General features: G+C 38.0%; 6 protein-coding genes across 7 annotated transcripts; 2 read left to right on the forward strand and 4 right to left on the reverse strand.

Moving 5' to 3' along the window:
• Window positions 1-3,447: 3,447 nt before the first annotated feature.
• On the reverse strand, window positions 3,448-16,475 carry LOC117334551 (very long-chain acyl-CoA synthetase-like). The gene is made up of 12 exons (XM_033894234.1): window positions 16,400-16,475; window positions 12,365-12,526; window positions 11,188-11,452; window positions 10,855-10,965; window positions 10,260-10,475; window positions 9,734-9,892; window positions 9,045-9,169; window positions 8,433-8,624; window positions 6,910-7,018; window positions 6,002-6,197; window positions 4,366-4,463; window positions 3,448-4,035 (listed from the first exon to the last, which is right to left on the reverse strand). The coding sequence occupies exons 2-12, from the start codon at window positions 12,467-12,469 to the stop codon at window positions 3,725-3,727; spliced, it is 1,887 nt and encodes a 628-aa protein (XP_033750125.1). The 5' UTR covers window positions 12,470-12,526; window positions 16,400-16,475; the 3' UTR covers window positions 3,448-3,724.
• A 2,532-nt stretch (window positions 16,476-19,007) lies between these two features.
• On the forward strand, window positions 19,008-32,558 carry LOC117335040 (oligoribonuclease, mitochondrial-like). Its single transcript, XM_033894958.1, has 6 exons — window positions 19,008-19,191; window positions 20,626-20,709; window positions 23,547-23,624; window positions 24,458-24,678; window positions 31,843-31,896; window positions 32,285-32,558. The coding sequence occupies exons 1-6, from the start codon at window positions 19,150-19,152 to the stop codon at window positions 32,349-32,351; spliced, it is 546 nt and encodes a 181-aa protein (XP_033750849.1). The 5' UTR covers window positions 19,008-19,149; the 3' UTR covers window positions 32,352-32,558.
• Window positions 32,559-43,432: 10,874 nt separating this feature from the next.
• LOC117334986 (cyclin-O-like) lies at window positions 43,433-52,793 on the forward strand. Of its 2 annotated transcripts, none has more exons than XM_033894868.1 (5): window positions 43,433-44,336; window positions 46,252-46,533; window positions 48,322-48,507; window positions 49,383-49,585; window positions 52,276-52,793. In XM_033894868.1, the coding sequence occupies exons 1-5, from the start codon at window positions 43,971-43,973 to the stop codon at window positions 52,556-52,558; spliced, it is 1,320 nt and encodes a 439-aa protein (XP_033750759.1). In that variant the 5' UTR covers window positions 43,433-43,970; the 3' UTR covers window positions 52,559-52,793. The 2 variants fall into 2 exon arrangements, with proteins under 2 accessions (XP_033750759.1, XP_033750760.1); XM_033894869.1 differs by having other exon boundaries at window positions 43,435-44,246.
• A 4,291-nt stretch (window positions 52,794-57,084) lies between these two features.
• Window positions 57,085-76,258, reverse strand: LOC117334130. Its single transcript, XM_033893589.1, has 5 exons — window positions 75,737-76,258; window positions 61,665-61,755; window positions 59,813-59,989; window positions 57,946-58,119; window positions 57,085-57,614 (listed from the first exon to the last, which is right to left on the reverse strand). Exons 1-5 carry the CDS (start codon window positions 76,052-76,054, stop codon window positions 57,406-57,408), a joined length of 969 nt encoding a protein of 322 aa, XP_033749480.1. The 5' UTR covers window positions 76,055-76,258; the 3' UTR covers window positions 57,085-57,405.
• A 3,544-nt stretch (window positions 76,259-79,802) lies between these two features.
• Window positions 79,803-105,721, reverse strand: LOC117333821. Its single transcript, XM_033893233.1, has 5 exons — window positions 105,258-105,721; window positions 84,969-85,059; window positions 83,997-84,179; window positions 81,689-81,853; window positions 79,803-80,944 (listed from the first exon to the last, which is right to left on the reverse strand). The coding sequence occupies exons 1-5, from the start codon at window positions 105,576-105,578 to the stop codon at window positions 80,736-80,738; spliced, it is 969 nt and encodes a 322-aa protein (XP_033749124.1). The 5' UTR covers window positions 105,579-105,721; the 3' UTR covers window positions 79,803-80,735.
• Window positions 105,722-124,756: 19,035 nt separating this feature from the next.
• Window positions 124,757-126,434, reverse strand: LOC117335172 (the record flags this gene model as incomplete). The annotated part of the gene is given in 2 exon segments (XM_033895132.1): window positions 124,757-124,871; window positions 125,471-126,434. A coding segment is annotated over 1 exon segment (813 nt). The 3' UTR covers window positions 124,757-124,871; window positions 125,471-125,526.
• Between the last annotated feature and the right edge of the window lie 3,667 nt (window positions 126,435-130,101).

Genomic DNA, 130,101 nt, shown 5'->3' on the forward strand with positions numbered 1-130,101 from the left:
TATTTTCCATTGAAACAGTATTTGTTTTGTTGTCAGTATTTTATTTAATAATTTCCATCTGAATTCTTTTAATTTGTTGTCTTCTAATTTATAGAATATAAAGTTACATGCACTTTTAAGATGATTTTCTGTTATTGTTAAGTGATTTAACCAATATAGATAGGCAATCGGTTTTTCTGATGTCATTGTTACTAACTGTTTGTATACATTTTGATTCTTGCATTTTTTTTATGTCTAGGTTTGATTGTTTTAACAAGGTTAATGTTACTTTCTTTTGTTTTTTAACAGTGATATTTTCAATATTAGTGTTTGTATCTTTTATTTTCCTTAACCATGCACCCGGTATTGATTTTTTAACTTTGTTAACTTCACTTATCCAGTTAGTTTTAATTTTTAGTTTCTGAAGTATTTTCACCATTAATTCATAACGAAATCACTTGTATATAATGCCGGTGATTGATTTCTAATGAGTGTTAATGTATTCACCTAAATTAGTAAATTAGTAAAATGTGCCATATCAGATTTTCTACAGACCCTGGTTGGAAAGTGTTAATAAAATATATGTCAGGTCATCAAGTAGACCATTGACAGTATGTTATTGACCCTCCAAAAGGATATTTGACTCTCAGGTTTGAACAGACGTGTCAGTTTGACCATGTTTTGACACTTCATATTTCTGCGAAATAGTGATTTGACTTCTGAAAATGCTAAAAATAAAGAGTCGGATGGATGGCCGGTATCTATATATAAATTACTCTTTATTATAAATTTTGCAGCGAAGAAATAAAAGCACGACCTTTTGGCATGACTGCAACCCATCTATTTTATTACGGTTTATATTTTGTTTTAATCAACCAGCTGTGATACAAACTATAAAAAATAAAGAATTTCAAATGAAGTGCTAACATAAACTACTACGTGTATATACAGAAATAAAAATACTCAGATTTGGAAACACTGACGGTTAGTGTAACTGTGGCAAAACGGAAAATGAAGATACATTTATTTTTTAGATGTGAATACACTAAAATTCTCCTTTCTTTCCCTTATGTAAGATCAGTGAACTATCTGTGTATGTTATTAATATTAGTTGTAATGCTTGTCACAGATACGTTATCCATGTATAGTATTAAATCAGTTTGGTCCATTTAGAAGTGGGGTATTTCATGTTATGGCTGTACAACTGAACAGAAACTTTTGACTCTGAGTGAAAACAAAGGTAACTAAATAAATAAAATAAAATAATAAGTGCATTAATCAATGATAATAATTTAAATATATGTAAGTGTATATCATTATCTGGTTTTATATTTGACCACAAATAAACCTGGATACTTTTAATTGATTTATACATAGCGTTTACGTCGTGTATATATGTGCATGAAAAATATTATTATATCCGATAAAAGGATATTAGATAGGTACTTTCTAAATTTCCAAATGGGGGTTCTTTTTAGCCATCAAAAATCGATATGAGAGGCACATTTCAGGTATGTTTCAGGTACATTTTAGGCATTCCCTTATGTATCTCTTTTTAACCTTGGTATGTCTTTTCTTCATCTTTTTTATTATTCTAAACCTCTCACAGACAGCAATCAACGAAATAATCCAATGGCCAAGAGCATTTTTTGAAGCCTCTCTTTTGTTTATAAACATAAACTATATCAAGTTCAAATTTATGATCCCCTATGGGTTGATCTTCGTTTGATTTCCATCAAATCTGCTCAGTGACGTCAATAATTCTGAAATAGAACGTGCCGAGTTACAACTCCGGAACATAAAGAGAAAAAGTATGGTTTTGGCCATGAGTTTGGCCAATCACCAGCCCGCCATTCTAAAAAAAAAAAACAGTTTGCGTATGCGTGCATAAAATATTATCCGTGCCTCCTATAGAGAGTTGGGCACCGCATTAGATTTCCTCGTAATCTGTGAGTAGTTTAAACGTTTCAATTGGAGCTGGAGAAAACTACGGTATTGATTCTCAAATTATATTATTATCAGGGTATATATTCTATTATTCAACATATTTTTGTAAATGTCAAAGTGTATGTTACGAAAGCATAGAGAGGCTTTAATATTATTGCATAATACACCATTAATTCATAACGAAATCACTTGTATATAATGCCGGTGATTGATTTCTAATGAGTGTTAATGTATTCACCTAAATAAGTAAATTAGTAAAATGTGCCATATCAGATTTTCTACAGACCCTGGTTGGAAAGTGTTAATAAAATATATGTCAGGTCATCAAGTAGACCATTGACAGTATGTTATTGACCCTCCAAAAGGATATTTGACTCTCAGGTTTGAACAGACGTGTCAGTTTGACCATGTTTTGACACTTCATATTTCTGCGAAATAGTGATTTGACTTCTGAAAATGCTAAAAATAAAGAGTCGGATGGATGGCCGGTATCTATATATAAAGTACTCTTTATTATAAATTTTGCAGCGAAGAAATAAAAGCACGACCTTTTGGCATGACTGCAACCCATCTATTTTATTACGGTTTATATTTTGTTTTAATCAACCAGCTGTGATACAAATGTAATTCGTATGGTCGTCGGCCTTCAAATAACAAACTAAATATAACCGTTATACATGTATTTAAAAATCTTACGATTAATATTAAACCATTTGCCCCACATTATCGATATACATCTGGCATCTGTGTTAGAATATAACGATAGTATCCAATCAAAGTATTACTGGTAAGCTTCCGAAACTGGCTTGACATCATGAAAGAATCAAGGGTTTTTATGCTACAAATTGATATTTTGTAACTGAATGGCAATCCAATATTAATAAAATATAGATATACCAGAGCTTTCTCCTATTTGCCTTTGTTGTCAGGACATTGGATCCAGTGGTATATATGTCATAATGAAATTGTTTTGAAATGAAAAATATGAATTATTAAATAATTTAAGGAAGAAAGCTTACACACATTGAATTGACTTTATATAAACGTATCTGCATTACTATACAAGAAGATTTTGAATCGGTTCCCGTTGAATATAACATATACACGTATAACAGGATATAGATTCTACATACATTTTTCTCTCGTGTTCTTTTGTGATAAAAGTGAAAGATTTGTATGCGTCAGTGTTCAATGGGATTGGTAGTCTTTGACATAGTATCCTCATGACGTTACGCTCGACAACTAGACGGCGCCAAGATGGCGCCATTTTGAATGGGTCGTTAAACGTAATCTCAGTGTTTTTCTGCTACACCCTGCTAAATTTTCCTTATTGCATAACGGTTGTCAAGTGAGTATGTTATAAAAACGTCAATGTATTTTGCGGAAGTTCTGCAAAATTATCACTTATTCTAACTTCTCCTCATTCGGATCTGATCTAAAAAAAATCGGCAAGTTCTACTGCAACAAATTGAAAGCGCCATTCTGATCGGACAAAAACAGACATTTTATAATAATAAATCATTTTAAGCAGTAATGATATAACTTTTTATTAAGTTGATAATTTTCTCATAATTCACTGGTAAATATAATAAAATTACCGTTTATAATGTTTCTCTTGAAAATACAAGATCAGAAACATACTTCTGACCAAAGTACAACTGAAGGTCCACTCCGTCAACACTAGTTCATTCTTCATATCGGATCTATATATTTTCTTTGGTATATATGTAAAAAAAAGTTTTGATTACTAAGCGATTTAAATCAAATAAAATCTGAGATACAAATAAACAGTAAAATATTATAGTCTGGAATGAAGTATTCTTTCCTTTGAAGATTGAGTTAGACGGGAATACGTCTTCTTATCATTGTCTATGTAATACATTGGATCCTTGATCATGTCAACATCAAACCCTTCTTCTACCAGCTCGAGTTTCCGGTGTTTCATCGTCTGCGTCACGATAAAGGTCTTCTGGAATCGTATGAATATTGGCCGGGCGTAACTAGGTAAGTCTTTCTGGCATACCCTGTACAATGACTGCAGCATAGCGGGAGTAACGTCTTTATTGTCTTTCACAGATATAGCAGCCATCCCAGCTCTTCCTTCCGTACCTTAATTGGTAATATTAAAGTAGAGATCAGTTAGATTAAAAGATATACACATGCAATTGATATTTTGGTATCAACTGTTATTTGAAATGAAGTATGACTTAAAGACATTATTTATCCTGGTCACAGCACCAAATTTTCATATCAAAGGATAATACCATAAGCATGACATGAACATGAACTTCCAAATCTTTTATTAAAGCTATCAACTGTTTCAACTAAAATTTTATCCTTCATATGATTTGGCGTTTGGTATTTCTATTTTGTCGGAAATGCGCAATAAGATATGATTTTCGTGACACAACGACTATGTTTGTATATACATCTGTTTACCTGGTATTTGTACCCCGTACACGTTGACGTCTTGAACGAAGTCGAGAGTGCTAATGACGTCGCAAACCTCTCGGGTCGATACATTTTCGCCTTTCCACCTGATGGTATACAAACAACAAATATAATCTTCTATCTACTGTAGTTTCCTGCATAGTATCTCCCCTTGGATAGAGGGAAATTAGCAATATACAGCAATTAAGTATATCTTATAATATTCAGTATTGTACAAAATATATTTTCAATAAATGTCAAAATTAAGATGGAGAGGTTCCCTATAACTCAATAAACGTCACAATTTGGATGGAGAGGTGGCCCAAAACTCAATAAAAGTTACAATCTGGAAAGATAGGTGGCCCAAAACTCAATAAATGTCAAAATCTGGATGGAGATGTGGCCCTTAACTCAATATATGTTAAAATTTAAGATGGAGAGGTGCCCATAACTCAATAAACGTCACAATTTGGATGGAGAGGTGGCCCAAAACTCAATAAAAGTTACAATCTGGAAAGATAGGCGGCCCAAAACTCAATAAATGTCAAAATCTGGATGGAGATGTGGCCCTTAACTCAATATATGTTAAAATTTAAGATGGAGAGGTGCCCATAACTCAATAAACGTCACAATTTGGATGGAGAGGTGGCCCAAAACTCAATAAAAGTTACAATCTGGAAAGATAGGTGGCCCAAAACTCAATAAATGTCCAAATCTGGATGGAGATGTGGCCCTTAACTCAATATATGTTAAAATTTAAGATGGAGAGGTGCCCATAACTCAATAAACGTCACAATTTGGATGGAGAGGTGGCCCATAACTTAATAAACGTCGAAATCTGGATCAAGAGGTTGCCCATAACTCAATAAATGGTAAATATTGAATCGAGAGGTGGCTCATTTCATTCATTTCAACATATTTTATTGTATAACATTTATACAAATGGGTAAGACAGCAAGCTAGGCTTATATAAATCTTCCCCAATATAAACAGAACAATAGTAAAATTATACTATAACAATTGAAAGTGAAGAAGTATAAGAAATATATTTATAAATTAAGTCAATGGAGATGAAGTATCTATGGGGATGAAACATCTTTTGTAAATGATTTTGTTTCAGAGTGACAACAAGTTTTTGTTCTCAGTTAACAGCTATTACTTAGATACAGCATTGGCACCCAGTCTTAGAGCCAGCAACCCTAGAGTTTCAGGCATAAAATGTCCGTTACTCCTCTTCCTGTAGCCATCCATCTAAGTGTGCTAAATTCAGACTGAATGCAACTGCATCCAAACAAAGCTTTCATATGTCAGATATAACAAACTGTGTATTGATACTTTGGAATAAAAAGATTGTAGTTGAATATGCCTGTTCTAGATTAAATCAATCAGTAAGATATTCACGCAGGTGGCCTATAACTCAATAAACGTCGAAATCTGGACGGAGTGGTGGTCCATAACTCGATAAATGGCTTCGTCACAAAACCAGTCGGCTCATTCGATTTTTTAGTTAACGAGATCAATCATACATTCTGTTCTCAAACTCCGCGCATTTCGGCAGTAATATCCTATGATTATTCGCAGCACCTTAAATCATCATATCATACACAATTCATTAATATTCAGTACCAGTATACAGAGGTCTTACCTGAAAGTGTCCCCGACACGGTCCCTGAAGTAGATATAGTAGTCCTTGTCCATGTAAAGAAGATCTCCAAAGTTGAAGTATTTGTCACCGTCTTCGAACACATTTCTTAGAATTTTCTTCTCGCTAAGTTTTTCGTCACCCTTATAGAACCCAGTGTATGTTTCTGGTATTGGGGTTACGAGCAGGCCCTGCTCACCTGTTTATCACATATATAGATATCAATATCGCAGTAGAATTAAGAACATTTGCTTCAAAGATATTAGAATCAAATGTTTTTGTGACAATTTTGATAAAAATAGTATGCGCCTGAACGTCCCATTAACCACTAAGGATATATTCAATAGTTAGGATTTTTTAACGTTTTTAAAGTTTTTAAAGATTAATTTTGTGCAGTTTCAATCTTTTTGTCGAATTAATTTATTTTGTATATGTTTTTTTCTTCTTCCTTTTTCTTTCTCTCTTTTTTGATAAGGGAGCAAAAATGGTATTTTTTGCGGAGTCAGCATGTCTTTTGATATTCGAACTGACAAACATCACACCACTTGAGTAAATTGTTAGACTAAATGCCAGTTGGAGGGAAGCAAAATGTTTACATGATACTAATGAAAAATTACTTAGATGAAGAAAAAATATGTTGCTTTATTCTTTCATCCTTACAAACCAAAATAATGATGCGTAATACAAGAAACAATTTAATTTTCCCCATCATTTCTAAATCTTGAAATAAGACTTTTGAATAATGTTTTCAAAAAGATTATTCCGAGAGGTAGGTAATAATGGTACCAATTTGGAAATAATACAAGTTTCCTTTTAGTTAGTGCATATAATAAATATAGTAAACTAAATTACATTTGTAATTTATTTGTCTTTCCCGAGATCCTCTATTAGCCCCTCTGTTTATACATTACCTGGTTGGATTTCGATGCAGTGGCCTGCTTTGTCCCGGATCGGGTTGTCCTCAATTGGGTCATACCGTATGATATGGGTGCCTTTGAACTGGTCTTTATTTGCCCATCGCTATTTAATGCAAATGTTTCAAAACTTCCATCAAAATCCAATTACAATTGAAAAAATACGTTTTCGTTTTAACTTCCGTGTTCTAAAACGTAGAAATTGATATTCTATTCAAATTTATGGCATATTCTAATATCTTTATTAGTATCTTCGTATCGTAATTTTGCAGTTAAAACAAAAACGAAATATATAATATAATCACGTCTTAATAATGAAGTTTTCTGTAAAAACACTGAGAACATAAATTATCATAACATACTTTTCACAGAGGTTAAAAAACAAAACCTCTCCGAGATCATTCGCAATATGTCATAATAGGTGCAGGTTTAATATCTCGCATGGTATATAATCTTTCCTCTGGTATATAATTCAAAAGTCATACTTGTTTAATAGGCTGTGTCCCACTTTTGATGTTCATTCTGATGGTCATATACCTCCATCGTTACTGTAGGTTTTTTTTTTTATGTTTAATGACATTTCGACATATTCTAATACTTCGGACCAAATCTGCAGCTATATTCTAGTTCTGTAACTCACAGTTTTGACTTGAATAATGATAAAAAAAATACCTACAACTTAGTATAAATCCTTAGAGTAAATTCTATATAGATCTATTCTACGAATTAGATGATGGCATTTATTATCGTCAATTAATTTAAAACTACAAACGCCTGTGATTTAGTTGAGATGCGTGTGCAGCTACTTCAACACATAGCCTCAACTTCTTAACAATTTTCGACGAAAAACGGATCACCAGAGGAAAATCAACGTTAAGCGAGGGTGTGTGAAATGGCACTGTTCAGATACTGTAGACTTCAGGCATGAATCTGTAAATATACGTGTAGTTAACGATACGAATGCATTTTTTAGCTTTAAAAATGAAATGGAAGGCATCCTTGGAATTGGTTTTGACATAACTTCAGTCTGACTCATTGATGACCAGGCTAAGCATTCTCGTTGCTTTGCAGCTGAATCCGGTAAACAAAACTTTCTCCGAGCTAGGCTGTGGGGAGTGTATATTACCGTCGTATCTGAAGCAACTTAGTCAATTGTTTGTGATAAAGTGAGTCAAACACCATGAAAAGCGTATCAAAGATCACTCTACAGCCTTTCGCTGGTAAGCTGTCCAACGTAAGCGACAATCAAACAAGGCAGTCGCCATGTTTGTTTTGATGGAAATGTTGCAAAGCCGAAAGACGATAACGTACATTTTGATAGGTCAGTGTTTCCTCCTGAAAACGGCTATACCAATAATATTACTTGCGGGAGCCATCGATTTTGACATGACATATTCCAGGTGTGAATATAGAGTATGTGATCGTAAATCATGCAGCTGTTATAATGAGGAATCTTTTGTGAAAGGGGAAAAGTGAAATTTCAAAATGAAGTTAACGCTAACGTAAAACTGGATTCTCACCATGAAGGGTGACAGTCGTCCACAGGCCCCGACCTTGTTGGTAATATTCAGTAAAGCCCCAGTTCCTTCCGTAGCACCAAAAAATTCCATGATCCAAGGAATGTTGAAGCGTTTCTGAAACTCTGTCCAGATGTCCTGTCTGAGACCATTTCCGAAGGCAACTCGGATCTTATGGACGGAGTCGAGAGGAGCCTTTATCACAACAGGTATTAAGATAATATTAAAATAAAGGTTAGATAATATTTAGACAACACAATCCTATGTGCATCCGGTTATTTCAATTTGGTTCTGCATTTTGCATAGAGAAACATTTCACCACAATGAAAATCATTTCAAGGTCACCGACTTAAACGATTATGGTGTTCCTGAAATCCGGATATGTTGATAAGGAACCTCCTTCTCTTCAATATTAAATAAAAATATGAGCGAATGCGATCTATTTTGAAAGTTGAACAGGGGAAAAACCAATAAAATGTATCTGCCCAATCTAGCAACTACACAAAACCGGATTTTGTCTGAATTACCATATAATCGTCTAATCATTTCTCCAATAACAGATAAAAGTTGCATACTGTAGTGAAAGTTTTTTTCTGTATACATATGTAAACATACCTCCGGAAGCGCCAGAAGATACCGGCAGAGCTCTCCAATGTATTGTATGATGGTCACGTCGTACCGGCGACAGTCCTCAAAGAAGTTGCTGGCAGAAAACTTTTTACGCAACACCATTGTAGCTCCTGTAAGTTCAGGGAACAAATTAAATCAGAACAAAATTCGAAATATCAATGCATCGATTTCTAATCTCTCGCATAACCCAACTAAAATGAAATAGTCCGATTATGGAAAAAACATTGCTAGATTATATTTTTATTATATATATTTATTATTTTTTAAAGAAAAAGAGTGACAAAGACGTTTTTAATGTTTCTCGTCTAAAAAGCGACGATTGATGAAAGAATTTTCAACTACCTCGTCCATATGGTGTACATTTATACATAACGTTACAATGAGTGTCTGCAGAAAACAATGTACTACTTTTGCTTTTTTACGCTACGGACGAATAACACCCCCCGTTTCGTGTTTCTGTTACCGCTCTATAAAGTTTATCCAAGCAAATCTTCATGATTTATCATTTTCGACATCACTCAATATTTCTGACTTAATTTAAAGCAAAATTAAAGCGTAGCCAATCAAAAAAAGACGTAGCAAACAAGAATGCCATTTTTACCTCATGGGATGATAGCCTACACTGTTTTAAAAGCACGTATAACTACATGTACAGGTCGGTCCTACAAATGTACCTGTGTTAAACACGTTGAAGAGGCAGAGTAACGTGGCGGCGCTGTGGTACAGAGGTGTGACGACATACATTACGTCACTGGGGCTGAAATCAAACAGAGCGTAGGTCACTGACGTCCCAATGGATTTGGCATGATTGATGATCGCTGGTTTTGGAAGTCCTATAAAGAAACACATTAAAACAAACGTTTTTAATTTATGCTCAGTTACAGAATGTAGCGTCATTAATTTATAATTGAGAGGTTCTACATAAATATATATGTTCGTTTTTGAAATGCACATCACTCATCACTGATTTAGCTGCTTCAAGAATAAACATGTGACATTTCATACTTTAAAATTAAAACAATTTTCTGGTTCTGATAGAAAGCTCGAATAGAAATACGCCTTACACAAAGCCCTAGCATTGACATACACGTTTTAAAGTTTATATATGTAAACATGCATTCATTAAAGCGTTGATTGGTGTGAAAACAATCTAGTAAAACCCAAACTGTGAATGCATAAGGTTAGATGTGTCACCAGTACCTGTTGTTCCAGATGTATATATAAAGCACATCGGTGATGTCAAATTCACGTGTGATCTGGCGGATTTACAGACGTTAACTGGCAGTGTGCGTAAGATGGCGTCGTCAAATGAAAGTATGTCTGGGGGTAGACTTCCCTGGGCCTTTCCCTGAACGTATACAGGTACGGCTGGCAGCCCCTCTCTGATCTCCATAAACGACTCCAACAACTCATCACCTGTCAAATTCAGGTAAAATAATTGTGACAAGAAAAATAATGATTAAAAATTATAAAATAAGAAAAACAACAATAAATAAACAAACAAAAATAACACCACCAAAGAGACCATAAAACTATACGAACTTTTTAACGAAAGTGCAATTATAGTTCGAAGATAAAAAAAATAATAAAGGATAAATTGATACGGATACCTTGAAAAACATGCAAAAAGAAATCGACAACGTGTTTCGGATAGGACAGCATCTTCTTTATAATGACACCCGACTTAAGAGACTAGGTCAACTGCACAGATAGGCATGTTTTCAATGTATGCATAACCATGGAGGTGAGGCCGGAATCTCTAGTTGTATTAATGAACGCTCAGTGCAGTACATACCGGCCCCGATGATGATGACTTTGGCGTCACTAACATTAAGAGAGTGCAACAGTGGTTTCGCTGTCAGATGATAGTTGATGAATGCGTCGGACAGCCCGACTTTCAGCAAGCCTGCAAGAACATAACGTGTTCTCGTGATGATATTGGATAATTTAGACATTTAGAAATTTCATATGAGAGTGTACATGTATATATGTTTGAACCGACGGATGCAATAATAGTTATAACGAATTCAAATAAAAAACAATTCGTGACGGGTTCAGCAATACCATTTTATACCGAGGATGACACATCACATGTACTTATGACTGAAGCTACAGTTGTTCTGCTTGCCTAATAAGGTCCATACGAAAGCTGCTTCATTATAGATCATAGTGGCTACAGTGGCATTGGGAGCGAGGTTCCAGGTCAAGGCCAGGTTTGCCACCCTGTTAGCCATGTCGTTCACGAACTCGTAGCTGTACATTTTGTCCTCGTGGATAATGAAGGTTTTCTTTGGGTCCCTGGCCACGTGGTCTTCAAATATATCCACTAGAAATTTTCCTGACAATACTCTCTCCACTACAAGTTTGGGTATTCGTCTTACTCTTCTGATTGTCTGGAACGAACAAAGATAACATATCAATTCTTTGTTCAAAGACGTCGGTGGAAATATAGAAACGAAATTTGTCAATTATCTATCGCTTGTGTAGGATTGTACGGAAGAAAGATAGTCATTGATACTGTACATATATATCATGTGTTGTCAGAAGTACTGTACACATATATTTAGTCATAAATACAGTACATAATTATATACTATGGCCTTTTTCGTTTATCGCGGTCCAAACGGTTGGACCGGTTAAACCAGAGTTGTTTAGGAAATAAGAACGGACCTAGTAATGTTTTTTTTGTTTTTTGTTTTTTTCCCGAGGACATTTTACAAAGACTTTCAGTGCTTGTATTAACATCTGCAGGTCCGTCAGGATATATGCCTGAAATATTACATTTTAAAACAGACGAACCGGTTTGTCCGCATAAATGAACAGGACCTATGTTTTCAATCTTCACTCCTTAATGCAAACTCTCAGACCAGGTATCTTTTGATATGTTATGCAAAACCAAAATTTGAAAATAGATGTCCTAACTCCTATTCAAGGACTAGAGGGTAGATGGTTGTGGTTTACGGATTTTGAATTTAGAATTTCATGTAGAAATAACATGAATAACGCGCTAAACAATTGAGATAATGAATTTATTTACATGAACATTTGTATAGTGAAAACATCTTGTTTCAGATATTGATACAATGTAGATGTAAATTTGATGTGTGGAGTATTTAATATTTTAGTATGTAGTGCTTTGGTTTTTGTTGTTTTATTTTTGTTATAGGGGTTTTATTCTCAAGTTTATATCAAAACTGTATTCATTACTCAGCACACACCAAACATATCGTTAAAATAACTGAAAATCATAAGAAATTAAAACAGATCCTTCTTTCCATACAAAATATTATTTCGGTTTATCTTACCGCAATGTCGTCGGCCAAGTAAGGAAACAACGTCCTCCATGCCAACAGTCCTGTTGTTGCTGTCCCGGCCAACGCCCCGAAAGCAATTTCCTTGGGTGTAGGCATCCTGATTTCAAAAGACTAGATTCTGTAGTTCAGAGATGAACCTATCCCGGAATGTACCTGTCGTTAAAGGTAAAATCTGGTTACAAAAGCTCGCGATTAGTATTCCATTTTTTTTGTTATCAGATCGGCTGTATTTTACTCATAACAAATACTCTTGACATTTGTGCTATTGAAAGATGATTTCTTCAAGAAAAACGAAATAAACACAATATCATCGCCTCCTGATAAATTCCGCCCGAAGATTGAATAGCTATATATACCGGGTATATTAATATAAAAATACGAAAATACAACCCATTCGTGTCATAAAGCTGTTATTCAACACGAAACAACTCTTAACATCACCTACTTATTACATAATTACCCTACTGTATTTATGTGTTTATTAACACACTTTGGACAGCGTCTACTGTACATCTGATAGGCTATCAATTCCAATTGTTTCAATTGTAATTTCATAATACCAATACATCATATGCATTGTTACGTACGCGTCGATACCATGGAGATATCGCAATGCAGAAGTCTGAGGGAAAACGAAAAAAATAAAGAGACTTACATTCTCATGTATATATCACATAGACAAGAAACAGTCTATATCGCTCACCAAAATACGCGTACCCCCGGAAGCAGATTGCATCTTCGAGAGTGCCTAGATCTGAAACCAAGGTGACGCCAGATTTGCCACCAAATAAGCTGCACCGCCTTGTCGCATTTCGAAATACACTGGGATTTATAGCCTATTTTGTGGCGAAATAGACCGAAAATAAAGGCAAGTTAAATCTTTATTTCTGGTTTGTTACAATTCAACTTTAAAAAATATATTGATGTTATAACAGTTAAAAAGGAAGTTTAAATGGTTGAATGATACAATTTGCATGCATCGCTGTCCTTATTTTGAAATTGATCAGAAGTTTAGAAACTACATTATTTGATATAAGATTATTTGCAGTTTCAGCTGATGAAGGCAAAACTTTACACAGTCTCTTTCAATATACACTATGTTCTGAAGATCTGACGGTCGCCAGTATGGGTAATGTTCAGATGACCATTCCAACAACAAATTGAAATACAGAATTTTACCTGTAGATGAATCTTTTTTCCTTTGGCACCCATCATCATTGGCCCCTTAGACTTCAGTGTTAATGTTTTAGAGTATATCATTAAAATTCTTGAATTCAATTTGGCCATCATATAACACCAAATCAAAAAATAAAAGCCGTGTCATTAAGCTCATTTTTTGTCAATGGTAGCTATTTTGAAATTAGGTATATTCCGCAGCAAAAGTTCTAAGAAATCCGAAATGTTCACCTACATATCTATACAGGCCAATCAGTGGTTGCCAGACACTTCGACACCGGCTCAACCTTGTATACACAGGGGCAAGTTTCAAAAGTCTATTTTGATTGGAGGGTTGTTCCCTTTTGAATCCGATAATTTCTTACTATCCTGAATGTCAACCAAACTACAAGAACACTGGCTATTTGACTCGGGAATAATGTGATGGTCCAAATCGCAGAGGAAAACTACTGTAACGTATTCCCATTCCTTCTAAGATGAAGCTCGAGGATCGGATGGCGTTGTAAACGTGTGGAAACTCTGGAGAACGGCAGCAATCGAGTATACGCCCTGAGAATACCCCAACCTGACCATAGTATTATGCTACATATATCAGTCGTTAAAGGGAAACAACCCTTATATACAATAATTCTTGCAACCTTATATACCGTATGTAAATTGACTTTTCTGACATGTTCTTGAATAGAGATGTGTCATGATATTTTGTTCACAAGTATTTATCGGCAAGTCGTTGTTTACAAGATGTGTGTTAGAGAATTCTAGAAAAGAAGATGGTTGGAGAATGCGCTTGAAAGATTTTGCAATGACCAATTAAGCTGATTTACAAGAAAATTAGCCACTAAACTTGCCCACACACAATGTGGTAACCACCCTGTTAGACATCTCAATGGCAGAGGACGGGGTCCTACCGCTGAAGATGATAATCAATATGACACCGAAAACAAAGAATAGGTACATTGGGATAACGTAGACTGGCAATTATATCAAGAACTAGTTCAGAATCGGATCCAGAGATCGAATATTTCAGAACTCCCGACTGATGCAGCACTGGAAAACAGCATCAAGATCTTACAGAGCTGCGCAAGTAAAGCTGATCAATATAAGATAAACGGGATAAAATATACCCATAGGAGATGGTCCGACCAGATGAAAAACATGTACAACATCCTTAAAATCAACTGCAATATCGTCAAGCGATAACTCAGAGCACAACAAAGAAGAGAAAATGTACATAAATGAAAGCAACTATATGAAAATATTAGTATTGCCCATCTTAACGACTGTCACCCAATGATGAAAAATATATATCATGGTTAGGGAGTGTTCTTCCAAAATCCGAGTACCGGTACCTCATCGGAGAATTACAGTATCCAGTATCACCGGGGGGGGGGGGGGGGGGGGGGGCAAATTACGGGGGTCTTGGGGTACTCACCCGAGGAAAATTTTAGCAGGTAAATGCAAAATCCTGCATTCTAGTGCATTTCACAATTGATTCATACAATTTTAGGGAGGGGGAGGGGGCTTAAATCCGCCAGTGGAGGCCCATCTTAACAGACCCAAGAAAGATTTTACAAGAGGAACCTAATCAAACATCGCTGCCCTATTATATAGTGTGTAGACAACAGCAAATCCTTATCTGCGGTCTTCCACTGTGCATTGAAGGCATTTGACGTTAAATTGTCTGGTACAACCCTATATGCTTCATCAATTACACAACCATGGAAGTCATCAGCCTGGGTTCTTATGCAGAACTTATATAGGGATGCCGTGACACTCTTCAACCATAATGGAATGATCTTCTCTCTTAACCAGTATATGAGTGTTAATAAATAAGTACATAGGTCAATAGGGATTGTTTCATACATTGTATATGCTCTCCATGACAGTATATATGTTGTCAACAGCTTTCCTGGTACGGCCGCGCATATCGCAAACTCTTTATGTTATTGATTGGACAAAGAATGCGTAGTGTGTGGATTTTCTTTTGTAGTAACGTAAAAAAATATCTCGGATGGGGGGGCGGACAGATAGAGAACTGTTATGATTGCCCGTTTAATTTGCAGACACTGTCGAACAGTGTGGCCGAACTGGACCGGTTTGATCATCGGCGACTAGGTGGCTCAGTTGGTAGAGTGTTCGGAGGTCCCGGGCTCGAACCCTGGTATGGCCGTGCATTTTCCCACTCCTCTTACAACAGACGAGTTTTGATTGGATGAAAAAATCTCGTATGATAACTATTGAGTTCGAAGTGAACCTAAACCCTTATACTGTAAACAGCGCCATATACTTCATTTACAGATATATGAAATAGTTAATTTAAACAGAATATCTAATATGTAAAATATAAATCATTAGATGACCTAATTCACAGAGTCCAGAGAACAGTACATGTACATGTATTTCAGGTTGTGATAACGCATTTGTTTGCCTTCATTGACCGATCTACCTATTCAGTGTGGTATCATTCTCGTGTTAATACAACATTGTATAGATAACGAGGGTATAGGATATATGGATGTACCTGTGAACCCAAACACGTGTATAACGAAAGTAAAGGTGAAACATGTAAAATGGCATATCCGTGTATACTTTTTGGGCCATTTTTCATTTCTCGTATCCCTGGAAAAGGGATCAACATAATGTATACAGGCCGTAACTCTAGTGCAGCTGATTATGCCAGTATTGTCAGTTCTACTTACAACGACCGGGGGACTAACTGATTTGTGTAAATTTAATTATAATTGTATCCTCGTATTAAACGGCAACATCTGTCCAGGGAAGTCCAGTACCTGGTCGGGCCAGACTGTGATCGAGGTATAATATATATAAATATAATGAGGGTTTACTTACAGACACACCAGCTACAGCCTCCAGTGTCCACAAATCTCACCACAACTGAACTTCGGATGTGTGAGCTACTTTGTTTACCTTACACCTGTGTTCTACATTTTAACCTTATCCGTGCAAATCAGCGAACATGGTACTGCCCGTCCGTTTAAGAGTACACGGTGTGTGAGGGTATGGTAACGGGAATGTGTGTGAGGGTGTATGAGAATGAGTGTGTATGAGATATTAGAATGGGAATTGAGTGAGGGCATTCGAATCAATGGAAGTGTGCGTGAGGGTAGGACAATGGGAATGTGCGTGAGGGTAGGACAATGGGAGTGTGCGTGAGGGTAGGACAATGGGAGTGTGCGTGAGGGTAGAATAATGGGAGTGTGTGTTTGAGGATATGAGAATTAAACGGGAGTGCCGTTACCATACCCTCGCACACTCCCTTGATCAACCTCGCCTTACCTCATGATCCTCCTCCCTTATATCCTCTTACAAATATTTAATGGGTCCCCTGTATTTACGCTCAATGTTTAAATTTGCTCCCGTTATGAGCTTTGTGTTTAAATGTAAGTAAAACAACCAATGAACATCAACTTTTATTCTGTCCAAAATTGCGACGGCCCATATACGCCTGGACAATATACACATAAGCAATCGAGGTTTGTCCGAAGTTTCCAGAAAAACGGGGTCGAAAAACTGCATATGCAGTTGTTTTTTGCCAAGTGACGGACCGATTTCATCGTTAGATTTTGCTTTGCTTTTTGCTTTTTATTTGCCAACACAGTGTTAGCCCATAACCGCCTTGGCACTTTTCGAGCTTTGTTCAGTTAATTAACATACCATTTGATAAATCCCGACTGCCTGATGAAGCACAGGTGGCCTATTGAGAGAGCCCACTTGACCGTGTAAGCTTAGGTGTAATGTGTTGGTAAAACCACAAGGTACAAATGTTAAGGAGAGGAGACATGCAAATAGCTGGATTCAAAGAATGAAAGGTTAGACAACCTTGATTGTCGACCTCGGGAAAACAATACGTTCAGTCAAAATGGACGAAGAATTGAATGGTGCATCCATTATCTCAATGGGCCACCTGTGCTTCATCAGGCTGTCGGGATTTATCAAATGGTATGTAGCAAAGCTCGAAAAGTGTCAAGGCGGTTACGGGCCAACACTGTGTTGTCAAAATAAACAAAAAGCAAAGGAAAATCTGACGATGAAATGTGTCCCACACTGGGCAAAAAACAACTGCATATGTAGGTTTTCGACGACGCATTTTAGGAAACTGCGGACAAACATTTAGTGCTTATGAGTATTTTGTTGAGGCGTATATGGGCCGTCGTACAAAATACATGATGTATACCAGGTACATTGTATCATTCACTCAAACCAACCCTTTTACATACCTGTATGTTTTTTTTTTATTTCATACATTCAGGAAAACACAAAAAAAAAAAAAAAAAAAAAAAAAAACACACAAAAAAACAAAAAAACAAAAAAACAAACAAAACCCAAAACAAAACAAACAAAAAAACAAACATAAAAACAAAAAAAGTGTTTGCTTTTATAACGTCTACAATTTTTTGTAATGTAACTTGATAATAGGACATTGTAGTACAAGAGGTCCAATATAAAACAAAACAAGAAATATCTTTAAAAAAGATTATCGGCATAGTTTTAATGCTGGTGGTTATAATGTAAAACTGCTGGTGAAATAAATTAACCAACTAATTAATAAATGCGAAGTTTCAGCACGGATAACAAAATTATATCAGTTTGAATCATTTTTTGTGATAATAAGACTGCATTTTAATCAGGAATATAATTTTATTAATGTGTCATTTGAATAGATACATCCACTTATTCAGCTTGCATTCAATCTTAATTTTGTTTCGTCATTAACTGCATTTCTGCATTTTACATTTACCGCTACATTGACCAATCACATACATTTGTACTTCATCTTGACCAGTAACGCCACTTGTCACGTCATATCCGGAGCCAAAAGAAAATTATACGGCTATGCCGAAAAAGAAATATGTTGGTATATGTATCGCAAAGTATGCCAGCATCCTCAGTTTATATCTATGTTATTGACTTGTGTAAATACTAATGCATTGGACACTCTCATCTTTGTAATGTAAACTAACACGGTCCGAAATGACTCAAACTTTACACTTCTTTTACAATATATACCTACAGAATGTATGTTACATGTACAATACTGTCCCCATTCAAGACCATACACTGTAAGTCACCAGCACTAGTAGAATGTATTTTCAATTGTATTCTATTATTGATTAATTATCATTGACTATTTTGAGGGATATATATAACAATTAAAAAATTACTAACATTTATGGTTTCTATTTTAAAATTACATTTTGTATTACCATCTTGAAGACTGCATGTACATGTAGATATCTACAGTATCCCTTAAACAATATTACATTCTACTACGGTATTTCTTGGTCTAGCCAGCGATGTCCATGAGCTGCACGTCGGTTCGGGAAATGGATTGTATAGCGTATAGTATCAAGTCTATTTCACAGTCCTCATTGGCCCCAATGAGGTTGCAGGACACTCAACTTTTGTGGTGTGCAATCAGCAAGTAAATTAGAGTTACTTCCCTTGAATATTTTACTTTCGATTTGACTTCAGCTCCCGCCAAAGCAGACCGGAGTTCCATGTATATTATAGGAAGTGGCGTCTGTCTCGTCACAAGGCACATCGAATGGTACTGAAACCGATATAATACAGAGGTCAAGATGGACAACAAAAACGAACGTTTAGTATGGGTTGACTTAGAGGTGAGTACATTGTCATACAAGAAATTAGAATATAAAATACAGTCCGTGACAGTGTGGCACAAACATGTATTTTAACATCAGTGGTGTCATCAGTAGATTCTACATAGCGGTGTACATTTTAGCTGTGTAGTGTGGACATAAATAAAAGGGGCCCGACACAAATCATAAATTCAATGCATCCAGGGTACCAGTCTAGTGGACAAATGTACACCACGTTTGTTTTTTTGATTCCATGTAAAATTCTTGACTGACTTGAGAACACGTTGGGGAAAAAATATGAAGAATGTTTCTTTACATTGATACACTGATAGATATATCCTATATTAGGCCTACATATATATGAATTTGATGAAATGGGATTTCTCGACACGTAAAATATATAGATATATACATATACATTGTGTAAAAGTTCAAGGAGTAGTGTTGTGCAGCCAGCCGGGATCGAACCCACGACCCTCAGCTTACTGGTCCACCGCTCTGTCGACTGAGCTAAAGGGAAATTCCCCCTAGCCTGAAGCTAGAAGGCAACCATACAGCTATGTACAGTATTTACAATCAAAACCGGGCCTGCTACACATTGAATGAAAAATGGAAAATTGCTGATTTGCAATATGATTAAATTTTTTATCTGCAATATTGTACATTCAGTGTATACATGTAAGTTCCCTAGCCAAAGTTTTCATGACATGGTGTCAGGGCCAGAGGAAACTTGGGCTTGAAGTACCTTGATCCAGGCCTCTAGTTTCATAATACTGTATATTGAATTATAATGCTGTTGTTTTTAAATGTCATAATGCTTACTTTACGACTTTTTTTTTTACATTTGTAAATGATGATTGATTTCTGTAGATAAGGATGAAATATGACAAGCTGATGGTGAACTTTTGCATATTAAAATTATTTGATTTTGTATATGGTTAAATACCTTTGAAAAATAATCGATTAAAGAAAAAAACTTTACGAATCCAATATAGTACATAAAAATCAGTTAGAGTGATTATATACTTGTTATATTTCTAATTAATACAAAATAACGTCATCAATATCATTGATTATCATGCAACAAATGTACATGTAGTTCATGGGAGGCAATGGAGACTATTTTATTGTGGAAATATCCAACATCATAGTTATTTCTATTGTGGCAGGTATTAATTGTATAATAGTGTGTAAACAGTGATAATTGTATAAAAGTGTATACAGTGATACGGTTGACTTAGTATGACCTTTATAGCTGATTGCTGATAGCATTTTAAAACAATACTCAACCAAACCAATGCCTTCTAGGCTTCTAGCTTCTCACAACGGAGATTAAATTTCTTTAGCTCAGTCGGTAAAGCGACAAACAGGCTGTGCGTTTGATCCCCAATGGAGGCACAATGTCCACTTTCTTGCTTCACTATCAACTAATTTCTCATCTTGTTTATCTCCTAGATGTCTGGACTTGACATAGAGAAAGATCACATTTTGGAAATGGCATGTCTGGTCACCAATGGACACCTTGACATAGTAGCTGAGGTTTGTTCATTTGTTGATAGTCCTTTTGGTTTGGTTGGGAAAATCTTTTAAGGTTTGTTATTAATAACTAAATTATAGATAAAGTAATGTGTACAATGTATAATATTGATCATTGTCTTGTATATAAATTATAAAAAGAAATATAAAAAATGTATATATATATATATATTTAGCCTAAACCTTAATCATTGTCCGAGTGTTGTGTTTACAGGGACCTTACCTGATCCTAAATCATCCTGTCTGTGTGTTGTGTATTACAGTGACCTTACCTGATCGTAAATCATCCTATCTGTGTGTTGTGTATTACAGGGACCTTACTTATTGATCCTAAATCATCCTGTCTGTGTATTGTGTATTACAGGGACCTTACCTGATCCTAAATCATCCTGTCTGTGTATTGTGTATTACAGGGACCTTACCTGATCCTTAATCATCCTGTCTGTGTATTGTGTATTACAGGGACCTTACCTGATCCTAAATCATCCTGTCTGTGTGTTGTGTATTTACAGGGACCTTACCTGATCCTTAATCATCCTGTCTGTGTGTTGTGTATTTACAGGGACCTTACCTGATCGTAAATCATCCTGTCTGTGTGTTGTGTATTTACAAGGACCTTACCTGATCCTTAATCATCCTGTCTGTGTGTTGTGTATTTACAGGGACCTTACCTGATCCTAAATCATCCTATCTGTGTGTTGTGTATTTACAAGGACCTTACCTGATCCTTAATCATCCTGTCTGTGTGTTGTGTATTTACAGGGACCTTACCTGATCCTAAATCATCCTATCTGTGTGTTGTGTATTTACAAGGACCTTACCTGATCGTAAATCATCCTGTCTGTGTATTGTGTATTACAGGGACCTTACCTGATCCTAAATCATCCTGTCTGTGTATTGTGTATTACAGGGACCTTACCTGATCCTAAATCATCCTGTCTGTGTTTTGTATAATTTACAAGGACCTTACCTGATCCTAAATCATCCTGTCTGTGTGTTGTGTTTACAGGGACCTTACCTGATCCTAAATCATCCTGTCTGTGTATTGTGTATTACAGGGACCTTACCTGATCCTAAATCATCCTGTCTGTGTGTTGTGTTTACAGGGACCTTACCTGATCCTAAATCATCCTGTCTGTGTTTTGTATAATTTACAAGGACCTTACCTGATCCTAAATCATCCTGTCTGTGTGTTGTGTTTACAGGGACCTTACCTGATCCTAAATCATCCTGTCTGTGTTTTGTATAATTTACAAGGACCTTACCTGATCCTAAATCATCCTGTCTGTGTGTTGTGTTTACAGGGACCTTACCTGATCCTAAATCATCCTGTCTGTGTGTTGTGTAGTTACAAGGACCTTACCTGATCCTTAATCATCCTGTCTGTGTGTTGTGTATTTACAAGGACCTTACCTGATCGTAAATCATCCTGTCTGTGTGTTGTGTATTACAGGGACCTTACTTATTGATCCTAAATCATCCTGTCTGTGTATTGTGTATTACAGGGACCTTACCTGATCCTAAATCATCCTGTCTGTGTGTTGTGTATTTACAAGGACCTTACCTGATCCTAAATCATCCTGTCTGTGTGTTGTGTTTACAGGGACCTTACCTGATCCTAAATCATCCTATCTGTGTCTTATGTAATTACAGGGCCCTAACTTGATCCGAAATCATCCTGTCTGTGTGTTGTGTATTTACAAGGACCTTACCTGATCCTTAATCATCCTGTCTGTGTGTTGTGTTTACAGGGACCTTACCTGATCGTAAATCATCCTGTCTGTGTGTTGTGTATTTACAGTGACCTTACCTGATCCTAAATCATCCTATCTGTGTGTTGTGTATTTACAAGGACCTTACCTGATCGTAAATCATCCTGTCTGTGTGTTGTGTAGTTACAAGGACCTTACCTGATCCTTAATCATCCTGTCTGTGTGTTGTGTTTACAGGGACCTTACCTGATCGTAAATCATCCTGTCTGTGTGTTGTGTATTACAGGGACCTTACTTATTGATCCTAAATCATCCTGTCTGTGTATTGTGTATTACAGGGACCTTACCTGATCCTAAATCATCCTGTCTGTGGTTGTGTATTTACAAGGACCTTACCTGATCCTAAATCATCCTGTCTGTGTGTTGTGTTTACAGGGACCTTACCTGATCCTAAATCATCCTGTCTGTGTCTTATGTAATTACAGGGCCCTAACTTGATCCGAAATCATCCTGTCTGTGTGTTGTGTATTTACAAGGACCTTACCTGATCCTTAATCATCCTGTCTGTGTGTTGTGTTTACAGGGACCTTACCTGATCGTAAATCATCCTGTCTGTGTGTTGTGTATTTACAGTGACCTTACCTGATCCTAAATCATCCTATCTGTGTGTTGTGTATTTACAAGGACCTTACCTGATCGTAAATCATCCTGTCTGTGTGTTGTGTATTTACAAGGACCTTACCTGATCCTAAATCATCCTGTCTGTGTGTTGTGTTTACAGGGACCTTACCTGATCCTAAATCATCCTGTCTGTGTCTTATGTAATTACAGGGCCCTAACTTGATCCGAAATCATCCTGTCTGTGTGTTGTGTATTTACAAGGACCTTACCTGATCCTTAATCATCCTGTCTGTGTGTTGTGTTTACAGGGACCTTACCTGATCGTAAATCATCCTGTCTGTGTGTTGTGTATTTACAGTGACCTTACCTGATCCTAAATCATCCTATCTGTGTGTTGTGTATTTACAGTGAACTTACCTGATCCTAAATCATCCTGTCTGTGTGTTGTGTATTACAGTGACCTTACCTGATCGTAAATCATCCTATCTGTGTGTTGTGTAATTACAGGGCCCTAGCTTGATCATTAACCAGCCGACCAGTGTGTTGGACAGTATGGGACCATGGTGTAGGAACCACCATGGAGAGGTCTGTATTCTGTAGATATATATATAATATTTTTTTATTATGTTTATGTTGCTGTACATATTTTAGTTTTCTTATTTTATTTTGTTTCGTGTTTGAAATTTCTCCTCAGAATTAAGATAAAGCACTAATTGCAGTGTCTGTAATGGCATGTGACATATATTTTGGGTAAGTACCAATTGATCATAGTGCTAATGTAGCTAAATTTAGTTATGTTCTAAGGGTCGAGTACATCAATATATGTATGTTTACAGTAAAAGATCCAAACTCTTACTTTGTGCAGTATATTTTATAAATGGGGAAATTTTTCAGTTTCATTTGTACACTTTTGACATACTGGATCCTGAAAATAAATGTGGCCCTTTCTATCATCAAACTGCTCCAAGGGTGTATGTTATATCAGTTTTGATAAATCCTATATTACATTGTCACATAGATAAGATTCTATTTATCAAACAAGTCATATTGAGCAAATAAAATTCTCAAATAAGACTTTCTAATTTTGATTTCAACTGTAAGTTTCAACAACCAAATTAGTCTTGTGAAATCTTCATGATGTCAATTATTCATAATGTCACAAATGTGTCAATAATATTTCTAACATATGACATGACAGAACATGCCAGTTCTGTGATAAAATTAAGAGTATGACTGCCATATCATTTTAAAGATTATAGCTTAAATTTTACTACTCAGGGAAAATATACATTTCCCATTAAGTTTCATTTCGTTGACATACACTTTATACAAATGAAGGAATGTCCCTTCCTTTAATGCTAAATACAGTCCAATCACTGATAACACTGAACAGTCTTTTTTGTCTGTGTCCTCCACAGTCTGGTCTAACAAAAGCTGTGATGGAGAGCAACATATCACTAGCATCTGCTGAACAACAGATGTTAGGATTTATACAGCAACACACCCTTCCAAAGATGGCCATATTATCTGGTAATTCTGTACATGCTGACAAAGTCTTCCTGGACAAATTCATGCCCGAGTTCATGGCTCATCTCCATTACAGAATCGTGGATGTCAGTACCGTCAAGGAACTCTGCCGGTAACAATTGATAACCTGGCCCCTGTTTCACAAATGTTTCACAAATGTTCCTCAACTTAAAATTTTTCCTAGGATATTTCTAAAGGAACTTTCCTTAAGTTCTGTAATTCTTTCCCAGTGAATATCTTAAGTTCAGAATTGCCCTTAACTGAGGAATATTGATGAAACTGGGGCCTGATATTTAAGTAAGCATCAAATGATTACACCATGTCTGTGACTTGTATTTATTGGTAGACTGTTGACCCTGACATAATTATCTAGGTAGGATAATGATTCTGATGTAATACTCTATATGTAGAATATTGACTGTGACATAACAATCTAGGAAGAATGTTGACTGTGACATAACAATCTAGGTAGAATGTTGACTGTGACATAACAATCTAGGTAGAATTGACTGTGACATAACAATCTAGGTATAATGTTGATCCTGACATAACAATCTAGGTAGAATGTTGACTGTGACATAACAATCTAGGTAGAATGTTGATCCTGACATAACAATCTAGGTAGAATGTTGACCGTAACATAGTAAATGTTGATCCTGACATAACAATCTAGGTAGAATGTTGACCGTGACATAGTAAATGTTGACTGTGACATAACAATCTAGGTAGAATGTTGACAGTGACATAACAATCTAGGTAGAATGTTGACTGTGACATAGCAATCTAGGTAGAATGTTGATCCTGACATTACAATCTAGGTAGAATGTTGACCGTGACAGAACAATCTAGGTAGAATGTTGACTGTGACATAGTAAATGTTGATCCTAGCATAACAATATATGTAGAATGTTGAACCTGAAATAATAATCTTGGTAGAATGTTCACTGTGAAATAACAATCTTGGTAGATAGAGAATACATGGTCAGTGTCTTAAAATATAAGCTGTATTTTGGCGAGGGTAAAGAAAGACAAAAGTGGCAAGCCTTGGCGAGCCACTTTTGTCTTTCTGTCCCGAGCCAAAAATACAGCTTATATTTAAGACACTGACTATGTATTCTATTTATCCTGCAACAGTCATGAAAATAATCATCAAAGATAATCATTTTGAAGTGAAACAGTGTCAAATATCACAGAAATATGTTTGTCTTTTAAAAGTAGTTTCACTTTGAAGTAGGTCAGTCGAACTGACGCACATGCTAAGATTCCAAAATACAGCTGTTTTCCGTCACCGCCGTATACAGCAAAAATATATACTGTGGGTGTATTCCGACAATGCGGTGGCAGTTGCAGGATGAAATGTTGACTGTGACATAACAATCTTGGTAGAATGTTGACTGTGACATAACAATCTAGGTAGAATGTTGACTGTGACATAGTAGAATGTTGACTGTGACATAAGAATCTAGGTAGAATGTTGACTGTGACATAACAATCTTCGTAGAATGTTGACTGTGACATAACAATCTAGGTAGAATGTTGACTGTGACATAGTAGAATGTTGATCCTGACATAACAATCTAGGTAGAATGTTGACTGTGACATAACAATCTAGGTAGAATGTTGACTGTGACATAGTAGAATGTTGATTGTGACATAAGAATCTAGGTAGAATGTTGATCCTGACATGACAATCTAGGTAGAATGTTGATCCTGACATAACAATCTAGGTAGAATGTTGATCCTGACATAACAATCTAGGTAGAATGTTGACAGTGACATAACAATCTAGGTAGAATGTTGACTGTGACATAACAATCTAGGTAGAATGTTGATCCTGACATAACAATCTTGGTAGAATGTTGACTGTGACATAACAATCTAGGTAGAATGTTGACAGTGACATAACAATCTAGGTAGAATGTTGACAGTGACATAACAATCTAGGTAGAATGTTGACTGTGACATAACAATCTAGGTAGAATGTTGATCCTGACATAACAATCTTGGTAGAATGTTGACTGTGACATAACAATCTAGGTAGAATGTTGATCCTGACATAACAATCTTGGTAGAATGTTGACAGTGACATAACAATCTAGGTAGAATTTTGACTGTGACAGAACAATCTAGGTAGAATGTTGATCCTGACATGAAAATCTTGGTAGAATGTTGACTGTGACAACAATCTAGGTAGAATGTTGACAGTGACATAACAATCTAGGTAGAATGTTGACTGACATAACAATCTAGGTAGAATGTTGATCCTGACATAACAATCTAGGTAGAATGTTGATCCTGACATAACAATCTAGGTAGAATGTTGACTGACATAACAATCTAGGTAGAATGTTGATCCTGACATAACAATCTAGGTAGAATGTTGATCCTGACATAACAATCTAGGTAGAATGTTGACAGTGACATAACAATCTAGGTAGAATGTTGACTGACATAACAATCTAGGCAGAATGTTGACTGTGACTTAGTAGAATGTTGGCTGTGACATAGTAGAATGTTGACTGTGACATAGTAAATGTTGATCCTGACATAACAATCTAGGTAGAATGTTGATCCTGACATAACAATCTAGGTAGAATGTTGACTGACATAACAATCTAGGTAGAATGTTGACTGACATAACAATCTTGGTAGAATGTTGATCTTGACATAACAATATAGGTAGAATGTTGATCCTGACATAACAATATAGGTAGAATGTTGATCCTGACATAACAATCTAGGTAGAATGTTGACTGACATAACAATCTTGGTGGAATGTTGATCCTGACATAACAATCTAGGTAGAATGTTGATCCTGACATAACAATCTAGGTAGAATGTTGATCCTGACATAACAATCTGGGTAGAATGTTGACTGACATAACAATCTAGGTAGAATGTTGATCCTGACATAACAATCTAGGTAGAATGTTGACTGACATAACAATCTAGGTAGAATGTTGACTGACATAACAATCTAGGTAGAATGTTGATCCTGACATAACAATCTAGGTAGAATGTTGACTGACATAACAATCTAGGTAGAATGTTGACTGTGACATAGTAGAATGTTGACTGTGACATAGTAGAATGTTGATCCTGACATAACAATCTAGGTAGAATGTTGATCCTGACATAACAATCTAGGTAGAATGTTGACTGACATAACAATCTTGGTAGAATGTTGACTGACATAACAATCTTGGTAGAATGTTGACTGTGACATAGTAGAATGTTGACTGTGACATAGTAAATGTTGATCCTGACATAACAATCTAGGTAGAATGTTGACTGACATAACAATCTAGGTAGAATGTTGATCCTGACATAACAATCTAGGTAGAATGTTGACAGTGACATAACAATCTAGGTAGAATGTTGACTGTGACATAACAATCTAGGTAGAATGTTGACTGTGACATAACAATCTAGGTAGAATGTTGATCCTGACATAACAATCTTGGTAGAATGTTGACAGTGACATAACAATCTAGGTAGAATGTTGACTGTGACATAACAATCTAGGTAGAATGTTGATCCTGACATAACAATCTTGGTAGAATGTTGACTGTGACATAACAATCTAGGTAGAATGTTGACAGTGACATAACAATCTAGGTAGAATGTTGACAGTGACATAACAATCTAGGTAGAATGTTGACTGTGACATAACAATCTAGGTAGAATGTTGATCCTGACATAACAATCTTGGTAGAATGTTGACTGTGACATAACAATCTAGGTAGAATGTTGATCCTGACATAACAATCTTGGTAGAATGTTGACAGTGACATAACAATCTAGGTAGAATTTTGACTGTGACAGAACAATCTAGGTAGAATGTTGATCCTGACATAACAATCTAGGTAGAATGTTGACTGACATAACAATCTAGGTAGAATGTTGACTGACATAACAATCTTGGTAGAATGTTGATCTTGACATAACAATCTAGGTAGAATGTTGATCCTGACATAACAATCTAGGTAGAATGTTGACAGTGACATAACAATCTAGGTAGAATGTTGACTGACATAACAATCTAGGCAGAATGTTGACTGTGACTTAGTAGAATGTTGGCTGTGACATAGTAGAATGTTGACTGTGACATAGTAAATGTTGATCCTGACATAACAATCTAGGTAGAATGTTGATCCTGACATAACAATCTAGGTAGAATGTTGACTGACATAACAATCTAGGTAGAATGTTGACTGACATAACAATCTTGGTAGAATGTTGATCTTGACATAACAATATAGGTAGAATGTTGATCCTGACATAACAATCTAGGTAGAATGTTGACAGTGACATAACAATCTAGGTAGAATGTTGACTGACATAACAATCTTGGTGGAATGTTGATCCTGACATAACAATCTAGGTAGAATGTTGATCCTGACATAACAATCTAGGTAGAATGTTGATCCTGACATAACAATCTGGGTAGAATGTTGACTGACATAACAATCTAGGTAGAATGTTGATCCTGACATAACAATCTAGGTAGAATGTTGACTGACATAACAATCTAGGTAGAATGTTGACTGACATAACAATCTAGGTAGAATGTTGATCCTGACATAACAATCTAGGTAGAATGTTGACTGACATAACAATCTAGGTAGAATGTTGACTGTGACATAGTAGAATGTTGACTGTGACATAGTAGAATGTTGATCCTGACATAACAATCTAGGTAGAATGTTGATCCTGACATAACAATCTAGGTAGAATGTTGACTGACATAACAATCTTCGTAGAATGTTGACTGACATAACAATCTTGGTAGAATGTTGACTGTGACATAGTAGAATGTTGACTGTGACATAGTAAATGTTGATCCTGACATAACAATCTAGGTAGAATGTTGACTGACATAACAATCTAGGTAGAATGTTGATCCTGACATAACAATCTAGGTAGAATGTTGACAGTGACATAACAATCTAGGTAGAATGTTGACTGTGACATAACAATCTAGGTAGAATGTTGACTGTGACATAACAATCTAGGTAGAATGTTGATCCTGACATAACAATCTTGGTAGAATGTTGACAGTGACATAACAATCTAGGTAGAATGTTGACTGTGACATAACAATCTAGGTAGAATGTTGATCCTGACATAACAATCTTGGTAGAATGTTGACTGTGACTTAGTAGAATGTTGGCTGTGACATAGTAGAATGTTGACTGTGACATAGTAAATGTTGATCCTGACATAACAATCTAGGTAGAATGTTGATCCTGACATAACAATCTAGGTAGAATGTTGACTGACATAACAATCTAGGTAGAATGTTGACTGACATAACAATCTTGGTAGAATGTTGATCTTGACATAACAATATAGGTAGAATGTTGATCCTGACATAACAATCTAGGTAGAATGTTGACAGTGACATAACAATCTAGGTAGAATGTTGACTGACATAACAATCTTGGTGGAATGTTGATCCTGACATAACAATCTAGGTAGAATGTTGATCCTGACATAACAATCTAGGTAGAATGTTGATCCTGACATAACAATCTGGGTAGAATGTTGACTGACATAACAATCTAGGTAGAATGTTGATCCTGACATAACAATCTAGGTAGAATGTTGACTGACATAACAATCTAGGTAGAATGTTGACTGACATAACAATCTAGGTAGAATGTTGATCCTGACATAACAATCTAGGTAGAATGTTGACTGACATAACAATCTAGGTAGAATGTTGACTGTGACATAGTAGAATGTTGACTGTGACATAGTAGAATGTTGATCCTGACATAACAATCTAGGTAGAATGTTGATCCTGACATAACAATCTAGGTAGAATGTTGACTGACATAACAATCTTCGTAGAATGTTGACTGACATAACAATCTTGGTAGAATGTTGACTGTGACATAGTAGAATGTTGACTGTGACATAGTAAATGTTGATCCTGACATAACAATCTAGGTAGAATGTTGACTGACATAACAATCTAGGTAGAATGTTGATCCTGACATAACAATCTAGGTAGAATGTTGACAGTGACATAACAATCTAGGTAGAATGTTGACTGTGACATAACAATCTAGGTAGAATGTTGACTGTGACATAACAATCTAGGTAGAATGTTGATCCTGACATAACAATCTTGGTAGAATGTTGACAGTGACATAACAATCTAGGTAGAATGTTGACTGTGACATAACAATCTAGGTAGAATGTTGATCCTGACATAACAATCTTGGTAGAATGTTGACTGTGACATAACAATCTAGGTAGAATGTTGACAGTGACATAACAATCTAGGTAGAATGTTGACAGTGACATAACAATCTAGGTAGAATGTTGACTGTGACATAGTAGAATGTTGACTGTGACATAGTAAATGTTGATCCTGACATAACAATCTAGGTAGAATGTTGACTGACATAACAATCTAGGTAGAATGTTGATCCTGACATAACAATCTAGGTAGAATGTTGACTGACAGAACAATCTAGGTAGAATGTTGATCCTGACATGAAAATCTTGGTAGAATGTTGACTGTGACAACAATCTAGGTAGAATGTTGACAGTGACATAACAATCTAGGTAGAATGTTGACTGTGACATAACAATCTAGGTAGAATGTTGATCCTGACATAGTAGAATGTTGATCCTGACATGACAATCTTGGTAGAATGTTGACTGTGACATAACAATCTAGGTAGAATGTTGATCCTGACATGACAATCTTGGTAGATTGTTGATCCTGACATAACAATCCAGGTAGAATGTTGACTGTGACATAGTAGAATGTTGACTGTGACATAACAATCTAGGTAGAATGTTGACTGTGACATAACAATCTAGGTAGAATGTTGATCCTGACATAACAATCTAGGTAGAATGTTGATCCTGACATAACAATCTAGGTAGAATGTTGACTGTGACATAGTAAATGTTGATTCTGACATGACAATCTTGGTAGAATGTTGACTGTGACATAACAATCTAAGAAGAACGTTGAACCTGACATAACCACCTCAATCTCCTCATAAGCATATACATGTAGTTTATTTTCACTATCTTGAATTCCGACATAACTTTTAGCATCAACTACCTGAAGTAATGTCTACTAATGATGTATTGTGTCATTATAACAATAGTTACAGAACTCATTGTCATTGATGTGTGCCATGTTCCGTACATATTGAAAACCTGATTGAAATTTTACTTTATGTTTATTTTGAAAATTTCAAAATTAAATATAGAAATTATATATAATTTTTAATTTGTTTTGTCATAGGAGGTGGTATCCTGAAACATATAAAAAGGCTCCATCAAAAAAAGGTTCTCACAGGTATGACATTTCTACATACATGTACATGTAAATGTAGGCCACTTAATTCATTAAAGGGTGATTACAGGTATGACATTTCTACATACATGTACATGTAAATGTAGGCCACTTAATTCATTAAAGGGTGATCACAGGTATGACATTTCTAATACATGTAAATTTAGGCCACTTAATTCATTAAAGGGTGATCACAGGTATGACATTTCTAATACATGTAAATGTAGGCCACTTAATTCATTAAAGGGTGATCACAGGTATGCCATTTCAACATGGTACCAGGAAATATACATGTAGACCACTTACTTCATTAAATAAAAATGAATACTAATGATGTGTTTAGCTGGTGTAGTCCTGTGAATACTTATGATGTGTTTTATTTGCCTTTCAGAGCTTTGGAGGATATTAAGGAAAGTATAGAGGAGCTCCGGTTTTACAAGACTTCAATCTTTAAGTGAACATCTCATCTCAGCATGTACTGTGATATATAAAACTGTTTAAAATTTTGACAAAAACTATGACTGCAATATATTTGTATCAAGAATACGAAACAATGGAAACAATGAGTGATCAACGCTATTACACTCAGGGATGAGTACATGTACAGTATATTTTAACCCAACCACTTCTTCATAAAGAGGCTACATGCTATTTCGTTTTGAAAAGATGTCCTGTATTATTTTACTATTCAAAAACTTAATTGCATTGGATATTAATAGAAGTGAGAATTTTGTGCTGATTGTGCAGCAGATGAAGACAACGTCACACCTAAATACTAGTAGATCGCCAGATTTTAGTCTAAATGTGACTTTTAGTTCCATTGTATTTCTGTCAAAATAATAAAATAATTCAGGAATTAATCTAGAATTTAGGGGAGACTACCCTTTTTGGACCATAGGGGAAAATCAGTTCTGAAAAGGGGAAATTTGAACATCACAAAGTTTCAGTTTTTTGCTTTAAAAACACATTTTCCAAGTAAAAACTGCAAATGGTTAATTAGGAAGGCAAATCTGGAGTATTTGGGAATATTATTGCCATAAAAATGAGGGAAAATACAATATTTCAGTGAATTTAACAGAAGTCTGAGGGGAAAAATAGAACAAAATCCTGAGGGGAAACTACCCATAAACGGTAGTAAAAAATCCCTAGATTGATCCAAATGTGATCAAAATAGTGGGTTGAGGACCCCCAACCCCCGAGGGCTGAGGGGCAGGCAATTTGGCTACATTGCTATAAATGACTTCTATGGGACTAAACAATGTATATCACTCATGTTAGTACCCATATAGCTAGTTGATGGGGATTCAAAAAGCCATAAAGAGCGGACTGTACTTTGTTTTGGGTTAAATCTATAAAGCAGTTGAGATCCCCAAACCCATAACCATTTACACGTATATATTATATGAAAGAAAAATGCTTCTAGGCTGGATGTTCAAACTTCACCAGGTGTTTTGTTTTCGGCCAACCAGTAAAATATATATCCAGAATAATGGAGATGATTTGATAAATATTTTGAGAAAGGTTCGTCAACACAGTACCAAAGGTAGTAATTTAAACATCTTTTAGAACGGTTCGCCCACACAGTAAGCAATAGAGATATTAAATTGAAAGGGAGAGAGAGAAGAAATAAAATAGATAGAGATAACACATACTATCTTCACACTTCTGATAACCATTGATGTGGGCTCCTACAACATCCATACGAGGACGGCATCTTAGTTCACGACACTTGGTGGAATAAGCATCCATCAACACAACTTTTGAATGAAGTGCTTACGTTGAGCAACATTATATTCGATGGAGAACACTATTTACAAGTCAATGGCAGGTCACGGATACACGATAGGCCATCTTGAGTCGAGGTTGATTTCGAAACCAATCGAATGGTTTAGATCGTTGTAGCCCGAGTTTTCTCTGGCCCTGTTACCATGTCTGGTGTAGGGCCAGAGCGCACTACTATATGAAAACGTGGAATTATCCGACACCGTTTGGTGTCGCTAAGAATTTGGTGGATATACAATAAAATCGGGTGTGACATAACACCTACCTTACATATATGGATAAATGAGATATTTATTTACCCTGGAACACCCATTTAGTCCAATCTAGGTGGTTTATTCCGCCCGTATAGACCCTCGCTTTACGCTAGTCAAAATTTCGTACTGCTGACCCGCCATTTTGTAAGTGACAGTACGACTAACCACCCGAATCGGAACGCAATGGACCGAAAAGACCACGTATCATTTATTGTGTTTTTCGTCTTACATTGTTTAAAATAAGAAAACTAAGCTTATTATTTCCCAAAACCTGTTATATCCAATTTAAAAATTCATTATTTATGAATTATAAGCGGTAAAATATATAAAAATAAATGTTGTATTTTTTTTCTTTTCGCTCCATCGCGCACTGATTAGGGTAATTAGGCCGACCGCGACCTACATGGTTAGCAATATGGCGCCGAGTCAAGTATGAAATTTTGGCTAGTGTACAACGAGGGTCTATACAGACGAAATAAAACACCTAAGTGGGACTAAAGGGGTGTTTTGGGGTAAATAGATATCTCATTTATCCATATATGTAAGGTAGGTGTTATGTCACACCCGATTTTATTGTATTTCACCAAATTCTTAGCGACACCAAACGGTGTCGGATAATTCCACGTTTTCATATAGTAGTGCGCTCTGGCCCTACACCAGACATGGTAACAGGGCCAGAGAAAACTCGGGCTAAGATCGTTGATGACCATGGAATCGCGTGGGCGTCTGGCACATTTTGTTTGCGAACGAATGCCAACGTACTATCAAATTGCCTACAAATGCTACCTTCAAACAACTCGGATTAGCAAACGTCTATTCCACACTTTAAGCGAAAGTTTTCGATTCTTGAAATATTAAAATAGCTAGTTGCAGGGACTTGTTATGTGTATTAGATACACGTAATACATATTTTGACATTAGGTTGGGAAATAGCGGCTAGTCCCTGTGGCTAGCTACGTAATGCCACGGAGAAATAACACGTTATAAACGGTAAGCCCAGACACTCGCCAGTACCTTCGCCTCTACAGTTGCCACTCATCTCAATGCACAAGGAGCTTTCTATATTTCCAAGCATTGAGGTTTGAATGTATTGTTTTCCAAGACGTCTTTGAGCAGACGCCGTTGTTAAGAACTGAATGAGGGAATTCAAAACCTGGGATAGTATATCGGGTTGTAACCCTTTTCACCCGGCATGACGCCATTATCAACGATCTTCGAGAAACTCTGGCTTATCCTGATGTAAGCAGTAAGCTCCAGAGTATTTTCTCGGAACCACAAATACAAAATTAACGCAGACTCTTTAAAAAACGTAAAAGGAGATTAGGACCAGGTGCCTCGGAATGGCAAAAAAAAAAAATTCTGATTCTTCTCGAAATAGGATCTAGGGCAGTGTCAACTTGCCATTCAAGTTTTGTCAACCGTGATCATGATTTCATTGGTCGACTATTGGCAGTGGCTTGATGGCCGTCGACTTGACACTGATACCTGTCGACTTGACGCTGATACCTGTCGACTTGACACTGATACCTGTCGATGCAGAAAACAATCATGGGGAGCACGAGAGGAGAAATAGAATGAAGCGTTAGACAAGTAAATACGTTTGTTTTGACCTTATATGACACCAAACCCTGTATATTGTAGACCGTCACGTTTTCTGTGTAGTGCATAAGACATTTTCGTTTGAAAAAATGTTCTCGATCGTGTCCGACTAAAGAAAATCCATCCCTTTTCAGAGTTTCCAAGCTACGCGTAAAAGCAATATACTATTTAGGTATGATATCTTGGTGTCATATTAAAGGTTACTATCTTAACTTTTGATTAAGACTGTCGCCATTGAAAAATCTTTTCTGGTAAAATTTTTACGACACCGTGAATGAAATTGACCAATTTTTGCCGGACGGAGGAGTTCCAGACCTTTCTCTATATATTAGTCTATAATCGGCGTTGGACTTATAAACGTGTAAGGAATAAATTACACTGAAGTATGTTCATTACAAATCTAAATGAGCTAATGACCTCTAACAAAATACATAGTAACCATCTTCCACAATAAAACTCTCTTCTCATAATTACAAAATGGAAATTCAATCAAAAAGAGGAAATAGTCATGAAAAGTGAATAACAAAAAAGAGTAGCCTTTTAAACATATTAACAATGCCTAAACTCAATGAATTTTAATTTTAAATCAAATTGTTCCCTGAAATCTCCCTAATCTGTTTTATGTACCCCATGGGTAGTTATATTGTAGGGGGGGGGGGGGGGGGGGGGGGGGGGAGGGGGTGCATACAAACTCGCCAATGTCGAAGCACGAAGCATGCAGTGATGTGGGTTTCATTAGAAAACAATTTGTGTAACGTCGGATAGGAAGCAATACTTCGGAAAATACACATTACCACAGTTGTGTTGTCAGTTTAAACGTGTATCGAAAATATGTACACTTTTCGTGGGGTAGGGGAGACATGTAAGAGCACTCACGTTGTTATTTTTCTGTCTTTATTTCAGTATTTTCATAATCATTTTTAAGATAAAGTTTAGCGATTTCTGTACACTTTACGTACATTAAATATATTTTAATTTCCTGTAGAGAATTACCAATGTTATAATTTTTGAAGTTTCATTTCTAACCCTGTGTCCATGTAGACATACGATATAATCCCCTTCCTCTACCCAGCCCCTTAATGACAAACGGTAGTTAAGATTATCTTGAAATTGCAAATCAGCAGATGTCTTTACTATTTTACTTGTTCAAATGTAAGTTCCTTCAAGTCCGGAGGATGTGATTTGTAAAAGTCCACGTCCGCCCAATCGTCGGTACCCATATGTGATCTGTTTTCTTATAACTCCGGTCGATTCCGGCGGGGCACTGGCATAAAAAAAACTAACGTATTCCTTACTTGTTCATGAACCAAATCAAGTAATCTGATTGGAAATAACCCTCAAATTACAAACAAATAAGCCGTTCGTCCGTCTGTCGTCCGACCTCCGTCAACATTTCCTTAAAATAGTCATGAACGATCGAGTGGATTTTGACATTTGTGTATTGCTGTGGGGATCGCAGCATTATATTGTCAACATAAACCAAGCTTCATCCATGCTTCCATCTTTATTTTCTTCTTCGTTAACACTAATACATAAAACCATGCCGGAACACCTAGTCCGGAAAATACACACAACTAATATTAAAAACAACATATCCGGATCATAATGAAATATACCAGTAGATACAGGAATTGTGATTTCATTGCCATTCAAGTATGCATTTGAAGCATTATAGTCAGTGTACCACCATCAGGATAAAGTGAAAGATATCACATTAATTTGTACTCTGACAGATCTACTAGGAGATACATCTTCGTACTTAACAGACACAACTATTAGACATACCCTTATCCATGTTACTATATTGTACACACAACAGCAATATACTTTACCTAGCTGTAGCCAACATGGCAATATAACCTGCTAATTTCCAATATATGTATGAATTACAATATCATAGTTTTACTTGCAAATCAATTGTTGCAGTGAATAGCAACTCATGTATTTAATTAATGTCAATATAACGGTGATGGTTTCTCCAAACCAGAAGTTATCCACTCATCAGTGACTAAGGGAGATAACTCTATCACAAACAAATTGGGCAACATTATTTAAGCACCTAAGTACCTAAATTGGCACATAGTAGGGAACATATAAAAGTTAAGATAATGAAAATCACAAAAAACATACTATTACAGCCATAAAGAACATGTGTTATGGAATGGGATAAAAACAAATTCAGAGAATATTTAACTTGTGCATAACCTTATCCTATTTTTTCAAACATGACAATTTCATAATCAACTATCTGATTACGTAGTTCGTACAATATAGGACATGATCATGATCTGTCAGGCTGAAACACAAGAAATCACTCCAGAATGGGGGGTGGGTGCGCCTTAACAGCTCGAAGCATACTCTGGTTCAAATCACAAGCATCAACCCACACTGCATTTTGTGCAGGTTCTCCAGCAAACTGTAATAAGTACTTCAATGAAGACCCAGACCCCCTTTGGCCGACATTACGTTTAACTTTGTAGTATGGTGCACTGTCAGAATCTACACTGAAGATATCCTTGGATTCCGTTTCACGATATCGGAGAGGTTTCCCACAGGTTCGTTTGGAACGAACTGGGGAAGATGCTATATTGAACTGAGAGTCCCTTTTGTGGGGTTGTATCATCAGGAATAGGACTGTCTGAACTCTACGACCGATGCCAAGTGGATCCTTTCGTGTGGTGATTGATGCTGTGAGATAGGAATGAGGAGATGGCTGACCTACCTATGCCATCTTCAGCCGATTTACATGAATAGGCTGTGGTTGACGTCCCCCGATGGTAGGGACACTGAGGATAACTAGATGATCAGAACACACTTGGTCCACAACGAAAGGTCCAGTATAGAGAGGCTGAAGTGTCTGACCTTTCCCAGTCTGCGTGGAGTGTAGAGTAGATAAACATAGTCTCCTTTAGATAGGCGAAGGTCCTTTGCTGATAAATTCACTCTGTCAATCATAGCTTGTTTGGATTGTTTGACATTTTCCAGCACACACTCACGTATTGCCTCCAGTTTCCTCGAAAATTGTTGCATGTATGTTTGACAGTCTGGTGATAAAGAATACAAATTGTCAGGCTGAATGTGAACAAGAGGGAAACTGGGACGCTGACCATAAACAACCTCAAAGGGAGCATAGCCTAGGCTTGGGTTGACTCTGAGATTAATAGCAAACACAATTGAAAGAAGAAGAAGTAGATCATCCCAGTTTTTCCTTGCATCATCCACAAATGGTGTCATTTTTTCCTCTAATGTTTTATGTGTTCTTTCACATGCCTCCAGACATTGGTGAGCAAAGCTTGGAAACTGTTGTCTAATTCCCATTTGTTCGCAAACTGATCGAGAGGCATGAGCAATAAACTCTAAACCCTGGTCACTGAGTATTGTATGACAAACACCATACTGAGTAAACATCTGGTACATAGCTGAAGACACGGTCAAAGCATCTTTACTGGGGATTGCCTGTGCGTAGAGAAACTTGCTGAACATATCTACGGCAGTAAAGATAAACATGTTTCTACGGTATGTTGTAGGTAGGGGACCAAGTAGGTCAACTTGCCATACTTGAAAAGGGCGACTTGGTGTTGGATATGAAGTAAGAGGTGATTTGGTATGTACTTTGGTTAGTTTGCGCCGCTGACATTCTGTACACGACTTGACATAATCACTCACATAAGTGGACATTTTGTGAAAGAAGTAATGTTCTTTAATGCGGTCAAGGGTGTCGGTAATACCTCCACGTGCTCCTATGAATGAATCATGGTACAGTGAAGAACCCTGAGCTCAAGTCTATGGAGGTGATGAAATTGGGAACACAAGGTGTAAAAAATTCAGTTAATTCCTGTAGATCAGGTATCGCGTACTTGAATTGTTGTGTTTGTGAATTGAGGTATCGAAAGTGGGGGCCGCGGTGGCCGAGTGGTTAAGGTGTCCCGACACTTTATCACTAGCCCTCCACCTCTGGGTTGCGAGTTCGAAACCTACGTGGGGCAGTTGCCTGGTACTGACCGTAGGCCGGTGGTTTTTCTCCGGGTACTCCGGCTTTCCTCCACCTCCAAAACCTGGCACGTCCTTAAATGACCCTGGCTGTTAATAGGACGTTAAACAAAAACAAATCAAGTATCGAAAGTCACAACAAAATCGGTACTGGGATAAATGGGCCTCTTTTGTACCGGAAACACTTTGATCACTCTTGTTTTTATTTTTCGAAATAAGTACAATTGGGCTGGTGATGTGGACGTCCTCATTTGGAGCCACAGGAGCAATGATGCCCTGGTTCAAAAGTTCCTGTAACTGATGTCGTAACACCTCGCGTTTATTGGGATTTAGTCGATAAGATCGCTGATGTTTGGGTTGTAAGTTTGAGATGGATTTGGTGTTGCATTACATTAGTAAACCCTAATGAAGGGTTGTCCGGTGTCACAAACACGTCACTGTTTTCATAACATACGTCACCCAGCGTGTTCCTATCAGATTCACTTAAATGTAAATATGAAGAATTAAAGCTAACATTACTCAAAAATCTTGACTTGAATGATTGCGACCTAATTGAAAAAATATTTGCTTTCACTTGGTGTCTAAAAAAGTCTGTTGTAATTCCTTTTGACTCTAAATACTGAGTCCCTAAAATCAGAGGATGAGATGTACACTCTAAGATAAGTTTGACTTTCGCCATGCCATGTATTTTTACATTTTCATCATTGGCAAGAGTAATTTTGTCATTTTCACTACAACACATGTTACTGGCTATACAGTGCTGTGGTAAAGAACTGTACAACTGGTATGACATGAGGTTAATTGAACTGCCACTATCCAGTAGAGAGTTAATGTGAAGGTTATGGATTTTAACTGGTAAGTATAGAAACTTGGAATTTTTGATAGCATCACCAGTTGGACAACTCTCAGCACTACTTGTATCAGTATTAGTACTATCATCAGATTCAACACAGTTTGCTTCAAGGTATTCATTATTACTAACACTCTCCGTGTCCGTATTTACACTGTCAGTGTCTGTATGTAGTTCCCCCCACCCAGTAGGGGACTTACATGTACTACAGTTTCGACGCATTATACCCTTTGTGGGCGACCTGGTCGGTGGGCGCCCTGGTCGGTGGGCGCCCTGGTCGGGGCGCCCTGGTCGGTTGGCGCCCTGGTCGGTGGGCGCCCGGGCCTGCTGCGTTTGGGTTAAACCCTGTGTTTAGTGTATTAGTTTGAGTTTGTGAAGGGGTGGGGTCAAATGTACATTAGTGTTTGGAGATCTAGACTGTGAATAAAATTTAGCACAATCATTGGTCCTGTGACCAAACTGTTCACATAATTGGCACTGAGTATCTGGTGAATTCTGTCCGGTCTGTGCCCACTGACACTGTCGTCGCATATGACCTTTGCCTCCACACTGTAAACATATGGCATTTCTGAGTCAGTTCTTGTATTTGTAATCACTGGTTCTGTAACTGCTGATGAAGCTGACTGACGTTCTCCTCCTTCCTCATAGCATTGACTTGTACAGTAGGAGTACGGGGTACAGGAACAGATTCATGCATGTCTTTCCGGTAGCCAAAGGTGTCCCCCATCTTTGCACCTTGATAAGCTTCTTCGATATTACTGGGACACCCTGCGCGAACAAAGAACTGAAGTTGACTTGGAAGCCCATCTACAAATTTTATCATCATGTCGAGGGACGATTTGTGTAATATGTGACCTTTCTTTAGCATCAGACCATAGTAGTCTTCAACACGCATGTCAGGCATTAATTGTAACTGGTTGAATGACTGACATTCCGCATATAGTGATGCATTTGTGTTGGGCCCAATTTCTACATATGTCTCCTTAAACTTGTCCTTCAAGGCACACCATGATGTTCTGTACAGCTCATCAAGACCCTGGTACCATGTATAGGCTGGTCCGGTCAAATATAGTGAAAAGGCACTAACGAGACGGCGACTGTCATAGATCGAAGTGGTTTCAATACCTTACACACACATGTGGGAAAGAAAGTCACTGAGGAATTTACAAGGATCTTCATTGGGGTAACCATTACATTTCTGTAGTGGGGGTAGCGAGGCAATCCGTGGGGTTAAACTTGAATTTGAAGCCACTGATCTGGTGTAAAGTTCATCATCGTGATGATCTGGTAAATGTGTACTTGTTGTGGGGTTCGGATTGCTTTCGAACAAATTACACCGGACAGAATCAAGGTAAATGTCTCTTTGCTTGGATTCGGAGGTTCCAGGAGCTATGGGTGTGTACCCTACTTCAAAGAGGTTCGTAACTGATGGTTTAGCGTTCATTGTAGGGTATAACTTTTGGACATCGGAAATCACTGCCGTAGATCTAATGGAAACAGGTGTCTCTAATGCGAACCAGTGGTGCCGAAAAATGGCGGCAACTCAACGCGATATCACGATACATATCAACTCGGTACTGAACAGTTAGACATTGCCGCATCTTCACAGAAAAGTTTCAGTCTATCTCCCAAAGTATACACACGTTTGTCGACTATCACCTTCAGATTCTCCACAATGTATTACTGTGGGGATCGCAGCAACTATATCGTCAACATAAACCAAACTTCATCCATGCTTCCATCATAGGTGCTTAGCACGTTTATAAGTCCAAGACCGATTATAGACTGATATATAGAGAAAGGTCTGGAACTCCTCCGTCCGGCAAAAATGGGTCAATTTAATTCAATGTGTCGTAAACATTTTACCAGAAAAGATTTGTCAATGGCGATAGTCTTAATCAAAAGTTAAGATAGTAACCTTTAACATTACACCAATAAATCATACCTAAATAGTCTATTTCTTTCACACGCAGCTTCAAAACTCTGAAAAGTGATGAATTTTCTTTAGTCGGACACGATCGAGAACATTTTTTCAAACGAAAATGTCTATTCGCTACACAGACAACGTGACCGTCTACAATTACAGGGTTTGATGTTAACAAATATGAGGTCAAAACAAACTTATTTACTTGTCTAACGCTTCATTCCATTTCTCCTCTCGTGCTCCCCATGGTTGTTTTCTGCATCGACAGGTATCGGTGTCAAGTCGACGGCCATCTTGCCACTGTCAATAGCCGACCAATGAAATCACAGTTTACAAAACTTGAATAGCAAGTAGCAAGATGGCCGTCTTACCTAGATTAGAATGTGACTTCCGGATCTTACCTAGATTAGTATGGCGGACGCTACACATCTGGAACACCTGGTCTTATTATCCTTGTAGTCAATGGTCTCCAGGCAAATATGTATTGTGTTCATCGACTTTGAGTTGGATTTATTTTGTATATTTTGTTATCAACAATTCATCAACTAGTATGTCTGTATTGAAATTGGTGGCCACCCACCTCCCCCAATCAATGATTTGCTACACTGTGTCCAATAAATGTAGATGTGTACAATACAATGTAGGTTTACATCAAACTCCTGTCTGAAATCGGATTTATAACCTAGCACAATAACCTCAATATTCTGGGTTTTCATGGCATATCAATGACCCTCCAATATCCAATTTTATTCAGAAAGTTTTACAACTTATTGGACACTAGCATACCAACTATTACTTGTTCCATCATACAGACTACAAAATCGTTCTTTATACCAGCAGTTTACAGAATGACATAATTGACACGTTATAATTTAGCACGACACCACACAATAATAATACTCCAATTTAATACCCTTCGATACAAATACTTATTTACTTCCATTAAAGACAGTGTAGAAAATTCATTGCCATATACATTGTAATGAAGAAGTGGTAAACCTGTCCTATATTTAGTTGGTAATGTTAAATACCATTGTTAGTTTCCAAAATTGTTAAACATACTAGGATTTTTAAAGTAATAAGGCTTAATCAAATTGATACAAATATCTGAGTAACACTAACATATAATGATAAAATCATCGCCTATGTCATTCTCATTGCATCTAGCCACCGGCGTACAGCACAGCCAGTTCCGCTACACTTAAAATACACGTTAAATGGGTATCTAAAATGTCTTCACACCTCAACTGAAGTTTGTTTCAGTAATTGTAAAACAAGACAACGCACAATATGCACTAAAAGGCCCTAGCAAACTCTTGGTCAAAGTACGGGCAGATAATGTTTGTACAGGGGAAGCAGGGTCACCTCACAACAAAAAGAGTTTGGCAATTTTGTTGCAAACAGCAGTTCTTACAAAACATCAAAATATCCACCAGCTTGTGTAATATTGGAATTCCATGTCAAATCCTCATAGAAAGCAATAAACATGAATTTAAACTTCCTGGAATCTGCCCACCCTATGTACTTGCATGACGGTCGTGATGAACTCGTCCACCTGTGCCGAATGTAAACACTGTACCGTGGTATACGTGTGAATACGTGTCGTCGCAGGGATCTGTGGTGCCGATGTCAGAGGACATCTGAACTTTGTGAATTCGTTTAAGAATTTCCAGTCCAGATGTCAGCCGAGAGTCCGCCTGCGTTGTTTCCCTCTGTATCGGTTTCCCTGTTTTCCTATCCAGGTGGAACGTGTCCCGATGTCATCCAACCTGGCGTTCATTCGGATTCAGCTTCCGAAACTTCATCCTCCACATCACAGTGTAACATGTCCACCTTCAGAACAATCGTCAGTAGAAGTTCAGATCTCCCACCCCCGGAAAGTGTGACGTCACGATGCGTGATTTCTTCCTCGGCGCCCGTTCTTTATCTTGCGGAACACCCCGAGGGTATCTCTGTAAGCACTACACTTATGAACTACATTTGTTCTGAATATCAAGATGTGGATGTTGGACTCTTTGTTGGCGAACCCAAGGATACGGTAACGGTAGATATTAAGTCTGGGAGGTTGAGTTTGGTTGCGGTGAGATTAAGAAAAAAAGAGGTCCATTCTCAATTTATTTATTTACAGCTCTAAAACTCCTCCCCCCCCCCCCCCCCCCCTTACCCCAGACAGCCAAGGAACTCCTTCCACCTCATACAGCCCTAGAACCCCCCCTCCACCTCGCAAAACCCTAAAACTTTGCTATTATATTTAGATTTGTTCAGTTTACAGTTGTTTAACCTCAATTCCGATCGTCGGATAACACTTTAAAACATAACGTAAGATAAGTTCTCAAACTGTCAGTAGTACGTTCCAGTGAGGAATTTTTTCGTACTGATGGGGATGAGCTGTAGATTCTCTATACAAATAGTGTACTTGGCAAATTTTATAAAAGTAGGAAAAAGTAAAAGTGGTATATACTTAGAATTTGTTTGTGAAAAAAGGAACATGTTATGTAAAATTTGAACAAAATTAATCGTTATAACAGCAAGTTATAAAATACAAATTGTGTCTGATCCGAAATCTTCCCATCATATTAGTCAGTAAACCCATGTGAAAGTCGTTTTCACGGAAATTTGCCTGTGAACTATCGGTGAATCGCAATGATTGTGTCGACAAGATGTCAAGATTATGGTGAAAGGACGGTAATTGGCACACACAGATATACATATATGGACCGTAGGTTGAAAATTCGTGCCAAGTCCAAGTGGTAATAGATATTTTTTTACATTGGTGTGGTATTGTATTAGGACGGTCTCGCACCTGTCAGGAGATTAACTACACGCGCGGCTAACTCGTCTTTCCAGTTCTCGAGAAGGCTGGTCAGTCGCGGCACGCTTTACACCAACAGAACGAAATCCATGGTACAATTTCTTTTTATTGATAAAAATGAATTAATCATAAACATTTCTTTTCTTTCTGAATTCGGAATTTAAAAAAAAAAGAAGTTTTCACATTATTAAAGTTCTAATTTTTACCGTTATTTTTTTCACATACGTCACATTAGCTTTACTGAAACAGGCTGGGAATTCCTTCTGGAAGTCAAGAGTCCCGGATTTTGGTATATTTTTATTAAACCACTCCTCTTGTGCTTATTATAAGATTTTATAGCTTCCACAATCGCCGATTTCGGAAAGTGCAAAAAATCAAGATTTTCGTCAAAAACGAAAAACAGTAATCATTGATTTTGATTTTGATGATTACTTACTTCCAAACATGAACTATTGTGAAATTTTAGGAAATTCAAATTTAGCAAGTTGTAAACATAGAAATACAAGATAGTGGCTCTTAGATTCTTTCTATATATAGACGTTTTCAAATTCGTATCGATTAATTAAACTAGACAGAAGAATTCTATTATTGTAATAATTGAAACGAAAGTAAAGAGTATGCTTATCGTATAACTACGATAGGATAATTTCCCAAGTACATTGTATTCGTAAAAACAGCTTTTCGCAGACTGATATGAAATATCAAATGTCTGTGAAATCCTCGCTCCATTTTCCCTCTCTGTGACGCTTAGAAACTCTGACGTCTTATTTGAAAAAAAATATTGACTTATTAATCACGACTCCGCTATTTTTACACACCCGTTCATAAAAATGATCTCGGGGTTCTTCTATGGAGCGCTTATTGTTACCGTTTCCGGGTTGCTATTTGTTAAAGAATTAGTCTAGTCTATTTTGGCCAATAAATGGGAAAGTAGTTACGAAAAACGAGGAAATCGCCTGTTGTACTATATTTGGGTACGTGTTGTTGATTATAATGTTTGGCTAACTCTTAAATGTGAAACTTTCACTTTACTAATATAATACATTGTATTATTAAGTACAGGATATGAGATCAATCAAAATGTTTTCTCTGCGATTGGCTTAACTTCTGTATAGTGTAATCAGCCAGTTGTATGTTCTTCCTATAGGAATCCCCAAGGGTGAGTACATCTCCGGATACCGCCACGGAGAACCATAGCCTAGCGGATTCTGGGTATGAAGAGTCCCTCAATCTCCAGTGCCTGGAAACTGTTCTGGACTGGAAGGGCGTGTCCATGAGTCCGGGACCTGCTCCCTTGTATCTGTCATCAACGCTGTTACACAGTCCCGATCATCGCGGCTTTGGGGATTACCTAGACGACATCTACTATCACCGACTAAGTATCGAGTACAAGTACCAAGTCAACAACTGTCTAGAGGGACAAAGAGAGGCGAGTATCATACCTCATCCATATACAAGAATACATTCTTCTTTCGACCTTTTCAATCCATTGCATGATACCTAACATGTGACAAGATTTGCGATTTTTATTATTCCCCAATTCTCTACTTGAAATCCTCATTTATTTTTCCTTCAGACGAATATTCATCAAAACCCAACAAGTAAAAAATCATGACATTTAGCTGGTAGGTTCCAGAAATGGTGCCCCACAAAGTTAATGAAGACATATAACCTTGGCCAATATTCAAGGTCACAAAGAAGACATATAACCTTGGCCAATATTCAAGGTCACAGGGGTCAAATGTACAGAATGTAATAAAACATTCAAACGACTTTTTCTCGCAAACCAAAAAGCTTAGATCATGATACACTGTACATGTATTTGTCGTGTAGGTTTCTGGGAAGGAGCCGCACAAAGTTTGCTAAAATAAATAATAGATTTACAATATATTCATGGTCACAGGAGTGATTTGTCAAAGTATTCAAGCTACTTCCTCTAATTAATCGAAATGCCTAGCATCAAAATATTTGGTTGGTATGTACTTGGTATAAAACCCAAAAGTTTGCAAAATAAAATGACCTTCATCTATTTTAAGGTCACAGAGGTCAAATTTATTCAAACGTTCAAATGACTTCTCGCACACCAAAAGCCTTTAGGATAATATTTAGCGTATAAGGTTTCTAAGAGTGAGTCGCTGAAGCTTTTCAAAAAGAAATGACATTGACCTTAATTCCTCCATCTTCACACGTGTTTTCGCCTCGTCTGTCAAACGAAATCCCCATTGTATGTCTTTACCCTCCATCTGTCAAACGAAATCCCCGTTGTATGTACTTACCCTCCATCTGTCAAACGAAATCCCCATTGTATGTCTTTACCCTCCATCTGTCAAACGAAATCCCCATTGTATGTCTTTACCCTCCATCTGTCAAACGAAATCCCCATTGTATATCTTTACCCTCCATCTGTCAAACGAAATCCCCATTGTATATCTTTACCCTCCATCTGTCAAACGAAATCCCCATTGTATGTCTTTACCCTCCATCTGTCAAACGAAATCCCCATTGTATGTATTTACCCTCCATCTGTCAGACGAAATCCCCATTGTATGTATTTACCCTCCATCTGTCAAATCCCCACCCATTGTTACATGTCTTTTCCCTCAGCCCGTAAAACGGAATCCGACATTGTTTCACGTTCCCATTTACTCCGCCAAACTATTGTTTCTAAAAACAAAATTACAGCCACTATTAAATATAAAACTAACCTGTTAAATCGGTAAATAGTACATATGGTTAATATGATGGCTGATTTCGGCCAGGTCGCGCCATGCTAACAACAAAAACCGCGCCGTGCGAACAGCAAAAGCGCGTTTTGCGACAAAATGAACACCCCATACGACAAAATGGCGGGGTATTTTTGTCGTATAATGCATTGTCGCTCTTCGCATGGCATATTTTTGCTTTTCACTCGGCGCACTGTTGCGTTTCGGTTGACGCACTACGAAGAGCAACAGTGCGCCAATGGAAGAGTGACATAGCGCTATGCGAAGAGCGACAGTGCGCTTTGCGTAGAGGATAATGCGCCATGCGACGCATGTACTCCGCCAATGTGACAAAAATACCTCGCAAATGCGACAGGACGACATTATTTTTATATCGCACGGTCTCGTAATTTTATCGCATGGCGCGCTGTCGCTGTCCGCATGGCAGGGCCGTAAATGCGACATTAGGACATGGCCGAAATATTGAAATAGTATGCCTTATATGACCCCTACAGGTGACTCCGGGTATGAGAGGTTTGCTAATAAGCTGGATGACCGGTGTCCATCACCAGCTGATCATGTGCCAGGACAGCTTGTTTGTCGCGGTCAATATCGTTGACCGGATATTAGACATCATGCATGCTTCTAGGGACTGCCTCCAGCTTCTGGGAATCTCGTCGTTACTGATAGCCGCCAAATGTGTAAGTTCTGTAGAATGAAGTTATTTAGTGTAAAACAAATTAAAGACAGTCTCACACTACTGCTATACTAATAGTTCTCTCGACTTTGTTTAAATTCCAAGTTAAACAGGTCGTTGAAAACTATAATCCCTTAGATCCAGCGGCACTTCCTGAAAATATTAATACCTTTTTGACTAGCACAAATACCACCGATTCGGTATTACAATTTCAGGACATCAATCAAGTGTTCAGTGATCATCAAACAGTTTCCTTAGATAGGTAGGATTGTTCTTTTCCATGTAGGTCCTCTCACTTTATGAATATATTCTTAGATTCCTCTTCTGCTATACGCTTTTACTTCACCTTTTAATTTTGATTTGGTGTTTTTTAATGTTGAATCGTTGTTGATCTTTTATATTTCCAAGCACATTGGATTAAATAGTTAAAGGGAGCTAAGATTGATTGTAGCCTTTGGTGTCTCTACTGACTTTCTGATTTGTTCAATCATATCTAAAGTGCCCCTTTTCGATTGAGAATCTAAGAGACACCAGGTCCTTTATTTACAAATTGTCATTTATTATATGATGTATAGCCAAACACCGTTATCTCAAACTCCGCTAACTCGAAGAGCATAGTTTGGAGTAAAAAATCGGTTCCAACAGTAAAATTCTGTATAACGTATACTGGTGTTTGATTTTCTTGACCTCAATCACCTAGAGAGAATGAGGTTTGACTGGAACGTGTGACGTAGCATATTGAGAATACTTGTGCTGTCTTTGTAGCTTCGTTAAGATTTAGTGGATAGAATATAAAACAATAAAACATACTTAATGTATTGATATTACGCATATATCATATTATCAATTTTATTATGGATGATCTCCCTTGCCCACTAGGAGGAGGTCAGCCCACCGGAAATCACCGAGCTCCTGAGCTGCTGTACAGACACGTACTCACGTGACCAGGTTAAGCATCTCGAGAGGGTCATCCTGAACGCCATCAAATTTGATTTACTGGTTCCAACGCCTCAGTTTTTCCTGGAATATTTTTCATCCTGTTGTATCTCTCTGTTCGGAGGATTCCAAAGCGATCGTCTGAGGTAAGTGTTGTCGAGACGGAGTCAAACTATCATACTGGTACGTAGGATTCTTTAAATCGATAACGTCCTTTAATAAAGTAATTCATAATGCTCTGGTATGCCCCTAGTTAATTGTTCCTACCAAGGCAAGCCGATGTTTCTATGCTAGTTGCTTGAAAATAAGATGAGAAATCCGAAACAAATAATAGTTGATTATAAAACTCTTATTATTACGAGTATCAGCCTGTAAAATATACAGTACAAAAATGAAAGTTACGTTTTGAAAATAATTAAAACTTAATTGATTACTACAAGCTCGATAATTGCTGTTCTTTCAATAACCGAAAATGCAGTTTATAGTCACTGTCACAACGAATATACAGTGTACATACCTAAACGGAATCATGAGTAATAACTAATTAAGCTGTTCATTGCAGAAGATATTATGGTAGCCGGTTAGAGCCGAATAACTCGGATCGTTTTTTGCTCCTAACTCAAGAAAATGCCAGAGAGCGAAAATACGACATCGATGGAGCGAGACTGGAACACGACTGATCTTGCTCCCTGGTCGTCGTATTAAGGCGTTTAGCCGCCTCACCGTCGTATTATCGAATTAAGCTCCTTCCGGGTGTATGCTGGCATTAAGCTTCTTTCCCGTCGTATCCTCACGTTTAGCTCCTTCCCCGTCGTATCCTCACGTTTAGCTCCTTTCCCGTAGTGTTCTCGCGTTTAGTTCTTTTCCCTTCGCATTCTCGTGTTTAGTTCCTTCGCCGTCATATTTGCTGGTTGAGCTGATTCGCCGTCGTATTCTTGAGTTGATCTGCGCCGTCGTATTCTGATGTTTAGCCGCCTCTCCGTCGTATTGTCGCGTTTTAGCCGCCTCTCCGTCGTATTGTCGCGTTAAGCTCCTTCGCCGTCGTATTCTCACGCTTAGCTGCCTGCCCGTCGTATCCTCACGTTTAGCTTCTTTCCTGTAGTGTCCTCGCGTTTAGTTCCTTTCCCTTCGCATTCTCGTGTTTAGTTCCTTCGCCGTCGTATTTTCGCGTTAAGCTTCTTTCGATATTTTTTGACATTAAGTTCCTTTCCCGTCGTATTTTCGCAATTAGTTGCCTCGCCATCGTATTCTCGCGTTTTCTTCTTCCCGGCGTACTCTCACGTTCAGTGCCTTCGCCGTCGTATTTGCTGGTAAAGCTGATTCGCCGTCGTATTCTCGAGTTGATCTGCGTCGTCGTATTCTGGTGTTTAGCCGCCTCTCCGTCGTATTGTCGCGTTTAGCTGCCTCACCGTCGTATTCTGGTGTTTAGCTGCCTCGTCGTCGTATTCTGGTGTTTAGCTGCCTCGCCGTCGTATTCTGGTGTTTAGCTGCCTCGCCGTCGTATTCTCGAGTTGATCTGCGCCGTCGTATTCTGGTGTTTAGCCGCCTCGTCGTCGTATTCTGGTGTTTAGCTGCCTCGTCGTCGTATTCTGGTGTTTAGCTGCCTCGCCGTCGTATTCTCGAGTTGATCGGCGCCGTCGTATTCTGGTGTTTAGCCGCCTCGTCGTCGTATTCTGGTGTTTAGCCGCCTCGTCGTCGTATTCTGGTGTTTAGCCGCCTCGTCGTCGTATTCTGGTGTTTAGCCGCCTCACCGTCGTATTCTGGTGTTTAGCCGCCTCACCGTCGTATTCTGGTGTTTAGTTGCCTCGTCGTCGTATTCTGGTGTTTAGCTGCCTCGTCGTCGTATTCTGGTGTTTAGCCGCCTCGTCGTCGTATTCTGGTGTTTAGTTGCCTCGTCGTCGTATTCTGGTGTTTAGCCGCCACACCGTCGTATTCTGGTGTTTAGTTGCCTCGTCGTCGTATTCTGGAATTTAGTTGCCTCGTCGTCGTATTCTGGTGTTTAGCCGCCTCGTCGTCGTATTCTGGTGTTTAGTTGCCTCGTCGTCGTATTCTGGTGTTTAGCTGCCTCGCCGTCGTATTCTGGTGTTTAGTTGCCTCGTCGTCGTATTCTGGTGTTTAGTTGCCTCGTCGTCGTATTCTGGTGTTTAGCCGCCTCGTCGTCGTATTCTGGTGTTTAGCCGCCTCGTCGTCGTATTCTGGTGTTTAGCCGCCTCGTCGTCGTATTCTCGCATTAAACTCCTTCACCGTTGTATTCTGGCATTCAGCTCCTTCACCGTTGTATTATCACGTTTAGCTCCTTCTCCGTCGTATTGTCGCGTTCAGATCATTTCCCATCGTATTGTCGCGTTTAGCTGCCTCGCCGTCGTATTCTTGCGTTTAGTTCTTTTGTCGTCGTATTCTCGCATTTAGCTGCTTCGCCGTTGTAATTTTGAGTTCTTGAAGTTTCATTCTGAAGTCGAGGGAGCGAAAATCGAAATGTTTTTCGACTCTAACCGACTACCACATGATACGTTATATCCTAGGGATATACAGGTACATGTAAATGCACTATCCAGTTGCGTCATTGATTTAAGCAGGGTAAATTACCGGAAGTTCACATAACTTGCAATTGTTGATCGGGGAAATCGAAATGCTTCATTGATCTTTCTGACACATGTATTTGATAAAATCGTTTTTAAGTAGGACTAGATGAGAAGGGGGATTGTAAAGGTTTCCGTTGCCTCCCAGAATGTCTTACAATGGCAATATTTCGGTTCGTGGCTTATATTAATTTTTCATATAAAAAAAATCCGGAAGTTGATTGTCTTAACACGCTCCTGTTTTGTTTGTATTTTAGACAGTCCCGTGCGCATGCACGTTGCGTGCTGGAGCTTTCGCTACAGGATTACGACTTGAGCCAGGTTCGCCCGTCCTTGTTGGCCTTGTGTGTATGGAAGGTGGCCGTAGACCTGACCCAGTGTGATGACGGAGAGTTTATTCCACCTGGACTCGACTTCCGGCGGGAGGATTTCCAAAATATATATTCCCAGGTCCGAACGTTTTCTGAAAATTTAAAGAAAAGCTTCCCTGATGTGAGCAGTATTTGTGAATATTATTTCAACGTGTATGGAGCTGAGTAATAGATTTGTTGTTAAACAAAAAGGTCGATATTTATAAATGAAGCAGTCAAACCTTTGACATTTCTGGTCGTCTTGGTGATATACACAAAATATACTTTGTTTGATTGAGTGTTGCATGTCTGATCTCCATTTGGCTAAAATAGACGGACAATGCATTTCTATATTATACTTTTTTCGACACAGAAAGTCGACATTAGTTAGGGCCAACAAAAACACGAACATGTGGTAGCTTCCCCCCCCCCCCCCCCCCCCCCCCCCCCCCCACACACACACACACACACACCTCACATACATTACACGCACGCATCTCGCATGTAGTACAGACCGTCTTTGAATGACCATACCTGTTGTAAAGACGGAAAACAATACAAAACCATGTCAAACGTTCCCTGAACTCCTGTTTAACTTTCAAATGACACTTTTTATGTTGAGGCAGTTATTCTTCTTTATTATCATATGAATTTATTTGCGCCTTAAATTACTATACAGGAAAGTATGAATCATGTAAGTGCTCAAAAGTTGCATTCAAAGACTTTGCATGATACTAGTTTTGAAGTTCTTTTAAACATATCGAAAAATATAAGTAAACTATTTTGATTATGTCATTGTAATGGATACTGTGCTTCACGATAAAGAACATGTATCGTGAGTTTGATAACTGAACACACTTCCGGAATACCTGTATCACTTCCGGAATACCTGTACCACTTCCGGAATACCTGTATCACTTGCGGAATATAATAACTTTACACACTTCCGAAGTTTAATAACTGAAGTCATTTCCAGAATACCGTTTCTGGAATTAGTACGCTTTCGAATTTCACTGTACCTTCAAAATTCTAGGATTTATCATCAATTTGCCTACAAAAGTCGGTGTTTATATTTCTTTGACATTTTAGACTGTAAAAACAGGCACTGGAGTTTTTATCCAACTTCGCACAAATAAAGAGAACTAAAGTATATTCGAAAATATTGAGTTTCAGAGATGTATGGTTAAAGCCACCTTTTTTTAAAGAAAATCCTTCCCTGCGCTCTAGCGTGTTCGTCCTTAGAGGGATTTCATCAACCTTCACACAATTACAAAGGACCGTAATATTTCGGACTAGTTCCAGAGTTGTTCGGTCAAGGTCATCGTTACTTTGTTTAAGAATTTTTTTCAACGCTCTAACGTCTTCATTCGAGAGATTTTCATCAAATTTCAGACTTTTTTTTATAATGATAATATCTTGAACGAGTTCGAGTTTCAAAGTTGTAAGGCCAAGGTCACCATTTTTATTTATAAAAAGGCCTACTTTAAATTTATATTATTCTCTACAGTCAAAAAACTAGCATTACAATTTCACGCTAATTCTATACTTTCGATTTATCAACTTAACACCAAAGGACACCATCTTTATAAATGACAGTGTGATATAAAGTTCGCGGAGGCCGGTGGGAGACATGAATTCCTATACCCAGTATGCTTGTTACACTGTACTTAGTACTACACATGTAGTACACATTCCATTGTGTTTCAACTGTGTATATTGAACTCCATTTATATGTATATAAGTGCTACTTGTATATATTTACAATTGGTGTATATTTTGTACATTTGAATTTATGTATTGATTTTTTGTATTACAAGATAGCAAGTCTGTCTATATAATGTAGAACAACTGGATGTAACTAATATATAATGTGAAAATACAGGCATATAACTAGTATGTAATTACAACAAAAGTGTGTGGTTAATACATAATTATAACACGTGTGTAAATTTTACATAGTTACAACACGTGTGTGACGTATACATAATTAAGATATACCTGTGTAACAAAGTGTATAATTACAACACATGTGTGTAACTATAAAATGTACAACATGCATGTGTAACTTATGTAACGTACAACTAATGTACAACACACGTGTGTAACCAGACTATAATCTACAACACACGTATGTGTCCAATATATAATGTACACCACATGTGTGTACCAGACTATAATGTACAACACATGTGTGTAACCAATATATAATGTACAATACACGTGTGTATCCAATATATAATGTACAACACACGTGTGTAACCAGAATATAATGTACAACACACGTGTGTGTCCAGTATATAATGTACAACACACGTTTGTGTCCAGTATATAATGTACAACACACGTGTATCCAGTATATAATGTACAACACACGTGTGTAACCAGTATATAATGCACAACACACGTGTGTATTCAGTATATAATGTACAACACACGTGTGTAACCAGTATATGATGCACAGCACACGTGTGTATCCAGTATATAATGTACAACACACGTGTGTGTCCAGTATATGATGTACAACACACGTGTGTATCCAGTATATAATGTACAATACACATGTGTTTCCAGTATATAATGCACAACACACGTGTGTATCCAGAATATAATGTACAATACACGTGTGTATCCAGTATATAATGCACAACACACGTGTGTAACCAGAATATAATGTACAACACACGTGTGTAACCAGAATATAATGTACAACACACGTGTGTATTCAGTATATAATATATAATACACGTGTGTAACCAGTATATGATGCACAGCACACGTGTGTATCAAGTATATAATATACAATACACGTGTGTGTCCAGTATATAATGTACAATACACGTGTGTATCCAGTATATAATGCACAACACACGTGTGTAACCAGAATATAATGTACAACACACGTGTGTAACCAGAATATAATGTACAACACACGTGTGTATTCAGTATATGATGAACAATACACGTGTGTAACCAGAATATAATGTACAACACACGTGTATTCAGTATATAATGTACAACACGTGTGTATCCAGTATATAATATACAATACACGTGTGTATCCAGTATATATTGTACAACACACGTGTGTATCCAGTAAATAATGTACAATACACGTGTTTAACCAGTATATAATGCACAGCACACGAGTGTATCCAGTATATAATGTACAATACACGTGTATCCAGCATATAATGCACAACACACGTGTGTATCTAATATATAACGTACAATATTCATATGTAACTAATATATAGTTAAAACGTATGTGTGTAACTGATAAAAACGTACACCACGCGTGTTACAATAATATAATGTACAACACACGTGTACACATGTGTAGTTCCTATTTAATGTACATTACGTGTACACAGAGTCGTATCTAATTTAAAGATATTGTTTAGTCACTGAACTTTTTTTGAAAGATTTATGAAACATGTATGAATCATTATGTTTGAATTAATGACATGAGTTATTGAGCATGTGCTTTATTTATAAGTGTGACGTCATACATTGCACATCGTATATTTCTGATGTAAGTGAGATTCACCTTACAATTGCTTGTTTTTATTTCTCTTAGAGATTACGGACGGTTGAGCTGAATGATCATATGAAATGTTATCTTTACGATGGATGAATTTTCGTAGTTGAATATATAACAGTGTTCACTTAACCTGCTTCTTTAAAGCATTATAAACATTCTGTTTAAAAGAGTAAACATTCTACCTCTTCTTTGTGTGTTTGTGTTTTTCAACTTCAACTTGTCTAACATTAAAAGATGATAGAGTTGTTATACCAACTTAGCCGGAAGTAACCGATTCTTCCTAGCTTCTATAATTTACATGGACGGTTAAACATGCTTATGTCACAGCAATAAGAGATGAAAAGTGTCCCTTTCTTGGATTCGTACTAGCGATCGCCCCCTCTCCAACACCGAGTGTGACAAAGCAAATCATACATTTAGAATATAGCGATTCCCTAATTCAATTTCGTTCAAGGTATGTAATGGAATGTACTTTCTTTATAAGTCGATTACACAAGAAATCGTTGTTTTAAATTGTGGTCGTGGTTAATGAAAGTAAATAAGAAAGGACAGGTATTTCAGCTCTTTTTTTTATATATTTTTTTTAATTATTATTGTTTTATTTTTAACGTAAAAGCACTAAGTAGCACACAAATAGATAGCAAAACTTACCAACACACTCCAGCCCCACTCACACACACTCATACACCACCTGATAGATCTATTTCAAAATAGGCGTTTTTGTTTTATATTTTATTTTATTTTGTCTTCTATGTACAGGTAGTTAGAGACAATGAAGATTCTATGTACAGGTATGTACAGGTAGTTAGAGACAATGAAGAGACCAAAATTGATCCGCTGACTCCTTCGCAAAATTTGAGAACTTCATTTTTTTGCTTTCCTGGTTTTTCATTTTCTTTCTTGTTAACTTTTTTCTGTGATTTATTTTCTTGTAATGTTGTCTCTTAATTTGATCCCGACTGCTGATATCATTTCGTATGACCCTTACTGACGGTGTCCCCTCATATAACCCTGACTACTGTTGTCACCTCATATAGCCCTGACTGATGGTGTTTCCTCATTTAGCCCTGACTGATGGTGTTTCCTCATATGATCCTCACTGCTGGTGTCTCCTCATTTAGCCCTGACTGATGGTGTTTCCTCGTATGATCCTCACTGCTGGTGTTTCCTCATCTGCTGATGTTTCCTCATTTAGCCCTGACTGATGGTGTTTCCTCGTATGATCCTCACTGCTGGTGTCTCCTCATTTAGCCCTTGACTGATGGTGTCTCCTCGTATGACACTGACTGTTACGAGGAGGTTAAACCCCGTACAACAAGGCCATTTCGTAAAAACAATTTTGTATTGTAGCCATTGATACCTTACATGCTATTGATAACATTGTACACAGTAGAAAGCAAAGGATGTGGTAAAAATGAACTTTGGAAGCTTTACTATCGTCAAGCAAATTTCATTTGACACCATCAGACTATGGAATTTCATTTGACACCACCAGACTATGGAATTTCACATATGAATAATTGCGAGGCAGTACATGGGTAATCTCTCAGTTTCCCGTAACGGTCATCATAAGTAAGACAGTCTTCGTTTTTAGTGTCTATCCTCTCTGCTCGACTGTGAAGCCATGTCATGTGCTCCCCGTCAGGTAATCTCCACGTGCCTTCAACTTCCGTATCCGTTCCCGCCAAAAAATATCTGCCAGTTTCTGTTACAATCGAAACGTTTTACAGAGTGAATTTCAACTGCCGTTATATCAATACTAACGTACGGTATCGTCTTAATATACCTCAGATAAGTTATATTTAATCATATATCAATACAAATAGATTATTTTATCTTCTTTTTTAAGTGAAAGTTGCTTATATGGGGCTTAAATGTGTAAACAGTAAATCTGTCATGTAATATTCGGGAATACAAAGGCTGGACATTTTGTAAATGATTGAGTCATGATAACTTGATAAATACATTAATTCATGAACGTTGATTTTACAAACAAACTACAAAAAAAAAAAAAAAAAGCATTTTAAGTTGCATACCAATGACAGATACGATGGCGTCAAATTTATCCACACTTGTCATCCAGATTAGACGGCTCCCCTTTGTCTGACAGTACGTTTCACCTTTGACGGGGTTCAATCTTTTGTCCGTCACGAGCAGGATACAATAGGTGTCGGCTACCATTTGGAAATCAGACGGGCATTCTGGTAGTACTGTAAAATTTGAAGCATTCTGACTCGTTATATAATTTGTGTAAACCTGTAGACGTTTTCATATAAATGATATAGTTCAAATGTTTGAAGGTTGTTTTTGTTGATGGATTATATAGAGTTACATTGCGCTGAGAACAGAATTATTCGAAGATAAACACATTTGTTAGTTTGCTTGCTTGATGGGTCAAGGCAGAGTATCATTTTAGTAGCTGGTGACTACCTCACTGAACAACACACGCCGGACCCGTCAAATGCTATCCAGCGCAGTTGTTCAACAACAACTACATAGGGCGATCTATATCTCGGGTTTCATGAGAAAACATCGACTGTCCCTGGTAGGGTTCGAACCGTTACCTCGGCTTTTCACAGCCCGCAGTCGACCACTAATGTCGGTACGTTCCCTCCCGGCCTACCACGTTCAGATGGGTGTCCCTCACGTTTCTAAAAAGCTCTGTTTATTTCCTCATAACGAAGCTGGAGTACTGACATGCCGTATTTTCAAGCTACTCACAGACGTGACGATGTCCGACTAACCGAGATCTATTTTCCGTTAAACCAAACGAAGATTCTACGGCATGACATCTATTGAATCATATACCAAATTAAAGAAAGGTTGTCGATTGAGACCATTCCCATCGATATATCTTGAACGGTTTGTCGACAATTACAATTTTCTCAAAATTGGGTCGTTTCACTAGGCCGCGAAGTTCTGAATCTTGATGGTATATTAGGTGTATTGACAGACGAAGTGAGTGCCTGAAGTCGTCGGAGAATCTTAGTGACACCGTTCATCCTTGCAACTATTGTTTTCGAGCCAATATTAAGGTTCCTGGTAGCACACCACAGTAGGATAGCCTGGCCATGGGTGATTTTTTTTTTTATTATTTTATAAAAAGTAGGAAAAAATAAAGGTATGCTATAATTAGTATATTCATTATGAAGTTGTATATATACAGGCTTCACGTTTGCTACAAAAAAAAATGGATTCGAGATTAAATTTACGGATTTTACGTAAGTGTGTTTCACCGGAAATTTAGTTTTACCTGCAGCAAAACATAATGTGTATCAGATGTGGCAAGATAACAGGAAAAATACTGATGAGTCCATATCAAAGCAATATCAGTTCTGTCTTTTGGTCTCGGAAAAAAATGTGAATGATATTGTGTCATTTGGGTAAAAAAAATCATGACATTTTGCAATTTTTAATTTTTAAGGTTTTTGAAGTGGTTACCATGGTTTTCACCGGTCGGAGAAACAGCTATATTGAAATTGCAAATTTTGTATAGATTACAAATATATATACTTTTGTATAGGTAATATATAGTGTTATGTGTGCCTTATTTTTCAGTTTTGGGCACATGTATATACGTACTGTACGCTGCTATCGTGGATGGTTTTTACCTGTTTACAGAACCGGAGTGATACGAGATAAACTGGTCAGTACCGGGTACCTGGGGCTATAACCAACCTAGACTACAATTTGATATACAAGTAGAATAAAGCTCTCAAATACAACGTTTAATTAAAAAAGATGACACCGTGTTTTAATTTACGGCTCCCAAATCATTTTCTAGTAATGAAATAAGTGTCAATATATGTAGAAGTTATATTCGTTCTACATCAACACAAGACCTGCATGGATGTAGACGTGCATGTTGGTGGAATGTTTTTTAAGAACACGGAATGTACTTACATTTTACTGTGAAGTCGGAACTTGTCCACGTGCCATTGGTCTTACACGTGATATTTGGATTCCCAGATATGACAGGTTTGAACGTAAAGTTGGTAAATAATTCATAACTAATAGTAATGCCAATTTCTCGTAAACTGGATGTAGTTGTGAAGGATTTTCCCGGTGGATCAATACATTCTGTGGAAAGAGTTCTTCATCAATGTACGATATAAGGGGAGACAAAGTAAACATTACCGAATTCAGCAAATATACTGAAAATGGTATAAGAAACATAAAAAGATATAAAAGGATACATCTTGGTGATTCGAACCTTCACTTTACTTAGCTGATGCAACTTTACAGTCATATCAAATATCCATTGCAATTACATGTAACAATCACATATTTCGCAAATAATTTGTTTGTTATAGATTTATGGTTTGTACTCAAAAACTCAATTTTTTAAAACGTTTTTCTTTTATCTTGAATGCTGTTGCCATTAAGTCGAAACAGGCCAAAATGCGTCATACGAATATTAAATGTTAGATCTAATACACCAAACTATATGATTTATGGAGATACGAATGTTCAATTTTTGGAATCAACTTTTGTCAAATGAAAATAAATTAAGCAATATATTATATAGGCTAATGTCGAGTTTGAATCGCAGCGGTCAAATGAGATTCAAATGGTTAGATCATGTGAAACAGATTTTTAATGATACTGGATATATAGAGAATACATGGTCAGTGTCTTAAAATATAAGCTGTATTTTGGCGAGGGTAAAGAAAGACAAAAGTGGCGAGCCTTGGCGAGCCACTTTTGTCTTTCTGTCCCGAGCCAAAAATACAGCTTATATTTTAAGACACTGACCATGTATTCTATTTATCCTGCAACAGTCATACAAATAATCATCAAAAATAATCATTTTTAAGTGAAACGGTGTCAAAAATGACAGAAATATGTTCGCCTTTTAAACGTAGTTTCACTTTGAAGTAGGTCAGTCGAACTGACGCACGTGCTAGGATTCCAAAATACAGCTGTTTTCCGTCACTGCCGTATACAGCAAAAATATATACGGTGGGTGTATTCCGACAATGCGGTGGCAGTTGCAGGATAAACATATATATTTGACATGAAATACACATGAATGCAAGTTTTTATGAGTATGAAGTCAAACAACGTTTACGTGATATATTTATACAAAAATGGTTTTCAGATCTAGAAACTTATTCAAAAGGTCAGTTTTATTCACAACTAAAAAATAATTTACATTTGAAAGTTATTTAACAAAGTTGTCAGATCAGAATAGAATCACTATCACAAAATTGCGAACTTCAAATATCGAATTCCCCACCGAAACTGGACGATGGCATGATATTCCGAGGGAAAATAGGATGTGTGATTGGTGTTTTAGTAGTATCGGGGACGAATTTCACTATCTGTTTAAATGTCAAAATGAAGAAATCACTTGTATTAGAAAAAAACATGTAGCTCACTACTTTCTCAGAAATCCAACTATGCTGAAATTAGAACGTCTGCTGAAAAATTGCAATATCCTAATCATGACCAATCTAGCACTGTTTCTAAGAGAGGTGATGCTTTTGATTTGAATGTATATCTATATCTACATGCGTAGTTACTTGTATTATACACTGTATGTATCCATCTTGTCATGCTTATTTCCTTTGTTTGTCACAAATGTCCTCATGTTACACAACTTCATGTGTCTGAGTGTATCAATAAAAATCTTGAAATATTAAAAAACTTCTTAGAACACTAGCTACTCATACCGTATTTCTGCATGTTACCGCTCATATTTATGTCTCATACCGTAATTAATCTACTAACATATGTTTGCCCTATCACTTACCCGTGTTAACACACACGATATTACCGGAGGAGAGTCGGGTACACCTCTCACCTACTCCACAAGGCTTTTCGGAGCAATTGCCCACCATACCCTGCAATTAGAAATGCGAAAGGATACATACATTTTACCTTGTTCAAATTTGTTACGTGTCCTAAAATAGACGCCATTATGCTTGACACACGATACTACTGGGCCCAGTTGGTAAAAAGATGAATAATCAATTTTCTATTGTTTGGATGCAGATTGCGGCTTTCTGACTCGAAAAGCTTTTCTTTTCATACAATATGTACCTCTATGAAAAAGGTAAATGGCGCGAAAAACGTAACTTCACATAACGACCATTGACGTTGCGATTTGTACAAAAGAATCCCTTGTTAATTAATCATAATCCTTTCACTGGCATCGGACCGATTTGGCCCAATAATACATGTCACTGACTGCCAAAGACCGATTTGGGCCGATGGATATGCGACATTCAAAGCGATTGGACAAATTGAACGCTAAATTATGGAAACAACACTGAATGCTATTTTGATAGTTTCTATTAAATATAAATGGAGGATATCTAACAGTGTCTTCAGTAATACCAAATATATTTTAGATATTAGATATTCCGTTTATTACATTTTATAGCAAAATATACCGAGGCAACTCAATTTCTCCCTGAATTCATTACGTCCCCTGTCAACGACTCGCAAATGTACGCCAAATCGTGACGTTATGTATTCTATCTTGCATTATGATGTCATATAACATGACGGAGAGATATATGCAAATCTTAATTTCCCCCATTGTCGTTTGCAAACATTGTTCTGATTGGTCAACTCAGAAAAGGTGATATTTTTCACTAAAAGTGATATTTTTAGTGAAAAATATCATTTTTATAGAATGAAAATTTTTCGATATTTCACTGGTAAAAATGTAAAAAAAAACAAAAAACGGATAGACATCATCGATACTGACGTCATTGATGTTGTGACGTCATAAATAGTCAGTTGATGATAAAATACCGTGGCGTGTAAATGTGGCTAATATTTGGATGTGTTTGTTCCCATTGGTATCTAGTTGTGCCAATTCATTTTTGAATTTTGATCAGAAAACCGAAATGACCGACAGGCGGCCTTCTTGGATTTTGAAAATTGAAGATTGTTATCGTTATTTCTTGAAAAGCTCTAGAGGGATATTTCTCAAACTTCAATGTAGGTCAAATGTTCTCTAGGAACTGTACGCTTCAGCCATTTGTTGTTATCTCACCTCGTGGAGAAGTTAAATATGCACCCATTTCCGCAATACTCAGTTTAGATTTTTTTAAATACTCATTTGACGTTAGCTTTTAATACAGAGATCATCGGGTAACAGGAGAACACACTAAAACTATGTAGATCAGTCCTTTGAAAATGATGCCGTGTAGTTGACGTTCCGGTAACATCACAAAGAGGCGATGCCATTATTATGTTACCGATTCCTGCGCTTATTAATCAGCTGAACCTTTTTTCATTGCGTATATGCTAATTTATTCGCAGTCAGAGTCTACTAAGCCGAAGGAGGGAGAAATGTAAATATAACCATGTAACAACTGGTTTACCCAGAGGATAGCATTATAATTCATTACTCTATGCACTATTGCACTGTGTATGTAGATACTTAATGCACAGATCGGTGACATGTTGAAATTCAAACTGTACAGTATCATTAGAATTAACTGCCATGCATTCGATGAAGACGCTGTTAAGCATGCCAACCAAAACGTGGTCCTTTGGGATCCTTACTTGCATACAAATTTGCAAACGCACGTTCTAAATAATTAAGCAATGAATCTGGCTATCGATCAAAGTCAGTATTGCTAGGACAAGCCAAAGACAATTTCCCAACATTGTTACTTAGTTAAAAAAAAAAAAGGTGAATGCTGGGGATTTACATGTAACGTAACTAATTTTAATTCAAAATCGACAAAACTGTGACAACATATGAACAATATATTTTAGGAGGCCCATGAAAAGCCCGGGAATTTGTCAGCACCGTAAATGCGATCTTAACACGATTGCTTAAAATCTAGAAGAGATGAGTTGTTGAAATTAGGGTGGATGACAATGTTATGGTACAGTGGACACTGATGAAATTTGTTGATCGTAGATTGATCCGATTCGGAGATATTGACAAATATAATCACTGTCTTTATATAATGTATGTGTCTTGTTAGAAGATGAATCATCCTCTCTTCAAACATTCACAGCGAGAGTCATGGTTAGATGTCGATACTGTAACTTTAATTAGATAGAACAAAAAACCTAACAAGTCAGTGTTGTATGAATCGTCAGCTTAACTTGACGAACTACTGTATTACGCTTTAAATATTTCGCGTTGTCGTTTTGAAGAAATATTTGTGAGTTGTGTATTTAAGCATTATTCTCAATTTATTTTTGGTTTATGAAGTCATAGACAAACAAACGGATGGGTATTCTTCATAGACGCGAAGCGTCTATGAAAAAGAATGCCCATCCGTTTTTTTCAAATTTTTTCGGGCTATGAAGAAATAACCTTAATTTTCCAACCAATGAAAATGAGTGTAACAAATGAAATAAAATTATTGACATATAAGCAAAATCAGGATGTAATGGATCTTCTCCAATGATAGAAAGTTGCCAGAGACCTACGAGGCAATTGTGTTAAAGCCGCATACTTCCAAATAACCTAAAATTCTAGATGCACACATGTATTAATGGCAATCCAAGATGTTCATTCACGCTCTCTTAACATTAAAATGACCGTTGCACTGGACGCTTGACCGGGGGAATCCTTGCGACAACAGCGTATAAAAACAACTCGCCGCATTTATAATTTTCGCGAGATTTGTCACGGACGCGAGAACGATGCTACAACGACGTGAACTACAGGTTTACATATCGAGTATACGTGAACTTGTCTCATAATGTTTTCATTTGAACACATTAGCAAAATATTCTCGTAATAACTGATCAATATAAACAAACTAAATACTTAATTTTAGAATATAGCAATATGCATACAACAAAACATCAATAACATTCAGATCGGTTAAGTTGACAATGTTCGAGGAATAAGGAAAAAGGTAAACATCGGAATTTGAGTCCATTCCTTTTTTCTTCTCTTACTAAGTTCCAACGAATCAATTCTTTTCCTTAGGAAACCATAGGGTTTTGCTGATCACATTCCCTTTTGCGTTTCTTTTTGGCTGAATCTGTCTGCGTTTTGCCAGTCAATGTTTTCGGCGTTCCGTCATTTTTTGTTGACTACTTGCATTGTGGGACTAATTTGCATTGAAACTTGGTCCGTCGGACCCAGTTATTATTTTTGGGAATTTCTCATATACTTTCATGAATAATTATTTACCTCTAGTTTTTGATTCGCGATAATTCATTAGGTACATATTCAGTCTGAAAACTGTAAAGAGGTCAATATATACACACTTATACATATTTATTTGGGAGTATGGGCTTTACGATTGTTGTTTGTGTCTTTCATTTTTCATGCTCTCTTTCCATTCAAGTTTGCTATATTTCCTTTTGTATTTTTTCTTTCATGCTCCTGTTTTTCCCTTTGTTTTCTCATCTCCTCTTTTGGTTCTGACTTTCATTGTTTTGGTATACAGTACCGAGACAGTCGTATGTCTGGTACCGACTTTCATTGTTTAGGTATATAGTACCGAGACAGCCGTATGTCTGGTACCGACTTTCATTGTTTGGTATATAGTACCGAGACAGCCGTATGTCTGGTACCGACTTTCATTGTTTGGTATATAGTACCGAGACAGTCGTATGTCTGGTACCGACTTTCATGGTTTTTGTATACAGTACCGAGACAGTCGTATGTCTGGTACCGACTTTCATTGTTTTGGTATACAATACAAAGACAGCCGTACGTCTGGTACCGACTTTCATTGTTTTGGTATACAGTACCCAGACAGTCGTATGTCTGGTACCGACTTTCATTGTTTTGGTATACAGTACCGAGACAGTCGTATGTCTGGTACCGACTTTCATTGTTTTGGTATACAGTACCGAGACAGCCGTATGTCTGGTACCGACTTTCATTGTTTTGGTATTCAGTACCCAGACAGCCGTATGTCTGGTACCGACTTTCATTGTTTTGGTATACAGTACCGAGACAGCCGTATGTCTGGTACCGACTTTCATTGTTTTGGTATACAGAACCGAGACAGCCGTATGTCTGGTACCGACTTTCATTGTTTTGGTATTCAGTACCCAGACAGCTGTATGTCTGGTACCGACTTTCATTGTTTTGGTATACAGTACCGAGACAGCCGTATGTCTGGTACCGACTTTCATTGTTTTGGTATACAGCACCCAGACAGCCGTATGTCTGGTACCGACTTTCATTGTTTTGGTATTCAGTACCCAGACAGCCGTATGTCTGGTACCGACTTTCATTGTATTGGTATACAGTACCGAGACAGCCGTATGCTGTCTGTTGATATACGAACTCTTCGATCCGTTTTCGTAACTTGCGATTAATACCGTAATTTGACATACGACGACAATGATGGCTATAAACTGTACTTGTTGTCCTTTGTAGACTAACGTGCCATTTGTTGAACGAGAACTCATCAGGACTGCAGGACACGTGGCCAATGCTCCCGAAGGTTAAATACATGATTTAACTCAACCGTGACAGCTGATAATTAGTTAAATGGAGTAATTATAAATTATTCTTCACAGACAATGCCTTCTTTTTTTATTGTTTACTGATTAGCTGTTCAGTAATTGTGTTATTTCGTTAATGGATTTTCGAATAAGGCTAGATTGTAGCCATTGTCTATGATGGAATCAATACGGCTCAGTATGTAGGGTACCTGGTCATGGTTTCATTGTTATTATGTAGGATCAATGGAAGTTTACGTTTTGGTTTAATGTCCTTCTCATTCCGTCAATTAACGTTTTGAAGCCATAATATTCCCAACTTTCTTTTTCAATTCCATCCATATGATTGAATTTGATCAATATTTCTCTGGTGCCATATCCACATTGAAACAAACGTTCAGGAGTTAATCTTTAGTACAATCCTCTGAGATTTCGGGTGGTAGGCACTGCTGGTGGACTTTAGTCCCCAATGTATGCCGTAACTTGCATGTCACTTTTTAATTCATTTAATTCATAATGGCACATTCTATACTCTTGACATTCTTTGAATGCCAATATTGAAAATTGTGTTCATTGAATTAAGGGTCTATAGCACCTCTCCATCCACATTTTGACATGATTACCTGTATTTCGCGTTACAACTCAATTTAATAGTTGCATTTCAAAATATACATAATTACGTGTCTGGCGTTTTTTTAATCAACCATAAAAAATATATAATTCATTCATTTATGGAGATATTGCACCATCTCATCCAAATTTTGATATTTATTTCGACCTTTTGGGTTTTTTTCTGCTGCCTCCTAGGTCCTACACTTTAGGACCTTTGCAATAACGAAACAGCTATATGATTTCCCTAATATCACTGACGAGTCCCAGAAGGACAAAACCGCTATATGATTTCCCTAATATCACTGACGAGTCCTAGAAGGACAAAACCGCTATATGATATCCCTAAGATCACTGAGGAATCCTAGAAGGACAAAACCGCTATATGATTTCCCTAAGATCACTGACGAGTCCCAGAAGGACAAAACCGCTATATGATTTCCCTAATATCACTGACGAGTCCTAGAAGGACAAAAGCGCTGTTTGATTTCCCTAATATCACTGACGAGTCCCAGAAGGACAAAACCGCTATATGATTTCCCTAATATCACCGACGTGTCCTAGAAGGACAAAAGCGCTGTTTGATTTCCCTAATATCACTGACGAGTCCCAGAAGGACAAAACCGCTATATGATTTCCCTAATATCACTGACGAGTCCCAGAAGGACAAAACCGCTATATGATTTCCCTAATATCACCGACGAGTCCGAGAAGGACAAAAGCGCTGTTTGATTTCCCTAATATCACCGACGAGTCCTAGAAGGACAAAAGCGCTGTTTGATTTCCCTAATATCACTGACGAGTCCCAGAAGGACAAAACCGCTATATGATTTTCCTAATATCACTGACGAGTCCTAGAAGGACAAAAGCGCTGTGTGATTTCCCTAATATCACTGACGAGTCCCAGAAGGACAAAACCGCTATATGATTTCCCTAAGATCACTGACGAGTCCTAGAAGGACAAAACCGCTATATGATTTCCCTAAGATCACTGAGGAATCCTAGAAGGAGCTGTGTGATGCAGTTTGATCAATACTGGCTCTACTGCTGTATCTTACTCTCACTTGGTTTTGACAGGTGTTATAAGTACTTACAGGTTTTTATGCAGATGATGAACCAAACCACTACTTCGGCGAGACGTTTGTGACATTGAGCTCTGGAGATTACTGTAGACAGTGTGTCTTCTGTACAATCTTTTGAGACTGCAGTTGGTAGAGACTAGAGACTGCTTGTGGACTAAAGTCCCCGGGGTTACGTGGACGTTAGCCCCCGATGTTTACTGTGACCTGTATGTTACCAGGTGGTAGAAACTACTGTCGACTTTAGTCCCCGAGATTTACTGTAACCTGTATGTTACCAGGTGGTAGACACTGTTGGTGGACGTTAATCCCCGATGTTTACTGTAACCTGTATGTTACAAGGTGGTAGATACTGTTGGTGGACGTTAATCCCCGATGTTTACTGTAACCTGTATGTTACAAGGTGGTAGATACTGTTGGTGGACGTTAGCCCCCGATGTTTACTGTAACCTGTATGTTACCAGGTGGTAGATACTGTTGGTGGACTTTAGTCCCTGAGGTTTACCGTAACTTGTATGGTACCACGTGGTAGACACTGTTGGTGGACTTTAGATTCTGAGGTTTACTGTAACCTGTATGAGGAACCTTAGTAACACCGACTAGCTTTACAAAGAGGAACATCAGTAACACCGACTAGACTTAGAAAGAGGAACATTAGTAACACCGACTAGCCTTAGAAGGGGGAACCTTAGTAACACCGACTAGCGTTAGAAGGAGGAACCTTAATAACACCGACTAGCCTTAGAGAGAGGAACCTTGGTAACACCGACTAGTCTTAGAGAGAGGAACCTTAGTAACACCGACTAGCCTTAGAGAGAGGAACCTTAGTAACACCGACTAGACTTACAAAGAGGAACCTTAGTAACACCGACTAGCCTTAGAGAGAGGAACCTTAGTAACACCGACTAGCCTTAGAAGGAGGAACCTTAGTAACACCGACTTGTCTTAGAGAGAGGAACCTTAGTAACACCGACTAGCCTTAGAGAGAGGAACATTAGTAACAGGGACTAGCCTTAGAAGGAGAAACATTAGTAAAACCGACTAGTCTTAGAAAGAGGAACCTTAGTAACACCGACTAGACTTAGAAAGAGGAACCTTAGTAACACCGACTAGCCTTAGAAAGAGGAACCTTAGTAACACCGACTAGCCTTAGAAGGAGGAACCTTAGTAACACCGACTAGCCTTAGAAGGAGGAATCTTAGTAACACCGACTAGCCTTAGAGAGAGGAACCTTAGTAACACTGACTAGCCTTAGAAGGAGGAACCTTAGTAACACCGAGTAGACTTAGAAAGAGGAACCTTAGTAACACCGAGTAGACTTAGAAGGAGGAACATTAGTAACACCGACTAGCCTTAGAAGGAGGAACCTTAGTAACACCGACTAGCCTTAGAAAGAGGAATCTAAGTAACACCGACTAGTCTTAGAAGGAGGAACCTTAGTAACACCGACTAGCCTTAGAGAGAGGAACATTAGTAACAGGGACTAGCCTTAGAAGGAGGAACCTTAGTAACACCGACTAGCCTTAGAGAGAGGAACCTTAGTAACACCGACTAGCCTTAGAGAGAGGAACCTTAGTAACACCGACTAGCCTTAGAAGGAGGAACCTTAGTAACACCGACTAGCCTTAGAAGGAGGAACCTTAGTAACACCGACTAGCCTTAGAGAGAGGAACCTTAGTAACACCGACTAGTCTTAGAAAGAGGAACCTTAGTAACACCGACTAGCCTTAGAGAGAGGAACATTAGTAACACTGACTAGCCTTAGAAGGAGGAACCTTAGTAACACCGACTAGCCTTAGAGAGAGGGACCTTAGTAACACCGAGTAGACTCAGAAGGAGGAACCTTAGTAACACCGACTAGTCTTAGAAAGAGGAACCTTAGTAACACCGACTAGCCTTAGAGAGAGGAACATTAGTAACACTGACTAGCCTTAGAAGGAGGAACCTTAGTAACACCGACTAGCCTTAGAGAGAGGGACCTTAGTAACACCGACTAGACTTAGAAAGAGGAACCTTAGTAACACCGACTAGCCTTAGAAGGAGGAATCTTAGTAACACCGACTAGACTTAGAAGGAGGAATCTTAGTAACACTGACTAGCCTTAGAAGGAGGAATCTTAGTAACACCGACTAGACTTAGAAGGAGGAATCTTAGTAACACCGACTAGCCTTAGAAGGAGGAATCTTAGTAACACCGACTAGACTTAGAAGGAGGAATCTTAGTAACACCGACTAGCCTTAGAAGGAGGAATCTTAGTAACACCGACTAGCCTTAGAGAGAGGAACCTTAGTAACACTGACTAGCCTTAGAAGGAGGAACCTTAGTAACACCGAGTAGACTTAGAAAGAGGAACCTTAGTAACACCGACTAGCCTTAGAAGGAGGAACATTAGTAACACCGACTAGCCTTAGAAGGAGGAACCTTAGTAACACCGACTAGCCTTAGAAAGAGGAATCTTAGTAACACCGACTAGACTTAGAAGGAGGAACCTTAGTAACACTGACTAGCCTTAGAGAGAGGAACATTAGTAACAGGGACTAGCCTTAGAAGGAGGAACCTTAGTAACACCGACTAGACTAAGAGAGAGGAACCTTAGTAACACCGACTAGCCTTAGAGAGAGGAACCTTAGTAACACCGACTAGCCTTAGAGAGAGGAACCTTAGTAACACCGACTAGCCTTAGAGAGAGGAACCTTAGTAACACTGACTAGCCTTAGAAGGAGGAACCTTAGTAACACCGACTAGCCTTAGAGAGAGGGACCTTAGTAACACCGAGTAGACTTAGAAGGAGGAACCTTAGTAACACCGACTAGTCTTAGAAAGAGGAACATTAGTAACACCGACTAGCCTTAGAAGGAGGAACATTAGTAACACCGACTAGCTTTACAAAGAGGAACATTAGTAACACCGACTAGCCTTAGAACGGGGAACCTTAGTAACACCGACTAGCCTTAGAGAGAGGAACCTTAGTAACACCGACTAGTCTTAGAGAGAGGAACCTTAGTAACACCGAGTAGACTCAGAAGGAGGAACCTTAGTAACACTGACTAGCCTTAGAAGGAGGAACTTTAGTAACACCGACTAGTCTTAGAAAGAGGAACCTTAGTAACACCGACTAGCTTTACAAAGAGGAACATTAGTAACACCGACTAGCCTTAAAAAGAGGAACCTTAGTAAAACCGACTAGCCTTAGAAAAAGGAACCTTAGTAAAACCGACTAGCCTTAGAAAGAGGAACCTTAGTAACACCGACTAGTCTTAGAAAGAGGAACATTAGTAACACCGACTAGTCTTAGAAGGGGAACCTTGGTAACACCGACTAGTCTTAGAAAGAGGAACATTAGTAACACCAACTAGCCTTAGAGAGAGAAACCTTAGTAACACCGACTAGTCTTAGAGAGAGGAACATTAGTAACACCGACTAGCCTTAGAACGGGGAACCTTAGTAACACCGACTAGCCTTAGAAGGAGGAACCTTAGTAACACCGACTAGCCTTAGAGAAAGGAACCTTAGTAACAGGGACTAGTCTTAGAAGGAGGAACCTTAGTAACACCGACTAGCCTTAGAAAGAGGAACCTTAGTAACACCGACTAGTCTTAGAAGGAGGAACCTTAGTAACACCGACTAGCCTTAGAACGGGGAACCTTAGTAACACCGACTAGCCTTAGAAAGAGGAACATTAGTACGCCGACTAGACTTAGAAAGAGGAACCTTAGTAACACCGACTAGACTTAGAAGGGGGAACCTTAGTAACACCGACTAGCCTTAGAAGGGGAACATTAGTAACACCGACTAGTCTTAGAAAGAGGAACATTAGTACACCGACTAGCCTTAGAGAGAGGAACCTTAGTAACACCGACTAGACTTAGAAAGAGGAACCTTAGTAACACCGACTAGACTTAGAAGGGGGAACCTTAGTAACACCGACTAGCCTTAGAAAGAGGAATCTTGGTAACACCGACTAGCCTTAGAAAGAGGAACCTTGGTAACACCGACTAGCCTTAAAAGAAGGAACCTTAGTAACACCGACTAGACTTAGAAGGGGGAACCTTAGTAACACCGACTAGTCTTAGAAGGAGGAACCTTAGTAACACCGACTAGCCTTAGAAAGGGGAACATTAGTAACACCGACTAGTCTTAGAAGGAGGAACCTTAGTAACACCGACTAGCCTTAGAAGGAGGAACATTAGTAACACCGACTAGCCTTAGAAGGAGGAACCTTGGTAACACCGACTAGCCTTAGAAAGAGGAACCTTCGTAACACCGACTAGCCTTAGAAGGAGGAACCTTAGTAACACCGACTTCCTTTACAAAGAGGAACCTTTGTAACACCGACTAGCCTTAGAAGGAGGAACCTTAGTAACACCGACTAGCCTTAGAAGGAGGAACATTAGTAACACCGACTAGTCTTAGAAAGAGGAACCTTAGTAACACCGACTAGCCTTAGAAAGAGGAACCTTAGTAACACCGACTTCCTTTACAAAGAGGAACATTAGTAACACCGACTAGCCTTAGAAAGAGGAACCGTAGTAACACCGACTAGTCTTAGAAAGAGGAACCTTGGTAACACCGACTAGCCTTAGAAGGAGGAACCTTAGTAACACCGACTAGCCTTAGAAGGAGGAACATTAGTAACACCGACTAGTCTTAGAAAGACAGAACAGCTGTATGATAAAAGTTTGATTAGGTTTCGGCTCTACTGTTACCAATTTTTGGTTTGTAATCTACTATGTTAATTGCCATGTCTTTTGTGCAGTATTTTGTATGACGCCATAGACAATATATGATTAAATTGCAGGGCAGCTTATCAGGGCGTTTTCTCTTTCCTCGGCCATGTTGTTGTAATTTATTTATGTCAGTCAGATTAAAGTCAGTATCAGACATACGGCTTTAATTAAACTAAAGCATCAACTGTCTCCGCACTTGAAAGCGCACGAATAATTTTAAAACATAAATGCTGGTAATGGACTGAATGCATGCGACAGGCTTACTGCGATAACTGCCATATGTGTTCGATCACTTTGATGCTGTTTATTGTTTGATCAATTGATCAATCTGAAACCAAATCCTAAATGAGGAAACACGAATTTAAAATGGACTAATAGACAATTGAGCCGCAATACACAAAATACCAAAAGTTTGAAGGTTGTTAATACTCATTTAGATCGATACTTTGTAAGTTAAAAAAATAAATAATTAAAATGAAATATTATGTAATATTATTATAAACATACTTATATAACCTACTAATTACACAGGGATAAAAAGATGGCGGCTTTACATTATAATCAAAACTTGTTTCTATTCTGATTATCACCTTTTTCATCTCGTCTACGATTAATTGAAAATTGAACTCGAAATTGAGATGCCTTAAATAATGATATCTAAGCTTGAACATACAGTACTGTAGTACTGTCGTATAACAACATAGTATCAATGAGAGATGAAGTGTTTTTTAAATTCTATTAGCCATTTTTTCACAGCGCCGACAGAGAGCGACTATGCTCTGCTGGACCATCAGATGCCATCAAAACAATGAAATCACGGAGAAATAGCGAATATAATGCACGTTTTGAAATATTAACTTAACTATCTAAAGATCCATTATCATGCATTTAAAAGACAGTGGCGTAGCCAGCGTACTCCAGTGTAATGACATATTTTTTACAACTTAATTCAATCTATTTTAAAGTACTTACATCAGTTGTTTCCTTGCCATTGAGTCGGTTTGCAGGCATGAATATTTTTGTTAATCAACTAAATACGAGCTATATGCAGTACCTTAATACGTTGCAAGTTAAACGTAAGAATTGAACCTGCTACCCCCAGGTGAGACGTAAGAATTGAAACTACTAGTCCGATAGAACGTAAGAATTGAACCTGCTACCCCCAGGTAGGACCTAAGAATTGAACCTGGTGGCCCCAGGTAGGACGTAAGAATTGAACCTGGTGGCCCCAGGTAGGACGTAAGAATTGCACTTGTTGCCCAAAGACAGGACGTACGATTTGTAATTGCTGCCCCATCACATGATTTTTTCGGATCATACATGAATATTTTCTCAACTTCCACTTTTGACCTTTAATTGAGCGTTCGCCTTTATGATAAAGGCTTACAGTATAGTAGGTCTGTCCCCTGGCCGAGACATACCAGAGTGATGCCGTGTTAAAGGGTCATCTATATTTATTCGTGTGTAAAATTCAACATCATTCTCGTAATCTACAAATTATCGCAAAGCTATTCATATGTGATGCCAAAATGTTTGTTTGGACACAAATTTTCTTAAATTCACCAATAATTAGCTGTAGCTCCTACAGTTGCCTCTGTAGAGTTACTTGGTGGTAAGATGTAGCAGAGACTAATTCTAAGTCACGAAAATAATCACACCCGAAAAATGTCATGCCGTCATGCTCTATAGCACACGATAGGAGCATTTGTTTGACCGGATTTGACTTCATGTACGTAGAAATACTACTTTTGTTTTAACCGTGAAATGCAAATGGCGGCTGTGAATAATATTGCCCAAATATGGCTTAATGGGAGGCATTTCAATCAATAACATTGCTCCTGTGTCATACTTTTAAGGTCTTTTTTCAGAAATATGCATCATTTACCGCAAACTCAGATGTTGAATATTTGTTCCAAAAACACTCTTCTTACCAAGTGCTCTTGATAGTGTCTAATAAGAGCATTTTTGATGTTTGGAATGCCTCCGTATATGCCATATTTGTGGATTATTATTCCTAACTACCATTTGCATTTCAAGGTTAAAATAGAAGCAGTGTTTGTGAATTATAAAGTCAAATCTGGTCAAACCATTGCTCCTATTGTGGGCTATAAACAGCGCAATATATGTGACACCATGTACCAATGAGCTTATTGTCCACCTGAAACATGCGTTTTCGCATGTTTTTTGTTGAAATTTACCCACAGCTTGACAAATTGCATCTCAACATCAAGGCCTATGGTTCGTCAAGACACCTACTACAATTGATAAAGTTACTTATGTTTATAAGCTTGTAAAATATCACTGGATTTGCTGTTTAGGTGTCCCTTACACCACTTAGCTGTAGATAGGACGTTAAACCAAACCAGACCAAACCATACAGTCAGACAGTTTTATACTATAACTCGATGAGGTTTTAAGATAGACTCCTGCCCTCGCCAGTAACCAATGATATGTAACGTTGTGATGTTGTTAAGAGTTGTTATCATTACCTTTTCGGGACAGGTAAGGTATTGATTTGTCAAAGGTTGTTTGTCTAAGTAAATTATCAGGAAATATGCGGTGAAGTTGTACTCTAAATATGTCGATTTACTGTGCTCCTTCGATCAAGAAAACCTACATTTTCGGTATACTTGTTTCTATGATTGTTCAACAATCCTTCCGCTTTGGTGGAAATCTTATATCAAAGTTATTGAATAGTTGAATAGCTTAAAGCCAGAAAAAGCAATATAAAGAACTTATAATACCCATATAATCGTATGATCCTTTAACCAATAAATCAAATTACTATTCTGTATTCATATACGGTAGAGAGTAAACGAGTTGAAACGAAATATGACGGTCAAAATCTAAAATGACTCATTTTGCTGTCAATATATAGGTAATCGTTCCATAGGGAAACACTATCGAATCCAGAAATTATTGCATTCCGAGTACACTCTTCACAAAATATCTGGATCTGAGCTGTTCATAACATACATGTATAACTAGGACTCCACATATAAGAATGGTTTGGAATTTACCTTGGGTGGATCCCACTCTGTCGGGTGGCTGGATATCATCTTGTTATCACTGACCCTTTCAAGGTCATTGGCCTGGCTCCCTAGGTGGCAGTAGAGACCTGTAAGGTGATACGTTATCGCTAAGCAGTGTCGGCGAAGTAGACATTCTCTAACACATCCAGTATAAGACGAGTTATCAAACACACGGAACACTCCAGTACGTAACTTAAACCCGTGTACGTACTTCACATTATTCAGGATTGTGACATCATCATCAGATATGACCATATTTAGGACAAGGGCGAAAATAACATATACCAGCCATATTGATATCATCATGACATGATACAATTAAGCTGAATTTATCTCGTCACATCGCGCATAATTAGGTTTTAAATGTAAGGATAGAATTAAACCCATTTTGATGACGGGCGCAGGTCTTCGAAGGCGGTGATATTATCGACAGATGAATCACAGATATAACAAAAGGTTCCTTCCAGTAGTCGCTTTGTGGAATCTAAATTTTATTGGAGCGGAAGCCGTTGTAATAATCCTAAAACATAAAAGATTTGCATTTTAAAAATAAAAACATGAAAAGTGTATTGTATGCATGTTTCGAGCCGGAAAATCGAAAGAAAACGTATGCAATCATAGGCCAAAGTTTCGCAAAACAATTGACGGGAAGTGACAAAAATGTGCTGTAGACTTTTGTCTTAATGATTTAGGTACATTTTTGATTGCACGGACATAATTGTATTATCTTCGAAGTGTCCGTTAAAATCACTCTCCAGCTAGACGCTTGACAAAACTACTGGGGCAGCCAAATTTGTTTTTGAAAATATTGTTACACGTCGATAGTTCACTAAAATATGTTAAACGTCATCTTAAATTACTGTTATAACCAGATATATATCCGACATTGTCGCATTTACGCCATTGCTGCTTATCCAGGTATCGCCCTTCTTGTTTGGACATTTAATGGAATAGCTCCTCGGTATTGGAACTTGTCACCTTCTATCAGCCGTCGTGAGCATTGGTTATGTGTCAAACCTCGTGTACTATGATGGTAACCGTAGTAAGATAGCTTTGTTGAATAGCAAACCATCTGCTACCAGGAAGTCGAATAGCACTGCCGAATCCAGAGACTACAACTCGCCTGTTAATACCTGTACCTCCAATTGTATGGTAAATGTGCAGCGTTATATGCCTTCATATGGACTTATACGTGTATTTGTTTTTACGGAATATTACATATTTATATTGAATATCTGTTTCTGTCTGTAAAGCATTCTCGTCGAACAAATATCAAAGAAAATAAGAGGAAGTCCCGAAAAAAATTTTCGAAGTGGAAGACCGAAATTGAACTTCTCACTATTACATGATTATTGATACGAACGATAAACGGAAATCGATGAAAAAGTAAAAGATACAAGGTTTCACAGACATAAATGCTTTGATTTATCTCTAATGACTGTTTGCTGATGTTATCGTGAAGGATGACGACAGAAAACTATTTCCTAGAAACACGTAGAGAAGACTAATTGCCAAAAAAAAGACCAGCGCCGCTTTTGAAGAAATAAAATGAAATAAATTGAATCAAATCAAATCAGCTATTATAGATAACATAAAAGGAAATAAATATATTTAAAAAGATAATAAAATAAATCTTTGTGAAGGAGATTGTTTTTGTGTCGGGGCTTTATGATTGAAGGATGAGGTGTCAGGAATCAGATATATCATGGAAGGATGTAATACATAATACATTTCTGTTTTAATTGAAAATCTTTGGTCTCTCATTGCTGGAAATATTTTGTAGATCAATTCTCAATATCTGGAAGAGAATGCCCCTTCGGTCCTTCAGAGGCCACGAACAGATAGAAAACATGACTGGAAATGTATGACGAGCATCTAAAGAAGGACACGTGAAAACATTTCAGACAGGTCCTTAACAAAATCTTCTGCAAGTATTGTAGTTTTCGGAATACGAGAATACGATATGCGTTACAAGCTAGGGGGCATATAATGAACGACTCAACTGGGATGGATTAGCTTCATTCAAAGGTAATACTTAGTTGACAGGCGGAAACGGCGCGTCATTCTAGCTGTTCATTCCCGAGCTTAGTTTTGGTGAATAACAATATAGGCTCATACGAACGACCGTAAAACGTAACGGCATTAAGGAAATGATTTGAAAGTAAGCTTGTGTTAAATTCAAATAATGTAAGTACTTGTAAATATTGAAATAGAACAAGTAAACGATCACAGTTGTTTATAATATGGCTTTATGTAGACGCTTATCACAGTGTAATGTCCGAAAGAGGTAGTCGCTTCCAAAACCACGCTCCTCAAAGAAAAATAAATGTTGGTTTGATTTAAACATGAATATAAGCAGCCATTCATCGAGCAAAATTGCTAGAAGAAAATCTGTCTACACTTCTCCCCTAAAACTGAGTGAGCGTAACGTTTATAATTGAAAAAAGAAGAACAGAAAAAGTATCATTTTAATATATCATAATTCGTTATCTTACCTTCGTTAAAATTATCATATTTCCCGCGTAGATAATTGATATCCATTTAACCTGTGCGTCGATTTACAAAGGAATATGTGAAGGGCACATAAAGGCGGTTGTAATGCTATCACATATAGGTAGCCTCCACACTGGATTGTATTTCACCTTTATCTTCAATTCTGTAGTGAAGTGGACGTATTTTACTAATGGATAATAGATGAACAACACGACAGTGAACAGTAATTGATTACTCAGTCTCTCATGCGCCATGAATTTCAACAATGGACCCGGAACAAATTAATGCTGCCCTACCTTGTCAATTAATCAAGTTAGTCCGCGTGTCCTATGATCGTTCTTTTCATTCTATATACCCCACGGGAGTGCTTGTCATAATTATGTATATTTTAAATTTTACCTATTTTTCACTTCGTTGATACTTTAGGAAAAACGGTCGCGCCTTTTGTAATACTGAATTACATTAATATTTGTCGTATGGGGATATCCCAGGCAAGAACTTCACATTTGTATATCTATAGAGATGAAACCGAGCAATATACTTTGTCACGTAAGCGATAAACTTGTAACTTTTGTATTTTGTGGGGATACATAAAGGGACAATTACTTCCTGGCTACTGTGGTACTCCTCACATGTTTTTCATCCTCAAAGATAATTGATTCTGAAATTTTCAATTGACAATAAATGAAATAGCTTGGATACAATCTCCAGAATAGGAAAATGGAACCTGGCTTCATTGTGCTTCATCAGAAAATGTTGCTGAAAGTTGACATTTCGCGTTTCCGTCTTATCTCTACGATCCCTTTGAACGCAATATATTTACACATGTTTCTTTTCAATCAATAAGCCCTTCATTACGTTTATACGACTATAACGCACTGGCGTATGAATACAGCCGATGGGATAAACATGTACTTTTGATGTACGCTTCACCATCCTCCTATTTATTGCAAACTTTTTTTAAATTTATTTTCAAACAATTGCGAAACAAGTTATATCAACTTATATCAATTACACTTGCTTGCCCGGATAGAAACTCAATAACATTATATTCTAAGGAATATATCCAATTTTACTGAACTGATAAATTGATTCTGTACCTCACTGTGACACAAAATTGCTTTTAATTGAAGAATGAAATATGAATTCGGTTAGAAAAAATATCGTTTTTATTTATTTTTAAGCGGACTTAAAAAATCTAAACCATTGCTACAGTGTATTATAGTTTTCGTAACCATGGCTACCAGAGCTACAATAGTTATTCCTTTTAGCAACTCATTTAACTTCCTGATGTACAGTTATTATTTCAATTATCAATACGGCAAAAATGAAAATGAATCAAAAACTATATATAATATTGTTATGACAGCACTTCATTGCATTCATACCATCGTGAGTTCATATTGTGGTATTCTTACCTTATTACCACCGATAATTACAGAATTCTACCACAGGTCAAAAGTCAATCTATACCAATTATTATTATCATTACGCATACGATATATCAGATACAGCTTAACAGTACAAAGTGATGCAAAACTACATTGATAACAAGTGCAAGAATTATCATTTCATAAATTGTAATGCTGATGATTGTTTCAAATCGAAGATTCAGTTCATCATTTGCGAATTCTCAGTAAAATTCAATATCTATTTAATAGTAGTTTCACCAATGATTTGCATTGTTCCTTATATATCCAAATTGTTTATATCTTTCCGTCCTTCCTGACGTTGAGGAAAACGTTGGTCCCACAACAAATTTTCTACACTGACAGGTAACCGAATTCTACATAAACAGGTAACCAAATTCTACACTGACAGGTAACCAAATTCTACACAGACAGGTTACCAAATTCTACACTGACAGGTCACCAAATTCTATACTGACAGGTAACCAAATTTTGCACTGACAGGTTACCAAATTCTACACAGACAGGTTACCAAATTCTACACTGACAGGTAACTACATTCTACACTGACAGGTCACCAAATTCTATACTGACAGGTAACCAAATTTTGCACTGACAGGTTACCAAATTCTACACTGACAGGTAACCAAATTTTACACTGACAGGTTACAAAATTATACACAGACAGGTTATCAATTCTACACTGACAGGTAACCAAATTTTACACTGACAGGTTACAAAATTATACACAGACAGGTAACCAAATTCTACACTGATAGGTAACCAAATTATACACAGACAGGTTACCAAATTCTACACTGACAGGTAACCAAATTATACACAGACAGGTTACCAAATTCTACACTGACAGGTAACCGAATTCTACACTGACAGGTAACCAAATTTTACACAGACAGGTTACCAAATTCTACACTGACAGGTAACCGAATTCTACACTGACAGGTAACCAAATTTTACACAGACAGGTTACCAAATTCTACACTGACAGGTAACCAAATTCTACACAGACAGGTCACCAAATTCTACACTGATCGGTATCCTATTCTACCTCAAGTCGTTTAGTTTCATACGATTTCGCATATAATAAAGTGTGTTCCAGTGCAGGAGTAGTCTCTCAGCTTGCCGTAACTATCGTCATAAGTAATGCAGTCTTCACTCTCCGTGTCGATGATTTTCGCCCGGCTGTGAGCCCATGTCATCTCCTCGCCGTCAGGCAATCTCCATGTGCCTTCAACATCCGCGTCAGATCCCGCCAAAAAGTATCTTCCGAATTCTACAATGATATGGAATGTGTACGCTTTCTTGTACATGACGAAAATATCAATAGATAATATATAGTTTCTTCATATAAGTCAGAAAAAAACAACAAACAAGAAAACAAAAACAAAAAACAAACAATCAAACAAAAATTGCGATCTGCGGTCAAAATAGCAAATGAATGCAGCTATCAGAATATCAAATGTCGCTTAACAGTGAACACCTTTAAGCTTACAATCATATTTGTAATGATGAATTACTGCAATGAAGATAAAATCTAAAGCGTGGGGTAATCATCTAGAATTATGAAAAGGAAGAGCGGGTTTTTGCTATGAGCCACAGTTGTGTGGAATATGTGGTGCCTACCTACCCATAATCTGAACTGTTTAAAAAAGAACTAGATAAAAACTGGACAAACTTTGGTTTATTATATTATTTCAGATCAGATATGAACTTTTAAAAGTGTCGTTACTTTGGACTTTTAATTAGAATACATTACCATGTTTGAGTCTGAAATTGAGTATAATTAATCCTGAACGACAAAGCTGTCATAAAATGTCATTGAATCAAATGTTAGGTAAACAATAAAAGGTAAGAAAGAAGATATACTGAACTGTAAACCATTAAGTCCTGAATTATCCACCATCCTTTCTTTCTATTGGTGATGTAGTGAACAAGTACAGGTTATGTTTGAAGACCTGTACCAGTAATTTAGGAAGTTCGGTCAGTATAATGGGAAAATATTTGTAAATTTATATACCAATGACAGATACGATGGTGTCGAATTTTTCCACACTTGTCATCCAAATTAGACGGCTCCCCTTTGTCTGACAGTACGTATCACCAGCAGCAGCAGTCAGAGACTGGTTTGTCACCAGCAGGATACAATAGGCTCCTGCTACGATTTGGAAGTCTGTCGGGCACACTGGAAATATACATTATATCAAAACTTTAATATGAAAATACTCATTTGAAAATATTTTAATTTCATTGGTCAACTCAATGCAACGCTTGAACTAAACAGTATGTGTTTAAAATTTCCATCTTTTTTCAATAAAGTTTCCGTTATCGAAGTCTGGCTTGTAATAAGATTGTTTCTGTTATATACATAAATCACGTCCACCAATCGGGACAGTTTGTAATCACTTCAACCAATCGGGACAGTTTGTAATCACTTCAACCAATCGGGACAGTTTGTAATCACTTCAACAAATCGGGACAGTTTGTAATCACTTCAACAAATCGGGACAGTTTGTAATCACGTCCGTCAATCGGGACAGTTTGTAATCACGTCCGTCAATCGGGACAGTTTGTAATCACTTTAACAAATCGGGACAGTTTGTAATCACTTCAACAAATCGGGACAGTTTGTAATCACTTCAACAAATCGGGACAGTTTGTAATCACGTCAACAAATCGGGACAGTTTGTAATCACTTCAACAAATCGGGACAGTTTGTAATCACTTCAACAAATCGGGACAGTTTGTAATCACTTCAACTAATCGGGACAGTTTGTAATCACGTCCACCCATCGGGACAGTTTGTAATCACTTCAACCAATCGGGACAGTTTGTAATCACTTCAACAAATCGGGACAGTTTGTAATCACTTCAACAAATCGGGACAGTTTGTAATCACTTCAACAAATCGGGACAGTTTGTAATCACGTCCACCCATCGGGACAGTTTGTAATCACTTCAACCAATCGGGACAGTTTGTAATCACTTCAACCAATCGGGACAGTTTGTAATCACTTCAACCAATCGGGACAGTTTGTAATCACTTCAACCAATCGGGACAGTTTGTAATCACTTCAACCAATCGGGACAGTTTGTAATCACGTCCACCAATCGGGACAGTTTGTAATCACGTCCACCAATCGGGACAGTTGGTAATCACGTCCGTCAATCAAAGACGTCTTTGTTTTTACCCTGTTTCTTATTACCATGTTCCTCAGACGAAGTAAGGAGACTTCAAGTTTCCTCCTCCAGCTATTATTCAATTTCGCAAATGAAGAAGGGTTGACTGATTATTTTACTCCTTTTCTTCTTTTAAATTAAAGAAGAACCTTAGTTTTTGTATCATTCCGTATTTTATTACAGAAACTTCCAGGAATATTCTCATCAAACTCCATGTACCTGCTCAGTATGATGTTGTGTTTGGCAAAGTACCTTCCCTTAGATACATGTATTACTCCTCTAGCTCAGATACAGGATATATCGCCCATCTAAATCGCCAGCTTAGGCGTGTCCATACACTCCAAACTATAGATAGACTACATTGACCCAGTCTCAGATAACTGTAATGTCACCAAAGACATATTTAATCATACACGCTTCCAAGGACATCTACAGACCCCGAAACCACGTGTTGTTTGAACATTGCGGTGTATTCTATCATATGTGCAACAGTTACGGTTTACGCTACTTGTGTAGTTTGATAGGAGGATAACTTAAAAATCCACAGTACGGACCAGAGTTATTGTGTATACGGTTAGGGTCTATATAGATTAAGTTAGAAATACAGGAGTGTTCCGACATGAATGCTACAATGAGATTAAGGTCCATATAATCTCTGATGAAGTGCTGCATATGAAATATGGAGTGAATGTTTGTATTGCATTATGCTGTTTATTCCCTCCGGAACACTCAGATAGATGTTTATGTTTTAACCTTGATTGAACATTTTTATCCCTTTTGTCCCACTGATTGACTTGTTTTACCTAAAGCTACATACTGACAAACTGAATCGATCATGTTATACCATTTCAACGTTATGACATCTAAAATCGGTCGGTGAAGTTCAGCTGTTTAATCAACACTGGTTCAGCCAATTCCTAACCCTGCTATCTACATACTAGTATATCAGACAACATCAAAGAATGATTCGTCCAGCTTATCTTTCTATGTATGACTGAAAATTCCAAAACGACTTCACATGTCACCGCCGAAGGAGGGACAATCTGTCATCGTCAAGTTGCAGATAATAAGTCATGAACCTGAACCTTATATGGTTCTGAAGGAGTCATTTAAAGATGTGAAAGAATGCAAAATTTATTAATACTTACGAAGTACTGTAAAGTTCGAATTCGTCCACGTGCCATCAGCCTTACACGTGATATTTGGATTTCCGAAAATGATGGATGTACCGGATGATGAAGCGTTTGAAACGTATTCATAAGCAATGGTCACACCGACAGATCGTGAACTAGGCGTAAAATACGACGTCACTTCCTCCGGATCTGAACATTCTACAAAAATGAAAGTATAAATGCATAGATTGATCTAGCCGATCATATCAATTTACCTATACTAGCATTCCTGTCTCATAACGTAATTAGCCATACTGACGTCTGCCTCATAAATTATTTACCTAAATTTACACTCGTATTTCTGTCTCATACCGTAATAAACCATAAAGACGTTTGTCTCATACATAATTTACCTTTAAACAGTTATTTCTGTGTCATACCGTAAATACTCGTATCAACTTTTTATCGTGTAAATGTAAACTACTTATATTAATCATGCCTGTTGGCCCGGATGGAAGTGCGCGAGGGGTCTTACTGTGGGAGGAAACCGGAGTGCCTGGGGAAAACCCACGTGGTCGGGCAGGTGACCCCATACCTTTTCACGTCCGATCGGGGAATCGAACCCCAGTCGCCTTGGTAAAAGGCAAGTGTGTTACCACTGTGCCATCCGACAACCCCTTTTACTTTTACTTTTGACTCGAGGTCAGACATGACATATACTAGCATGACCACGTGACACCATGTTAATCACAGGTATGTATTGGGTAATAATTTAATATTATTGACACGCGTACAATTTGTTATTAAATAATGCCCGACTATATATTACGATATTACGTCGGTTCTAGTCTGTCAGTCTTACAATAGGGCTTTGTATTCACAGGGGTTTATTTTCTGATATTTTTCCTGATTGGCGACGCTCCTGCAGAATAAACGATAGAAGGAAGCATCGACTTGTGTTGTTTCTCAAACCCTATCACGCATATTTCTGTTCTGTACCGGACTTACCCGTATAAACACAGACGACTCTCCCCGAGGTTAATTGAGTACATCTCTGTCCTGTGGCACATGGGTTTTCGGAGCAATTGCCTGCGATACTCTAGAAACAAGGAAATTATGTAATTTCTGTGTTAAATTACATTTGTATTCTATAAAATAGAACAGGTATAAGTTGTCACTCGCGCCCTCCCTGCATTTCATTACGTTATTTAAGTTATCAATATACCTCTGAGTAGCACGACTGGATGTAGTATTCCATCATTTAAATTCTAAGGAATTACATGCTTTTACGTTTACCACTGCATGGCATTGCCACTATATGACTTTACCAACTGTCAGTGGGCGTTACCAGCTCATAACTGCCAACTGGCGTATGAATATAACTGTAACACTACCGAGGCCTCTAAAAAATAAACTTTCTGCCGTAGAAAATCAGATTTAACAAGCTTAATATTTATTACCCTCGTGTCCCCCTAGTGTTAGCGTACGGAACTGGCTGAAATTCATATCGGTTGATAAATACAGGAAAAGTTATTGTTTGGAAATAATATCAAACGTGTTTGATGCTTGTTGATATGCTTAGTGGTTCCGTTGTCACAACCTTAACATTGGGTTAACCCGGAATTGCCGGATTTGTCCTGGATTTGAACATACTTATGGCGGGTAACAAATGGCGGGTAAGGTCGATGGAACGAAAGACGCTTTTTTTCCGGAGTGCCTGGTCTTTATCTTGTGCTTTCTTGTAAGGCTCCAAAGCTGCCATTTGTTTATATATTTCACTCGATTTTGGTTTGAATTATGGTTTAATTATCATGTCGGTATCCTCTGTTGTTATCACATAAAATATCAAACAAGAAAATATGGTAAGGGGCACTGTGGCAACTAGAATAGAGAGAGGAAAATTACCAAAGACAAAATCTATTGAAATATGGTTAGGAATATAGTAACGCCTGAAGCTGTATTTGACGAGGTATTTAGATTATTGTTCACTGTTTCTGACGACCGATTACTCCAACATCCTGTAAAATATAGTGCTAACGAATAACCAGACATCGACATTTTGTAACTAGTGAAAAATTGCGGCCATGTGTATATTCCATCATTGATATTTGATGTGTACATTATAAGGCGTTCCATTGAACCTTCCTTAACATATACATTATCAGATGTTACATTGAACATTCATTAACGTATACATTATCAGATGTTACATAGAACATTCCTTAACATATACATTATAAGGCGTTCCATTAAACCTTCCTTAACATATACATTATCAGGCGTTCCATTAAACCTTCCTTAACACATACATTATCAGGCGTTCCATTAAATCTTCCTTAACATATACATTATCAGGCGTTCCATTAAATCTTCCTTAACATATACATCATCAGGTGTTCCATTAAATCTTCCTTAACATATACATTATCAGGCGTTCCATTAAACCTTCCTTAACGTATACATTATCAGGCGTTCCATTAAATCTTCCTTAACATGTACATTATCAGTCGTTCCATTAAATCTTCCTTAACATATACATTATCAGGTGTTCCATTAAACCTTCCTTAACATATACATTATCAGGTGTTCCATTAAATCTTCCTTAACGTATACATTATCAGGCGTTCCATTAATTCTTACTTAACACATACATTATCAGGCGTTCCATTAAATCTTCCTTAACATATACATTATCAGGTGTTCCATTAAACCTTCCTTAACATATACATTATCAGGCGTTCCATTAAATCTTCCTTAACATATACATTATCAGGTGTTCCATTAAATCTTCCTTAACATATACATTATCAGGCGTTCCATTAATTCTTACTTAACATATACATTATCAGGCGTTCCATTAAATCTTCCTTAACATATACATTATCAGGTGTTCCATTAAATCTTCCTTAACATATACATTATCAGGCGTTCCATTAAACCTTCCTTAACACATACATTATCAGGCGTTCCATTAAACCTTCCTTAACACATACATTATCAGGCGTTCCATTAAATCTTCCTTAACATATACATTATCAGGCGTTCCATTAAATCTTCCTTAACATATACATTATCAGGCGTTCCATTGAATCTTCCTTAACATATACATTATCAGGTGTTCCATTAAACCTTCCTTAACACATACATTATCAGGCGTTCCATTAAACCTTCCTTAACATATACATTATCAGGTGTTCCATTAAATCTTCCTTAACATATACATTATCAGGCGTTCCATTGAATCTTCCTTAACATATACATTATCAGGTGTTCCATTAAACCTTCCTTAACACATACATTATCAGGCGTTCCATTAAACCTTCCTTAACACATACATTATCAGGCGTTCCATTAAACCTTCCTTAACATATACATTATCAGGTGTTCCATTAAATCTTCCTTAACATATACATTATCAGGCGTTCCATTAATTCTTACTTAACATATACATTATCAGGCGTTCCATTAAATCTTCCTTAACACATACATTATCAGGCGTTCCATTAAACCTTCCTTAACACATACATTATCAGGCGTTCCATTAAACCTTCCTTAACATATACATTATCAGGCGTTCCATTAAATCTTCCTTAACACAAACATTATCAGGCGTTCCATTGAACCTTCCTTAACATATACATTATCAGGCGTTCCATTAAATCTTCCTTAACATATACATTATCAGGCGTTCCATTAAATCTTCCTTAACATATACATTATCAGGCGTTCCATTAAATCTTCCTTAACATATACATTATCAGGCGTTCCATTAAACCTTCCTTAACACATACATTATCAGGCGTTCCATTAAACCTTCCTTAACATATACATTATCAGGTGTTCCATTAAACCTTCCTTAACATATACATTATCAGGTGTTCCATTAAACCTTCCTTAACATATACATTATCAGGCGTTCCATTAAACCTTCCTTAACATATACATTATCAGGCGTTCCATTGAACCTTCCTTAACATATACATTATCAGGCGTTCCATTAAACCTTCCTTAACATATACATTATCAGGCGTTTCATTAAATCTTCCTTAACATATACATTATCAGGCGTTCCATTAAATCTTCCTTAACGTATACATTATCAGGCGTTCCATTAAACCTTCCTTAACATATACATGTACATTATTAGGCGTTCCATTAAACCTTCCTTAACATATACATTATCAGGCGTTTCATTAAATCTTCCTTAACATATACATTATCAGGCGTTCCATTGAACCTTCCTTAACACATACATTATCAGGTGTTCCATTAATTCTTACTTAACATATACATTATCAGGTGTTCCATTAAACCTTCCTTAACATATACACATACATTATCAGGTGTTCCATTAAATCTTCCTTAACATATACATTATCAGGTGTTCCATTAAACCTTCCTTAACACATACATTATCAGGTGTTCCATTAAACCTTCCTTAACATATACATTATCAGGCGTTTCATTAAATCTTCCTTAACATATACATTATCAGGTGTTCCATTAAATCTTCCTTAACGTATACATTATCAGGTGTTCCATTAATTCTTACTTAACATATACATGTACATTATCAGGCGTTCCATTAATTCTTACTTAACATATACATGTACATTATCAGGCGTTCCATTAATTCTTACTTAACATATACATTATCAGGTGTTCCATTAAATCTTCCTTAACATATACATTATCAGGCGTTCCATTAAACCTTCCTTAACACAAACATTATCAGGCGTTCCATTGAACCTTCCTTAACATATACATTATCAGGCGTTCCATTAAACCTTCCTTAACATATACATTATCAGGCGTTCCATTAAACCTTCCTTAACACAAACATTATCAGGCGTTCCATTGAACCTTCCTTAACATATACATTATCAGGCGTTCCATTAAACCTTCCTTAACATATACATTATCAGGCGTTCCATTAAATCTTCCTTAACGTATACATTATCAGGCGTTCCATTAAACCTTCCTTAACATATACATGTACATTATTAGGCGTTCCATTAAACCTTCCTTAACATATACATTATCAGGCGTTTCATTAAATCTTCCTTAACATATACATTATCAGGCGTTCCATTAAACCTTCCTTAACATATACATGTACATTATTAGGCGTTCCATTAAACCTTCCTTAACATATACATTATCAGGCGTTTCATTAAATCTTCCTTAACATATACATTATCAGGTGTTCCATTAAACCTTCCTTAACATATACATGTACATTATTAGGCGTTCCATTAAACCTTCCTTAACATATACATTATCAGGCGTTCCATTAAATCTTCCTTAACATATACACATACATTATCAGGTGTTCCATTAAATCTTCCTTAACACATACATTATCAGGCGTTCCATTAAACCTTCCTTAACATATACATTATCAGGTGTTCCATTAAATCTTCCTTAACATATACATTATCAGGTGTTCCATTAAATCTTCCTTAACATATACATTAGCAGGTGTTCCATTGAACCTTCCTTAACACATACATCATCAGGCGTTTCATTAAACCTTCCTTAACATATACATTATCAGGCGTTTCATTAAATCTTCCTTAACATATACATTATCAGGCGTTCCATTAAACCTTCCTTAACATATACATGTACATTATTAGGCGTTCCATTAAACCTTCCTTAACATATACATTATCAGGCGTTCCATTAAATCTTCCTTAACATATACACATACATTATCAGGTGTTCCATTAAATCTTCCTTAACATATACATTATCAGGTGTTCCATTAAATCTTTCTTAACATATACATTAGCAGGTGTTCCATTGAACCTTCCTTAACACATACATCATCAGGCGTTCCATTAGTTCTTGCTTAACGTATACATTATCCGTTGACGACAAAATGCACTAGCTGATATTTCCCAACACCTCAAAATAAGGCGAGGACCTCGACTTTTTACTTAGTGGGTGACGTCGACTCAGCAGAAGATATTCATCTTTCCTGAACATCGACTGGTCTTATTCTCCTATGTTTGTAATGGTTTTTATGTACATCTTTATGTTGTTCATATTTATCCCCGTTTTTTTTTATTTTCAATTTGCGGTAAAATATAAAGCTTCGATTTACGTTTCATATTATCTGATTATATACATGTGAGAACGATGTTTTAGTTTAATATAGTTTTAATGTATAAACATGAATTAAAAATTTGCTATCTTGATGTTTAGCTTGTTTTCCTGATCAATCTGATATTTACATAAATACTAGGCGTCACTCATATGGCGAAGTCAAGGCCTTTCCTCAGTGTATTTCCTACATACTGTTAATGTATTTATGGATCAGGGGCTTTATTTAGGTTTTAATTAGTTCTATCAGTAAAAGTTGGGAGTGGAAAATATAGGATAGAAATAAAAAATTATATGTGATCAACCAAAGCCAAATGCGACAGGAAATTAAATAAATTTACTACGTGTTGATTATTGTAAATTTTCATGCTTGGTTCTATTCTTATATTGTGTTCACACCAAATCACCTGATTAGAGACTTATCTTCGAGTCACATGATCAATATTGCATATTGAACGTTCATGTTGCTGTGCCGTAAATGGCAATACAAGGTTTATTCTATAGACAGGTTTTACTTCAATTTGATTAATGCCAGGACTTCTATAATACGTATTTGCAATCGATGTCGGCGTACATTGGTAACACGGCGTACATTGGTAACACGGAGTACATTGGTAACACGGCGTACATTGGTAACACGGCGTGAATTGGTAACAGGGAGTACATTGGTAACACGGCGTACATTGGTAACACGGCGTACATCGGTAACACGGCGTACATTGGTAACACGGAGTACATTGGTAACACGGCGTGAATTGGTAACACGGCGTGAATTGGTAACACGGCGTACATTGGTAACACGGCGTACATTGGTAACACGGCGTGAATTGGTAACACGGCGTACATTGGTAACACGGCGTACATTGGTAACACGGCGTACATTGGTAACACGGCGTGAATTGGTAACACGGGGTACATTGGTAACACGGCGTACATTGGTAACACGGCATGAATTGGTAACACGGCGTATATTGGTAACACGGCGTACATTGGTAACACGGCGTACATTGGTAACACGGCGTACATTGGTAACATGGAGTACATTGGTAACACGGCGTACATCGGTAACACGGCGTACATCGGTAACACGGCGTACATTGGTAACACGGCGTACATTGGTAACACGGCGTACATTGGTAACACGGCGTACATTGGTAACATGGAGTACATTGGTAACACGGCGTACATTGGTAACACGTTGTACATTGGTAACACGGCGTACATTGGTAACACGGCGTACATTGGTAACACGGCGTACATTGGTAACACGGCGTACATTGATAACATGGAGTACATTGGTAACACGGCGTACATTGGTAACACGGAGTACATTGGTAACACGGCGTACATTGGTAACACGGCGTACATTGGTAACACGGAGTACATTGGTAACACGGCGTACATTGGTAACACGGCGTACATTGGTAACACGGCGTGAATTGGTAACACGGTGTACATTGGTAACACAGCGTACATTAGTAACACGGCGTACATTGGTAACACAGCGTACATTGGTAACACGGAGTACATTGGTAACACGGCGTACATTGGTAACACGGCGTACATTGGTAACACGGCGTGAATTGGTAACACGGCGTGAATTGGTAACACGGCGTACATTGGTAACACGGCGTACATTGGTAACACGGGGTACATTGGTAACACGGCGTACATTGGTAACACGGCGTGAATTGGTAACACGGCGTATATTGGTAACACGGCGTACATTGGTAACACGGCGTACATTGGTAACACGGCGTACATTGGTAACATGGAGTACATTGGTAACACGGCGTACATTGGTAACACGTCGTACATCGGTAACACGGCGTACATTGGTAACACGGCGTACATTGGTAACACGGCGTACATTGGTAACACGGCGTACATGGTAACATGGAGTACATTGGTAACACGGCGTACATTGGTAACACGGCGTACATTGGTAACACGGCGTACATTGGTAACACGGAGTACATTGGTAACACGGAGTACATTGGTAACACGGAGTACATTGGTAACACGGCGTACATTGGTAACACGGCGTACATTGGTAACACGGAGTACATTGGTAACACGGCGTACATTGGTAACACGGAGTACATTGGTAACACGGCGTACATTGGTAACACGGCGTACATTGGTAACACGGCGTGAATTGGTAACACGGCGTACATTGGTAACACGGAGTACATTGGTAACACGGCGTACATTGGTAACACGGCGTACATTGGTAACACGGCGTACATTGGTAACACGGCGTGAATTGGTAACACGGCGTACATTGGTAACAGGGCGTGAATTGGTAACACGGCGTACATTGGTAACACGGAGTACATTGGTAACACGGCATACATTGGTAACACGGCGTACATTAGTAACAAGGCGTACATTGGTATCACGGCGTACATTGGTAACACGGCGTACATTGGTAACACGGCGTACATCGGTAACACGGCGTACATTGGTAACACGGCGTACATTGGTAACACGGCGTACATTGGTAACACGGCGTACATTGGTAACACGGCGTGAATTGGTAACACGGTGTACATTGGTAACACAGCGTACATTAGTAACACGGCGTACATTTGTAACACAGCGTACATTGGTAACACGGAGTACATTGGTAACACGGCGTACATTGGTAACACGGCGTACATTGGTAACACGGCGTGAATTGGTAACACGGCGTGAATTGGTAACACGGCGTGAATTGGTAACACGGCGTACATTGGTAACACGGCGTACATTGGTAACACGGCGTACATTGGTAACACGGCGTGAATTGGTAACACGGCGTACATTGGTAACACGGCGTACCTTAGTAACACGGCGTACATTGGTAACATGGAGTACATTGGTAACACGGCGTACATTGGTAACACGGAGTACATTGGTAACACGGCGTACATTGGTAACACGGCGTGAATTGGTAACAGGGAGTACATTGGTAACACGGCGTACATTGGTAACACGGCGTACATCGGTAACACGGCGTACATTGGTAACACGGAGTACATTGGTAACACGGCGTGAATTGGTAACACGGCGTGAATTGGTAACACGGCGTACATTGGTAACACGGCGTACATTGGTAACACGGCGTGAATTGGTAACACGGCGTACATTGGTAACACGGCGTACATTGGTAACACGGCGTACATTGGTAACACGGCGTGAATTGGTAACACGGGGTACATTGGTAACACGGCGTACATTGGTAACACGGCATGAATTGGTAACACGGCGTATATTGGTAACACGGCGTACATTGGTAACACGGCGTACATTGGTAACACGGCGTACATTGGTAACATGGAGTACATTGGTAACACGGCGTACATCGGTAACACGGCGTACATCGGTAACACGGCGTACATTGGTAACACGGCGTACATTGGTAACACGGCGTACATTGGTAACACGGCGTACATTGGTAACATGGAGTACATTGGTAATACGGCGTACATTGGTAACACGTTGTACATTGGTAACACGGCGTACATTGGTAACACGGCGTACATTAGTAACACGGCGTACATTGGTAACACGGCGTACATTGGTAACATGGAGTACATTGGTAACACGGCGTACATTGGTAACACGGAGTACATTGGTAACACGGCGTACATTGGTAACACGGCGTACATTGGTAACACGGAGTACATTGGTAACACGGCGTACATTGGTAACACGGCGTACATTGGTAACACGGCGTGAATTGGTAACACGGTGTACATTGGTAACACAGCGTACATTAGTAACACGGCGTACATTGGTAACACAGCGTACATTGGTAACACGGAGTACATTGGTAACACGGCGTACATTGGTAACACGGCGTACATTGGTAACACGGCGTGAATTGGTAACACGGCGTGAATTGGTAACACGGCGTACATTGGTAACACGGCGTACATTGGTAACACGGGGTACATTGGTAACACGGCGTACATTGGTAACACGGCGTGAATTGGTAACACGGCGTATATTGGTAACACGGCGTACATTGGTAACACGGCGTACATTGGTAACACGGCGTACATTGGTAACATGGAGTACATTGGTAACACGGCGTACATTGGTAACACGTCGTACATCGGTAACACGGCGTACATTGGTAACACGGAGTACATTGGTAACACGGCGTACATTGGTAACACGGCGTACATGGTAACATGGAGTACATTGGTAACACGGCGTACATTGGTAACACGGCGTACATTGGTAACACGGCGTACATTGGTAACACGGAGTACATTGGTAACACGGAGTACATTGGTAACACGGAGTACATTGGTAACACGGCGTACATTGGTAACACGGCGTACATTGGTAACACGGCGTACATTGGTAACACGGAGTACATTGGTAACACGGCGTACATTGGTAACACGGAGTACATTGGTAACACGGCGTACATTGGTAACACGGCGTACATTGGTAACACGGCGTGAATTGGTAACACGGCGTACATTGGTAACACGGAGTACATTGGTAACACGGCGTACATTGGTAACACGGCGTACATTGGTAACACGGCGTACATTGGTAACACGGCGTGAATTGGTAACACGGCGTACATTGGTAACAGGGCGTGAATTGGTAACACGGCGTACATTGGTAACACGGAGTACATTGGTAACACGGCATACATTGGTAACACGGCGTACATTAGTAACAAGGCGTACATTGGTATCACGGCGTACATTGGTAACACGGCGTACATTGGTAACACGGCGTACATCGGTAACACGGCGTACATTGGTAACACGGCGTACATTGGTAACACGGCGTACATTGGTAACACGGCGTACATTGGTAACACGGCGTACATTGGTAACACGGCGTGAATTGGTAACACGGTGTACATTGGTAACACAGCGTACATTAGTAACACGGCGTACATTTGTAACACAGCGTACATTGGTAACACGGAGTACATTGGTAACACGGCGTACATTGGTAACACGGCGTACATTGGTAACACGGCGTGAATTGGTAACACGGCGTGAATTGGTAACACGGCGTGAATTGGTAACACGGCGTACATTGGTAACACGGCGTACATTGGTAACACGGCGTACATTGGTAACACGGCGTACATTGGTAACACGGCGTGAATTGGTAACACGGCGTACATTGGTAACACGGCGTACCTTAGTAACACGGCGTACATTGGTAACATGGAGTACATTGGTAACACGGCGTACATTGGTAACACGGCGTACATCGGTAACACGGCGTACATCGGTAGCACGGCGTACATTGGTAACACGGCGTACATTGGTAACACGGCGTACATTGGTAACATGGAGTACATTGGTAACACGGCGTACATTGATAACACGGCGTACATCGGTAACACGGCGTACATTGGTAACACGGCGTACATTGGTAACACGGCGTACATTGGTAACACGGCGTACATCGGTAACACGGCGTACATTGGTAACACGGCGTACATTGGTAACACGGCGTACATTGGTAACACGGCGTACATTGGTAACACGGCGTACATTGGTAACACGGAGTACATTGGTAACACGGCGTACATTGGTAACACGGAGTACATTGGTAACACGGCGTACATTGGTAACACGGCGTACATTGGTAACACGGCGTGAATTGGTAACACGGTGTACATTGGTAACACGGCGTACATTGGTAGCACGGCGTGAATTGGTAACACGGCGTACATTGGTAACACGGAGTACATTGGTAACACGGCGTACATTGGTAACACGGCGTACATTAGTAACAAGGCGTACATTGGTAACACGGCGTACATTGGTAACACGGCGTACATTGGTAACACGGCGTACATCGGTAACACGGCGTACATTGGTAACACGGCGTACATTGGTAACACGGCGTACATTGGTAACACGGCGTATATTGGTAACATGGAGTACATTGGTAACACGGCGTACATTGGTAACACGGCGTACATCAGTAACACGGCGTACATTGGTAACACGGAGTGCATTGGTAACACGGCGTACACTGGTAACACGGCGTACATTGGTAACACGGCGTATATTGGTAACATGGAGTACATTGGTAACACGGCGTACATTGGTAACACGGCGTACATTGGTAACACTGCGTACATTGGTAACACGGAGTACATTGGTAACACGGCGTACATTGGTAACACGGCGTACATTGGTAACACGGCGTGAATTGGTAACACGGAGTACATTGGTAACACGGAGTACATTGGTAACACGGAGTACATTGGTAACACGGAGTACATTGGTAACATGGTGTACATTGGTAACACGGCGTACATTGGTAACACGGCGTACATTGGTAACACGGAGTACATTGGTAACACGGCGTACATTGGTAACACGGCGTACATTGGTAACACGGCGTGAATTGGTAACACGGTGTACATTGGTAACACGGCGTACATTGGTAACACGGCGTGAATTGGTAACACGGCGTGAATTGGTAACACGGCGTGAATTGGTAACACGGCGTACATTGGTAACACGGCGTGAATTGGTAACACGGCGTACATTGGTAACACGGCGTACATTGGTAACACGGCGTGAATTGGTAACACGGCGTACATTGGTAACACGGAGTACATTAGTAACACGGCGTACATTGGTAACACGGCGTACACTAGTAACAAGGCGTACATTGGTATCACGGCGTACATTGGTAACACGGCGTACATTGGTAACACGGCGTACATCGGTAACACGGCGTACATTGGTAACACGGCGTACATTGGTAACACGGCGTACATTGGTAACACGGCGTACATTGGTAACACGGCGTACATTGGTAACACGGCGTATATTGGTAACATGGAGTACATTGGTAACACGGCGTCCATTGGTAACACGGCGAACATCGGTAACACAGCGTGCATTGGTAACACGGCGTACATTGGTAACACGGCGTGAATTGGTAACATGGAGTACATTGGTAACACGGCGTACATTGGTAACACGGAGTACATTGGTAACACGGCGTACATTGGTAACACGGCGTGAATTGGTAACACGGAGTACATTGGTAACACGGCGTACATTGGTAACACGGAGTACATTGGTAACACGGCGTACATTGGTAACCCGGCGTGAATTGGTAACACGGAGTACATCGGTAACACGGCGAACATCGGTAACACAGCGTACATTGGTAACACGGCGTATATTGGTAACACGGCGTGAATTGGTAACACGGAGTACATTGGTAACACGGCGTACATTGGTAACACGGAGTACATTGGTAACACGCCGTACATTGGTAACACGGCGTACATTGGTAACACGGCGTACATTGGTAACACGGCGTACATCTGTAACACGGCGTACATTGGTAACACGGCGTACATTGGTAACACGGCGTACATTGGTAACACGGCATACATCGGTAACACGGCGTACATTGGTAATACGGCGTACATTGGTAACACGGAGTACATTGGTAACACGGCGTACATTGGTAACACGGCGTACATTGGTAACACGGCGTACATTGGTAACACGGACTACATTGGTAACACGGCGTACATTGGTAACACGGCGTACATTGGTAACACTGCCTACATTGGTAACACGGCGTATATTGGTAACATGGTGTACATTGGTAACACGGCGTACATTGGTAACACGGCGTACATCGGTAACACGGCGTACATTGGTAACACGGAGTACATTGGTAACACGGCGTACATTAGTAGCACGGCGTACATTGGTAACACGGAGTACATTGGTAACACGGCGTACATTGGTAACACGGCGTACATTGGTAACACGGCGTACATTGGAAACACGACGTACATTAGTAACACGGCGTACATTGGTAACACGGCGTGAATTGGTAACACGGCGTGAATTGGTAACACGGCGTACATTGGTAACACGGCGTACATTGGTAACACGGCGTACATTGGTAACACGGAGTACATTGGTAACACGGAGTACATTGGTAACACGTCGTACATTGGAAACACGGCGTACATTAGTAGCACGGCGTACATTGGTATCACGGCGTACATTGGTAACACGGCGTACATTGGTAACACGGCGTACATTGGTAACACGACGTACATTAGTAACACGGCGTACATTGGTAACACGGCGTGAATTGGTAACACGGCGTGAATTGGTAACACGGAGTACATTGGTAACACGGAGTACATTGGTAACACGTCGTACATTGGAAACACGGCGTACATTAGTAGCACGGCGTACATTGGTATCACGGCGTACATTGGTAACACGGCGTACATTGGTAACACGGCGTACATTGGTAACACGACGTACATTAGTAACACGGCGTACATTGGTAACACGGCGTGAATTGGTAACACGGCGTGAATTGGTAACACGGCGTACATTGGTAACACGGCGTACATTGGTAACACGGCGTGAATTGGTAACACGGCGTACATTGGTAACACGGCGTACATTGGTAACACGGCGTACATTGGTAACACGGAGTACATTGGTAACACGGAGTACATTGGTAACATTTGACTCTTGAGGTAGAGCCGGAGACCAGGGTTCGATTCCTGTAGGGATAGGAATGTGTTTCTCCTGTTCCTTCACATGCCTGAGCAGAAAACAGTAACTTTGTATGACGGTAATATGACCTCTGAGGAATAGAGAGTTTCGTTAATGATTTTTGGTCTGACTTTGAAAAATGTGAAATTCACTCCGTAATCTTACCTAATCATGTAGTAAGACATACTACATAGTCGATATTATTCGCGTGATATTTATTTTCTCTCTATTTGCGATCACTACAGACGGCCAGAAAATATAAACCCGTCAGAAAAATGTCGAGACGTTCACAGAATAATGTAGAGATGTATTTACCTGATAATTCAAGAATACTGACAAGGTGCACGATGTGTTGCGCGATATAACCCATTAGATACTTGTATATAGGTGTTTGGATCAATACCTGCACCACAGAAAGACTCGAGTAGCATCCATATCATTACCATTGTTAAATATTGTCAAATACTCCTCTTCATCGGACATATCATCGAAACTCTCATATTTAAAACCTTTTCACCACATGGTGTAAAATGAATACCTTTTGTATGAGGTAGGACGAGTTAGTAGTTTTTAACTATACATTTGTATTTAACTAGAAACCAAAATGACCTTGATATTTATTAATTTGCAAAATTTGAAGAAAAAAAAATTAAAAAAAACTGTACACAAACAGAACAAATACTCAGCTTACATTTGAAGTATTCAACATGTTAACAAATTGTCTGTGGTGTGTTTACGATAGTGTATGAACAGCATAAAAACTACGTGCAACAGAAACCATAAAAATGTGATTTTTTCCGCTTGAGTCTTCCAATACTGCTAGTGTTTCTATTGTCTATGCGAGTTGTTTAAGTACTTACCATATTTTCTACTCCGGGAGAGCGAGTCTAAAAGAGCAATCTTTGCGATATTACTGTAGAACTGCTGTAACATTCATATTTGAATAGACGCATATTTGGGTGGTGGGATTCAATATTGTACATACATTGTATTTAAGCATTGAACGGCTTTCAGTTGGCATTCATATTGACTATGAATGTCAACTGAAAACCGTTCAATGCTTATATTTACCATCTGCGATTTTTTATTTGTCATGCGATTTTTTTTGAAATTTTCAAATTCAAATTTCAGTTGGCAGTTCATAAGCTGGTGAACTCGCAACTGAATTGGTAGGGTTATATAGTGGCAGTGCCATACAATGGTGAATATTTAAGCATTGAACGGCTTTCAGTTGGCATTCATATTGACTATGAATGCCAACTGAAAGCCGTTCAATGCTTATATTTACCATCTGCAATTTTTTATTTGTCGTGCGATTTTTTTTTGAAATTTTCAAATTCAAATTTCAGTTGGCAGTTCATAAGCTGGTGAACTCGCAACTGAATTGGTAGGGTTATATAGTGGCAGTACCATACAATGGTAAATATATTGGAGTTGACTCCGCAGGGCCAAGCAGGGGAAAGAGCAAATTCTTGGAATTTTGATTAGCGGCATTTCTCATAGGTCATATCCTTACACCCCAACTGACACAAAACAGGTCAATCTATCCACAAAAAAAACTTTTATATTGTGGTAGAAACAGCTCATAACAACTCGTGGTTGTTGTATATGGTATTTCTTTCAATATCGTTAGGATTTTTAGTTAGGAAAGTTGCTAAAAAAAAAACTCGCTAAAGCTTGTGTTTTATGTAACTTTTGAAAACATAGCTAACTAGAGTGAAATACATAGAGGTTCCCCAACGAGTGGAGATTGTTTATCATTTTTATCCAACTCGAGTTAGTTAATTTTCTAGTTTTGAAAAGACACGAGCTTTAGCGAGTGTCTTTTCAAAATTAGAAAATTAACTAACGAGAGTTGGATAAAAATGATAAACAATCGTCACGAGTAGGGGAACTTGTTTATCCCATAACTTCTTTACTTACAAATGTAAGCATGTCAAGTTCAAATTCTCCCAACGTAGCAACTAAATTCCGTGAACCAAATCACTACGGGACAAAATATAGGTCGTTATGAACGAAAGCTTATCATCTATTTTAGATGCACGACTCATATCTTCTGTACTATATTTTTAAATGATATTATTTCACAAAACGAAATATAAGTTTGAAAGTCCTTGTATCTGTGTAATTTATTAATAGGTAACTTGTTTAAATAGCTCCGCTCGAAATATTAGAAGACGACACCGTCATCGCGAAGTTGAACGTCACCGCTAAATATTAGACTAATCATGGTCAGATTCAATTATCTGTCCTTTCCTGGATTTTGTAGGTATGCTATTACTGGTTATTGTGATGTTAAATGTTCATTCTGAGATTTATTCATTCAAGACATCGTGCATGTTAATAAATATTTCGGAAACCGAGAGCTGGAGTGTTGAGCAATATAGGCCTAACAGTTATAAAATGGTTATGTAGACCTAGTTTACGTTTGTCAGTGTGTTTACAAGAAATCTCGTCAGTTTAGTGACATGAGACAAATATTCCAAGATGATTTTTAAAGTTTTGTGTTTGGGATAAATATATTCGTAATAAAGGTAAGTGGATGCTAAGAAAACTTGTGTGTATTCGGTTTTTTTTTCCTGGTCCGTACCGAATGACACCCAACTAAAAGGGAAGCTGCCTAACAGTTACGTTAGATGGTGCGACCGTTTCATTCAAATGACTACGATTTAGAGACAGCGATATAACCATTTTGTATTACATTTGTTCATTGTTTTGATAATTCATTCATTGCTATCGGGATCCACTGCATATCTAGAATCAAGGGGGGGGGGGGGGGGGGGGGGTGTCAGTTTTAATTCGCTACTTGTAGGCCTATAATCGATGCAATATCTCGCTTCCGTCGTCTATTTTACCATCAAATTATATTTCGTACGACTCAAACCCCAGATTAATCGACATTTCCATGAGGACACCCGGGGACCCCTCTCACCCAGTTTAATATGCTAATGTTGAGCACCAAAAAATCATCAAAACGTGTCCATGCTGATCTTTTGAAGACAGACGGCAAAAAAAAGAGAAGATAAGTGAGAGTAGTAAAAATAGTCCGTGGTCAAAGGCCAGAGGTTAGCCAATCAGATTCGTTGGAGGTCACAAATGACCAATCGGAGGCTTAGAAAGTGGTTACACACCGCGGTGTGTAAACAAAAACAATAACACACTGCTACGAATTTTATCACGTGCCATATCAGTTGTGAAACAAGCGTGGTTATGGGATCAATACTGTTTACAACGACAACTGGTTGTGTACCCTCTATCTATGTGTAATTGTTGTCTAGTTCGTATCCACGTAACATTAAATGTTTAAGTAACCGTTATGCAATATGATCTACCTAGTACATAACAATAGTGGCTTCATTAATTCAACGATTCGCTGCATTAGTTCGCTACTTCGATAAAGTAATTAAAACGTTCCAGTTGATTAACTATTCCAAGGCTTGTTTCTCCAGATATCCCATTCATTCCATACAAGTCGAATGCTGATCAATGTCTCGGCCACGTTTGTTTGTGTTCGATAATCGTTGATATGATATGATTGGTGTTTTCCCTGTCACCATCTTGGTCCTCATTTTTTTTCGGTTGTCGCCTATACTCTTTTTTTATTTTTTTATTTTTGTATTTATCTTGTTTTATTCCACAGCGATTGTCGCCTCTACATGGTGGTTGTCGCCTACATTTATCTAGATTTTCTTAGCGAATGTCGCCGCCTCTGAAGCAGGCGACAGTTGGAGTTTGAACGTCGATAACTTTCTTGTCCTCTTTCCATGATCTCCATGTACACCTCTATCTTGTCCTTCCTCTGTCATCCTGTTATCGATTTTGAAGTTGAATTTCGTTTCCATGTCAATACAATTTTGTTCTGTCAATGGAGGTAGTGCTTCCGAAACTTAAACAAATGGTTGCTGGATTTGATCAATGAATACATTGTGTAGGGTGGCGGGAGATATAATATTGATGTTTTTATCACTTGACTTTTTTTTTAGCTTCTAGCAACTGGGTCTGGTGTATATGGCATTGAAACATCTACCACCTTAACCCACTGGGTCTGGTGTATATGGCATTGAAACATCTACCACCTTAACCCACTGGGTCTGGTGTATATGGCATTGAAACATCTACCACCTTAACCCACTGGGGCTGGTGTATATGGCATCGAAACATCTACCACCTTAACCCTCCTCAGGGGATTACTGGGGCTGGTGTATATGGCATTGAAACATCTACCACCTTAACCCACTGGGGCTGGTGTATATGGCATCGAAACATCTACCACCTTAACCCTCCTCAGGGGATTACTGGGGCTGGTGTATATGGCATTGAAACATCTACCACCTTAACCCACTGGGGCTGGTGTCTGTGGCATTGAAACATCTACCACCTTAACCTTCCACAGGGGATTACTGGGGCTGGTGTACATGGTATTGAAACATCTACCACCTTAACCCTCCACTGGGGATTACTGGGGCTGGTGTACATGGTATTGACACATCTACCATGGCATTGAAACATCTACCACCTTAACCCTCCTCAGGGGATTACTGGGGCTGGTGTATATGGCATTGAAACATCTACCACCTTAACCCTCCACTGGGGATTACTGGGGCTGGTGTACATGGTATTGACACATCTACCACCTTAACCTTCCACAGGGGATTACTGGGGCTGGTGTACATGGTATTGAAACATCTACCACCTTAACCCTCCACTGGGGATTACTGGGGCTGGTGTACATGGTATTGACACATCTACCACCTTAACCTTCCACAGGGGATTACTGGGGCTGGTGTACATGGCATTGAAACATCTACCACCTTAACCTTCCACTGGGGATTACTTGGGGCTGGTGTACATGGCATTGAAACATCTAACACCTTAACCTTCCACTGGGGATTACTTGGGGCTGGTGTACATGGCATTGAAACATCTACCACCTTAACCTTCCACTGGGGATTACTTGGGGCTGGTGTACATGGCATTAAAACATCTACCACCTTAATCTTCCACTTGGGATTACTGGGGGCTGGTGTCTATTGCATTGAAACATCTACCACCTTAACCTTCCACAGGGGATTACTGGGGGCTGGTGTCTATTGCATTGAAACATCTACCACCTTAACCTTCCACAGGGGATTACTGGGGGCTGGTGTCTATTGCATTGAAACATCTACCACCTTAACCTTCCACAGGGGATTACTGGGGGCTGGTGTCTATTGCATTGAAACATCTACCACCTTAACCTTCCACAGGGGATTACTGGGGGCTGGTGTCTATTGCATTGAAACATCTACCACCTTAACCCTCCTCAGGGGATTACTGGGGGCTGGTGTCTATTGCATTGAAACATCTACCGCCTTAACCTTCCACAGGGGATTACTGGGGGCTGGTGTCTATTGCATTGAAACATCTACCACCTTAACCCTCCTCAGGGGATTACTGGGGCTGGTGTCTATTGTATTGAAACATCTACTGCATATATCACCTATCATATCTGTCCAGACTTCCCAGAATGAATAGTTGCGCCAATTTTGAATATATAGCGCATATTTCTCGTTCTTTTAAAAATATCCTATATCTTTAGAAATTATTGAATTTTAGGCTATGTGCATCCCACAACATCCATATTTTAAAATTTGTTTGATTGCTGTGAAGTCACTATCGAAGAGGTACAATTGGGGAAATGCATTGCAAACAAAATGTGATGGATAAAACCAGAGAGATCCGAATGTTAATACAGCCTGGACATTGTTCTGCTATTCCACGCATTGGCGGGGCTGTTTGGTTATGATAAAAAAAGAAAATATCAACACAATACTGCAACAATAATTCAAACTCAAAACGATAAAATATGAATATAAACAGAGAGATATATTTACATGGAGACCCCTTCCGGAGAATGTAAACGTCTTCTGCTTCATTGACGACGCGTTATACAAAACTACAAATCTAGATCAAATCCAAATGTGAACTTGATTGGTGACAACGGAACCACTAGGTATCTCAACAGGTATCGAACGCAGAACCACTAGGTACATATATGTGTATCTCAAACAAGTATCGAACGCAGAACCACTAGGTATCTCAACAAGTATCAAACGCAGAACCACTAGGCATCTCAACAGGTATCGAACGCAGAACCACTAGGTACATATATGTGTATCTCAAACAAGTATCGAACGCAGAACCACTAGGCATCTCAACAGGTATCGAACGCAGAACCACTAGGTATCTCAACAGGTATCGAACGCAGAACCACTAGGTATCTCAACAAGTATCGAACGCAGAACCACTAGGCATCTCAACAGATATCGAACGCAGAACCACTAGGCATATCAACAGGTTTCGAACGCAGAACCACTAGGTATCTCAACAAGTATCGAACGCGCCTGACTAAATACCGCACAAAGAGATCGGTTATTCTCTTACCCTGGACAAGGATATCCACAATTTTACCGATGTAAAACATGCAGTCAAACATCATACTACAATTTGTTTTTTATAAACATGTTTTTTTTTCAATAGGAGTTTGAGAACAGTTCCGATTTTTAAAGAGTTACCTATGTTTCCAATATTTATTTTGAAATCTTTTATATCAAGACATTTCTTACGGAGATTGCCAATATTAACGACAGGCGCAAAGAAGATAAACTATTTTTACCTTGGGTGGATCCCATTCTATAGGGTGGCTGGATATCATCTTGTTATCACTGACCATTTCAAGGTCATTGGCCTGGCTCCCTAGGTGGCAGTAGATATCTGTAAGGTGATACGTTATCGCTAGGCAGTGTCGGCGAAGTAGACATTCTCTAACACATCCAGTATAAGACGAGTTATCAAACACACGGAACACTCCAGTACGTAACTTAAACCCGTGTACGTACTTCACATTATTCAGGATTGTGACATCATTATCAGAAACACTCACATTTAGAAAAACTAGCACGGGCATTGTCAATATAATCATTCCTCGGACAAACATCGTCAGCTAACGATGGGAGAATCTCGACACAGATTTAAGATGGATTCCAATACCAATGTCTTCAGACAGTAAAGATGTAATGGAATAAACTACACCCTTTATTCCAATACAGAAAATACAAGGTTCGCAATTTCAAAATCCGATGAAACCTTCGTAATCGATTAATTCATTTTGGTAGGTGTGGCGTAAATCCTACAACAAAAACAAATTGTCTTCAGATGAATGTTTTAACAACAGATGTTTCTGTTGAAAAGGTTTTAAAGAGAATTTATGTCGTAAGAAAAGAGAGAATTTCTTAGAACTAAGCATTAATAAAATACATAATATAAAAGAGACAGTCGTAAGACAAGAGAGAATATCTTAATACCATACACAAATAAAACACGTAATACAGAACAGATAGTCTCCAATGTGATCGGGGACCCCTGTGTCTCATGTATCCACAAACCTTGAGATAGGCATCACATAATATAAATGACGGTGTTTAAGCGCAAGATGAGAAAAACACACTGTAAGCGCTGTCTGGTGTCTGTACTACATCCAATAATCTACACACTTGGAGCAAACAAGTGATCAACATGTCTTTATTTTTTCATATCCATTTGAAATGTCAAGCCCCTTTTCACGTCCTAATGATCTTTGAAGTCCACTGTATTTTCACTTCCAAATGAAATTAAAGCCTGTTCATGTACGTTGATTTATATAAACACTTCATAACGTATCATCTAAATATAACTTAATCAACATAAGATAATTCACATAGGTGCACTTCTACACGTCCAATTGAATCTTTGGATCGAGCTGGATGTAATCACTAATAGGTGTGGCCGCCTTCATTGAGTGGATGTAACATTACAGAGACCACACCAAACCAACTCTGTGAAACTTTCCAGCCTCACAGTGCAGCTGTACTGAATCACTAAAACATCATATTTTACCGCACAGGTGAGTGGGCAATGCGCATATTTTAAAACGATGAGCGCATAGATTAAACAATGGAAATGGAAAAGATTTAGATCTGATTGGGAATCGGGGAATGCATTCATCTGGAACCTATTGTGTTGTTAATGTATTGCGTTGTCGAGGTTACGCTCAGATAAATTGATCCGGTCAACACCATTGTTACTCTACCATCGGTATACCAGTACAAGGGACCGCTATACTTCGGTTAACTCGGATGGTTTATGTGGAGTTCAAGTCAAACTAGTACGAAACATATCCATCAATAACCTAGAGAACCACACATAACTATTTTTGGTTTAAGATCAGAATTATAGATATGTAGCATTGCACTCATTTCATAATTAACTTGATGTTGTAACAATCGATCTCGCTTTAGATTCATGTGTATAGAATCCATTTGATGAATATTAAGCTATCAATATCTCATCGCCGATGCAAGGGACCTTTTATTGCATTTAATAGGATGTGTCGATGTAGATGTGTGAAACAATAACGTCCCACAACTTTAAATTAAAGACAAGACAAAATGTTACATAATTTGTATACATACATGTACCTGCGATGTTGTAACATAAAGTACGTAAACGTAGGTATGTTCGTACTCAGAATGCAGTAAATAAGTTCTAATGTTACATGCATACTTAGGTTAGTACGTATCTTCAAATATTTGAATGCATATACATGTATTTAAAGTTGGATTAAGTAAGTGTTGACTTGATTATGCTTGTTTTGGAGGTTTAACGTCCTCGCAACAGCCAAGGTCATATGAGGATGGATGTCAAGGAGACACCAACAGTCAAGGTCATATGAGGATGGCTGTGAAGAAGACACAGAAAGACAGAGCCGACAGGAAAGGGAAAAAAAGAAAATGTTCCCAAGTGTTGAAATGGAGACAGCAAATCTATCTTGGTCTTTTCAATGTCCCCAAATTAGAAGACAATGAAGAACATCCCCGATTCTTCAATGGCCCCACATTTTTTCGTCTTCTACTATCAACATGTAGTGGGACACAGCGGACATTTTTCTTGTGGTATCCAATGTCCCCTGATCATGACACAAAGGAAAACTACCCACAACCCGACCACGTGTTAGGAACCACCCCGACCATGGGTGAGAAACACCCCGACCAAAGGGTTAGGAACCACCCCGACCATGGGTGAGAAACACCCCGACCATGGGTGAGAAACACCCCGACCATGGGTTAGAAACACCCCGACCACGGGTTAGGAACCACCCCGACCATGGGTGAGAAACACCCCGCCCATGGGTGAGAAACACCCCGACCATGGGTTAGGAACCACCCCGACCATGGGTGAGAAACACCCCGACCAAAGGGTTAGGAACCACCCCGACCATGGGTGAGAAACCATCCTAATCAGGGGTGAAAAATCAACAGCAAACCTGGATGATAAACCAACAGACGTCATGGGTTAGAACCACCTCCGACCATGGTCGAGAAACCAACAGATACATTACTTCGATTACTGCAAATGTATATATTTTAGCATCGTTGGATACCCAGGGTTGATTAAACTACGTTACGTTACGCTACACCATTCACCCGTGGGTCAACGTAGTGAAAAATCCTCGTTTCAATAGAAGCTATATTTTTATTGGCTCCGTCAAATTTTCCTATCGGTTTTCAGCCAATCAGATTGACGTTAACATACGCTTTGTAAAAACTACATATCAACAAAAATGTCAGCGAATGATCTCGAAAACGTGTTTCAGAAATGTAATATCTACGAGTTCAAACCATTGCACCATAATATCATTAACACCACTTTGTCTGACAGAGATGTCTTCCTATCAATGAAAACAGACCTAGGTGTTAGTTTACCATACACTTCCAGTTGTTTTATTTTATCTTACCATACACTTCCAGTTTTATTTTATTTTACCATACACTTCCAGTTCTATTTTATTTTACCATACACTTCCAGTTTTATTTTATTTTACCATACACTTCAAGTTTTATTTTATCTTAACATACACTTCCAGTTTTATTTTATTTTACCATACACTTCCAGTTTTATTTTATTTTACTATACACTTCAAGTTTTATTTTATCTTACCATACACTTCCAGTTCTATTTTATCTTACCATACACTTCCAGTTCTATTTTATCTTACCATACACTTCAAGTTTTATTTTATTTTACTATGCACTTCCAGTTTCATTTTATTTTACCATACACTTCCAGTTTTATTTTATTTTACCATACACTTCCAGTTGTTTTATTTTCTCTTACCATACACTTCCAGTTTAATTTTATTTTACTATACACTTCCAGTTTTATTTTATTTTACCATACACTTCCAGTTTTATTTTATTTTACTATGCACTTCCAGTTTCATTTTATTTTACCATGCACTTCCAGTTTAATTTTATTTTACCATACACTTCCAGTTGTTTTATTTTATCTTACCATACACTTCCAGTTTAATTTTATTTTACTATACACTTCCAGTTTTATTTTATTTTACCATACACTTCCAGTTTTATTTTATTTTACTATGCACTTCCAGTTTCATTTTATTTTACCATGCACTTCCAGTTTTATTTTATTTTACTATACACTTCCAGTTTCATTTTATTTTACCATACACTTCCAGTTTTATTTTATTTTACTATACACTTCCAGTTTTATTTTATTTTACCATACACTTCCAGTTTTATTTTATCTTACCATACACTTCAAGTTTTATTTTATTTTACCATACACTTCCAGTTTTATTTTATCTTACCATACACTTCAAGTTTTATTTTATCTTACCATACACTTCAAGTTTTATTTTATCTTACCATACACTTCCAGTTTTATTTTATTTTACCATACACTTCCAGTTTGATTTGATTTTATCTTACCATACACTTCCAGTTTCATTTTATTTTACCATACACTTCCAGTTTTATTTTATCTTACCATACACTTCCAGTTTGATTTGATTTTATCTTACCATACACTTCCAGTTTCATTTTATTTTACCATATACTTCCAGTTTTATTTTATTTTACCATACACTTCCAGTTTTATTTTATTTTACTTTACACTTCCAGTTTTATTTTATCTTACCATACACTTCCAGTTTTATTTTATTTTACCATACACTTCAAGTTTTATTTTATCTTACCATACACTTCAAGTTTTATTTTATCTTACCATACACTTCCAGTTTTATTTTATCTTACCATACACTTCCAGTTCTATTTTATCTTACCATACACTTCAAGTTTTATTTTATTTTACTATGCACTTCCAGTTTCATTTTATTTTACCATACACTTCCAGTTTTATTTTATTTTACCATACACTTCCAGTTGTTTTATTTTATCTTACCATACACTTCCAGTTAATTTTATTTTACTATACACTTCCAGTTTTATTTTATTTTACCATACACTTCCAGTTTTATTTTATTTTACTATGCACTTCCAGTTTCATTTTATTTTACCATGCACTTCCAGTTTAATTTTATTTTACCATACACTTCCAGTTGTTTTATTTTATCTTACCATACACTTCCAGTTTAATTTTATTTTACTATACACTTCCAGTTTTATTTTATTTTACCATACACTTCCAGTTTTATTTTATTTTACTATGCACTTCCAGTTTCATTTTATTTTACCATGCACTTCCAGTTTTATTTTATTTTACTATACACTTCCAGTTTCATTTTATTTTACCATACACTTCCAGTTTTATTTTATTTTACTATACACTTCCAGTTTTATTTTATCTTACCATACACTTCAAGTTTTATTTTATTTTACCATACACTTCCAGTTTAATTTATTTTACCATACACTTCAAGTTTTATTTTATCTTACCATACACTTCAAGTTTTATTTTATCTTACCATACACTTCCAGTTTTATTTTATTTTACCATACACTTCCAGTTTGATTTGATTTTATCTTACCATACACTTCCAGTTTCATTTTATCTTACCATACACTTCCAGTTTTATTTTATCTTACCATACACTTCCAGTTTTATTTTATTTTATCTTACCATACACTTCCAGTTTCATTTTATTTTACCATACACTTCCAGTTTTATTTTATTTTACCATACACTTCCAGTTTGATTTGATTTTATCTTACCATACACTTCCAGTTTCATTTTATTTTACCATACACTTCAAGTTTTATTTTATTTTACCATACACTTCCAGTTTGATTTGATTTTATCTTACCATACACTTCCAGTTTCATTTTATTTTACCATACACTTCCAGTTTTATTTTATTTTACCATACACTTCCAGTTTGATTTTATTTTATCTTACCATACACTTCCAGTTTGATTTCATTTGTATTATTACGTATCAAGTTTATTGACTGTACTTTGTTCAGCTACATATGCAGTGTGTAATATGTTAAACACTAAATATCAGCTTATATCATCCCAATATTTTCTACCGAAAACTGAAGGAGCATTTTAATCATTATTGTTATCCAGTGAGTTGTTGTACCTCGATCATCATTTGCTATCGACTATATTGACCTGATATGTAAATTGTGACAATTTTATTTCCTGAATGTCTGTACCCTCATTGTAACGGGTTATTTTGTAATGTAAAAGTAAAGCAGAAATAGAAAATATACAAGCATAAAAGCAGAAAAATGTAGGAAATTGAACACAAAATAGGAAAATCGGAAATATTTTTTTTTGCCCTTGTAATTTTATTCGCTGTAGCGTCAACTCCTTTGTGAACTAGAATATAACTAACTTATTCAGTATCAAATAGCATGCAAATACGCATGTTTGAGTGTCGTGCTGTTGGACCGATGAGTCACGGTAAAATCCATTTCAGCGATAATCTGAGAATATTTATCAAATGTTTGTACTGTCTGATCTTTGATCGCGTGTCCTTCCACGGGGGGTGATCAAATACATCGCAATAACAGCATTGTGCTGATTTGATCAATATCAGCAGAGAGGTTTTTTGTGTTTTGCTTGCTCATGTAAAACGCACTTGAAAGTTGGTATATTGTTCCAATGTTCCTCTATGTACAGTAGGAGTAGTCACGCCTGAAGAGTGAATTCAGATTTCATTTATATCACTATTGATTTAGTAGTAAGATGATGTGAATCCAATCTTTGGCAGGGTACTCATCTATTGTCAAAAATAACAATGATAAAATAATAATAATAGAATGAAAAAATCAGTTTATAGTCCGCGACAAAATAGAAAATATAGACCCAACCCCTCATCTGATACGGTGTGCAGTGGTCTGTATTATAAGTTTTGTAACATTCCGTCAAATCTATAATCTATACGGATTGAATTCGCCGAGGAGAGAATAGGCATCGGTTACTGAAATGTCGTTATATTGTTGCCGAGTACCGGTCATGTATATCAGTAGCGGAAGTCAAGAGCATGCGCTGTCCTACATATGCACATGACTGACAAAAGGGTACGAATCTACGTCATCAACTGTATGGCCCTCAACAAAACAATATGTCGGTGACGTAGACCGATACCGGAATCTAATCTTTAACAATTAGATATCTCGTTACACCACTTATCGTCGCACGGTTATTACTCGATCCTCTTGGAAGTGTTAACAGACTCGCTAATGTCTCGGGTAGACTGTTTCAGCAAGGTTTCACTTCAATCTCTAGCATTAACTAAATTTGATTTGAATCCTTAGCATGTCCAGGTGTGACCTCAATCCTTAGCATAGCCAGGTGTGACTTCAATCCTTAGCATAGCCAGGTTTGACCTCAATCCTTAGCATAGCCATGTTTGACCTCAATCCTTAGCATGGCCAGGTTTGACCTCAATCCTTAGCATGGTCAGTGTGACCTCAATCCTTAGCATGATCAGTATGACCTCAATCCTTAGTGTAGCCAGGTTTGACCTAAATCCTAAGCATAGTCAGGTTTAACCACAATCCTAGATACAGCCTGTTTTGGTTTGACCTCGATCCTTAATATAGCAAGATTCGAATTCAATCATTTGTATAGCCAGATTTGACATCAATCCTTAGTATAGCCAGATTTGGCTTCAATCCTTAGTATAGCCAGTTTTACTTTGATCTTCCATTTGTCTTCCTCAATGTTGAATATGTGTCTTCCTAGAATATTTAGATGGTTGAAGATACCAGATCAAGTAGATCATTTATGAAATGAATATATTAGAAAGAATGGTGGTCCAATTACAGAGCCCTGAGGGATACCTGATGTTACCTATGCCCATTATGACCCTTATTCGTTGACCGACACGTTAATGTAAACAATTATGAAACTAGATATACCTGGTGATGTCGTATTTTTTTAAATTGTTGGGCTTTTTTAAGGAGGCTGCTGCTGCTGCTGCTGCTGCTGATGATGATGATGATGATGATATTTGTGTTTGTGAGGAGGAAAAAAAGCTTATTGCTGGCGAGTGCGCTGACAGGAATTGAACTCGGGTCTCCGGCGTGATAAGCCATGTCTCTACCTACTGAGTCAAAGAGACATGCTCCGTCCGCTGAATGACCGTATTGAACACGAAGTAGAAGTCAGACCGACCCGTTCCTTTTACATATTATATTGAACAAGTCTTAAGGTTTATATACCATTATCTGAATAAGAAATATCGGATTTTAAATCTTTTCTTTTCATTAAATGTTCAGTTTTGTTTTACCTGATTGACCTGGCCACGGGGTAAAATGACGATAGTTATACGGCATGGTAAATATTGAACCATATACCAATTAAGGAAAAAAATACATGTCTGTAGATTGAGACCATTCCAAGCGATATACATTTGTATCTTGAACGATTCGTCGACAATCACAATCTTCTCAAAATTGGGTCGTTTCACACAGTATCAAGATTAAATGGTTTAATGTCACTCTTTATCAATTAAAACAATTCATTCATCTTCACCTTTTATGATACATATATAATATCTATATATGTCGTTTATGATTATATAGATTTATATCTAAGTTTGTTATTATTAATACTACTCCTGATTCTGTCAGTGGTTTTTACGAAACGTGATACATTATCAGTATCAAAATGTTGCTAAAAACCTTACAGGTGGGATTTCAAAATGGCCCCTCGTTTGCTTTAAATTTTATTTTGGTGGTGTGTTGCCTCCATAATTGTAGCTTTAACAAGTAAAATGCATTTGAACACTCAGTATGTTTTAAAGGGCATTAATGGTCATCTATATCGGAGAATGAAATTGAATTTCAAACACGAATAAATATATTAAACAATCAGAAAACTAGTCATGTAATGTAACAACATGTTTGTCTGGACATGTAGTTTCTTAATATCACCAATAATTTGCTGTAGATGCTGCCAGTGTCTGCTGAGGAGTTACTTTGAAGTAAGATGTAGCAGTGACTAATTCTAAATAATCAAACCTATCATCACAAATAGCCATGCTGTTATGCTCACAAGTGTCTTTAGTACAGATAGGAGCATTTCTTTGACCGGATTTGCCTTTATGTACGTATAGACACTTATTTTGTTTTGACCTTGAAATGAAAGTGGCGGCTGTGAAAAATATAACAAAAATATGGCATAACGAGAGGCATTTTTATCAATCCAAATCTGCCTATATCATACCTTTAGACATCAGATAATAATAATAATGACCTTTTGTGACAAATTGTTAAACTGGTGAGTTTGGGGCCTTTTTCAAAAATATGCATATTTGACCCCTAACTCATGATACATGCTAAAAGATAATTTTGTTACTTCTCTGTGAAGTTGTACCATAGAAGAAATTAATAGGCTTGTAAAATGTCACTTTTTTGACTCGATTTGCTTAAATCTCTTTAGATTTACAAATAATAATCAAATGCTGCACAACGACGAGTTCACATTCAAGACAACAACTTCCCGTAAAACTGTGTTTCTATCATGCGTCTCGGGAGATTTATAGAAAAAACAAACAACTGCAAAGATGTCAAATTTTAGTCAGAACTTTTGAGGCAAAAGATATTTTCGCGAAATTGTCTTACGAGTGTTGGATGCACAAAATATGTTGACCTGTTAAAGGTTTTAAAAAAAGGGTTAAAATTGGGTTGTAATGACCAAATTGTTAAATTGCCAATTTCGATGATTTTATGGAAAACTTACAAAAACAACAATGTTTTTCAGATATGCTGTGAGTATGTTGAACTGAACACAAAAGGTTAATGAAAATGTTTTCTTTTTGTCTATCTTTCTGTAATAGCCAAGGTGATATAAAATGCTGGATGTTTTTTGCGCACACATTCCCATCGTTCTTTCTCTGACTGGGCACTGGCAATAGAAGTCTTCAATTAGAGTTTCGTAATCAGGTGACAGGCTGAACTGAATACAAACATTGTATTTGGTCTGGCTCTTCTGTCTAGAACGAATCTGGCATCAGATGAGGCGTGGCGAGTGCTGGTTAACCCACACCTCATACCATACCATCAATCAAACGTTCAGTGATCTAACCTTGAGCCAACGACATCTAGTAGGTGCCACACATAAAACTCAAAAATATATAGTAAAACACATCAAGCTCGGAAAAGGTAAGTGAAAATGCATCCATCTAGTCATATTCGGATATAGCCTGTCTAAGAGCGATCCGGTTTTGCTTTCAATCTTCGAGCGAAACAGTTTGTTTTAGTCACCATGATAGGATTCTACAATCCATCGTGATTTAGTGATAGTTCTGTCAAGGTTTGCTTGCATGTCTGAATGTTGACACTGACCAGGCTTCAGATATGAATGCATACTGGAATTGGGACTTGATGCCTCCGAATCTCTGAAGCCATGGTCAACGACTTAATTGTCATCTGGTTCCAGCAACGTCAGTCTTTCCATGATGTGTTTCGTTATTGATTAATATTCGCTTCAGCAGACGAATGTAGCCATTGGGCAGAGCGATGCCTCTGAATTCGAGGTAATTACGCTTCTTCTGGTCAATAGGATACTTTCTGGAGCTTATGATCAGCACTCCTTTGGATATATATGTACGTACCATCTGGTATAGCTGTGATCTTTGTCTCAGGTCTGCACTATGGAGTAAAAGGTTTTAGATACACAAGAATTGGAAGTACCAAAGAGAGAAAAACATTGATTTCCTGAAATATCTGTTTTCAGTTTTACCCAAAACAGTAATAGATCATCGCGTGTGGTCTTCGTGTATATACCAGAAAAAGAAATGGGACGCACTTGAAGCGGATTTTGAGGAACTGGTCCTTCGACCAATCTGTCATCTCGAGAGGAAAAACTTGGGGCAATGCTGACTGGTCCTGTGACAGAATACGCGACACTTCTAATATGTCATTGATTGGTTTTGACAATTTTGTATGTAACTAAGAATCTAATGATTCTCGACCTTCTAGCACAATATGGAGCAAACGCAAGATGAAGCAGGACGCCATATTTTGTGCGAGTAGATCAAATGGTGTCATGCATGGTTTTGCAACAGCAAGGATTTTGTCCCATTTGGCACAAATGTGATGATACACAGACAGCATTTTTGTGAACATGATCAAATAAATATATCCGGAACTGTCAACAAAGGCAATATGTGTGGTGGTCTATTTTACCTTTGGTTGCAGACATGGTTCTAAGTCGGGCTGATCCTTTTTCGAAGATATTTCATGCAACACTTTTGACAAATGCCTACACGTGTTTGTCCTTTCTTTGCAGATATCGCCTCTTGTTGAATCGGTGTATCCAAGAGCCATTTTTTGGGGGATTATTTAAATAGCACATTTCTTCTATATTTACATTTTCTTTTACAAAAGCTCACAACCGTCTCCAACACATGTACATTCCATCTTTGTACAATTATTTTCAATAACTATAACAAAATATCGAAGTCCAAAAAAGAATACAAACCTACGTTCACTAAGTAACAAAACATATAAAGAAACATAGGATAATCTATTAAGTGTGACCAGTTACACATATTTATATATACAAATGCAAAAATAATAAAACAAGAAAGAAAATTACATTATTTGTACTTTTGATTATTTTTGATACAAAAATAATTATTCAAGCAAGGTTTGAGCTTGGTAATGAATTCACAAATCAGACGGCTATATCAGTATCGCCTGTAGATGCCTAATGGCGACTTTCCTTTGATAAAGAGAGATAAACAAGTTACATGTATTAGGGAATACCCGCGCCGTAAACGTTAAAAAAGAAATAATGTATAACAGCATCACGTATCGATCTTTCTTCAATACACGAACACGTAGTATTCGGAACTTGTCGATAATATTTAAAGTAACTGATATTAAATGCAAGATGACAAATGCATAGATCCAGGTTTGAGTTATCTTGGAGATGATCAATCGAATCCAATGACAGACCTTTTTATTTGCCTGTAATAATTCGCGGTTGTAATCGTTCATCTGTGTGCCGCTGTCAACTACTGTCGCAACTCAGCTTAGAAATACTGTAGAGAATGTATGATAGTAAATAGTGTTAATTTCAGGTTCATTATGATTTTTATATCCATGTATGTTTAAGTATGGTTCACCGGTACCAATCCGATTATTACACTTTCTCAGAACGTTGTGTACTAGACAATATTATTGTTTTACCAGGTTACGTTAGACACTTGTAAGTTTCTAAAGTGTGGTTATTGGCCTCTTTGTGTTGTCTGTATTTTTATTTCATTGTTGGTCAGTAAAACTCTCGTAAGCTTCTAGAGTGCGGTTCTTGGCCGATGATGTGTTATGTGATGTTGCTGGTTTAAAGTCTCGATTTAGGTTACAACCTCTACTCGCGACTCTAGGTTAGAACATTGGTCCGGGGTGACTGTTAGGTGTTGTCAGTTGGTGATTCCCTCCTCCTTTCTCAACGCGGGCTTGGGACCGGCTACGGCGGAGTTGGTTCTTGGCCTCTTAATGTTGTCTGTATTTATCTTATTAATAGTCATTTACCAGTTGATGATAGCTAATGACTGAAGGGCGAGTTATCAAACAAAGTAGGTTGTCTCCCTTTAATTAAAGTCGTTGTTGGAAATAGACATTTTTGTACAGCCTTTATTTTCTTAACATGTCTGATAATTGACAAGTACATGTAATGCCTTGTTTACACCTGAGATTCGGGGCCGCGGTGGCCGAGTGGTTAAGGTGTCCCGACACGTTAACACTAGCCCTCCACCTCTGGGTTGCGAGTTCGAAACCTACGTGAAGCAGTTGCAAGGTAATGACCGTAGGCCGGTGGTTTTTCTCCGGGTTCTCCGGCTTTCCTCCACCTCCAAACCTGGCACGTCCTTAAATGACCCTGACTGTTAATAGGACGTTAAACCAAAACAAACCAAACCAAACCAAACCTGAGATTATTTCTGGCGACCAAATACATTATCAGTGTCCTTTATCATCAGACAGTGTATAGATTGCATTTTTCAGTTCTAAATAATACATGTTTAAACTTTTATTACTGACTTAAGACTTCTTTTATTGATCTGGTTGGTTATTGGATAACCTAGTAGATTAGACTTGAAGTCTAAAACCACAGCTACAGATGTACAATATATATAAAATACAAGTTTATCGAGATTGACAGACATGACTTGGGTGGTAAGTAGTGCACGCTCCCACGGTCTAGTTTTTGTCACAGTATGTATACCAAATGGAAAATATAGTTACAGGAAACATTGAACATAATAATGAAACTAAACAGAGCCATAACTCTCATTCAAGACCGATAAAACGAGCGCTACGTGAGATGCTTGAAAACTGACAAAGGAAATAAAACCAGATATCTCTTCATTTATCCGGAATAACCGATTCGTCATTTTTTCCTACAATTGTTAATGTGCTGTAAGCACGGGTATTAACATCGACTGGTGTTTTTTTGTCGTTTCCTGTAATAGGTTTTGTAATATGACTTGAGTGTCTTCTTCATTCTCATTCGCCAATTTCCTGTTTTCCGCAAAGGGATCTATCTGTGAGCTTACCTGTTCGTGCTAGAAATAGCTCAGCTGGAAAATTCCCCAGGCATTGCGAACACGAACAGGTCGGCACTCTTTGTCGCCAATAATGCAACATGTTACTTTGGACAACAGCCAATCAGAATGCTGGAAACAAACGATTATTTGGCATCACCTTGTTAACACTATGGCAGACGAGATATTTTGAAGAAAAAAAGACTGGTTGGTCCCCGGAAAAATATAACAAAACTATTCCGACCATATTTAAGTGTCAATGTGCTGTAATCGCGGATATTGACATCGACTGATGTTTTCGTAATTTCATGTAATAGGTGCAGTGTTGTCATCACAGATATTGACGTCATCCGACATATTATTAAAAGTAAAATGTAGATCTAAATTAACTGCATCGTTGACAACGGACATACGTGGATGGGTAGTGTAAAATTCCTATCTTATCAGTCAATTTTACTTTATTTCATATGGTACTACATAATCCGTTCACAACGAACAGCTTTAATGGACAATTGCGATCTATTTTGGTAGGCAAACCAGAATGACCTGTCGCGTTGACATGGAATATGCAAAGTGGGCAGTAGCCGTGTTAACGTCGAGGCGTTGAGTACAAGACGTGCAATCAATGTAAGCTTAATAAGGTTTGTTAAACGCGATGTGATTTTATTTACATATTACATTATGAAGCAACAAATATACAAATGATTTGATAAATACGGGCTCTTTAGCGGAACAACAGCTAACACTGACAATTCTTTAAAAAATATTCGTAATAGATAAATGTTTCAGTGTATACAATGTGATTAAGCTTACTAAGCACAGCCCCTGTGTCACAACCTGTGTTATTAAGGGACATATCCTATCGCTGGAAATGTAAGCAAACTCAGCATGATCGTATATGTATAATATATACATTTATATGTATATACCATTGGTGGTTAAACTTATCCTATATATAAATCTTATGATTTCCATAATCGTAAATTGGAATGTTCTTGGTCGTTATACTATCTCGCTGAATGTTGTCTCACTTGTTAATAATCGAGTAATTCAAGATTCACGAGGAATTTGAATTACAGTTCGTACAAATGGCGTCCGAGAAATCATACAAACTGTTATCTGCCGAGACAAAACAGATAGTATTGAATGATCGAGAGATTTTACCAAACTTGGTGTCAGAACGATGCAAAGAATAAAAAAAGAACATTTTGACAATGGTGTACTCAAGAATCCTAGCCAAACGGTTAGTAAACGTATCAAGTTACACAATTTTTATGAAGGTGTAATACGGCGAAAAATACACGAATTTAATGCGGTACGAAAAGAGCTACCGACTTTAAAACGGCTGCATCCCGTATTAAAATAAGACATTTCTTTTTCTGGAATCAAGGAAAACTTGAGGAAAACGATTGAGAGGCCAGGATTCCGATGGAAAAAATGTCAGGGAAACAGAAAACTTTTAATAGGACGCACCGATGTTGTGAATCAATGATGCCAATTTCTACGGAAAATAAAACGTTTCCGGGATGAGGGTAGAGAGATCATTTATTTCGATGAAACATGGATAGACAATGCATGCTGATGAGGCAGGTGTAGTGGTCCCTTTTAACAATGGACAGAGGTTGATTGATATCCACACAGGGGGAATACGGGGGTTTGTAAAAGGCGCGTTACTTATATACAAGGCAGCATCTGCAACAGGAGATTACCATAAGGAAATAAATGGCGCCAATTTCAAAAAGTGGTTGAAGGAAAAACTCTTGCCAAATTTAAACGGAAACAGCGTCATTGTGATGGTGGATAATGCATTTTATTACTCCGTACCGACTGAGAAATGCCCATTATCGTGTACAGGAAAATCTGACATCCATGCATGGCTTTTAAGGAATAACATAGAGTTTGATGAGTCCCTGACAAGACCCGATCTACTCCTCATTGTAAAACAAACAGACCAGCAGAAAAGTCGTACAGGACCCACCAGATTTTGGCCGAGAGGGGACACGAAATGTTACGTTTACCACCGTACCATTGTGATTTAAATCCAATAGAACTGATTTGGGCAGAGCAAAAGTTGCCAGAAGATATCTGTCATACAAATTTGGTGATGTTTTGAAACTTGCCAACGAGTCAGTGGATGACATAATTAACAGTAACAGACTGGCTAAAGGTGTGGAACATGTTAACAAACTAGAAATTGACTACAGAGACAAGGAATTAGATAAGTTTATCATAAACCTACACTGACACTGATGAAAACACAGATTCCAGTGAAACAGGAACAGCCAGCGAGGGTGACTGTAGTAACGTGATGCAGATAAAGACAATAAAAAAATATAAAACAGAAAAGAAAAAAAAAAAATAATAACCCCATAAAAATAAGAATCTTCAAAGAAACCAAGCCAAAAAAAAAATAAGAAAAAATAGCAAAACAAAAACAAAACAAAAAAACTAAAAATAACCACACACACGCAAAATGTGAGTTGGAAATATACAAAAAATAAAAAACATTAATAAAATACACCGTTATCTTGAAACCTATAATCTTCCTGCCACACGACTGATCATTTTAAAAGTAAAGTTAATTATTAATATACATATACAATGCACCTATTTCTGCTAAAAGACAATAGATTCGTCTGCAACCAATAAGCTAATCAATTCTGTCCGGAATCACTGGGGTCACGTGATATTTACCTGTACTATCGTTGTACGTACTTTTTTTTCTGAAAATAATGTTTTTGAGTAAGCTCCAAATGTCCCATCATTTGTATAGATTCATCTTAACTTTATCACTATTTGAAACCTAGAACAAATATTAAGTTTAAATATATGTATATATATGTGTGTGTTGATTTGCCATACTGATAATTAGTTCAATACAATCAACAACTATTACTGGATAATAACATTTGTTTAAATCCATCGAATTCCAACTAACACGGTAGTGAGATTGACAATGGATATTCAAACGGAATGCAAAAACAGCCTCACAAAAGTCAGATTTACCCTGTATTGATACCCTGTCCGCGCTCGACCTCTCGCTGAAGGAATATACTCTCCACTTTTACAACATCCTTGCCCCTTTCAGAAAGTCCTCGTCACAGTGGATTCTCATCATGCGTGGATGCCGTTTGTATAGGGTCCTAAGCTGTTGTAGGGACGCAAAAACAACAAACAAACTCTTTCTGGACTGAATACTGGTTGATATAATGGCGATAAGGAACAGTGATAAATCGTATTATCTTCACATCAATAAACACACAAGTGAAGCGTGCCTTTACACCAAACTCATACCTACGAAGTGGAAACTAATTTATTAGCGGAAATTGCAATGGACGTCGATTAGTATTTTTTTCTTCATGTCAATTAAAGGTGATTTAATAATGTAATATAACGATACGGTAAATTTACCATATCGATGTTATCGAGATTCCGAACAATGTATTCAGCGGTACGATCACTGATTTCTAGGGTCTATAATGGACGATTCCGTCATTTCCCAGTCCCTGTGTATAACAGCCTAGCTACAAACCGGAATCCTGGATCGATTAAACAACTAAGAAATGAAATATATCTACGTAGCATTGGTCAATGATTCACCTCTTGTCGCAAGTAATATAGTTTTATATTATAGTTTGAATTCGTTCCCATAAACGCCTACTGCCGTCGTCATTCCACAAAAAAAATATCGGGGCACATGAGACACGTCCATCATGAATTAAAAGAGATCTGTACACATAGGACGTGTTACGAGATACACGAATTCTTATTCAAAGTCGTGTTTTCAAACAATATCAACATTAAATTCTGTAGAGCTATGCTTACGTACAATCAACAGAAACATCACAGATATTTAATTATTAAAAACTCCCAATTGTAAAGTAAAAGTTTTAGGAACAATAGGAACTCGGTGTGTCCAGAATTTAGGTAAAAACTTTTTTTTTTTGGAAAGTAAAATGTATTTTAGAATGCTGATAAAGTGAAATATAACTGTACTAACGAAGAGTCAGTCTTGATCATATCAACTCTGGTCATTGTGAGCTTGACCCGTTTTTGTAAGTCGCTCAGTCGCGTCAGTGCTGTTGAAAAAATGTCAAAAACTTATTACCGGTAGCGTGACTGACGTCACTACATTTGAAGTAATTTTTTTTTTTTTTTTTTTTTTTTTTTGAATGAATATACATCATTAATTACGGTTTGCACGTATAATTTAAAGTGTAATCTATTAATCATAATAATTTAATATATGAGTATGTGAAATACATATGTCTAGAAAGTGATATTCGAATGCACCTTAAATGTAATGTCTGTTTATAGAGACATATTATCGTAGATTATGTACATAGTACCACTAATCGACTATAATGCACAAGTCTATTAAGGACAATGTTGTGATTAAAAATATTTCAAAAAAAACATTCTTGACAAACTGATATTTACATCAATTTAGGCCAAATCTTGACACCACGCACGACTTCGGTATGCTCTAGTCTGTCCCAGTGTAGTCCTGCCATTTCTGGAGGTTGTTTTCTCGTTACTTCCCTGTTCTTACATCCATGTATTCCACCTTGCAGGGTTTAATACCTTAATTGGCACTTCTTATGGACGTGTGATGGGACCGTGACACTTCAGATAAACATCTTCATGTCGGCAAGGACGTTTATACATTTTACATGTAAATCTTTATCTTATACCACATTCAATCGTTTACCACAAAAAAAAACTTGTAGAAAATGATACATATTTTATATACATGATGTTCGTTCCGAACTAACTTATTTAAATAATTAATTAAAACTTGTTAAATCATGTTATTTCACACAGGTACACGAAAAACGATTATAATTTAGTGCGTCCTTGATAGGTAAGCAGCGAAAACTGTCGGTATGGGTACATGGAACAGACGAGAGGAGTACCGCGATACTATCTTAGGTCACTTTGCTGTTTACGTAACAACCTGTCCATGTTAGGAAAAGTTTTGAGGGGAAAATAATCAGAAATCTTATCTAGGATTCTTTTTACATTTGCATGAAACGAAAAGCCAGTCAACCCTGTCTTATGTGACTTCCCAGGGCAACAGAAGAATACAAAAAGTTCCCTACCTTGGTGTGTGTGTATGTGTGTGTGTGTGTGTGTGTGTGTGTGTGTGTGGGTGTGTGTGTGTGGGGGGGGGGGGGGGGGGGGGGGAGGGGGGTTGTTTATGTTTTTTGTTTTTGTTTTTGTTGTTTCTTAAGACCCGTCACTGTTCGCCGTTGTCTTTATGGTAGGAATCACAACATGTACACGTACGTCAACGTGAAAGGTGAGTCAGACTACACATACAGTGTACACGTACGTCAATGTGACAGGTGAGTCAGACTAAACATACAGTGTACACGTACGTCAACGTGACAGGTGAGTCAGACTAAACATACAGTGTACACGTACGTCAACGTGACAGGTGAGTCAGACTACACTTACAGTGTACACGCACGTCAACGTGACAGGTGAGTCAGGCTACACATACAATGTACACGTACGTCAACGTGACAGGTGAGTCAGACTACACATACAGTGTACACGTACGTCAATGTGACAGGTGAGTCAGACTACACATACAGTGTACACGTACGTCAATGTGACAGGTGAGTCAGACTACACATACAGTGTACACGTACGTCAACGTGACAGGTGAGTCAGACTACACATACAGTGTACACGTACGTCAACGTGACAGGTGAGTCAGACTACACATACAGTGTACACGTAAGTCAACGTGACAGGTGAGTCAGACTACACATACAGTGTACACGCACGTCAACGTGACAGGTGAGTCAGGCTACACATACAATGTACACGTACGTCAACGTGACAGGTGAGTCAGGCTGCACATACAGTGTGTACACGTACGTCTACGTGACAGGTGAGTCAGACTACACATACAGTGTACACGTACGTCAACGTGACAGGTAAGTCAGACTACACATACAGAATATAGAGGCGAGTACAATAGGACATCTTTTATAATTTAGAAGATGAAGGAGAAGCTGAAAACCAGTCTTATATTGTTTTCTATCGATAAACATCACTATTTGTCCGCCCTGACGCATCTCTCAATTTAAGATTTTCACCCATTTATTTGAAATGCCAATGATTTAATACACATTTTTGACAAACTGTTTTGACTAATGCCTTTGTGGTTCCATCAGCGACATTGCAAAAGCTGATAAATCGTTCTTAATATTCTGAATATTCCGGAATATTTTCAATAATATTTTGAAACGTTACGATATAAATGCATGCGAAATAAAAAAAAAACCTTGAATAATTAGGAAAACTTGTTCAAATGGGGTTATTTTATTATTTCAAATATTATTATACAATGTAGATGTTTCTAAAGAAAACTGTTAATTTCCGTTCATCCTCCATGTTACATTTTGACCTCTCCCTGAAAAATAAAAATTCGCACATAACTATGAATTCAAAAAGAGAACAACGACATACTACGGAACCGTAATTCTGACTCAAAAAAATAAAACAAGGACAAAATATTAATAAAAATAAGCCTCGTGAGTGTTTCAAAGAAATATACATTTTATGCTCCATCGTCGACACTCGTACGTTGTGCACACTATATGTCAAATCCGGAATGGAGTGGCGGGGAATGGATATGAACATACCTGTATATAGTGAAAAGACAGCGCTAGATAATCATAAATATTAAATCTAAAACAATCATGTTTTTTTTCTTGTCAATGAAGAATATCAGTTTTTTTTATTATGAAAACACATGGCTGGCATAACCTATATTCTCAACATCTCCGAAATCGCATATTCATTTCTCTGTCGCGTTATGACTTCCATTGGATCCGACAACGAGAAAGAAGCATGGATTCAAAACTATGATATATTGTGTAAGAAAGACAAAAAAGGTATGAGTTGTAAAGATGCATTGTTAGTTTGATAAGCAGAACTTTCCATTACACTAACGATAAAGCTCTTTTTGCACTTTTAACGAACGATATCTAGTCGTGTAGCCAAACTCACCTGTCTGAGATGGGAGGCTCACGGTGTGGTCGGTTTTCGCCATTAAAGTAGGTTATTTAACGTCCTTGGTCGCTAACTGTCTTTTTTAATGCTTGGATGTCATCTCTATTGCGTCGATATGCCGTCGTGAATGTGGACTGAAGAAGGTTCAGGGACGACTTTAGGCTGTGTATTTGGGAAAGGTCTGTGCTCAAGGCCGCTTCCGCAGTCTGTAGTCGCTGGCTCAGATCTGCGATTATCTCCTTCTGTTCTGCACTTTGAACCTTTAACTCATCCGATTCTTTCTTGAGGGATATGATACTCTGCGCATGATGGGCTAGCTGGGTTGTCTGAGATGTAACCAGCGCGTGAGCATATTCCGATACTTTTGAAGACTCGTTTTGAAACTTCTCCACTATTCCCATCATTTGTTCTTGTAATGCTGCGAATTTAGGTTCCAATGATTCCTTTGAGTTGGTTATCATATCTCGAAGTCCTTTCACCTCCTCGGCAACCGTCGCCATGTTGGACACAGTAGACTGTAATTGCTGTAGATCCATACGAAACATTGTACTGACATTTTTCATGTTTTCCACTCCATTGTCCAGTTTGGACATCTCCCGTGAGAAGTCTTCGGACATTGCCTGTTGCCTCCGTTCAGCAATGACCAGTTCAGCATTAATATGATCGATGGAACTCTTCATTCGAAAAGTCTCTTCCCCATTGCATCTTAGACCAAGCGTATCGGGCACTGTGAATTGACAGTTACAGTCTTCAGACTTTACATTTGCTACAATAAATGTAGCCACGAGCCAGATAGAGGAATGAAACATTCTGATCAATCCCCGTCGGACGACCCAGCCAGGAATGACACATCTGACGTAGGGCATGTGTTTAAGAGCTTGACTACCCGACTATCGCGATGTCCCGTATTCGGTTATCGAGAAACCTCAATACGATCATGGACGAAGTACAATTACGAAGGTGAGAGCACCCGTGTGTTTTGTTTATAATATATAACCTATTTAACACAAAAGACCGTTTTGACCCGAGCTTTGTCGGAGTCTCTTAATACTGTATAACACACACATTAGTGTATTGTTCTTTTGAATATGGATTCAGTAAATTATTAACAAAACAAACGGTGAATATAAAAGTTCTCCATGTTGCTGTTTCATCTTCTGGGAATTGTCTGATGCTAGGGACCAAAAGTGTGGAAGTTTGAGTCAGAATAATCAAGATGGTGGGAACAAATTTTAAAATGAAGAAGGTGCACAAACCATATATCAATTAATTTCGTGACTCATGTTATACGACATTAAATCGCCTAGCCAATAGACATTTAAAAAAGGCTTATCCATAGCGCTTCGGCGACATCCCTGAAAAAAAACTCGATATTCATACATACACTGTTGTATGCAATAATACATTTTCGTGTCAAACATTTTTGTATATGACTTTTAGAAATATAGTATATTAGTCACAATACAATTATGATAATTTAAGCATACCTTAATCATGTATTTGACTATCGCTAAACCACAAATATATGGGCGTTTTCTCTTTTTAATCAACAACTCTCATTGGGTTGTTTATGACGTCGGACTCGCTGGTATTAAATTAGAAGGACATATTTGTGACATTACCACTGTCATTTACCTACAAAACAAACATGGGTGGGACGCGTGTCTGGGTTGGTAGCCGGATTTTACTCGAGAATGTATATTCGATACCTATTTATCTATTGTAGGTCGGAAGTAAAACTTCGCCTATGTCCGATAACAGTCTTGGTCAAGTGTATCAAAATATGATATTTTGTGAAACCTAAGGCCTGAAGGGACCAAATATTTTTTTGTAAAACGCGTAGTGAAGTACTCAGTTGCTTCCCACCCACTCTACCGGACAGGACTTCTGTGGTACGTACAGATAATGGCCGAGGGGTATTCCGTATCCCACTCTACCGGACAGGACTTCTGTTGTACGTACAGATAATGGCCGAGGGGTATTCCGTATCCGACTTTACCGGACAGGACTTCTGTTGTACGTACAGATAATGGCCGAGGGGTATTCCGTATCCCACTCTACCGGACTTCTGTTGTACGTACAGATAATGGCCGAGGGGTATTCCGTATCCCACTCTACCGGACAGGACTTCTGTGGTACGTACAGATAATGGCCGAGGGGTATTCCGTATCCCACTCTACCGGACAGGACTTCTGTTGTACGTACAGATAATGGCCGAGGGGTATTCCGTATCCCACTCTACCGGACAGGACTTCTGTTGTACGTACAGATAATGGCCGAGGGGTATTCCGTATCCCACTCTACCGGACAGGACTTCTGTTGTACGTACAGATAATGGCCGAGGGGTATTCCGTATCCCACTCTACCGGACAGCACTTCTGTTGTACGTACAGATAATGGCCGAGGGGTATTCCGTATCCCACTCTACCGGACAGCACTTCTGTTGTACGTACAGATAATGGCCGAGGGGTATTCCGTATCCGGGGATACAACCTATGATGCATCAACGTAAGAAACATCACACAAATCCTGAAAAAAACACTAAATAAAGCCCGACATTAATTACAACCAAACACATGTAATTACTATTATAAAATAAAAAGCTGTTTAAAATTGTATTGATGACACTAAATAATTTCGGTAGTTCCTTAAAAGGCACCAGAAAAACAAAATATCACTGTGTATGATGTCAATCAATGCGAAAATCCAAATAATTACGGTAATAATATTGGGGGCACACCTGGTAAATTACAAGATGTGCCCCCAATACTATACCTCGGGTACTTTCCTGTAGTCGTAATTATTACCAGGTGTGCCCCCAATACTGTACCTTGGGTACTTTCCTGTAGTCGTAATTATTACCAGGTGTGCCCCAATATTGTACCTCGGGTACTTTCCTATAGTCGTAATTATTACCAGGTGTGCCCCCAATACTGTACCTTGGGTACTTTCCTGTAGTCGTAATCATTATCAGGTGTGCCCCGAATACTGTACCTAAGGTAGTTTCCTATAGTCGTAATTATTACCAGGTGTGCCCCCAATACTGCACCTCGGGTACTTTCCTGTAGTCGTAATTATTACCAGGTGTGCCCCTAATACTGTACCTCGGGTACTTTCCTGTAGTCGTAATTATTACCAGGTGTGCCCTCAATACTGTACCTAAGGTACTTTCCAGTAGTCGCAATCATTACCAGGTTGGCCCCCAATACTGTACATGTACCTCGGGTACTTTCCTGTAGTCGTAATTATTACCAGGTGTGCCCCCAATACTGTACCTAAGGTACTTTCCTATAGTCGTAATTATTACCAGGTGTGCCCCCAATACTGTATCTAGGGTACTTTTCTATAGTCGTAATTATTACCAGGTGTGCCCCAATACTGTACATCGGGTACTTTCCTATAGTCGTAATTATTACCAGGTGTGCCCTAATACTGTACCTCGGGTACTTTCCTATGGTCGTAATTATTACCTGGTGTGCTCCAAATACTGTACCTCGGGTACTTTCCTATAGTCGTAATTATTACCAGGTGTGCCCCCAATACTGTACCTCGGGTACTTTCCTGTAGTCGTAATTATTACCAGGTGTGCCCCTAATACTGTACCTCGGGTACTTTCCTGTAGTCGTAATCATTACCAGGTGGGGCCCCCAATACCGTTGCTAAGGTACCTTCCTGTACTCGCAATTATTACCATGTGTGCCCTCAATACTGTACCTAAGGTAATTTCCAGTAGTCGCAATCATTACCAGGTTGGCCCCCAATACTGTACATGTACCTAGGGTACTTTCCTGTAGTCGTAATTATTACCAGGTGTGCCCCCAATACTGTACCTCGGGTACTTTCCTATAGTCGTAATTATTACCAGGTGTGCCCCCAATACTGTACCTAAGGTACTTTCCTATAGTCGTAATTATTACCAGGTGTGCCCCCAATACTGTATCTAGGGTACTTTTCCTATAGTCGTAATTATTACCAGGTGTGCCCCCAATACTGTACCTAGGGTACTTTCCTATAGTCGTAATTATTACCAGGTGTGCCCCCAATACTGTACCTCGGGTACTTTCCTGTAGTCGTAATTATTACCAGGTGTGCCCCCAATACTGTACCTAAGGTACTTTCCTATAGTCGTAATTATTACCAGGTGTGCCCCCAATACTGTACCTAGGGTACTTTCCTATAGTCGTAATTATTACCAGGTGTGCCCCCAATACTGTACCTCGGGTACTTTCCTATAGTCGTAATTATTACCAGGTGTGCCCCCAATACTGTACCTAAGGTACTTTCCTGTAGTCGTAATTATTACCAGGTGTGCCCCTAATACTGTACCACGAGTACTTTCCTATAGTCGTAGTTATTACCAGGTGTGCCCCCAATACTATACCTCGGGTACTTTCCTGTAGTCGTAATTATTACCAGGTGTGCCCCCAATACTGTTACCCTTGGGTATCCAACCTTCCCATGTACTTGTAGGTCCGTAATCAAAAATAAGGTGGGCCCCAAAATTTGGGGACCGGGTTTCCCTTTTTAAAATTTTCCCCCCAAATAGGGGCTTCCGTAAATTTTTCCTTTTCCCCCCAAATCCCCCCAAAACTTAAATTTTCCCCCCCGGATTTTTTTCTAATTTTTAA

The sequence above is a fragment of the Pecten maximus genome, chromosome 9 (assembly GCF_902652985.1).
Source record: "Pecten maximus chromosome 9, xPecMax1.1, whole genome shotgun sequence".
In the NCBI taxonomy this organism is placed as follows: domain Eukaryota; kingdom Metazoa; phylum Mollusca; class Bivalvia; order Pectinida; family Pectinidae; genus Pecten; species Pecten maximus.

Bases quoted from the DNA above. Each gene is read 5' to 3' on its own strand.
- LOC117334551 (XM_033894234.1), bottom strand. From the start codon at position 12,469: ATGCCTACACCCAAGGAAATTGCTTTCGGGGCGTTGGCCGGGACAGCA. The intron at 10,476-10,854 runs GTATGTACTGCA...TGAATTTGACAG, and splicing joins AGTCATCATCATCGGGGCCG to GTGATGAGTTGTTGGAGTCG. The intron at 9,893-10,259 runs GTACTGGTGACA...GTTTCTTTATAG, and splicing joins ATATACATCTGGAACAACAG to GACTTCCAAAACCAGCGATC.
- LOC117334986 (XM_033894868.1), top strand. From the start codon at position 43,971: ATGTCAGCCGAGAGTCCGCCTGCGTTGTTTCCCTCTGTATCGGTTTCC. The intron at 48,508-49,382 runs GTAAGTTCTGTA...CTTGCCCACTAG, and splicing joins TACTGATAGCCGCCAAATGT to GAGGAGGTCAGCCCACCGGA. The intron at 49,586-52,275 runs GTAAGTGTTGTC...TTTGTATTTTAG, and splicing joins TTCCAAAGCGATCGTCTGAG to ACAGTCCCGTGCGCATGCAC.
- LOC117333821 (XM_033893233.1), bottom strand. From the start codon at position 105,578: ATGTTTGTCCGAGGAATGATTATATTGACAATGCCCGTGCTAGTTTTT. The intron at 81,854-83,996 runs GTAAGTATTAAT...GTATATTTCCAG, and splicing joins TTCGAACTTTACAGTACTTC to TGTGCCCGACAGACTTCCAA. The intron at 80,945-81,688 runs GTATATAAATTT...ATATCATTGTAG, and splicing joins CACCATCGTATCTGTCATTG to AATTCGGAAGATACTTTTTG.
- LOC117334130 (XM_033893589.1), bottom strand. From the start codon at position 76,054: ATGATGATATCAATATGGCTGGTATATGTTATTTTCGCCCTTGTCCTA. The intron at 58,120-59,812 runs GTAAGTACATTC...CAAATTTTACAG, and splicing joins TTCCGACTTCACAGTAAAAT to TACTACCAGAATGCCCGTCT. The intron at 57,615-57,945 runs GTATGCAACTTA...CGATTGTAACAG, and splicing joins CGCCATCGTATCTGTCATTG to AAACTGGCAGATATTTTTTG.
- LOC117335040 (XM_033894958.1), top strand. From the start codon at position 19,150: ATGGACAACAAAAACGAACGTTTAGTATGGGTTGACTTAGAG. The intron at 19,192-20,625 runs GTGAGTACATTG...TTTATCTCCTAG, and splicing joins TAGTATGGGTTGACTTAGAG to ATGTCTGGACTTGACATAGA. The intron at 31,897-32,284 runs GTATGACATTTC...TTTGCCTTTCAG, and splicing joins TCAAAAAAAGGTTCTCACAG to AGCTTTGGAGGATATTAAGG.